This window comes from Lycorma delicatula, chromosome 1 (assembly GCF_047948215.1).
Source record: "Lycorma delicatula isolate Av1 chromosome 1, ASM4794821v1, whole genome shotgun sequence".
NCBI classification, from domain to species: domain Eukaryota; kingdom Metazoa; phylum Arthropoda; class Insecta; order Hemiptera; family Fulgoridae; genus Lycorma; species Lycorma delicatula.
This window is the reverse complement of record NC_134455.1, coordinates 304,383,454-304,527,632: the sequence shown is the minus strand read 5'-3', so window position 1 is coordinate 304,527,632 and position 144,179 is coordinate 304,383,454.

The window sequence follows — 144,179 nt, the reverse complement described above, 5'->3', positions numbered from 1 at the left end:
GTATAAAACATAACACAACGATTACTCCGCATGCAATCATAAAGACAAATTTATTACGCTTAGAACGTTTACAACTGCAATATTTTAAATTAAAAAAAGATGGCCATATGAGTGCTATGTACAAACAGTTTGAAAAATTAGATCACCTAAAAGATACAGGAGAAAGTTAAAAGAAAATCAATTTTTTTTAATATTTCAGATTTTTTTAATTTGATCATTAATTTATCACAAAACCTGAAAACTAATTTGAGAAAATACGGTACAGGAATGTTTTAAATTAATGTTGAAAATTTTAACACTACTACGGTAAGACCTCTACCCAGTAAATAATTGTAAAATGAAAAATTTTACCCTGATATTTTTGTACAGTCATATAATAGAATTTAATTGTGTATACAAATAATGAATATTTCTACATCAGAAAATCTACTTAATAATAAAAAAGAGCTTACATTGATATTGCTAAATCTTTATTCTTACCAATACAAAAAATAACTTTTTTTTCATTTAAATGTTGCAAACCTATGTGTTTCTTTAAATATAGCAATACATATACTATGTAAAATTCTTTATTCTTTTTTTTTTTTTTTTTGAGAAAAATAAGATTATAATTATTCCTCCATTCAAAAAAAAGAAAAGAAATTTGATAAAATCTTTGTTAGTTTTATGTCAATGATGCAAATAATGTATTGATAATTTCTAGTTACTGTTTTCGAATAACTTAAAATTCATTATTTAAAATCTGTATAAGTTTTTTCTTAGATAATAGTTCGTGTTGATTTTGTACCATTTCCATATTTAATACGTATTCAAAAGCACTAAAGCCACGCAGCCGACACTCGTGTCTGAGTAGGTAGCGTCTCGGCATTTTATCCGGAGGTCTAGGGTTCGAATCCCGGTCAGGAATGGCATCTTTTCATACGCTATCAATTTCCACTGGGCTAATAACCGCAGCTGTTAATGTCCGCTTTCATAATAAAAAATATAAATAAAAGTATTTAATGTAAGATCTGTTTTATTTATATACTATAATTAATTATATCCTTTTTCAGTTGAATTTCATGATAATTATAATTTAGACTTCTGAATTAGCTTTAATAAAAGTTTAGTATTTATACAGTAATATCTTTTATATCATTATATTTAATTAAATACAGTATTACTGTATTTATGGAATATCTTTAATAAAATTATTATTTATATAATGTTTGTAATATAAAATATCTTGTATAAATGATTTAGAATCTATTTGTATTTTATTATTATTACTATACATTAAAATATAATAATAATTATAATAATAATAATAATAATAAATAGTGCCTTTCTTAAGTTTCGGTTACACTGAGAAATTGTAAGGTCGTTATTTTTATAGTTATTATTATTATATTATTGTTGTTTTAGAGTTGAATGTACTTATTTTTATTTAACATATTCATAGATTGTTAAGCGAAGCAATAACGAAGTAATTAGTGTTATTGGTGTGTATGAAATGAAATAAAATGGTTGATAAATTAAAATTTATGTAGTTTTACTCATGTAATATTGCTATCGTATAATATCCCAGTTTTATTATTGAATACATAGATTTTTCTTATGGTTCTCGCTGCTTGTGGTTGAATCTCTTGAGCCTGCGGTTGCTGTTAGTGGTGAATCAGGAACCAGGTCCAGTATTGCACGTCGTGTATTCTTGTTTTGCCGGTGAGATTTATGCTGCACAAGCCGCAGGCGACCACATCGTGTTCCCGGTTCCACCAGTTGCTGCACCGTAACGCTGTCTGCTATGGATCTCATAATAATCTACATGCAGCCAATACTATGTATGCAAATGAGTAGGTAAAATTTACAATAATATTTTCTATCTTTGATGAACATTCCCTTTCCCGAAAATATTAAATATAGTTTTAAAATATTTACAATTTTCTGTATTTTATTTTATTACAACAGGAAATTGAGAAGGTTATTATTATCTGTTAATAAATAAAAAAATAAATAACGGTCCTCGTTAAAGATTCTATTTTTTAATAAAATTACAACACAATAAAATGTAATTTAATGAACAAAACTAAGTTTCTTAGTTCATAACAAAAGATAACATATGGTCTTAGCGATAAAGTTTTTATACGATTTATTTCTAAAAAAATTAAACCTATTAAAACAGTGACTAAGTTCTGTAAAAACCGATTTGTTATCTTTATTTTTTTACGACAAAAATATAAAACTATAGTATGGTTAAACTAAATTTTAATTATAATCAGTTCTCTGTTTTTCGAACCTAGGTTTACTCGTAGTACAAACTTATGTAGTAAGATGCAGCGAACCCTTATCTATTGTCAAAGCATAATAGGAAAGGTATATTATTTTTAGCAAATTAAACGAAAATAGAGTTTCTGTTGTTTGTAATCTAATAAAATATTTTATAGTTAAATAGAACTGTAATAAGAATATTATATGTAATTAAAACTAAAACACAATACTGGTCAATGGCAATATATCCTTCAATCAGTAAAACCTTGTATGGAGGAATAACTAGGCTATTAACACAAACAATAAGAAAACCATTAATGAAAATATTACATGCACGACTATTGATTTAACCTCTAAAACATTTACTTCAGCAAATAAATTATTGGAATGGGATTGGAAAAGTATGAAGAATAAACCTGAGCCCTAGCGGACATGAGCGATTAGTTATTTAATTTGTTAATTAACAGATTAATTAATTTTTAATTTGTTAATTAACAAATTAAGAAAAATTGTTAGCTTTTCGTCAATAGCGGAGTATTTTTAAATCGCGTGTAAAAATAAAATGACGAAATTTCTAACAAAAAACCACTCGGGTACTTTTTTATACCAGCAAAACTAAGGGTCCTACCAAATTTTAGTATAACCACCAAAATCGCGCTACAGTTATCATACATAGGTAGCGTAACTCGAGAGCGGGCAATAAATAAACTTCCATAACTGTTCCTATTAGAGATAATAAAAAATTTCAAAAAAGTACGAATTTATAAGAAACAGGGCTATAAATTAGTAAAATTTTTGAAGTACCTAATCTAAAAAAGAAACCAAAACCCCGTTTTATTAATAGATAACACTATATTGTTTTATTATACAGTATTAAATATTTACGTTTTCCCAGTATTTTTTTATATAATGTAATAATTATATACTATGAAACATAAATAATTAATTATTTATATTACGCTAATATAATTTTTATTGCTTTAATTTTGATTGCCCATTAATCCGGACGTACTGTGAAAACTTGCAAGTTGTTGATAAAATGCCTTTAACAATAAACAAATTGCAAAAAATGAAAATGCCACTATAGCAATCTTTTCTTGAGTTTACTACCTGCTCATTTCATAAGAGATATCTCTATATATTACTTATTTGTATTTATCAACATTTGAAAATTGCATTTTTCTTTAAAAAAGACGTGTTTTGCTACCTTGGCTAACGCTCAAAACCAGTCATTATTAATTCGTTTTTTTTTCAAATACAAAAATGTTTTAATTGTTATTTGTAAGGCAAAACACTTACTTTAAGATGGCAGAGATGGTTTTTCAAAAACTTCAATTTTTCATTGACTTTTAGAAAGTAAATATTAGTATACTTCGTAAACACATGAAAATTACGCACAAATTGTTATAAAAGATTAATAAAAATTTATCCAACTTCGTAGATCTATGTAAAAATACGGTATTTATCAATATTTAACCTTAGATTTGACTGATTTTGTAAATTTTCGGAAATTTGCGAAAAAAAAATGGTTTTCTGAAAAAAATAATGTAGTTTTTTTTTTTTTTTTTTTTTTTTTTTTTATTATTTTTTTTTTTTTTTAATCTTAGAAAAAATAAATATCACCAGTAGAAAACTAAACAGTTTCGCATCCGAACACTATTTTCCGAACATTGTTTTCTGTGTTCAAAATTAAAAAATTATGGACGATATAGATAAATTACTTATTTATCCGTTAGTCTTACTGAATATGAGAAGATAACCCAGTTTCCAAGTACAGTAAAACCTCCCCAAAAAAAAAAATCTGACGGAACCGAGTAAGAATTCCATTTTGAAGAGGTTTCCGTCTTCCAGAGTTTTTAAAAATCGAGCTAATTTATTGTGAAGTCTTGTGTCTTTTTTCGAAGTTAGACAAGGATAAACGTTTGGAATAATCCGAAAATTATACTGTATACTGAGAACATTTACCACTAATTTTCAAAAATTGTTCAGTTACACTAAAACTGTTTTTTACACTTAAACTGTTTTAGTAATTTTTCATTTAAAAATCACATTTAATTAAGACATACTTTACCTAAAACACAACATGATCTAACACTAACTGTAAAATTGAATCCATTTTCTAAAGTAATCAAATACAGTGTTCTGTTTCAATAATTTATTCTTGGAACTTTCGTTTTCAATAATATTTCTAGCGGTTAACATATTCTGTCGCAAATATTCGCTGTTGATACGAATCCTGAATTCTTCCAGCTGTGCGACCATACCCATTGCTTTTCCGAAACTGATAATTTTGTTTACTGTGCCCTCTCCTTGTTTGGAGTTTGAACCAAGTTTGGAGCAAAGAATGTGACTGCGTATAATAGATAAACAACAGTTACAGTAATGTATTATAATAATAATCTAGTGGATTTATAACTTTCAATTTGTGGGAATGTACAATCTTTTTTTAATTTCCTTTCCGTGTTATGGAACAAAATTAATATGTAAAATTAAAAGTACAATCTATGTTTCCTTTCCCCGTATCGCTGAGGTTTCCATCTTGAAGAGATTAATTTCTATAAAAATATATCTTACGTTTTAAGGAGGTTTCCGTTTTGTAGAGGTTTTACTGTACCATACCATGATTTTTGTGCTTATTGTAAAATTAGCTAGCGCCCTTAGTTTTTCTCGTAGAAAAAATACCCTGGAGGCTTTTTATGGGAAATTTCCTCAGCTGTCTATTGTTTTCTAGTTTTTTTTTTTTTTTTTTACTTGTGATTAAAAATAAGACGCTGTTGGCGATAAACTAAAAATGTTTTCTTAATTTGTTAATAAACAAACTAAATAAGTTATTCGTTCATGTCCGCTAGAGCACACTTTTATTCTACATACTTTCCCAAACCCATTCCAATAATTTATTTGCTGTAGTAAATTTTTTCTAATTTTTTGTAGTGAATTTTTAAGGCCTTTTTGAGTCTTTCTTGACTCAGATAATACAAAATATACAACATTTTATGGGAATCCGATCGAATTTAAATTATCTGATATTGTACGTAACTAAACCAGAATCAGACTAATCATCAGTGTATCATATTTTATTAAATTACAAAAATTATATATACTCGTACATAGTTAAAAAATACATAAAAACAGAAATTTTTATTTAAAAAATTTCATACAAATTCTCAAAAATTAAAAGTAAATTATTTTCTTATTTGTTAAAGGTTTTTTTGACAAAATATTGTAAAAACTCGATGTGCATCAAAAGAATGAAATACAACATTTTCAGAGACTTTCTAAATATCAAGAAATATTTCTTTTAATATAATATTTAATAACAATTTTTGGCGAATCATGAAAAATTAACCATATCAGCTAATTCTTAAAATTTTATCTTCAACTAGCTATCATTCATTTTTATCTAAATTTTTGTTTATGAAATCAAAAAAATTTGTAAATTAAATTTATTGCTCATTTCCTTAATTTTCACTTTAAGATGATTAATTCATAGAAAATAGGATTATTTCAACAGATACTTACGATAAACATTAAAAATTTCAGTACAATTTTTAGTAAAATAATTTCCAGTTTGTATATAACAATTAATAATTAAAAAAAAAGAAAAAAACTAAAGTTAAGTTAAAGCTCTGTATCAGAATTTTTCCTACATGGAATTTTTACATCCAAGTAATTGAAGCTTAAACGGTTTTGGGTTTATAATTCACTTCCATATACGCACTTCCAGGGATGGACAAGAATAATCTTCTAGGTACTTTGTACTAGTCCGTTCATCAGGGTGATTCTTTACTTTTTAGGGAAAAAACTACTTTAATTGCTGCAAAAAATACCGAAATGGACTTTGCAGATTCGAGGAACAGTAATATATGGCTCGCAATTTTGTAAAAAAATTCTTAATCTCCTAAGGGCTTAGGGAACAGAAAAGACGCTCACCGTTTCAAGAAGTTTTCTTCTGGGTAGGAATTTTTGGCTTATAACTTCCTCAAAGGGAACATCTTTTCTCATTACCCATCCTTTTCCTTAACCTTTATCTCTTCTTTTCCATTGTTAAACATTACTTTTAATAGCTGAAAGGCCTCTATGGTGAAGCCAAACATGCTAATAGTATATTTAAAATTATTTTTGCAAAATTATTCAAAACAGCAAGGTCTCGCCGCTGAATGAAATATTTGACTGACCTTGGTTTTAGTAGGTTTTTTACTTTGATATCACTGATTAAACATTTATTACTGAAAATTTTTTAAATAAATAAAAATACTTTTAATAGAAAGACACCCAAACAAATTTTAAAACATTTAAAGGATTCCTTTTTTGTTCTTTTCACTTATTCTTTAATTTTTTTAAGTATCTGGTTGTGTTTTTCTCTTTGTTTTTCCAAAGTGTTTCTTATCTAAGCTAAATCCCACTGTGTCAACATTTTTATACTAATAATATCATCAATTCGCCCTCTTGTATGATATAGTTTTTTCTACCTGAAGAAAATCATCAAACAATTTTGGAGGTATATATGCTCAACCGAGCAAAATAATCAAATATTTCCTCCTGCAATCGCATATAATCCGGTAAATTAACACAGCAATTAGTAAAAATTACTTTTTATTCAAGTAATGATTATTTTAATAATCCAATTAATAGCGAAGTATTATACTTTAATGAGTATATATCAACATATACTTATTTAACAAGTAACATTTAATTATTATTTATTATAGTTATAAAATAATTAATAAATTATTTATTTAATAATTATAAATAATAATTAAATTATTTATATAAAACTTGCATCCATAATTATTTTATTTTTTGTTAATAGGATGATTAATGGTATCTATGGGAAACCGTCACAGTAGTCGATATATCTGAAAAGGCAAAATTGCAAAATATTATCAAAAAATTATTTGAAAATCTTTTAAATAATTTTTTGAATATTCAAAAAATGAATTAATTAATAATACATTATTTTTTTATGAATCAATCATTTGACTAATCTCTAATTCCTACCTGCTGTGTGTTATTTCTTTAACCTCCACATATTTACAATGTGGAGGTTAAAGAAACAACCTCCACACATTCTCACTTATCTGTTGATAAGTCACTGTTGATTCCGATCAGTGACTTCCTCTACAGGTTTTACCTTCTCATCCCTCTATCATCAAATTTAATAAACATGGATTTTCAATAGGTGACTAACCAATACATTCCTTTCTTGCATTACATGATTTTATTACCAATGTTTCTTTTATAATATTCATTTATAAGATCTTTTCCTTTCAAATTGTATCAATACAGTAATTTTCAGCATCCTCTTCAGTAACATTAAATTTCTATAACCTCTTTTCTCTTCATTTCCTTTTTTCCTATATTTAATACCGTAAAGTAGTACTCTCCACTCAAATATTATCAAAGGTTGGTTTTAATTCTTAGATGAATGTTTGATAATAGCAAAATTCTTCTTTATATGAAAGTTCTAAATTCTTGATCTAGTCTTCTTTTGATATTTCCATTATTACTATGTCTGTGTTTTGTAGTTTTACTAAAACGTTTTCCTTTATAATTCCTCGTACGAAGTAAAAGAAGTATTGTGATCGTGAAAAATTTCAGTTTTCAGATTTCAACGGAAATATCCATTTTGACCAACCCTAAATCCATTTTGACTAGTTTAGGAATGACGTCTCTACATACGTATGTATCTCGTATAATTCAAAAACGATTAGCATAGGATATTGAAATTTTAGATTTAGGACTGTTGTAACATCTAGTTGTACACCTCCTATTTTGATTGCAATCGATTGAAGCTAAAGTTTCCAAAAAAGCCCAAAATTCAAACAAATTATGAATTTTTACTTTTTCTTAACTGCAGTAATAAGCCCTCACTGAGAGCTTTTAGATATATCATAAGTGGTACATATTTTCATTGGTTCCAGAGTTATAGCCAAATAAAATTCTAATTAATGAAATATTTTGATCTTACAAGGGTAAGGTACATCCGTTCGAATCAGACTTCATTTCCTTTATTTTTAATTTTTTTACTTTTTTTTAAATTTAAATATACTGATTTATTAATAATTATTAACCTCTCATTGTAAAAAAAAAAAAAAAAAACATAATACGATAAATAATAATTCAATAATAACAAAAATTTTTTAAAATTATGAAATAATAACAGAAATTATTAATGAAATAAAATTTTATACACTTTTCAAAAAAAAAAAATGTGTATATGTAATTTAACAGGCGTATAAGGAAGTCATGTAGTGACCACATCAAATTGTTTTGATATATTGTGTTCTCGGATGCGAATATTTAATTTTTCATTACCCTCAATCTTTAATATTTAAAAATTAAATTGAATACATTTATAATAATTACGTGGATAAAAAATTTGAATAGATGTATTATAATTTTAGATGAATAATTAAAGATTAAATATTTCTGTGTATTGTAAATGAAATTGTAAGATGAAGAGAAAATTACTTGAATACAAATAGAATAAATTTTCGTACATAAAATCTTGTCACTCATTCGGTAATACTAAAAACGTTTTTTGAAGGAATAAATTATGAAATACTCAGATATAACTATGAAACGATTATTATCATTATCATATCAAAATAGACTATTCTGTTCCAATTTTTATTATTTTCATTATCTTTTTTAAAACTCGGAGAGGAAAACATCGCCTACAATATTACAAAAGTAATTAATATACTCTAATTAGAAGGATAACTACTCATAAAAGTTTAAGTAATATTCCAACAATACTTCTGTACAATGTAGCGCAGTATGTGCCGGTTACATATTTCACCACTTTTCAACGTGGAGCTCTGATTAAAGGTAACTAATAAATAGATTCCAAACAGTAAGAAAAGGAAACTTTTTGCATCATCAAAAACAAGTTTAGATCTTTATTAAATTTTAATCACTACTACACAAAAATGTGTAACTTACAGGTTTATTACTTAAAATATTTTATTAGGATTTGAATAATAGATTGTGGATACCAGTGTTCTTTGATGGTTGGGTTCCAATTAACAACACGTCTCAAGAATGGTCGCCCTTAGTTTGTTCAAGGCTATACATTTACCGGTAAAATTAATATTACACTGGTAAGTCTCTGATGAATTTAATTTTGTTGATGCCTCTATAAATAAAAGTAAAAAAAAAAAAAAAAAAACTATGTTTATATATTAAAAGTTTTATAAGTAGACATAATGATAATGAAAAAGATCTCTTCTAAAACCGCATTTACGATTTTTAGTTTCTGTTCTAGCAGCTATCTTTTTTTAGAGTATGTTATCGTAGTTACAAATGAAAAATATTTATTATAAAAATTTCCAGAAAATTAGTATTTCAAGAATAACTTCTACTTGTTCTATAACAACTGTTTTTTGGTTGTCAGAACAGTACAACCAATAATTTATTGGTTGTACTGTTTTTTAATGTTTTCTTTTTTTCCTGTATATATAAATAATCATTTATTATAGCTCTTTACTTTGATGAAATATTTTTAAAATAAAGGACTTATGTATTTGTTTATGTCAATTAATTTGGTAATATGATTATTTAAAATATTAACTGGTGAAAGTTGCTTATCAGAATTTATAAAGAGATCATGAATGAACCGTGATAACGAAAGCTGCAAAGTTTCATAAATTTCATAGCAAGATTCAAAATTTAAATAAGGTAAATTTAGTTTTAATTCTAGTTGAAAATGAAAGGAGAGAAGACTGTTTCATTGGTATTTAGTGTAGTGTTTGTACATTCAAAGTAGAACAAGGCCATATTCATTAGTTTCTATGTGTACGGATGTGAATGTGCAGTTACTACAAAATCTAAAGACAAATGTTAAATTCGAGATTTAACAAATTGCATTTGGTATATTCAAAAAATATTTAGATTAAAACGACATCATAAAATTCAGACTAATGATAGAATTTAAATAGGTTACTAGCGATTCAAACGGGCCAGCAGTTCAAAGACTTATTCAGTAATTCTTACTCAAAACATATTCTCATTTTTACGTACATTTTCTTGTAAATTTTATAAAATGTTACGTTTGATTCTTAAATTTAAATATAAATCAAATAATTCGATTTGATTTATCATTGAAGCACATTTTTTATCCTCAGTATTATACCAATAATTTACCTGTAAATGTTAAAAAAGTGATCATAGCCTAGATTTAATCTGTTACTTGTTTTTATAATAAGAATGTACACGTTAATCACAAGTAAACTGTAGATTTAAGAAAAGAGTTTACTGAACCTTGCGTTAACTATTATCAGGAATAACAGAATCTAGAAAATTTAATGTCTTATTTATTTTTTTCTCTACCGAATTTTCTACATATTGTGCTATTGTTTTACGTTTATAAGCTAAATAGAAACCAACTTATAAGAAACAAGAAAGGTTTTGTTTTTATAATTGTCAAAAATTCTACGTAACTTCAAAGTTTATCTAATCAACCAATACGATTATAACATTCTTTACAAAGATTCCCAGTTTTCATATTTGTATCCTCCCTATATTATAAAATGGTAAGAAAGATGCTAAATGCTGGTCGTAAAGCGGCCAGGGAACGTATTCCCGTAGTATATACATATATATATATATATATATATATATAAAATCGTCCTGAGTTTGTACAAAACTACGCCTCATTTACTTGTTATACATATCACCCTCATTTCATTGGGTCGTGGAGAGGGTTACTTATTTTTTTTAAATAATATATTGTACATAATAAAATTTATAAAATATTTAATTGTAATTTTATGAAATAAATGTACTCTATAATAAAACAAAAAAAAAACAAAAATTTTTAATTCTTTTTCTTTTATTAAATATGCTCTAAAGTATAAATATGCAATAAAGTATAAAGTATCTAATATGCATTAAAGTATTAATACGTTCTTTTTTAATTTTATTCTACATGAATAAATTTTTTAAAAGAAGGATTTTTAAACAAGTATCAAGGTTTTATGTATTTACACTAATCAATCACATTACATTCTCTTCATCTTTAGTTGGAAGTAGTCTCGCTTTTTATAAAGAAATGCGTTACCTTAAAACGTTAGAATCGGTTAGCTTTTAGTATTAATAAAAATAATTTAATTCTTTGCAATTGAATTTTAGCTAAAAATGAATTTTTATGAATTTTTTCTTTAAAAAATCACAGTATAAGTGAAACACGTTCATTCATAAGGAATTCATATGTACTAAGATAATATATCTTAGCACATATTATATATATGTTATTGTGTGTAGACCGATAATAGAGAATGTCATTGTTCTCCGGTGAATATCGACATATACCAAATACGTCGGTGAAAGATCAAAATTTTTGCTTATATTATTTATATTATTCATTCGGACCTTCACCGGTGTATGTCGAAAACACAGATAAGCTCTGGTTGGCGTCGAAACGATAACTATAAATTAAAAAAATGCACCCAATACCAATCTCTAAATAGATTACCAGGAATCCTCATAAAATAATGGAAGTTTAAATTTAAGTCAATCATAACCTACGCTCGCTTCGCTCGCTAACCTCGTCTGATTAACATGAAATATACAAATTACATACGTTATTCTCCAACATTGGAGGCGATTAATCAATTTCACCGCATTCAGATGCATTGATGGTGAAAGTTGAATAAAAATAATTTTATAAAAAAAACTGAACAAAGGGCAAACCATATGACCATTTATTTGTATTGTTATCTTTCATCCATGCAATTTTATATTCTTTGCATCCTGATTGACCCTTTCAATTTATAAAACGCTGGAAATTTGAATAATTTTTTTTATAAATGGAACTGATTACATTAATTACATACACAAGATTAGCGAGGGAAGTCAAGCGGTCATGTTTGACTTAAATTCAACCTACCTTTTTTTACGAGGGTTTCTCGTAATCTATTTGCCTTTTAAATTGGTACTGGGTAATTTTTTTTTAATTTCTCTTTATCGTTTCGACCCCCACCAAAGCTTATCTGTGTTTGTCGACATATATCGGCGAAGGTCCGAATAAGCAAATATTTCGGTCTTTCATTGACGTATTTTGGTAACTGACAATTTATTTATCTGATATTTCTTAATCACGTCGTGGCATCTCCATGGTTTGCCGTCCAATTTTTTAATGTTTCGGAATCGTTTTATTTGCATAGTCATGGAGTAAGTATGGCTTGGGTATCTTCCTTCTGTCAGTGTTTTTGTGTTAGTTAATATGAAGTTGTTACAGACCCTTTCAGAAATTTGGGCCGTTAATAATATATTTTTATGTAAGATGTAAATATTATATCTCTTTTCAAAGTATTACCATATTTTATGAAAATAGCAGTATGTATAATGTTGTTGAATTCGTGTTCGCTGCAATAACCGACAATTATTTTTTTTTAAGAACCCATCTATGTATCCACATCTAGTAAAAAAATATAGTTCAATAATTTAGTTACTTTTAATTACCTATAATTTATATTCATATCATTTCTTTTTGATGAAAACGTTCTTCAGTAAAATAATAGATTTATAGCAACCATATTTTAAAAAAGAGTTTGAAGGTAAGCCATATCTAATACAGTTTTTCATTACACTTAATGAATAAATACGCAATGTGTTTTTTCCCATTTCTAACGTAGATATATCTAATAGGATTTTTGTAAATTTTAAAACCTCATTTATAAAAATTGTAATACAAGGAAATATCTATTATAAAGCAATTCCATATCTAACATCTGACATAATAAGTAATATTATTATAATTAGATTCATCATACATTTTTTCAGATGAAGAGTATGTAGAAAAAATGAAACAGATGCTTCTTTATGATGACGAAAAATGATAACAGTATATTTTCCCTTATTAAATCATCGCTATATAATCCAGACATCATAGTTGTCAAACGATATGCTTGCTTTAGTTTATTCAGCTCTGTTTTTTATTTAATTTTCAATTTCCTTTAATAAGAGTATCACTGACTAACCCTAATTTGTTATAACTAAATGAAAAAGAAATTAATTGCAGCTATTTTTCGGTTATTAGATTTACTATTTAGTAATTAAAATCACAATGCACGATAAAAAATAATAAGCAGATTGTTACGACGGAAAAGAGCTTTCATGCGGAAAAATCAAAATGCTGGTATCAAACAAAGATTTAAAGTTTAAAAAGATATTCTTGAAAATGATACAGTCTAACGACTGTATTGTAGTGAAACATGGACAATAAATAAGCAGATAGATAAAGATAGGGGTTACTGAAATAAGGTGTTCAGAAGAATGTTGAAAATCAGATAGGTAGATAAAATCTGAAATGTAAAGATCCTTAAACGATTAGGAGGGGGGAGAAATTTGTGGAAGAATCTTCCAAAAAGACGCACTAGGTTGGTGGGCCATATATTAAGAAATCCAAATCTAGTTAATATTTTGTGATATGTTAAAGGTAAATACTATAGATACAAAGATTTGAATATATGAAAAAATAATTGAGGATGTAGGATGTAATAATTTTCTTGTGGTTAAAAAATTGGTACGGAACAGAAAGGCCTGGGGAATAGCATTTAACCAAGAATAGTCAACTTAACTGATGACCTCATAAAAAAAACATCGTTAAATTCTAATTTTAGTATATCTACTTGTAAATAAAATTTATTACATTTCTAAAGATTTCTATATCAACTAATTTTTTTTATTATATCTTAAATGCATCTGAAAATTAACATTTTTTAAATTTATTGATCACTAATGTACATCCTAGTGATTATTAGTGATCAACAGTGTACCTACCCTGTTTAATAAGCATGAAAACCCCTACATTTATTACCTCATTTCTGTTAATAATATATTAACTTTTAGTTTTATTTACTTATGATTGTTTTTATCATTATCCTTAATTGGCATTAATCTACAGTTTTAATGGTCCATTGAGTAGAATTGTTTCTTTTAAGCACAGCATTGTATTAATAAATTATTGTTGTACATAAAAGCAATCATTTACCCCGATGATTCTGGAAATTGTAAGGAAGTTATAACTTTTGACGACAAAAATAAAACTTAAGTATAAACAGGACTTAATAGTAGTTTTTTTTAAATAGGATACTTCGTCTACAATCAGCACCACATTATCCACAAAAGTTACATTGCAGATATAATTTTCTTGTGGATTATTTCTAAATAGTTATTTATAAATGTCATTAACTTTTTAAAACAAAAAAATAGATCATTCTATCAAATAAATATTAAAAAATTAAGAACACATTTGATATTGACAAAAATTGGGGATAGTAAAGGAAATTTTCGACCGATTACAGATATGAAAGACCAACTATTACGTTAAATTTCTTTAGTGAAAATATAATTGATTGAAAACAGAGTTTATAACTAACAGGAGGATAACCTTAAAAGGTTTCAATAAACTCCTTAAAGTTAATCAACCACAGTCAGATTGAAACGTAACACTAGATTTTAAGTCATTCAATTGAAATTCTGCTTCTTTACACAGCAAAATTAACCATAAATTCTGCATTTTTGCAGAGTTTAGAAAAATCAAAGAGCCTAAAACCACTACAATTTTAGTTTTTTATTATTATTCATTCTATTATAGAACATTAAGATTAAGTATTAATACAGAATAAGAAAATAACAGGCATCTGCATTCTACATTCTAGAAACTGATCACCTAAGTAGATATAGATATTGTAGATATTCCTGCTTTGCAGTCTTCACTTCAGCCACGAAAAGTAATTTTACAATATTTAAGAATAATAAAATTCAAACTGAAGTGTTTTTAATTTGAATATCTTTAAACGTTATTATTAGTTTAGAAGTCAACGGTAAAAGTTATTGACGATCTAACATAAGTCAGAGCTTTATAAAAAGCAGCACAGTTGTTCCCATTAATTACTCGCATTTCATACCAGGTTTTCTAGGAATAATTGGTAGTGAAATTACCTCCAGCCCTCTTCTTTACTGAGCTAAAATCATTATTGAGCCATCACTATAATAAACATTCACATACATTGTTTATTGTAAGGGGGAATTTATAAAACTACCATCAGTTACAGGGAAAGTAAAAAGACTAACTCGTAACTCTTGTAAACGTGGTTCATGAGTTTTTCACACGTCACCGTCATAAAAATTACTGGGATAAACAGTACATAAATACAAATCCTCTTTTGTTTGAAAAAACTTGTTATATAAACTGCCTCTGAACAGTTTAGAAAACTGATATTAAATGGTGAAGTAAATGCTACTAACAATATTAAATTTATTACATATAACTTTAAGTAATTCTTATGAATTTACTCAATTATAGATGGTATAACCTTTGTAAGTTTTCTGATTCATCATTCCTATTCTTTTCTTCTTCCAGCTTCTCTCTTTTTTCTAAACGTTCTTTTAAATGCTCTTCCAAATCGTCACGTCACCTACGTCTGATTATTCCACGGTAATCTTTCACCTAATCTTCTCATAATACTATTTTTAACACTTATTTAACATATATTCCTATCATCTCTGTCTTACTTATGTAATACTGTTCAAAAGATGAAACATCCTATTTTTTTTGTACTCCTCATCAATCATTTACGTTAACTTAAATGTAACTCCATTTCAGTACCATTCTAAGTACGTAGTAACTTTTCAAAATCTTTCATTCAATTGGCTTATAAATTGTAATCGTGTAGGTTACATAGAGATAACTATAGTTATTATAACTACACTACCGTCTATAATCTTATCGTACCGTTAACTACATTGTAATGGTGATAACTATATCAGTATTATTAACAAGATATACCTTACGTGAAAATACCTAGTATATTCTTTAAAGGTATAGTGTGTTTGTCACACCTTTTTATAATTTTAGATTAAGAAACAGTACTCGGAAAAAGTTATATATTTTCAATTGCGTACTATATTTATGAAGCAATAAAGATTATTTTTGAATACGCAATATTCCTAAGAAGGGGAAAAACAATGCGTTATAAATTTTAATATTAAAATTAAAACTAAATAAAAATAATATTTTATTGAAAACAAATGAGTCGACACGCACAAGCAAAATTTTTCTTCTCAATTCTTTATACTTAATCTATAACAAAATGATAGGTATAACTTAATTAATTTCTTGGATTAATTTCTTAACGTCAAAATCTCTTCTGGAATGACAAAATAATTCTAGAACGGAAATATTTCTTTAGAAATGCCGTAAGGTATCTTAGAGTAGATTAGTGTCTCACCTATTTTAGAAAAATTTGAACCAAAATTCTTCCTCGCGAATACATATGTATTTTTTAATGTTTTTTTTTTTTTTTTTTAATTAATGATTCCTTTCTTATAACAAATTTAAATACAATCTACTTTATTAATACAAAATTAAAATTTTTAATAAGAATTTTAAATTAATTTATAAAATCTTCCTTGTTAGAATAGAAAATAATTGGTTATCTATTAATATTTTTTTTTATACCCTCGTAATAATAAAAAATAATATTAAATTTCCTACATCTTAAAGGAAAATCACTTTTTGGACCGGAAATTTAGGATTGCAGAAATCACTAGGTAAAAAATGGGGCCCTTTATACGTTTCCTATTTTCTTTATGAAAATTTATTGATACTTTTTCAATTTTTTTTACCGTCTTTTCTAATAAAAAGAACTGTATTACTTTCAGTGGCACGGTAGTGAAATTGAATTTTCTTTACGTTTTGAGGTTTGATTATTACGAAAATACCATTCACTTAAAATGTAATTTCGTTATATAGGAGACCTATGTATACAATTTTTGGCTTGAAAATCTCCAAAACCATTCGATCAGTTTCATTGAAATTTAGATGTGCTGTATTAATGTATTTGAAGCTGTGGACGTGAAAATTTGATGAAGATTGTTTTATTTTTGGCAGTTTTGACAGCTTATTTTTTGGCACTTCTTTACATCATCCCTATCTATCATTAACACGATCCCACAAGTTTTCTGTCATTAACTTGGAATCATAAAAAATTTTATATTTAAGTTAGTGTTCTCTTGTTTATTAACGGCCTTTGATTGATTTCTTCCTAAGATAAAGCCAAATATTATGATGGATTTATTACTTCCCAAGTTAAACCCACGTGATTCGTTGTAAGTATTATCATAAAAAAATCAAACATGAAAAATGAATAATAATTACATAATAAAATTTAACAAAAACAGAAACAGCAATTCCAAAATTTAAACAAAAACAATACTAATGATCGAACACGAAATTACAAAAAAAAAGAATATATCCAAAAGATTATTCAATAAATTGAAAATAGGGTATATTAATGTCCTTAACAAATGCCAATTTTTGTCGTTGGATGATATTTGTTGATAAATCAAATAACAACACCTCTAATGAAATTTCTCAAAATTAAAACTTTTTAAAAATTTTCTGATCTCCGTCGCGGAAAGTACTCGGCCTTTCCGCTGGAGGTCTCGAGTTCGAATCCTGGTGAGGCATAGCATTTTTATACCCTAAAAATTTTCATATTCCCACGTACAAACTTCACTTTAAGCTTTGTGATGAATTGATTCACGAGTAAGAAAAAGAAAAATCTTTAACTAACGACTAATATCTAAGTATAGCTGAAGAAAGAAGGTTGCCTGAATAAAAAAATAAAGTTTTTTTTCTTTTAAATATAGACATGTTTTTTTATACAACACGTAAAAGTTAAATAAATTAATATTGTCGTTTATTTTTATAAAAAATTGTATATTAAGAAATTGTACTTATATATTTCAGTTTATAAAAATTGTTAAAGAAACGGTTTTCTGATCTTATATCTTTTTTTCATTTTTAATATATTATTACCATTACTACATTACCATATACTATTATACTATTTTTAATATATTATTATATAGAATGTGATGTAAATTATTCGAAAAATTAAGAAACTCCTCACCATTACAGTTTTCTTTTCATATATTTATTTTATTTTAACAAGGATATTTTGTTTTTATTTTTACAATGATTTTATTTTAACACACATGGTTAGATTTATTTGAATATAGCTTTGTGTGATTCATTACACTCACGCGCGCGCACTCATACACATACACATTCACTCATGCCTTATATATATGTTGTAATGCCAACAGCTGTAGTATTATTATAAAATACTTTCACGTCAAGCAAAACAAATATAGAAATAATGAAGTGGACATTTTTAAAAAGCATAAAGGCTTACCTAAATAAAAAAGGATATAAAAATGTAAAAGAAACTATTATAGGCCTTTTGCGTTGGTGATTGCATGAAAGCACCGTGAAGAAAACCAGTTCTTTTACTATTCTGGAGTACGATAGAAGTCGATTTCATCCGGCAACAAGAATACACCATCCAGAACTAATGGCCAAGATAGGCCAATGCAAATAAAGTGAAGATTGTTGAGAAAAGAAGATGAAAAAGAAAAAAGAAGAAGGTCGGATAATAATAAGAACGCTACTTATAATACCTTCTTGGTCTATGATAATATCGCGGGTGGTCCGCAGCATACGGTCCGACGCCTCTATAGTGTAAAACCGCTTCAAAGAAGACATTTCACACGTGCTTTGTTGATCAACAACAACTCCATTCGTTCATTCATTCACTCTTCTTATTCTCAGCTGCAAATAATAATGGTGCTCCATTTCATCTTCTTGTTCTTAATAAACTCTTTCAACTGGAATGATGTGTAGGCTACATAACAGATGTTGTATACGTCAATCACAACACGTGATTCACTGACATTAAAACGATAGTAAATGATGTACCTATGTCATAAATAAAGTTAAAATATAAATCATCGTATTCTTAAATAGAATAAAAAAAGAAACTAAGAAATGAATTAATTAGGGATAAAATTACAAAATATTAATTAATTTTTACTAATTTCAGCGGATAGGACCACATCGTAAATATTTCACACGATTAGTCTAAGTAATTTCATTTTATATAGAAAAATATATTGTACTTTGTCACAAAAGTAAATAAATAAAATAAAAATTTTGTAGGAACCTTATAAACAATATTCATGCTTTGTATTTTTTTGAAGAAAAAACAAAACTGGGGTTCAAATTTATAATACTTTAACGTTATCAAACTAACATGATCGCTTTTATGTGTAGTGTGTATGCTGGTACTAATTTAATCTAGTGCCTAAGAAATATATATAATCCATGAAAACCAACATTAGAACGTTTAACGTTACAATTTCATTAACTGTGAACCAGTGATAAATTATGAGCTATATTTTAATGAATTCATTACACGTATGTAATTTGTTGTATTTTGTATCAAGTAATGCTACGGATAGAGATAGGATACTCCTGTCAATCTCCTTCGGTCTTCTACAATTGTTCTAGTGTTCGTCCCTGAATAGTATTATTCTTTATCTGATAACAAAGCCCTTATATTTCAAAACGCGATGCTCGATTCAACCACGCCGTGAGAATCATAACCAGGAGCATTCCGCAATCTACTAAAACTTCCTAACGTATACTATAAACCAAGCGATCCTACAACAAGGTATCGTAGATTTTTGCTTTTTCAAGGCCATGGACTCTGCTAAGGATCAGAAATTAACGAAAATATGTCTCAATCTTAAATTAATGGGATTATTATCTTCTAAAGACTGTTGTTCCGTCTCTTTCAACCAAATAAATGAACATTAATATAATATAATGAATATTATACAACATATTGTTCCTCACTCGTCAAAAAACTGATATAGAAGCATGGAGCAGGATATAGAAAAGCATAACGATAAACCATTATTACTAATCCTTCATTATACCTGCTCTCACAAAATGATGTCCTCTGGTGGGCCCCCTAAAATAAAATATACATGTGTTTATATATATATATATATTTCATGGATAATTATTAAAGAAGAGAATATCCTTCCGAATTAATTAATTATACTGGATGAGTGCAGTATGCGTATGCACACATACGCATTCGACTGCATTGGATACAAACTAACAAAAAAAGTTTTTTTTTGTAATTAAATAAAAGTTTTATTTACAAGGCTCGGTAAGCTCGGTTGCGCTGCTTACGATGAGGTTATACAAAATTAAATGAGACAATTTAAGAACAATTTTAATTAGAAAAATTAATTTTATTTTTTTATCCATTTTTCTGGTTAAATTTACAATTTTATATTGCAGATTTGAATCTTTTTCTCAATGTTATTTAATATAAATCAAAAGTTACCTAAAAATTACAGTTACTTTATAGTAAACCATTTGTAACATTTTCTTGGTTCACAAATTAGGACCCGTCATTTAATGCTCGAAAATACCTGTTAACGAGCCAGAACATTATAACAAAAACACTTTGACACAGCAGAGTACTGCTAGATTCGGACATGTTCAAGTTTATATAATGTCAGCATTACAAAAACGGGACGTTTATGAGAAGATACTTTATACAGCAGAGTACTGACTTCCAACTTTATAGATTATCTTGAAACAGAAGTAAATTAATTAAACAATTCTGATTATTATTGGTAATTACTAATTATAAATAACAATTTAGACTACTTTACTATTTTCATAACTGTTTTTATGTGTACAACAATTCTATTGCCCCGGATAAATTCAACCCCACATCCGTGCATTAATATCTACATAAACGTCTGGGACGGGCAAGGAAATGGTACTTCAGAACTTTCGCTTACGTCAGCCAACGGGGAAACGGTTTTGCTCGGGAGCTCCCTGTGGAGTACGGGATTGGGGTCCCGAGCTGTCCGAGCTGGTTTTGTGGTTGTGCTTCTCGGTTTCGCTGTTAGCAGAGGGAGCGGGAGACATGACCGTGTTCTTTTTTGCCGATGCTGGGCGGAGTGCGGACGGGGAGTGCTCAGCTCTCTTCTCAGTTGGGCTGCTCTGAGCTTGCTCTGCCGAAGTCTTGTCACTTCGTCCCTTGGCATGGGATTGTCATATGGGTAAGGGTGTTAGAGCTACGTTAAGGTTAATAAGGTTCTTACTGCTACGTGCGAGCCTGGGATCTCGGTATCTTGGGTCAGACAGTACCTGACTCCCCGGCCTGAGTTAAATTTCTGGGAGGCGACTGACTGGAGAACCCGACAGGATCAATGATTCTAGGCACCCTTCACCGTCTCTCAGCCTCCACCTTCTGACATCATGACTCGCGTAAATATAGGTTTATGGACAATTTAATATTCATAACTTCCGTGGCAGAGGGTACATGTAAAACCCCTCATCCTAGAGAGCCTTTGTCTTTGCAGGCGAAGAGAAAAAAGAGTGTAGAATTTATTGATAGAAAAAAGGTTATGGATCTGCAAAGGAAGAAGGAAGCTTCTAAGTTTGAGCCGAAGAATAGTGGTCCAGTACCAAAATATTTAGTTATAAAGAAGGAAGACGACGATTTTTCAAAAAGTAGCCCTTTCATGATAGCTTGTGGCATCACGGAAGATGCTGGAGGACTGGTTAAAGAGACAAGGAAAACTGCAGTGGGACGTTTTATGGAAACTGTCAACGACGTCTAATCGTTGCGATTATTAAAAGCCAAGAAGATCGAAATCATGGATATTGAGGTAGCTCCGCATAATACTTTGAACACCTCAAAGGGTATTATCGTGTGCAGGGATTTTTTAAACTGCACAGAAGAGGAGATTGCAGATGAACTTCAGGAACAAGATGTTGCTTGCCGTCGCTTAAACACACGACGCAACGGAGAAGTTCTACCCTCTACGTCACACGTGTTAACTTTCAGTTAACGGAAGTGTCCGGGAAAGATAAAAGCTGGGTTCCATTGATTGGATGTGCGTACTTTTATCCCAACAGCTTTCCGTTGGTTAGGCTGTCCTAATGGGCGGCTCATTGCCCAAGGAAGCAGATATGTATGCGTATGTGGTGAACCATTACATCCAGGTGACACGTGCAGGGATCCTGCTGTCTGTGCCAAACCGTCATGGGCACCATTCTGTAAGTTATAGGAATTTTCCTATTTGTAAAAAGGAAGTAGCTGTCCAAGAGATCAAGAACACAATACAGAAAATCAGCTACTTTGACACAAGAAAAATATTGCTTGGCAGAACACCAAAGATAGCTTCATACGCACAAGTTGCGGCCGCTCCTCCAGCTCCTACAGCTTCTTTAAAATCACAAGGTGTGCTCTCAGAATTGGCATCAGCTTTGGCTAAGATAGTCAAACGTATCATAGATGATAAAATGAAGAGTCGACATCAAGAGGAAATAGTCCAAATCGGCGCAGAAGATGGCAGAAATTTCCGTGGAAAAGAGCTCCGTAAAGCATAATTTGAGCCAACAATTAGTACAAATGTTAAGCCAAAAGAAACAGTAACTGAGAGAAAGACTGAGCCAACTAAAGCCATCTAAAGTAAAAGTACAGGAAGAAAAATCCTCATCGAGGAATCCGCAAAACCAGAAGTGGTAATATTGAAAAGGAAGATTCTAAACAACCAAAAATAGAACCTCTGAAAACACGGAGGCCTTTAGCCCAGAGAGCGACATCTCTGGCCGCCCCACATCTTCTAGTTGTGAGTGTATCCAGTCTCGATTGTGATGTCTTCTGACCGCGCCAGCGGAACCGGTGTCTTCCTGTATCGGCAGCAGGAGATCCTCCGAGACATACGGCGGAAGATCTGAAGACTCCATCTCCAAAGCCTCAGATAACTTGGAACTCGACATCGGGGCCTTTAGGAAGTTGGAAAAATTAGCAAAAAATAGTGGCCTAAAGGAATACCAAGGCGATATAGTTTAAAAAGAGATTTATTTTATGTTTCTACGTAGAAACAAACATTTTATTGTTATAATATAACCTGTATCTTTTGATACAGGTTGTATTTGATACAGGTTGTGTTTTTATTTTTGAATAGAATGAGAGTTTAACATGTGTTTTTTTAACATTTTCTATTATAAGTGATCTGTGTGATGTTAAGTGGCAAGGGCCCTTTACACCCTTGTGATTATGTGTTTAACATTATTTCTATATATTAATATTTTTATTATTTTGTAATGGTGATTTAGATGGTATTAACAGGATGTGAATTTGATAGTTTGAGAACAGTTTCGTAAGAAATGGTTTTAGTTTTTTTAAGTGGCAAAGACCATTTACACCGTTACCAATTTGTGTTTCTTTTGGAGTTTTAATCCCATGGCAAGTCTTTTTTTTTTATTAGATGATCTCTGTTTACTAGACTAGTCTACTGATCATGTCGCTCGTGTTTTTAACAGGGAAGGAAAACTATGTTTTTCTTTTTTTTGATGTGGAAGGGCTAATGACCATAGCAGTCGCGATACTCCTAAAACTTCAAAAAAAGAAAAAACTATCGCTCTACACATACATATTACAATATATGATTTGTGTGTGTGTGTGTATATATATATATATATACACAAAATAAAGATTTTTTTAATATTAGATTATATATATAATAATGATATATATGTATATAAAATTAACCGGAAGTTATATTAGTGTACTTATAAATTTCATAGTTTTATCTATACATTTAGATCATTTATAAGATATAAAATATATTAAATAAGTTACCTTCGATTTTTTTAAAACATAAGTAAATATTTTTATAAAATGATTAGAGTTCTAGTCTACAATAAGCCTCCATTTACAGAACATTAAAATAACAACAAAAAATATATCATAATGGACCTAAAATATACTAGTAACCTATTAATATATTAGTAATATATTAATATATAATATATAATGAAGATATCAACTTGACGTTTGGTGTGTGTAATCTTCAGGTGAATATCTAAAAATCAATTTTTAGATTTTTCAAAACTCGACCTCAAAAGAGGTGAAGAAAGATAAAATTTTTGAAAAGTAATTGCAAATTTTCCCAATTATCGACTACACCAAACGAGATATTCATTAGATTGGGGCTTCCCAAGAGTTAAAACGAGGTAAACGTGTATTTTACATTTTCTCGCCAACAAATTGAGATATCGATTTTATGGAGTCGGTCTTAATACCACGCATATCGACCGCTTATAACATCAGATTATCCTTTCAAATTTCAAACAGTCGCAATTACCTCTTAAGGTACATTTTGCTTTGACGATTAATAAGTCTCAAGGACAATTTCTGTAGTTGGCAGGCATTAACTTAAGAGAGGACTGTTTCTACCTCGAACAATTCTAAGTGGCTTGCCATAGAGTAAGTTCATCCAGCAGCTTATTTATTCTAACACCAAAAAAAAACTGTCAGTGTAGTTTATAAGGAAGTACTGAAATAAAAATATCTGACAGCACTTTTTATTGCTACATTCTAAATTGTCTCTTACCAGGGCCAAATATATTAAAGCGTTGGGCACAATTCGTAGTTTATCGTATATCCTTTCTAGATTTTTAATTAAAAAATTATTTCCCGTTTCATCGGGATTTAATGAAAATCTAAAAACAATATTCTGGATTAAGTAATTTTTATTAATACAAATTACTTATTATTTATAAATAAATAAGTTTGCTATTAAAATAAATATTGCGGGTGAAGCCGCGACGGAGAAATCATAGTTTATACATATTCTACTTAATTAGCGAATTATTTTTCATAAATATATTAATTTAAAACAATATTTTCGTAATGTATAAACTAAAAACTAATACATCCATCTTGGTAGATAATTTAGTAGCTGACCGATTATGAGGTAGTTGTAATAGTTTCAAAGAAACCTCAATTATTGAAAAACAAAATTCTTACTTTTATTTGATATCATACGATTATAAAAAATATGAAAATACAGTTATAAATTTGTTACTCTCAATTTTACTTCTTAATGGATTTTAGCAACTCAAAACGTTTTTTCAGGGCCATAAAATATTCATATTTTATAAATATTCAATTGCTGTTGGATACATTTCAAGGATTCCTGTTAATATAAATAAATCTTTGCAGTTAAACAAATTGAACTTAATGAGGATATGATTGTATAAAATAGTAATGTTGTAGTAATATTCGCCTTTTTGATTTATTTAACTGGTTTCACACTGTTTTGATTTAACTGGTTTCGAAAGTGTACCTTGATCATGAATACTTTTCTTAAGTAATCTTATACTAATAGTTAATAATAATTTTAATTTATTAAAATTTATACTACTGTGAAAATTACATACCGCAAAATTTATATGAAAATTTTCTTCATAAAAAAAAATTTACATATTATTACTTAATAAATTCAGTAAATTTAAAAAAATTATTTTAAATAAATAAATGAATAATAATAAATCAAATACTTAAATAATATTATTAATTAGGACAGTAATTAATAATAATTAAACCGTATAAAAATACATTTTTTTCCATTTATATGCCCAATCTGCTTCTACAACCATGGTTAGTCTCACCTTTCCGTTCGTATACAGAGCTTTGCCTCAAGAAAAACATTTTGGTCAGATTTTTTCCGTTTAGAACCTGATTTAGTTACCTGATTTCCCCCTTTATTCTTATTAACTTCCGGGCTGATTTTAATAATAAATTGCTATTTTTTTTTCTTTTTATTATCTTTATACAAACACTAGGCCCCAATATTTTCCGATGATACCTCCTCCTTTGTGAATTTTGCAGCAACCGTAGTTTTCCAATATTTGAATTAAGTATTAAAGGTAGTAAAGGTAAACTGGACCTTTACTGTCCAGTGACCTTCACTGTCCCAGATGCTTACATTATCAAATAAATTGATTAGGATATTCAATCGCCAAGTGATTCTGACAGACAATTTTTAAAGTAAGCATTAAAGCATAAAAAGTTACTTAATTTAAAGCATTTAAAGTAAGCAAACAGTTAAATGAAGCACTAAAATTTTGAATCTTTTTGTAATTTCTCGTAAGTAGTTTTTCAAAATCATCATAATTCCTCTTCTTATTCGCTTACACCCTTAAGAATACTTTTAACGTTTTATTTATACATTAAGTATCTTGGATATAGATGATGATGTTGAGTTTTAGGTGTTAAAGAAACGATTAAAAAAATATTATAAATCATTTGTACAAATGTTTTTAATCAAATTGTTTAATAAGACAAAAACCTATTATAAAAAAGATTCATTTTAATTAAAAAAAAGAAGCATATTTAATATAAAATCCTTTTTTTTTTTTGCTTTTTTAGAATTCCTATATCCTAGTCTTGACAATCCAAATAAAGAACTATCTTAAACGATTATTAATATAACCTGAAAAACTTTCAAAAATAGTTAAAATTACTATTAGATTACTAAACTTACTAAAATTTAAAATTAGATGGCCATTTCATTTGTTAAACAATCATCATCAGTAAGTACTGAGGAAATAGTATATACAATGTGAAATAAATAAAAATGAAAAAATAATAATAATAATAAATAATTAATTAAAAAAGTAAGTTTAAACCATTAAACACGTTAAAACAAATATTTTTTAAATTGTTTCTGCAAAAAAAAATTAAAAACTACAAATTTTTGTTGAAAACAAAAAAAAATCTTAATCGAAAGCTTAATATTAAGTTAAAAAATACTTGCGTAAATGTAACGTAATAAATATGTATAAATGTATAACCGCATAAATCCTTGAAACCTCCTTGAAACTGGAGATTTTTTATCTGATGTTTAGTTAATTTTATTCTAATTTTAAATAAATTTACACAAATGATTGGAATATTCAAACGGTCATTCATTTATTTAATTTTTTACCTACTATTTCCTCAATATCTACTGATGATTATTGTTTAATAATTAAAATGAACATCTAGCCATAGATTTTAAGTAAAAATCTTTTGTAAACGGTTTCTAAATGTTTTCTGGTTTTTCAGCTTCTTTATAATCTCTCAAATATTAATAATAAAATAAATAAATAATAATTTAGATTTTTTTATTAAAAAATTTGTCTCCTCTAGTTTTTACAATCCAATTTTTACACAAATTAAAGCTCAAGCGTTTTGTTGATGATAAAGAAAAAAACGATTTACGCATCAAAAGCAGAACGTCTGATTTTAATGAATTAGAAATTGCAATTAAACGTCTGATTTTTCAACGTTTGATTTATGACAATACGTAAATGCGTTATATAGGATGTCCGGGATAAAGGTATTCAAAAGTAATGGCTTATATTTAAAAAATCAATCATCTAAATCTCTTAAACGTAGACTAAATCGAGGGAAATATTTTCAATATTTGTTCTTTTTACTCTCAAGGTCATCGGAATACGCATGCGTAGGTAAGCCGACTCACAATGCAATTGCGGTCGAGATGGGACCCGCACAACAGAAGATTCAGTGGGTGCTTTGGTTAGTGGAATTTCAATTAATGTGTTCAACGGCATGTTCGAACTGAATGGAATATTGATCATCCTACATTCAAATCGTCGTCGAAATACGACTTTGAGAAAGGCTGGAAGCTTGGATCCACAAACTGGAATCATCCAAAAGTTTCAGTTAGCGACAAGACTGTGGATCCTGTACGCGATGCATTGTAGAAATTCAATTAGGCAGGGTAGTTACGATCTGCAAATTCTTCGTTCCACTATTCACGACATTTTAATAACCGGCTCCGTTTGCAAGCGTACAACTTACAACTCCTTAAGTCCATTGATTGATTACAATTTGCAGCAGAAAAAATGTACGTTTCAAAAACAATATTAATTATATTGATACGTTGTTTTTTAGTGATGAGGCAACCTTTTATATGTGCGGGAAAGTGAAAAGACACAATTTTCGAAGTGTTTGGGTACTGAAAACCCCCATACAGTAATCGAAAATGAAAGGTACAACCAAAAATCAATGTCTGATTAGGACTGCACAAAAACGGCGTCATCGGTCCGTTTTTTTTTTGTTTTTTTTCATGGAGCCTATTGTGACAGGACACAAATACCTTGATCGACATATCTGAGAACTTTGCTATTTTTAAATTTACTGCAGGATTAAATTTTCATCAAAATTTTACCCCACCACACTTTCTTTGAAATTATACATGTTCTTGAACAACACATGCCCCGGATGTGAAAAGGTCCAACTGCACGGCCAGCTAGTTCTCCAACTATCACTCTTTGGACTTCTTTGCATGGGGATTTATTAAAGTTGGCTGTACCAAAGAAAGGTTCTAGATTGGAGGATTTAAAACAGAGAATTGTTGAAGAGTGGATCTAATAACGCAGTAATGCTCCTAAACACTTGGCAAGAATTTGATTGCCGTTTCGACGTCTACCGAGCAACAAATGGTGCATATTGAGCTAGACTAACCTACATTAGTGAGTTTCTGCGTTTATTAGAAAAAATTTATTAAATTATATTAACTGGTTCTTTTAATATAAGCTGTTACTTTTGGATACCATTAGCCCGGACACCCGTATTACAGTATTACAGATTATCATTTCGATAAAGTATCGAAATTTTCATCTAAAAATTGTATTTTAAATTTTAGAATATTTGAAATAAGATATTGTTTTAAAAAAATACTATTATTAATTTTCTGAAATTAATTGCAAGGAAGAAATGAAAAATTAGAATTCGACCCTAAACGGGTTAAAAGTAACTAAATAGAATTTTAAATTTCAAGTCTAATAATTGATAGTAATGGCTATGAAACCGTAACAGCCAAAAATATTTCCACGAATTAATTCAAGAGGATTTTAGAGATTAAAATTCAAATGAAAGGAAATCTATTATTTTCTCGTTCTGTAAGCGAGGCTGTGTAACACGAGAACTTTCTTAATGTAATACAATCCCGCTCAAGTCTAATATTAAAAATTCTGATAAATAATTGAATGTATTTTATAATTCTTAAGGTATTATTATTATATACTTCAATATTATTTTTTTCTCTTTCATTTTTGCCTAATTTTCTGTAAAATCCTTAGTAATAGAATATTGTGAATCTTGGTATCCTACAAATTTCTATAATACTGATAAGCATGTTGATAAATATCTTCCCAGTAATTAATTAGAAATAAACAAAGCTTCAATTAATCTGGCGTTTCACATAATATATCTGTAATTCTTTAAAAGGTTTCTAAAATTGAGCTTTAGCTAAAAGAAACAAACAAAGGTAATTGTTAGCTGTAATCATCCGTGGATTTATCCCTAATTATTATGAGAAATGTAAGTTCCTAAAAACATAGCCTACGCTACAATATAGCTAGAGGAAATCTACTCAGGAAGTAGTGAATTCATTTAAACCTATAAAAACAAAATAAAACGAGAATAAATATTATCAAATGTAGAAGAATTATGAAATAATATTTGTAGTGTGGTAATTTTCAAGGTTTTCATACGAATGAGAAAATTTTAATATGATATTTTAGTTTATAGAAATGGTTTTTTTTTTCTTTTAACCTCCGAGACCACTGTTAGGTATTGCTTCAGAGGATGATATGAATGACAAGTAGCGTGTGAAAATGTCATGCCCGACCAGAATTTGAATTCGGAACCTCCGGATGAAAGGCCGAGACGCCACCACTCGCACCATGGAGGCCGGCAGAAATGGTCTTACAAAATTTTATACCCGTGAAGGATTTGCTGTTCTTTAAATATTTTATTCTCAGAATTTTATCTTCTTAATAATAACAAATCATATTACGTCAATAGATATGTAGAAGAGGATTGTAAATTTCGCTTACTAAAATGAATTTTACTTTATTTAAGAGTTTATTTATGTACCACTCGGAATAAAAGATTTATTTATTTATTTTGCTATTTATATTAATTACTGCACATAATTAATACAAAAAATAAAATAATTAATATTACAGAAGTAAAAAAACGAAATGATGTAATAGAAAATGAAAAATAATATCTTATAAATAATACTGGCTTAAAACCTTTTGTCAATGAAGCTCACATTTTTATCACGTTCTATATATTTCAATATGACATGAATGGATTTGTAATTCACTAGTAGATATTACCTGAAGGAAAATATAATCTTCCCATCTACTCGTAAAGTCAAATCCCGTGAGAAAATCTTTAATGCCGTCAAAAGAGGTGAAAGTAAGAAGAAGAACAACATCAAGAGGTACAAGAAGGCTTGACACCCTGCGTGATCATTTTAGAGCAAAACGACAAGACAAGGAAGAAGGCGGCATCCTGAGATATCCTGTTCTTCACGACAGTATTCCAACAGCTAAAGCACAAATCACAAGTCTGCGGAGAGAACATGCACTGAACCACCAGTAACTAGAATATTGTTCTGTTATAAGATCTTCATGATATGAGATCATTAAGTTAGAACAACAACGAGATCTCTTTATAAACAATATAAATTCCTAAAAGATATTACTTTTACATTGTAAATAAACATTTATATCCATTTTATGTGTCACTGTTAATCTATATAAATATTCTAAACGTATAACAATTTGCACTTAACAAAGTAGTGCTCGATAAATTTATCAATTAACTAACGAAAGAGTTTTATTTTTTAATAATAATAATTTATACTCCATTCTGGAATTCCTGAAAATTAATTTTTTCGCAAAATAAGATACTATACTTTATAATTAACAACTATTAAAAACATTTACATACTACTAAAATAAAATTAAATACCTGTTTCAATATACAGATGACCTCAGATTCTGTAGATATGACTTCCAATGAATGGTTAAAGTAACTTAGGATGAAAACTGACATTTTATTTTCTTGAAATTAAAATTATTATCAAGTAAACTAACGTTTGAAGGAAATTTCTACTGAAAAAAATCTGATGTCTTGAAATCTGATGTACTGAAAAAAATCCACATGACTTCCTTCTATGTCTAGTAAAATAATTATACACATTATTTTTTTTAATGAAAAGTACATAAAATGTTATTCCATTAATAACGTCTGATATTTTGTCACATTTTTTTTTTATTGTTATTATTGAATTATTATTTATTGTAAAAATCTTTTTACAATCAGCGGTTATTAATAATAAATATTTAAACTAAAAAAAAAGAAGGTAAAAAAGAGATAGATTTGAACCGATGTGCCTTCCCTTTGTAAGATCCGAATATTTCATTAATTAAAATTTTATTTGCCTATAACTTTGTAACCAATCAAAATAAGTATCACTTATGATATATCGTTGAAAAGCTCTCGATAAGGGCTTATTATTACAGTTAATAAAAATCCAAAATCCAAATGTTTTGGATTTTGTGCTTTTTGGGCACTTTTGGTCCAGTCGATTGCAATCAAAAGAGAAGGTGCACATCTAGATGTTACAACAGTCCTAAATCCAAAATTTCAATATCCTACGGATAATAGTTTTTGAGTTATGCGAGTTTATTCGTACGTACAGACGTCACGCCGAAACTAGTCAAAATGTATTCAGGGATGGTCAAAATGGATATTTCCATTGAAATGTAAAAACTAAATTTTTCGTGATCACAATACTTCCTTTACTACCTACAAGGAAGTAAATAATTTAAAAATGTTGTAAAAAAGTGTAGTTTATTTTTTCATGTATTATTTTAGGTTATTTAAATTAACCACTGCTTCCCATTAGAAGTTCTTTGGTTTATTGCTTAAATTATGGGTTCCAAACTTTTCTTATCGTTTCCAGAATATTAAAAGCCCTTGAGATGTAAGAGGAACTAACTTTCTCTGAGAGTAATAAACTTCGACATATAGTCCTTTGTTGAACAGATTGTAAATACGCTTGTAGAGCTGAATATTATCTGTATTTCTGCGAGTTTGACATTTTGAAGAAAAAGAATACATTTTAATTAGTAAATAAGACAAGGGGAAACTCTTTTTTCTCTTCATTTTTCTCATTTAGCCAGCCAATTAATATTTATTATTTCTTGTAATAATTACACCATTACGTGCAGTGAATCTCGTATCAGCTCACTTACACTTAGTTATTTATTGTAATATTATTAGTCAATTGTAAAACAGCGTCAAAAAGTTACGCAACCATATGGAAGACTCTATCAAGCGACTGTGCAACAAGTTCCAAGATACAGAGGAATGTGGCAGATGCATCCAAAAGTAGTCGACCGAAAGTGCTAACACCAGATAGGTTGATCTATGTGCAAGCTACATGTTCTGTTAGCCCCAAGAAATCTGTGCGATGTCAATCTAGCGAATATGATCCCTTCACTGGTAGTGCCCATACGGTACCGTGCTATTGCTTAAAAATGCATCCGTATAGAATTCGTGTTGTTCAGGAGTTGTTACCTGCAGACACTGGAAAACGTGTAGCTTTCTGAAGTGGTTCATGTCATCTCTAACGTCAGATGGGAAAGAAATAGGTTTTTGGTCTGACGAGACATGTTCTACCTTGATGGATACATGAATGCGCAGAATTAACGCATTTGGTGTACGGAAAATCCGTATCAGCTGCACAAAAAAAAATGTTGATGTTTGGTATAATGTCCCGTAGATGACTCTTCATGAAATACTTTTATGGCACAATGAATAGGGAGCGCTAGTTACAATTGTCAACACTATATTCGCAGACCGGCTAGAGTACACGTGATTTCAGTAGGACGATGCTACGGCTCATACAGCAAACAACACTATGACTTTCTTAGATCAGTATATTCATGGACAAGTGATTTCGAAGGGGTTATGGCCCCCTCGGTCTCCTGATTTACCTCCTCCTGACCTTTTCTTGTAGGTATACCTTTAGGATGCTGCTTATAAAACTCATGCTCACACCACAACCGAATTGCAGAGCAAAACTCAACGATGACAGTCCTCAAAAATTTCCCCAACAACATTACCACAGGTATTTAAGAGCTTGTACTTAAGTGAATCGCATAATGGCGGCCACTTTGAACCACTCTTGTAACTTACTAATTTTCCTATAAGGTTGTGTCACTTTTTTAACACTCTTTACTGTATCAAGCACATATTTATATGTTCATTACTCAGCTTAAATACCCCCTTCCTTCTGATCTTCTTTCTTAGTCTTTTAGATCTTCATCTTTCTCCTTATTATCTTTAAAATAATTTTTTTAAATTTCAAAATGTTATTTATTTTCTATATTCTGCTTAGTTACTCTATCAAATTTTCTTTATTTCCCAAAATTTCGAAGAGATAAGAAAAAAAATTTTTTTGTCAAATCGTTTTTTTTGACCAAGCTTATAGTAAAAATCATTGGCGTCTGTTAATAAACTTTTCATCAATATTCCTTTTAATTTGGTGCTTCATAATTTCATTAAACATCACTGGATATAGCTCACGTCCTTTTTTTAGTTAGTTATGAATTCAAAACAATCTAGTCAAATATGTTTTGACTCAAATTTTATGATTTTATAAATTAATTGTATTAACGAATGTATAAATTTCTTTTAGATCTGTTTACTTTAATTCTTCCAAAATTGTTTTCCCTATTATATTATTTATTTTTATTTCTATAATTAGATTATATACATCAAGATTCATCATTAACTTTTTTTTTTTTTTTTATTAAAGATTTTATTTACACAATATGGGAATGCGTCCTCTGGTCCTTTGCCGGCCAGCATTTCAGAATTTTTCTTACTATTTTATAGTATAGGGAGAACCAATATTTGTTCATATCTCGACTCAGAGCCGAAGAAAAATTTTCGATTATGACTCATTAGGTGTGACTTTATTCTCCGAGTGTTTTAAACCATTGCCCGTCCCAGTACATTAATTTGGTCTCGAATTATTGCAATTTTCATGTTTGCAGCGTTTTTCTTACCATTTTATGATATAGGAAGGGTTTTTTGTTGAGTTTTTTAACTTTTAAAATTAAAAATTACTGATATTAAGATAGAATTAATTTAAAAATAAGGATTTTATTAATTATTTGTCTACACAGAACTTGAGCTTTTATTTACACTTTAGATCATTTTATAATGATATTTATTTTTTTATAGCTTTTATTGTTCTATTTTTTCTACAAATTTGAATTTTTTAAACAATTGCTAAATAAATTTTTCTATCACTATAAACTTTTTTATCGTTTACATTGCTTGCTCTAGCAAATATAAATTCTGAATCTCTCAGCAGGCATAAAGAAAGTTTTGAAACGTTGAAATATTAATGGTAATGATTATGGACAAATTTGAATTATTGTGCTTTCAATTCCCAGAACAAAATTCTTAAAGACTTAAAATTATTAGAGTTAATCAGTGCTTAAATAATTTAGTTTACCAAAAAGCATAAATAATAATAAAAATACTAATTATAAAAATTATTAATAATAAAAGTCTGTTAATACAATAAAAAAAATAAACAAAAAAGCGAAATAATAAAACAGTATAAAAAGTTACATTGTTTATTTTAAATTAGCACTTTTCGATAATATTTTTTTACAAATACATTAATAATGAATAAAATTATATTTTAATAAACCTTTATTAGCTAGGTTGAATTTTATTTATCTTTTTACTCATAAAAGACCCTTCCAATGGAAACTATACATATAATATATATATATATTTAAATTATATTATATTTCATGAATATTTCATATTCCAACTCAATCTCATTTTAACATCTGAAAGATGAAAATTCTGTAAATCAAATACAGTATTATGAATTTGTAATCGAATCGCAAAAATAATGCCCAAATCCCCTTTAGGTTTTAATTTTTTTCAATATTCTATTACCTGTTCATTATAATTAATATTAAAAGTTGTTTAATTGATTTCTACATAAATAATCTGAAGTACTATAAAGCAGAAATACGAGTAAAAGTTATGATTGGGAAGTGGTACAAATACGAGATGTAAAGTTTACCTGAGCATACTGCTTAACAGAAATACGCAAACTTATTTTTTAGTTTTAATCTATAATTCGGATAATTATGATACAAGTTCTCTTTTTGTGAAAAATGAATATTATATTGTTTCTATATTAAAATATATTGTTGATGTTTCTATACTGCTACTATATTAAAAGATATTGTTTCAGTAAAATATGATAAAAATTGTTGCAATCTTAATTATTTTTAATTTTATATATCATAAAAAATCACAATAACAGTATAATTTATAACAGCGCAATCTAAAATAAATGTATAATTTATTTATTTTGAACTGTTTTTTTCTTAATTAAAAAAGAAAATTCAATGAGGATTTCTTACATTGTTATTATTATTATTATTTTAAGAAAATAATAAACATAACTAACATTAGAAAATTACCACGTATTAATTTAAAAATGAATTCTTAAAGTAAGATTTTATCTGAAAATGAGATAAAATACAACATATTTTGTCGGTAAAACAGGTTATATGTTGCTATTACTGAATATTTCTAGCAAATTGTCAAGTTACTATAACATTTATACTTTTGAATGTAAGGTAAGTTACCTGTGCAATATTGAATTACATACGTGGATTCATAGACAAGTAGATACTTGAATATTAAAGTGTTTTTTTTTCGTTTTAAGAAACATATATTCTGCATTGATTCTTATCTCATTATTTTCGCTGTTCTCTGTATCTCTTTCATTTCCTTCAAAACGTAAAAGCATTAAAATAAGTAAAAAAACTAAAAGATTGATTATCTTTAGAAAAAAAACCTTTTAGAGAAGTTTATATTCATGTTCTTTTACAGAAATGTGTTGCCGAATTCTTAAAGTCAAAATTTAAAGACAAATGAAGTATTACACTTAATCTTTCGGTATTTTCCTTTTAGTCAGTTTTCTTTTTTAAGTTTATTTAATTTCACTTAGTCATTTAGTTTCTTTTTTTTAATAAATGATAGCTTCATAAAAGATCAACTAATGTGAGAAAAAGCCATCTCGTCTTTGTATTTCATTGAAACACAAAGACGAGAAATCTGCGACTTGGTAGAAACTAATGATAAAGAAAAAGTTAGGGATTGCTACCGATCTTGAGATAAGGATCTCTGGTATACAGGAATATGTATTACATGTTTACCTATATTTTTCAAATTAATTTTCTTGAATTTTCTTCAAAATGTAAATACTTTTAATATTAGAATGCCATATAATTATGCTTTAGTAATTGAACACCAAGAAATAATTATAAAAAAAACCTTCATGTTAATAATACAATTTTTATTTAAAAGGCTTTCATTTATATTATTTAAAAATATTTACAAAGGTACTATCATCAAACTTTCAAATAAAATAAAAAGAATCATTGTAAATGGTATATTATGTGAATAGTATCGACTTCAGAATATATTAAAAAAAGAACCAAAAATGAAATAAAAAATGGAATTAAGAGCCTTCTTTTCCTTTTTTTTTTGGTTCAGTTTACAGAGATTAATGAAGTTGTTTACTACATATCTGTAAGAAATATAATCATGGACAGATCCATAATTAATCTTGAGCGCGGTCGCGTCAGTTAAATAGAACTCGATTTTTACTATACTTCCTAATTAGTCATATCATCTGAAAAATAGGAGATTCTTAAAATGCTCACAATTCAGGATTTTGTCAACTAACAAATATTTGCAGCTTATCAAACAAGTTAATTTCTAACAAATGAATACTTTTTTAAATTAAAACTATTAAATTAATTCACTACTAAAATAATTCAATTAATTTTTATAAAAATATTTTACACTCTGGACATATTGGATGAAAAGCTTCATTGTAAGATGAATAAAGATCATGATTTAAAAGATCTATATTAAATAAGCTATAAGAATATTCACAGCTTGTGTGTATGTGTACCTGTGTACCTGATATATGTGGTTGTTTGTGTACGTGTGTGTATGAATGAGTACATAATGTGTATATGTACCTATATTTAAGGCGGTTTTTATTCACGTGATATAAGTTCGTGATTTAAGTAGCCCAGTTTAAGTACAACACAACCAAGGAAAATTAAAAATATACAACACTTCTACTGAAATCGGAAATATTTTAAGTTTAATAAAAATACATTCAACAAAAATATAGGCTAACATGGTTAACGTAAGAGACATAAAATTCAGTATTTTTATGAGGTATAAAAATTGATTTCCGGTAATTAGATTTTAATTGATTATTTTTATTGTAATAGAATAATATATATATTATAAATTATAATTTTTGTTAATAAAATTAAGTAAATTTTACAATAAAACCTAAATTTACCTTAAACACAAAAATTAGTTACTAAAACATTATTTTACTACTCTTAGTAAAAAACTACTTTATTACTGTTAACCTCTTTATTTAGTTTTGGGACTACTTTATATTAAAAACATTCAATTTGTTCCAATAATCATATTTTTTTCTAAGTTAAAAAAATTGTAAATAAATACTGTATTAAATAATACTGTAAAAAATTATTTAATTTCTTCAGAAATAACAGGCAAACGCTCAATTACAATTTCCTGATGATATATGAATCTTTCAATATATGCCAAGCCTGATCAAGATTCTAACACAGAACCTTCTAGATGAAAGGTAAAAAAATTACCATTTCGTTGCGAAAATGGGTAATAATTTAATTGTGTTACATTAATATCAGCATTACAAGTCTATGTCGATATCACCTTCTACACAATGAAATCATTTATATATTCCACATGCAAACTTTATCTGAGGGTAGGTGAGTTTTTTACAGAATATCTGTACCTCGCTTCAGGTGGCTCTTAACAAGTTGAGGAAAAAAATCTTTTACTGAATATATTTAAGCTACTCCGATCATAGGAAGATAACTGATGTACCCAGGCATTCTCGACCAAGATATATTTTCATTAAAATACTTTTTTGCCAAATATATATGTTAATAAAATAAGGAAAACTTCTCCAGTAATACATGACAAGTCAAAAATATCAAATAATAATTCAGAAAAAGGATTAAATGATAACTAAGCCATTTGTATGTAAAACATAAATAACAAAATAACAGTCAATAAAAAACAGTGTGCGGCCAACAAGAGATTGAAATTATTGCAGAAACAGAGTTATATGTTAATAATAATACAATACAGACAGAAAAAAAATTAATGTTTTACTCCTTGACAGAGCCAACAGTCCTGTTTTAAATTTTTTACTACTGACAAACAAAAATGGCTTTTTATAATAATTTTAAGAGAATTTATTTTTTTTAAATTGACCATAAGTATTAAAGAAAATAAAAAAGCATCTGCAGTTGTAGGATATAAAAGAAATTTTAATTTACTCTTTTTGTACAAATTCATCTAGTCCTGACTGTTCCGTTATTTTTAAATATTAATTAAAATTCACCATGCTGTACAACTGATATTCGTAATGTCCTGCTTAATTTTAAATAAAAGTCGAATTTCTTACTTTTATTTTTATCTAAGTTTTATTTTTTCTTCATTAATTTTATTTTTAAATAAATTTTTTCAGACTAAAGTTTCTTAATTTTTTTTAAAGAAAAATAAAACGTTGACAACTCATGCAGGTAATACTTTTATGAATTTCTTTACATAATTTTTCAGACTGAATAATAAATAAGTAAATAAATAAACAAATATATATAATATAAAGTGCCGTAAAGGTTAGTTGAAAAAACAGTTTACAAATTTCTTTTCAAAAAACTGAATTTATACAAATATTAAAAATACTCCAAAATCTTTAAAATCCGAATATGGGTAAATATACGAGTAAGAATACGAGTAAAGTAAATAAAGGGAATTAATTTAAATATTAAGGGTAAATAATTAAACCGTTTTAAATAAAGAATCAAATAAAATTAGTGTTAGTAAAATGGATCTTGCAAATCAATTAACAAAGCATCTATTCAATAAAAAATCAATCTCCAGAAAAACAAAAATTAGGCATTATAATTCAGTTATTAGACTGAATTTTGTATGCCTAGGTGTGCTTATATATGAATAAGATAGGCGAAATTGAAGAGCTAGGTAAGAAAAAAAGGAACATAAATAAATAAAGATAAAATAAAGGAAAAAAGGCCAGTTGAAATCGAAGAGAATAAGTGGAGGATTAGAAAAAATTACCAGCTTTATAAATTTCATGACAGATTTTCAGATGTTATAAGAAAAAAAAACTGATTTTTTTGGATATTTTTTTTTCAGAATGCAAGCATAAAGACTAATTAAAAGAATTTTTAATTTTATTTATTATCAAAAAACTAAAAAAATTGGTTTAATGAAGTTTTGAAGGATATGAGAGAAATAAATATCTTAGAAATATTATTTTAAAAACGAGGGTTTCCAGGAAAAACCGAAAAAAAATATGATCGAGAACAGAGAGAAAGTGAAAAAATGGAGAAAGTATGAAGAAATATTGGGAAGAAAAGACGTCAAAAGAGAAAAAAATTATTAAGATATTTAGATAATGTAGTCCTAAAGTGGCCGATTCAAGAAGAAAGTAACATCAATTTTGCTAAAAACTTTACAAGCCAAGAATTTTTATATAGTAATATTTTATCTTACAAACTCTTGAAATCGGAGTGAAATATTTTGGTAGACGTAAATAAAAAAGAAAAAAGCATTACCAGACCCAGTTTTTACGTGCTTTACAATTTTAAATTACTCCTGGGAATATGTTGAATGAGGGTAGGTATAAAATTTAAGTATGTATGCGTGTATATGTGCGGGTGTGTCTGTGTGGATGCTAGCATACCCTAGCACATTACATAAATATAAAACTGTTTTTTAAGTAAATAGTATTCATATAGTGGTCAATTAGCTTCGTATGCAACTGCACTAGCGAGAGGTGGCATTTTTCACCTTTCATTCGCTAATAATCATAAATTACATCCTTTGCCAGTTTAACTGGACAGTTTTCTGTTTTAGAGAAACAAATTAAAACAATTTATCAAAATAATAATAATACCGTAGTATTATTAAGAGTGAGAATCTTTTAACTAAATTGATACAAAGTGATTAAAAACATGTTTATATAAGGTTAATGAACATAAATTAATTTGAAGGATACTAATATAAAACTTTATAAGATATAAAATAAAATAGAGTTAACAGTTTACTTTTAACAGACTTTATCGTTGTACAACTTAGCAAAACTGTTCTTGTATAATTAATTATCTTCATTTCAACCACTGTATTTAATTTAATCGATATGTCGATAAACGATTATCGTCAGTTAATATTGAATAAACTTATTTATTACGAGACTGCTCCAGTAGGAGGATAATGTGCGGTTGGGTCATATATTTATCTGTGCCCTTGTAACTTAAAAATAATTATACATATGTTCACGTAATAGGTATAAAATAATTACTTTCGACTGAGCAAATGACATTAATGATTAAAAGACAATTTAAACAGAATAAAATGATCGAGGTCTACGATAGCAAATAATTAATTCAATGCTCAAACGGTGACAGCATCCATCGGTATGATCTTATTTTTTAATTGACTGATTTATTTATAAAAGTCAATGAAAATTTATTGAAATGACTCTGAATTTTTAAAAATAAAAAAACAGGATCTATAATATTTTTTTTCTAAAATTTACTCGAAAAAACTTTTTATTCAAATTAAAAGAACATTAACGTTTGTTTGTGATGAAAGAGTGGGTATCAACAGCTGTGGTCATTAGCCCGGTGGAGACCGCGTGGCGTATGAAAAGATGCCTGATCGGATTTCGAGCCCGGGACCTCCGGACGAAGTGCTGAGACGCTACCTACTCAGCCCCGGAGGTCGGCTGAGTAGGAAGTATTAAGTTGACACTATAAAACATTAAATTAAAAAATACACCAATTCCTTCTCCTACGATTTTTTTTATGTTAATAATGTTCACGTTTATAAAACATCAGTAACCATAACTTGATGATTTGGCTCTTAAACCAAACATTTTGGAAATTTATCAAACGGAATACCATCTAAGGCGCCTTAAAAATATGTGTGGCCTTAAAAATATACATTTTTCTTTTTTTAATTAAATTGTCACTTACTGATTTCGTTTACCTTAGTACTTTCACGAATTACTAAAATAAAATTTATTTGTTTACTTTAATAATTTAGGTTGTAAACATATACATCACTGTAGTTTTCATATTTGCAATTTTTTTTAATAAAAATTAGTTCAGTTGAATGAATTTGTTGAGATTTATTTGAAAGTATTTAAAAAAAGTTAATGAAGAAACAACTAATAAAACTTAGCTTATAAAAATAACTGCTTTCTATTGTGCTAAGTTGCAGTTTGCTAATCTAATGTAACAAAAAAATGTGTGTGTGTCTGTGCACACACACACACACATATATATATATATATATATATATATAAAATATTAAAAAGCATTAATGTAATAAAAACATTACATATGAATGAAGAGAAAAACGTACTTACTATAGAATATTATTACATGTAGAAAATATTCTTTGATATACGAAAACTGAATAGTACTGTAGACTATAAATAGATAATAATTTAAAACCAGTTTTAAAAACATTAGCAAAGATAAGTAAATGAAAAATTAAATTAAATATTATTATGAATGAGTACCTAACTAAAAGTAAATTTAAATTGAAACACTGGCTGGAGAAATACTTTAGAATTTGTAAAATTGTAGAAAAAAATCATCAAAGAAACAAACCGTAATTTACAAATTAAATTAAGTAACATGGTTTAATACTCATGTGAGTTTACATCATATAAGATTTTTATTTTTGTTATAATGGTCATAAATTCTTTGTTTATCTAATATTATTTACTGACTCTGGATGTATAATAATATTTTTCACCCTTTTATTCTTTCTTTTTGCGCAAATTGTCCTGTGTTTTATAAATAGCAAACGTTTAAATAAAAATAAATTTAGAATATTATACATTTTTTGGTTCTTATAAATACGGTAGTTTGTATCGTAAAGAACAACAGATTGTTCATTGTTGGTCATAAAAAGAGAGTGAAAACCAAATATCACGCAATATTTCTAAGAATATATGGATTTTTAGAAAATGGAAAAGGACCAGTATCCCGTAAGTTCAAATCAAAAGATATTTATTAAGTCGTGTTCTTAAAATAATTTATAATCTTCGGAAATTTTAAATCTTCGTTGTTTCTTTTTTCTCTTTATTACACAGATTATATGATAAATTTTAATTAACGAGGACAGATGCAATATTGATATTTTGAGACCACCGTTGAATGTCGTTGAACAGTTTCGTTCTTTACCGTTTCAATTTCATCGAATCAAATAGTAGCCATTAACGCTTCGATGAGCACCCTTCGTTTAATATAAAGGCTGTCACCCCGCTTCAGTGTACAGACCGGCTTATGGACTCCTGAGTATAGAAAATAAGAAGCAGTAATCAGAAGTAACTCCGACGATGCGTGGTGCTGCAGATGTAGTTAGTAATCGGTAATGCAGAGGATGTACGCTTATTGTTGAACCACAGGTTTCGCATTGGCAGAGAAGGCCGGGGGTGTATTCTGATTGGACGGGAATCAAGCTCCGCCTAGAATGCATGTGCATGGGTCCGGACGGTAATTGGGGACAGAACAATGCTCTCCTCGTACATACATTACCGTGAATTACAGTCGGCCGGTGGATTGGATGGCACGATTGTAAATTACAATGAGGCCTCTATTGTTGCCAGGCGAGGCTAGGGCGGGCGAACCGCAAAACCAGTCCTTGTAATACACATCTCTTCACTTCAATGTCACCGAGCTTTATTTCATAAATATCACTGGATTAAAGTGAAGAGTTGATCTCATAACAACATTCCTGTCCACATATATTGTACTCGGTAATACTAGTTTATATCGTGGCTTGTACACCTTTCCATTATAATAAGTTACGTATAGCTTATGGTAAAACGTCTTTATAAAATACACTTGAAATAATAATCTGCTTAGGTAAAAAAAAATAAATAAGTTTGAAGAAACCCGTTGATGTTCAATTCTGTTTATGTGTTGGTGTTTTGTTGGAGATTACTTTCTGTTACAATCTTTGAAATCATCTGATATAATAAGAATTTAATATGTAATATATAAAGAAAATAAAAAAATTCACTTATATAATTAAGAGAAATATTTCATGTTAATAATATTATAAATACGAGTAAGTGCAAATAAGTTAATCTACCGGTGCTAGGTTGTTGTGATTTAAAATTGTGTTCTAAAATTCACAGTTTTTATAATCAGTTTATTAGAAACTTTTAAAAATTTAATCAGATCTCTTAAATATAAAAAAATGACGGAAATCACAACGTTTATTGATAGATACAAATATTGAACATGTATAAAACTGTAATAGCTACAAAATATTTTTCTTTATAACAAAGTAAATGTAATATGATTCGAGATATTCACAATATCCACATTGATTAAAATAACTTGATTCTAACAGACCCTTCCGTCATACATTGGAGTGCTAAATTAATACATGAACTCTAATAATATTACAAATGAGAATTATTTAAGAATTTTAATTGATAATGCGCTTTACGAAACTCTTTTCTTATAAAGCTAGGTTTGTTATTTATAGATTTTTTAGAGTGTATACACTTTATGGAAAAATAAAATTATACTAAAATAAATTTCGGTACCATAAACTAATGACCAGCTGTCTAATACTATGGAATATTACATTAATAACACATCGCCAACGTATAATATAAATAAGCAGTAGCACCCGTAGTTCAAAAATTAGTATCATAAACTTGTAGTTCAAAAGATATTTCAGTTGTATTATGACAATTTTACGTTAAAAAGTATATATATATATATATATATATATAAATTCATAATGTATGAGTTCATTTTGTAAAGCTATTTAAAAAAGCGTCCTCAAAAACATGTTTTATGGAAATAAAAAAAAATGTTAGATCAATATAACTTATTTTACATTGTGCCAAATTACAAAAAAAGTAATTTTTTACTTATTCATTCACAAACTAAAGCTAATTCATACACAAACAATATGAACACACTCAGCTGCTACACAGATCAATATAATAAAAAAAAAGATTATAATTCTAGAAACCACAACATTATAATCTTAACGTGTACATAATAAAAAGAAAAAAATAAATTTTCAACGAAATTGAACAATATGACTTTACACTGTAAATTTGAAAAAAGCAAGATATTAAAAGAACAACAAATAAAATAGATAGAATATGATGTATTAAATATTTAAGTTTTGTAACTTTGACCTTGTGATTAACATCTGCGTTATTAACTCTACTGAAGAGAACGCTGCTAATTAGTTACAAAAGTCGTACAGAAAAAAACTCCATTACCCAGTATTTAATAATCATTAAATTATTGCCCATAATTTTATTAATAATACATTTTAATAAAAAGATTCAACTATCGAAAAAATGTGAAATATAATAATGTAGAATAATTAATAATAATTATGTATCTACCGTTTTTATTTCCAATATTTTCAACATTTTTCATTTAGATGAATGTAAAATAGTAAGACTTATAAGGTGTCTGAAATCGTATTATAGGATCTAACACAAAATCGTCATAAAAAACTGAGAAAATGTTTTAATGAAAATTCGGATCATTAGTTATTGAACTTATAGGGCGATTAACCAAGAATATTTAGAGATACTTTCTGTACACATTTCGTCTTAAATAACAGTTAATAACAAACAATATTCTTTTAGAAGATATTCACGTATTATTAATTTTAAACTCATTAATTTTTGTGTAAAATTTACAAGAAGTTTAAAAAATTCTATTAATGAGACGTAAATATAATAATAAAAATTTAAAGTTAAAAAGTTAAAAATGTCCTATAACAGGTACTAACAACAGAAGCTGGACCTAAGTGCAACATCTTTATCTGTCAATTTTTTCTATGTTACAGTAAATTCACTTTATTGATCTCGTTAAGTTTTCATGTTGTCATTTTTTTTTAGATTGCTGATAAATATAACAAAAAAATGATAAATCTAACATACAGAGTAATGTTTGTTAATATTTTTATAACTATTATTTGATATGTTTTATAACATTATTTTTTATACAGTTTAACTAATGTAACCAGGCTGGTCTAGTGGTTAACTCATCGTCGCAAATCAGTTTTTTTAACAGCTGATCTTTGAAGCAGAAGGGTCTATGTTTCAAATCATAATAAAAGTTAGTTGATTTTATAGGATTTCAATACTAGGCAGTGGATACCGGTGTACTTTGGTGGTTGGCGTTAAATTAACCACGTCTCAGCAATGTACAAGACTACACCTCATTTGTATGACTTACAAATATATATATTTATTTTATCAATCTTTTATTTATTTGATATATTTGTATCATCCTCATCTCTTGGGCCGTAGTAGCTTATTGTTCAATAATTGAACAGATTGTAACGTACACGTTAGGAAGATTATAAAAAATGAATGTAACTTACCTTTCTAATTAAATATTTAATTAATATATAATAATATATATTATTATATATTTAATAATATATAATCAAATATATATTAAAATAACCGATTAGTTTTAAGTTTTTCTTTGTAACTGCTATTAGAAACTGAAATATAAAAAAAATAACATTCTTTGCAGAAATTCAGCCTAAAATTAATTTCTTAGTTATTATTATTTTTCTTAATTAATAAGATAAGTAAAGCGAAATTTCAGCTGCTTTTTCTGTTAAATTTTTTTTGGAAAAAATAAAACATTGGAATGTTACAAACGATTAGTCAAATGATGAAAAAAGTTATCCTTCAATATGGCAATTTAAAAAAATGTACGAAACAAGAAATGAAAATGAAAATGAAAAATGAAATGAGCTATGAAATTAATTTAACCGGTTAAGAAAAATGTTGTAAAATATACCGTTTTAATTTTTCCTTACACTTTCCATTCATCTCAATCTTATGATTTAATTGTCCGTTCGCAATTGTATAACTTGTAATATTACATTTTACGATAAATTTATGTAAATTTATAATGAATATTTAAAGCTATTAGTAATTTTATTCATTTTTCAGTAACTGATAAATTGATCAAGGTTAAGAATTAATGAACAGTTTATAAATAATTATTCAGTTATAGTAAACGGTGATTATTTAATTCAATTGGTGTTTAATGCTTTATTATAAAGTATTGGCGTATAAAACTTATAAAAATATTAGTATTTCCTAGCTTTCGAAACTCCGTGGTAGTGTTCTATATTTTTTATATCGAAATTACGGGTTCAAATCCCGATCAGATTTGGGAAAATGCTCCAATCTAGAAAATTAATTTCTAATTCTTAATACAAGATAAAATGTTATGGTAACAGTAAATATATGTCAGACTGAATTTACACAAAAAAATAAGTTTATAAATTAACATAATTTATTATTTTACACAAATAAATGCAATCATTTATTACAATTTCATTTTAACTAGACTATAATACTCGTATTATTTAATTTAAATTAGTAAAAACAATATAAAAGAAATATAATTTCAAAAAATCTGCTTGTTTTCGTAGGCTATGATATATGGTAAAAAAACATTGATTTTACCTTGTAAATAAAATATTTCTTATTGTTTCCAAACCTGTCCTATCAAAATTAAATCTATTTCTAAACATTTTTCTCTGTTTTTAATAGATTATAATAATGTAAAATTTTAGAAATAGATTTCATTTCGTATTAAAATAACAAAAAAAAGAACATTTCAGTTAGTTTCGAAAAAGATCTACTGGTAAAAAACCATTAGTTAATTAGACCTCAACATCTATCTTAAATTAATTTAACAGTGAAACAGTCTTGAAATTTTCAATATAATTGGTAAAAACAAAAAAAAAGTAATAATAAAGACGGTATCTTAGCATGATATTCATGTTTTATAAATGACTGGTTAAAAATTGTCGGTAAATTTTATTTCCTTAGAATATTACGGCAACACAACATATACAAATATATCCTATAAATTATGTATACGTTTGTTACTTAATTAAAATTAAAAAATATAAACTCATATATCCTTTTTAGAATTTATCTAAATTAAAATTGCATACTCGAAATAAATATAGATGTATATATTAATATTAATATATATATATATATATAAATTATATAATAACTGTAACCGTGTAACAAAATGTAAAAAAGAAATATATTCAAAAAATGTAATCAAAAATTGATAAAGGAATCCGAAAAATATTTAAATATATATATATAATACTGAAAAACTAATAATTGAGTCTTATTAAATGTGGCGTTACATACGAATATGTCTATATTTAATAAAGTACGAACTGAAGAAATTTCAAAATGAAGAAAAGGTTTAAAAGGAAGGACAAGCCGGTAGTCCATATTCTAAAGCAATGTCTAAAGAGATGTAGATAATGACAAGACTCACATGGTTATCAAGAAATAAATTTAATTTTAATATTATTTACAGCTATAGTTGTTTATTAAGTTCAATTTCATACTAGTAATTATGCATCGTAAAAAGAATTATTTATTAAATCCATATGGTAATATTCCAAGAAACATATGTTTCAGTCAATAACTTAATATGCCTTTTATATATGTTTAAATGGTAAAACCTGTAAAATTATTGAAATATAAGTTAAATTTGCAACAGGTAGTTAAAATTATGTAAAACTCAGGTAGACTTAAGCACAAAAGAAATTGTGACCTTTACAAATTCAAAATATAAGCTTTTTATAGTTTAAGAAGAATATATTATTTTAAAATAGTAGTACAGTACACTACTTTGGTATTTAATAGTTATTTAAAATCATTTATACAAACAATGAAAAAACATTTAAACCTATTTTTAAAATAACATACTAAAAAACATTGGTAAAAATTATCTCTTTGTAAAGAAAAAATGAATACTGTGTACGGTATGAAAAAAAAAACACATACTCATTTGCAACTTCGTTAGTTATACGCCATTCATTTCCTGTTTAATCACATAAAAAAATGAACACAAAGAAAATATTGAACAAAAAAGAATCTTCTAATAGGTAGCATACGAGCTCACTCGTATAGCTCACTGATGCCAGGCAAAAAGGTTTTTAAAAGTTTTTTAAAACGTTTGTAGTGTTGGTGTAGATCCATATAACACGGGTATCAAACATTCTTCAGTGTATCAACAGTTAATTTCTGTTTTCATCAGAAATGGGTAGGCAACATTGATTAGGGCTCACTGCGGGGTGCTTGCTCCATTAGTATCTGTCAAAGGGTTGCAACAGAGCACCCTTTGTGCCGCTAATGTACCCTGCCATCTGCTTTACCCTACCACCCTATATTCCACCGCTTTAGGAAGCTTGTATCACACAATCACAGCTGGGGGCAATTGATTTCATCCGGGAGGAAAAATCTGATTTAATCACTTATAAATTACCTTACTAGATTGTCAGAAAGAGTATACTTTATATTTATTTCCAACAATGTTGTGGTATATTGTGTATAATTTTAGAAAGGTTGATTTTAAATAGTCTCCTTTATGAAAATTTATAAAACAGGAAAAATTAAGGCAATAAATCTTTCGAATTTTGTAAATCATTTGAAAGATAGCAAAAAAAAATAATGGTCTAATAAATATATCGTATTTATAGAGAATGAGTTATGTTAAATGATTTTAGGAATGGAAAAACTAGGAAATAACTTGAGTTAAATTTACATAAAGTTAAGGTCCATAAATAAATCCTTATTTATAGATTTAAACAATCATCATCAGCAGTTGTAAAGAAGATTTATAAAAATAAGTAAAAACAAATAAATACACAATTAGTAATGCATAAAAAAAAGATTTTCTTGAATTTTTTAAATGAAACAAAAACTTTGTTCTCTTATTCAACACTAAAATAGACAGAATTATGGAAATGAGAAGGTAGTTCAAGAGAATATATAAGGTCCCTCAAAAGAAAAAACCTGATGTTGACACCACATGACTTCCTTGTTCGCCTATTAAATTACATGTTTACATTTTTAAAAGTACATAAAATGTTATTTCCCTAATAACTTTAATTTTTTTCATTTTTTTTTTTTTTTTTTTGCTATTATTGAATATTATTTACTGTAATTTTTTTTACAATCAGAGGTTAATAATCAATTATTAGTACATCAAAATCTTTAAATTAAAAAAAAAAAAAAAAGTTAATAAAAGGAAAATCTAAAAAGAAAGAAAATGGTACAAACCAAATAAAAATAAACAGGAGAGAATGTTGCAAACAACAAAGAATAAAAAGATTAAGAGAAGATGGTAAATATAAACAGAGAACAAATTTGAAAACTAGAGAACGTGTACGCAAACTAAGATCAGAAGAATTATATCAAACCAAAGAGCGATTAAATGAGTGCCAACAAAAAACAAATAAACGAAATGATGATCACTCCGACTTAGGGAGAATATTGTCCGACAATACCAGAGGAGTAATGAACTAAAAGATAAGAATTTTTTGAAATTTATTACAGATCAACCATGTAAGACTCAGTATATATGTTGTTCTTGTGAGGGTCTATTTTTCAGTCACTCTGTAGTTAATTTTAATGTAGACAAAATTAAATAGAAATTAAATTAGAAAATCCAAAAATAATACGATTCTAAATTATAATTTTCAATTAATACTAAATAATCAGATGTTTCACCAACTTTATTACATATCCACTTAGGTAATAATGCCAATTAAATTACATATACAAATTTTTAAAAGCACATAAAATTTTATTTCACGACTAACTTCTGATTTTCTTCAATTTTTTTTTTATTGTTATTATTGAAAAATTATTTATTGTAAAACTTTTTTGCAATCACGGGTTAATAATTATTAATAAATCAATATATTTAATTTTAAAAAAAAAGTAAAAAAAAAGTTTTTTTTAATAAAAAAGAAGATAAATTCTGATTCGAACCCATGTGCCTCCCCTAAATCCAAATATTTCATTAATTAAAATTTCATTTGACTATAACTCTGGAACCAGTGACAATAAGTACCACTTATATCGTTGAAATTCCCAATGAGGGCTTATTACTGCAGTTAAAGTCCAAAATCCAAATCTTTTTGGATTTTGGTTTTTTGGGACATTTTTGGTCCAGTCGATTGCAATAAAAAGGGGAGGTGCACAAGTAGATATTACAACAGTCCTAAATCCAAAATTTCAATTACTACGGCTAATCGTTTTTGAGTTATGCGAGAAACATACTTATATACATACATGCATACGTACGTACAGATGTCACGCCGAAACTAGTCAAAATGGATATTTTCGTTGAAATCTGAAAACCAACATTTTTCGCGATCACAATACTTCCTTTACTCTCTACAAGGAAGTAAAAATATGAGAAATGTTTTTTCAAATAACAATTGCCTACCAGTTTTTCCAATTTAATTTCTATATACACCCACCGCTGCTCTAATAGTTTAAAACTGTTATATGTTTTTATGCAAATATTACATCATGTTTAAGTTAAAAAATTAAAGCTCATTTCTTACCATAAAATTTCCCCCTAAGAATTTTAGTTTAAAGAAATTATCCTCACTTACTTGTGAAGAAGAGTATATGCCACTAATTATTAATAATAATAATTACGGGATAGATTTATTTATTTTAAATAATTTATGTGATAACATTTGGCAACTTGTGCATAAATTTTTGTATTAATTATATTGATTTTTATATATTGAAGGAGGAATATTACACCACTGATTTCAATTAAAACATTACTGCGTTTCTTTTGATATACATTTAACTGAACAATATTGTTGATTGAAGATTCTAATTAATTAAAATTTTAATTTTGCTAATTATACTTTTATTATAAAATTTGAGCTAAATCTTATTTTCTAATGCAAAGAAACCAAAACATAATAATTTAGCTAATAATCTTTCACTGAATATATTTATTTATTTGATCTCATTTTTTTAAATCAACCATAAAAGTGTCTGTTATGAGATTTCCCCATTCTGATTTCTTATCTTAATAAAAAATTCTGAAAAGAAAATATATTTAAATTATATAATAATGATTTTAGAAATCAAAGATCAAATTAAAATTCGTTTAAATTAATAAATGTGTGCAACGTTTATAAAACACTGAGGTATTTTACACATTTTTTATTAGAAATTCATCTTTTCCCACTGGCAGTCGATTTTTTGTTAGTTCCTTCAATGTTACTGATTCCATGATACATGTTATCAGCCACAATGCTCTAGAGAAAATTCGTATGATATTCTCGAAGAGTTCAGACATAAACTTATTTTAATTCGGACTCTAAAGTAAAAAAATAACTGAATAAGACCATAGACGATGAACACACTGCAAGGGAAGGCAGTGTGTAGTATTAACCCCCTGCACTATTCTGATACACTTCTGAGAAAATAATCAATAGGCCCAAGTCTAATGAATTAGGTAACATTTCTATTAAATCCTATTTTTAAATCAATTTGCAATTAAAGACTTCATCAAGCTTATTAAACACTAAGATTACCTGTGATGCGTTGGAGAAAAGAAATGCTGAAAATATAAGTTTCATAATTAACAAAATTAACATTTAGTGATGGAACAGCTTAGGCATCCAGAATTTCCAATTACTTTTTTCCAGTCACTTTTTAATTAGAAAACATACATAAAAAACACTTTAAAGGTATACTGTGTCCCAAGATTTTATATTAGGTTCATTTATCTAAATTTACAAGCAAAGATATTTTCTTTTGGTCAGAAGATATATTGTTATTTTATAAAAGTGAAAATTTACCTGTCTTTCTGACCGATTACTGAATAGTTGTTACATCACTGGAAATATTCTCAAAAAAGCAAACCTTCTTGTATAGTTCGTTCTTCATCTCCGAAACTAAAGCCTGGGTGTCAGAATCATCTTTTACGAGATTATTTAGTAACCATTTGTAATATGTAACACGAGTTCTATGAAGAAGATTTCAGAGAAGCGAACATTTTATATGTCCTTGTTCAAAAAAATTGCTTATTAATTTTCACAGAATCTTAATGGCTCTAATATTATATTTTCTTTGCTTACTTATTTAACGAATTTTGAGAATACTAATAGGATCTTCTTCTTCAAAATATTTCTTTAAGTCGTAGACAGTCTTTAGAATTTAAGGACTAAGTCAAAGAGATTATTCCTGGTATTAAAAATTGTATTAAATTTTCTTAGGTTGTTAAAAATAAAATGTGTAAAAACAAAAGGTTAGAACTACAAAACAAATAATAATTTTCAGCCTTTAACCTAGGTTAGGGGTTTTGTGGTGACTTTTCATCACCCTTTTATATACACAATTTTTAGAGGTCTAAACAAGGAACATAAGCAATAATATACCCCACTTCTTCAGTTTATGCAAACTATTACTGAAGTTTTGAGAAAAAGCTATTAGAGATATAAGTAACAAAACAATTTTTCAAAATATAATACATAAAAATAATAATCTTTAAATACAAAACCATTAATGAATAAAATACATTTAAATATCTCACTAAAGTCTACATGAATTGTACTGAATTTTACTGCTTGAATGAATTGTACATGAACACGTGAATTTTTTCCAAACAAGGAATAAAAACGGTGATGAGAATATGGAAATTCATCCTTCAAATCAATAAATTGAATAATTTATACTTAATAAATTGAGTATAGTATAGGAAAATAAAATATAGTAATAAGAAAATAAATTGAATAAAGAAAATAAATGAAGTACATACATAATCCTTGAAAGTGATAACATTGGTAGTGGTCGGGCAGTGGGTTACTTGCTGATACACTCGCTGCGGCTTACTCAGCGGCCTAATAGCGTTGTACGGTGATCCAATAGTAGGATAGCTGTTGCTCCTGCTATCATAGCAGCGTCGGTTACCTGAGCACCGGATATAGTAACTGAGTGCTAGCTGTATGTATTATGAAGGTAAGTTGGCTTACCTTCATAATACAATTGGTAGTTGTACAAAAATCTTGTGTTTTATACAGCAGTTAGAACTATTTATTAATCCAAATGTTCATCGGGTCGGGTGTAAGAGGTGGTATATTGACTTAAGACACATTCTATATCCTACAAACCATACCATAAAGAGAGCTACGATACAAATAAACCATTTTTGCGTGGTTTACTCGGTTTATACGGATTTGGTAATTCGGATATATATTTATATACCCTGTGTCGTCACTAATATATATAAGTATATTAGTTAATGTCTGCCTCGATCAGGTTTCAACTGGATCGAAGATGATACTGATAAACGAAATATACTGGATGGGCTAATGTCAAATCATGACTATGGTATCGATGGTTACATCTTCGAAGTTGATGTTGACTATCCGTCACATTTTTACGCCTTCAACAACAATTAATTGCTCTTACCACTAAAGAAAGGCCACCTGGTTCCGACTGCAGTAAATAGCCGACTACTCTGAAACCGATGAAATAATTGTTTGGCATTACTCCATTATGAGGCAGATTATTAGAAATGTCATGATTGCCAATAAAAGGTATTAAGTGTGTTACAGATTTATCAAAGTTACCGGTTAAAATGTAATATCACTTGAACAGCGAACTAAGCAAGAAAGCTAAAAACAATTTTCTAAAAATTGATGAACAACTCACTGTTCGGCAAACGTATGCAGAATGTCTGTAACTGCATCAAGAATAATAAAGTGATAAGATGTTCTAAACGAATATCTAAATTTATCCCGAAACCAAAATTTAAAGATGGAACCGTTTACAAAGAGAGATAGTCGATATTGATAGTCAAAGCCTCCTTGGGTGAAGTTAATTTATTTCCCAGGTCCATGCGTCTATTTAGAGCGAGAAAATATTGTCTAAACTATACAATGACAAACAGCAAGCTCTAGTGAATTACGAAGACAAACATGTGTGTCTATTGATGAATTCAACACCGTATCCTTGGTAGGCGACTGGAATTGGTTCGACTGTTTCAGTTGCAATATCAGATCATATATGCATTATTTTTCGTTTATTAATATAAAAATGAAACATTGTAAAGCGTGAAATGGCTAAAGAGACACAGAGACAGGCTGAACGCCATTACCCCACACCTAAATTAGAATTGAAAGTTCTCAATGACTTGTTTCAACTCGATTTGGTTGAGATGATTCCTAAAATAAAAAAAATTAAAATAATATAAGGGTAAACGTACATCATGATTATCATAAATTGCTTTTCTGAACTCCAATTTGCGGTTTTTATAGAATGGAAGAAGGCCGACAATTGGGCTTTGACTCCCCTTCTGTAAAAGCTTAATATGTTAAATTTACAGACAGATGATGGTAAAGAATAGTACAATATCAAGACGAAGACCTTGCTAAAGGAATACAGAAGTAACCACTACTGCTCCACTCACTTCGAGAAGAAAACATCTATAGAAGAGCGTTTCTGTAGGACCCTGAAAATGAAAATGTGGATAAAATTCACGGAACAATGGTTGTAGCAGGACTTGTTTGTTACTAAAACTCGAAGGTAGTAAATACAACACAGTGTATCGGACTACAGGAATGAAGTCAAAAGATGTTAACAAAGGCTGAGTAGAGCAAGTACTGCAGAGAAATAACTGCAGTACAATGAGACCTGCTATTATCAGCATCCTATATTCAAAGTGAACGACCACGTACACATAAGCAAGTAAAAGATACTCTTCACTAGATATTACCTTCCAAACTGGTACAATGAAATCTTTAATATCTACGCTCTACATACCAAAAGCACAATCATAACTTAGGAATCCTACTACACTCACTAAAAATATTGAAAGGTAAATTTTACAATTGTAAAATTTACCGGGTAAACGTCTTTTTTCAGTTCATAATTCAACTGAAAAAAGACGTTTACCCAAACGAAAATGTTATCCGAAATAAGGGCAACAAGTTGCTGGTCAAGTAGTTCGGATAAATCATAAAACTCCTGGATCGATAAGACATATATCTTATTGCAACAATACTTTAATTATATATAGAGTATTAGGTTAATAAATCGGATGTTGACGGTGTCTAATTCCCATCTCACTGTGAGAAGCGGTTGTGACAATGGTGGCTTAAGGTAACGACACGGCCCACTGCTGTCGAGCACCATCAGATGTATAGAATGAAGCAGCTGGGGCTGTGGTAAGACGTACGCTGTTTTCAGCTTTTCTGTTCCAGATAATGGTTTACGCTACAAAAATATTTATGTTTTCCCAGATCGTTCTATTAACAAAAAGGTTCCACCGTTAATGGCTCCGATCAACGCCAATAGTGAACGTTTGTAGTGCGGTTAACGACTCCGTTCAACCACACTGAATGTTCATTTTACAACCGCCATATCATTAGCAATTGCATTACCGAAGGCCTTTTGTTTACTGAGTGAAGGGGACTTCAGTAATTTGTTGTAGGCATTCGGGTTTTGTTTTGTTGCATATTCTCCTACCGCTTGTAATAGTTATGCTTTAATGTCTACATCGTAACCATTAATTTTAATTTTTGTATAATCGATAATTAGTTCCGTTTGCTCGTCGTTTATTTTAATGTCATAATATTTTTTTCAATTGATGTTGCTCTCGTCAAACGTCCTCTCGCTCTCTTACTTTAGCCAACGACTCATCAGCCTGAGCTAAATTGTTGAAATAAGCTGCTTGTTAACGTTTGACCTATTCTGCAACCTAAAATTTTCAATATCAGCTTTTCATCCTACGCCATGATCGACCGTTCTATCCTACAAAGCTACATTCTTGTTGTTGCAATATCTTATTACATCGTCCTTCAACGGAGCCAATAATGGTGCAATGGAAGTCGTTAACAACGACCAATACTTATGATGAATTTGTCGACGATTCAGCACCTGTCTCTGTTCAACTCACTATCTTTATCTATAACCATAAAGCCCTGAGCGTCATTTTTCTATGCCCTTGAGCAGACAGTTTTAAAGTCGTGGGGTTACTTGTCATTCTCTTCGAACAAAATCAGAAAGTTTCAGTTGACACGAATCAGTACAGTTTTCCTTATGTACAGTTTTATACCGCTCAGTTACCGTACACGATGCTTAGTCACTTTGTTAACAGCAACAATATCTATTCAACTACTGTACCACCCTATACCGTCAATGGGCCGGTAAGCCGCAGCGAGACAACCAAATATTACCTTTTCTCAAGGCCATATGACATCACACACATTTAATTACCCCTTTTAATCTCATCAATTCTCATAACGTATCCGCAAACAAAACTTACATACACCACTTCTGAACCGCTACAAATCCGACACTAAAACCGTCATCCACACTGTTATTTATCACAGACCAAATTCATTTGACCTTCAACTCCACCACTGCCAAGGTGACCTTGAACTGCGCTATAATCGATATTTGTATACTACCATCCAGTTATCTAATGATATAATGGAACATCATCAGATGACACAAAAATTTATGGTTTTAACCTAGTGTGCCCAAACGAAGACAAATGACAACTTCTTCTTAAGATTCTTACGCAATGGCTACTTTCAACTAACACACTAAGTATAATATGAGACAGTAATTGTTGACAACAACTATTCACTCATTCTTTTAAACTGCATTCAGAGCATGTTAATAGAGCATTTATAGTCAGAATGGTTACTCTTTATATTATTCTCCAAAATCGGTTGAACTAGCCTATTTTAAACTTACGTTTGTATCAGCCGTTTATTACAGGAAGTTCCTATAAGGCTAGGAACCTAACAAAAATTGGTAAATGCATTGTGATTACTAAGGATATATATATACACACACACACAGACAAGGGTGTATATATATATATATATATATATTTCATCCTTAGGAACAAGATGAGATTTTACTATAAAAAATCATTAAAAGCTACTTTACTTTAAACCACTCTGTTCTGTATTTTGGTTATGATTTGATCAATTATTTTATATGCAGACGTCTGGACGTCTGCATATAAAATAATTGTCAAATTTAATCAGAAATTTAGCTTCTGCTGAATTTAAATGCACTAACAAACAAAAAAAAGAGAGATAATTTATTGAGCAATTTTGTAGACATTAATTTTTAAATTTCAATTTAATTTTTTCACGATCATACATACATTTAAGTTTAAGTAAAACGTTTCTAGATTATTTCTGAAAGATTTATATTAAAAATATATAGGAGTGTATTTAATATTATTTATATTAAAAATGTATATTGTGCACAATTTTGAAAAGAGATTGTTTTTAAATATGTACTATTTACCATAAAAAGTAAAAATTAAAAAAGAAAACAAAATAACAAAGAGCATGATGAACAATAATATTTTGATTACTAGAAAGCCATTCAAGGAGATAAGCTTATTACGTTAACACCTGTGCACATTAAGTGAGGTGTAAGTATGAAATCATGTAAAGATGAATGTAATTGCTTAGTGTTTGTCGTAACAAGAACGCATCAGTACATTGTCGTTTAAAGTTATTTATACGTCAATATATCAATGTGAAAAATAGTTTGAGATGGTAATAAAGGCTTCAAAGGAGGAGACACCGCTCTGCTGGCTGTCTCAATTTGATGTCTTCTTGATCGTATGTAAAACTTTCATGTGGTAATTTACAACTGAGATTAGGTACGGTTTCACAGAAAGCATTGATTTATACGTATGGGGTTGTCCGCAATTTCTTTGCTGCTCACATGGTATCTAGAGCATATACTGCAGAAAAAACTTGTTAAGACTTTAAATTCAAAACTGATCAGACTGTTGCATATACAATTCTACGCATAACATTATCTTTTTTAAAATAGTTTATTTTCATTTATGAAATTTTAACATGAAGAATTTATGCGTTTTATTATGTACTAAAATAACTCCAAAATTATTATAATTAATGTATAATGATTAATATATTACGAGTAATACGTTAAATATTAATATAATATGACTAATACACATTTTATTGCAGTTTACGTCACAAAATAAAAGCATTTCGCTTCAAAGAGTTCTAATAAAAAAATTTATGAAATGGAACTTTTTTATACTTGAATAAAACTTATATTTTTTTGCTGTTTTTTATGGGAGTTGCATTTTATTTGAAGAAAATTTTGTCGAATTATGAAATTACACATACAATAGAAAAAGTAGACTACTCTGTTTTCCTCTTACTTTCCTATTAATACAACTTCAGTGTTTCATAACTTCATTACTAGAATTGATTTTTTTAATTGTTTCGTTGAATAATAACCGATTTTTACCATTCGTTTAAGTTTTTTCGATGATATAAATATGATGCAAATTCGTAATAACAAAAGTTACTTTTTCGGATGGAAACTAAAAATAGGAATTTTTTGTGAACTGAATCAGGTTTTTCAATAACAATATGATAGTTCTTTCGTAGTTTTATAATTCTAATTAGCAAAAGGAAGGGATTGTGAAGAAAGAAGAATTTCCATTAAAATTGTTGGGAATCTTTACGGTCTTTAAGAAAAGGGTATAATCACTTCATAAAAGAGTAGGCTATAGCGTAGGCAATTTATTTGTTTGTAGAGTTATTTCGCTATTCAGTACTTGCTAATCATTAACTGTAGAATAACAGCTCAAAAAATTATCCATTGATGGATTATAACGGTCTAACTTTAAATATGGATAAAACCGTGGCATTGTGCTTCCAGCTTGACTGAAAATTCTTTGCAGTTCAATCATTAAAAGTCTTATTTTTATTTTCATAACAAATGTAAGTTCAAATATAAGTAACAAATAGAATTCCCGAATATTATTTAATTTTGAGGGCCCCGCATACATGGATTTTTTTTTATTCGTTATAATGATCACAAAAATAAGATTTAAGCATAAAAACTTTCAGATTTCAAATAAAAAGTTTTTATTTTGGAGACACCCTTACACTGTGAGGAAAATGTAATAAAAAGGTTTACCTAATCAAATATACAATAGTAGATGACAATTTTATAATAATGGAAAACTGGAATGCTACAGAAGAAGGACGAGAAAAGAATTTGAAGATAATGAGCTTGATCAAAGAAATGACAAAAAAACAAAAAAAATAAGACCTACTGTTATAACCAACAACAATTTAAAATTCATGAAATAATGACGTAAAAATGGATGAGACCAAGTGATGCAAGAAGAAATTATATTGGAAATGTGAGATCTTCCAGATTTTGAAATCTAATTAATGGCTGTAAAATATACCCGGAAACAATCATTAATTCTGACCACAATTTAGTAATGATGAAGTTGAAGCAAAAGATATAAAAAATACCAAGAGAACAAAGGTATGTCATATAAGCATACTAAGATTTAAAACTTGAATATATATATATATATATATGCTTAAATGGTCACGAATAAATTTTAACTGATAAAAGTTGAAAAAATCCAAAAAATAAAGAATTGTGTTGGATAAAAAAAGCAGCAATAGGTAGATACCATGGGTAATGAAAAATATACTATATCTTATGAACGGACGCAGAAAGTGTAGCAACATAAAACATGATGAAAGCAGAAAATCGTATCAACATACTAAAGAAATTAAATTATTAAAAACTCTCATGAATTTTACAAACTAAGGCGAAAAACTTATTCGTCATACTTCTCCCATACAGCAAAGTAATTTTGATAGCATATAAATTCGTAAAGCTTTATTATGTTTAAGTCTCTCTGAGCTACACCAAAGTTGGTAGTAGGAATTTAATTTTGCTTCTCTTCCTAAAGGTTTCTGTTATTTTTTCATGTGGTAGATATTTCCTAGATCTATTATATTAATTCGCATATTCATTATATTGTTTCGTAAAATAGGCTACTACTTTTTTTATACAGATAAAATATTTGTTTTATTTTTATTTAAGTTTTATATATATATAAATAACTAATATAGACTTATTTATTTACATATATTGCCTTCTTCCTCCTCCCAATTAAAAGTATTGATGATAATGATTTAAAAATTGAAATTCATATCTAAGTATAGATTTTCATTTCTTTGAACACATCTTTCGAATTTTTTCTTTTTTTTTCAATATTAGTTGAGCCTAATTTGTTCTTTCTATTATCTGTTGTACTTATATGTTTTATTGTTCAAAACCAAACACAAGTCTTTTTACAAGTCTTATTTTACATATTTTTCATTGATATGAAAGGTTATTCCTTTAATGAAAATGAATTTTTAATTGGTTTATTTATATATTAATATATGCGTATATGATCAGAAGTATAACACGTTTAATTGCTTGAATAATAATTTAATCTTAGATAAGCACATATATGTATATTTAAAATGTTGAATACCAATAAGTTTGTCAGTCAACATCAGTTGACGTAGTAATAGGTTGAAGATGACTTGCTGACGCGTGGAGTGACAGACATGGTACGGTTCTATGTAGATAGACAAGAATGAATACAACACCAGAACATACAGTTCATCTCGATAAACTCATCCGATCCATCACAGACAATGGTGCGAACAAATTCACCATCACAAAATAATATTGAAGTATAAGGTCAAAGTTCAATGCAGGTCAAAATTTACATGTAACATATTCTTTTAATAATAAAAAAAAAGAAAAAATACACAATAAAACATTCATTGTATTGTAATGGCTAGTCATCCGTTTTTTTTTCTTTATATTCTTTGTTTTTTTATATTGCCATAAAATTAAAATATTACGCAGCTATCGTGTGAATATTACTTTTAAAAACTGAATTCTAGTAGAAGTAATATAAAAAAAGCCACTTATTTTCATTAAACACCTCTAATAGTTCTACTATCTAGCTAGTTTTTATTTTACTATTTTGTATTAATACAGCAAATGAAGTTCAAATTACATTTATCGTAGAAGTAAGACAATTTCGACTGAAACTGTGAAAAATTTAGTGAGATTGCTGTACAGGTTGAGATAAAACAAAAGAAGTACAAAAAATAGTTAAAAAAATTACATTCTATCTGCAGAGTGTAACTTTTTTTCTTTTAATTAACTAAAATATTATTTAATATTCTCCGATAAGCACTTTGCAGAGATCTTTTCTTCTGAGCAAAGATCCGTTCTTTTGAATGAATTTCTTTTTTACAGTAAAGTAATTAAAAATAAAAAAATTAAGCAACAAAATTTATTACAGTAATTCTAAATCTAATATTTATAAGAAAGCAAGTGTTTATAAAATAGAATGTAGAAAGCAAAAGGTTTATAAATGATTAACATAAATTTTAATAAGACTTTATCAGAAATATTTCAATGCGTGTAAACATATAATATACAAAAATCTAATTTTGCTGATCAAATTAGAACACATAAGAAATATGCCAATTTTATTAAATAGTGTTAAATTTACATCCCTTACTCTTGATAAAAATACACGTAATAAAATCAGCGCTAAAAGTTAATTAATCGACAAATAGAATTTGAACACCATGGCGGGGCAGAAAAATTAAAATTAAATATTTTACTTTTTTCAAACACTTTTATTTATAGTCGCATCAACAATGAAAGTTATTAGCGACTTATCAGTGTAATGTAACTAAACTGTACCGAAAAATTTGTAGTCTTGAACAACCTCAGGTCGACTACTTCTGAGACGTGAGGTGAATTGAAACCCAACCACCAAAGAACATGGGTATCCACAATCTATTATTCAAATCCGAATAAAAGTAACTTATACCTTTACTAGGATTTTAACCTGAGAACATCGACTCCGAAATCAGCTGATTTACGACGAAAGATTTACTACTACAACAATCCAGTGAGTTATAGTTAATAATTTACAATAATTATAATCATACAATTTAATTTGAATTATTCAAAATTCATATTTTACGTTTAAATTTTATTTTATTTTACGGTACTATAAGTATTTTTCCAAATTTTTTCTGATTTTTAAAATTTTATTTTTGAAACTGGTTTGTACTTGTAATATGAGTGAGTATATTTATTAAATATCACGAGTAATAGTATATATTAACATAAATTAATATTTTGTAACATGAGTCTTAATTATTTTTCTTACAGAATTTTTTTCAAATCACAAAAACGTAATACTTCTTTTGTATTTTAAAGAAATGTAACGCTTAAATATTGGGTTTGAAAAGTGATTAATAATAAAATTGTCTGCATCATTTTTCATTTATTTAATGCAATCTTACATAAAAATAAGCGCTTTAGTATTTTAACTATTATTTTTAGTATTTAACTATATTAGAAAAAGTTAATTATAATTTATAGATTCCACATCCAACCAGGTTTTTTTGTGAAGGTTTTTCATCAAATCAATTTACGCGTTATTAATTATCAAGTCTTATTGACTTTATTTAATTAGTTATCATTTATGTATGTAAGCTTTTTTCTTGTTTATTTGAGTGAAAATAAAAATTATTATCTTAATGAAGAAGATGGCAAACATCTGTCTCTGCAATTTTAATTAAGTTTTTAATTAATTTATTATTAAAAGGAAAAAGTAAATATCTTTGCGAAACTGAGATTACATAAAATTAAAAAAGCAATAAGTGACATTGTTTTTTAATTAATTTTAACAAGAAGGGTTGTAGCCAAATATAAGTAAACTTTTCCTTTTTGTTTGGATCTTTTTCAATATAGAGTTCAACATGAGTTCCATCAATTTTTATCCTACTGATTTGGAATTAAAACGAAAAGCATAGTCATACAATCAAAAAATGGATTACAGACAAAAAAAAAAAATCAGATAAATGGTATTTTTTGTGTCATAAAAATCATAAATGCAACTTGGATACAAAATCACTAATGAATATTTAGAAAAGTAAGAAAAAGTAAAAATCTTCTTTTTGGCATTAAACATTATGGACAATTAAAGATAAAAAAATATATAAATAAAAAAAAACAAAATAATTTACCCAGTCTTAAAGAAAAAATATTTTTGTTTTTTCTATTTTTATGACTGATTCATATAACATTCCGAAAGTCTTCGAATATCAAGAGCAGCGTTGTTGATTCGAATACCACTGGTAGCTGGGTCCCTTGTTCGTGCTAAGGATACTTGCAGCTCAGTGCATTTCTAGATCTCCCGATCACAATCTATTGTTAATTAAAGTTTAACAACAAAATGATAGATTGTAAACAATATAAAGGATCCGTTAGTATTAAACTATTGGTCTGACGGAGGCTGTAGCTTTTTATCTCCTGCTCGGGAAGTCAATCGCTAAGATATGAGCCATTCCTACTTTCTATTTTATTGGTTAATCATTTCAACTTTTAAGACCTCTGTAGCTAAGTCAGTACCTTTAATGAGTGGTTAAGAATAGGTCCTATATTCTACTTGATATTTCTTCTTGTATAAATTTCATTACATAATAATAATCAATGCTGAAAGTGTTCGAAATTCGAGTCTTTCTTTGGTATATCAATAAATAAATAAGTTTTTTATGAAATATAATTAATTATCGGAAAAATCAGTAGCCTTCAACCTCAAAAAGTGATATTTAGAGATTTCAATCGGAATTTCTAGTAACAGTCACCAACGTATCATAGTGTATCTTAAACAGGAATCTTTGCAGAGATGTAAATATAACCGTGTTAAATTACATATTTACACGTATTTTTGGTAAAAAAAATTGACACCATTAAATAAAGTTAGGATGTAGAAAGTAGAGGCCGTATAATTTTTTTGATATTATATTACATTGTAGCATCGAAGTACAGATACGATACAAAAATCTGAAAAAATGAATAGATGATTTTAAAAGCAGTGTTACAATCATTTGTCGAAAAATATATCACTGATAAATTCTGCAGAATTTTGTAAAATGAATGACAGTATTGGTAGGAAATATATTAAGACTTCCAAGATCCAGTAATTATGGTTGCAGAAGTAATTATGTACGAAATAACTTGGAATGTATCATATACGAGTGCAACCTATGTTGAGGCTATGAGGCTAGGGCATAGTAGAAAGGAATTGATAAGAGCAGCAAAACCAGTCGGAAGGCATAAATAAAACTAAAAGGCTTATAATTTGACATTTATTTTAGTCAAACTAAAATTTGTTTATAAAATCCGAGCGATATAAATATTATCAAAATATTTTTTATTAATGAGTAATAATTCTATAAAATTAGGTATTTATCTCTTTATTTTAATTTTTTCATTAAAATAGGAAGTGCTTTAGAAATCAATCCTAAATTATGACTTAGACATAGAAAATGTATGAACAGTATTTTTATTATCATATATTTTATCAAATCTTTTAGTCCTTTACTTACTTTATTAGTACTTCGTGATTATAAAATTAACAGGAATAAAAAATTCTCCAAAATTAATTAATATAAATTAATATATTTCTGAATATAATGGCTCAATTTGAACCAACTCTCATTAATGACAATTCTCTTTGTCATCATGAAAGAAAATACAGTGAGAGTGCTAATTCACTAATAGCTAACTAAATGATACTACCTGAGGAAATAATTCTGTTTATTAGAGGCAAAAAATATTAAAATCGCAGTCAAGAATTTCTTGTGTGACGATGGGGTAAGGAAATGTGATCAGTCCAATTACTTCTAAAATGTTCCATTTAATTTATAAATGGCATGTAGATCAATAAAACTGTGAATCAGTACCATAAAGAAATTTTTAAAGCAGTAATTTCACTAAAATTTATCTACTTTAAATATTGATTTTTTATTTAAGAATCAAATTAATTTTTTTTGTTTGTATTTATTGATTCTACATTTATGTACAAAATGTTTTCTTTTTTTCAGATCATAGAAGTTAAATCTACTTTATGAGATTTTTATTGTTGTTCGTAATCGACTTTGTTACGCTTAGAGCTGGGCAGATGTTGTCTTCTATTTTCTTAATTTAAAATGGTATAAACTTATTTCCTGTTTTTTTATTTTTATGTAAAGGGTTTTCTCTTTCAATATCAATGAAATAAAATGTTAATAAATTTGCCTGGTATAGAGGATTAATAACAGTTACGGAATAATCAAAAATCGATGTTAATCAAAAACTCCTTCGATTCAGGATTACTCCAATTGCGCATCCAGTCGGAGTGGAAATACTTTCACGCTATATGAATCTGTCTGTAGCCACTACCTTTCAAGGTTAATGAAAAAAATAATCCTGTATATTTTATCCAGCTGTTCAAAGATTATTGTCCGACAAAAACGTTACACGGATTAATTTATTGTAACGATTAGATCAGTAAATAAAGAACCAAGTACGTAAATCATGAATTGCTGTATATTTAATGAAGGTTATACAATGTTTTAAATAAACTAATTAAGCTTCTACTTTTTTTACCTTAGTTTTTTCTTCATTTAAACTTATTACAGTAAATTTAAACTTCCATTAATGTAATCTGAAAGGATATTTCAAATAAAACTAAACATTTTATTTCCTAGATAAAATTATTTGTAAAATAAACATTTCTTGAACTTATACAACTATATTAAACACAAATTAACTCTAATTCAGTGGTGACATCGTCTAATGTATTTTTTCTATCCGGTTAGCTAAAGATAGAATAGTTACGAAACATTTATTTTGTAGCATCGGATCAAGAATTCCTTATATACACATATATGTGTTGTAACAGACTATCCTCTTATTATGTTATTATGTGATTGCGTGAAAGAAGATTTTATTTAATTAAGATAGCGTAGACTCATCAAGGTGAGTATTTAGAAGTAAACCATCTTTCTTGTAATTTATAACTCCATTTATACGCGCCTTCTTCTTTCTGGATACAATAGGACATAAAATTCATATAAGGGTTTATTTTTAAATACGTAATTCTTAAGGATTCGAAATATCTTACACTTCATGGACTTTTTAAAGCAAAATTATTTTTCTTTTCGGATAATTAATTTGTTTAAATCTGAAAAAAATATTATAGTTAATATTTTAGTAGTAGTAGTAGTAGTACACAATTAAATTAGTAATACTTATAACTTCACATACAAGCATAAATATCCCTTATCAATATAAGCAATTCAGTTTTCTCTTTCCCCCTTTTGACTTTTTGTTTATTTACTACTCATAATATTCAAATCTTTCAGTTTCCAATTGTTGACTTCTATGGCGATGTGGTAACGTCAGCCTTTCCTTTTCAAGAACAATAAATCTAGTTTCAAAAAATAGTTACAATATTTACTTCTATAAAAATATACAGCAGAATTCTTTTTTGTTATAATAAGGGACCTTATTATGACTAAGTTTCCATTTTTAATAAATAATCAAAATATTTCCAACGAACTATTAAATTAGTAGTGTTTTTAAAGAATATACCTCGCTCATCTCTAATACAGTTAATGAGTTCAGTTCTGCAACATAATTGAAATACAATAAAGAAAATAACATAAAATTTTATTTTAATGTTAATATTATATAATAAAGAAAATAAAATTGAAAATAAAATAAAGAAAAAACGGTCTTAATTGATTTCGGAGTGTTTAGTCGGCTCTAAAAATAATCCTACAGTGAACAACACCGTAGATATTCCGGAGTCACTGGTCGACGTTGCAGTTTTAATTCGGTATTACTTATTTATATATATAAAACTATAGGCTACTATAATATAAAGAGGAAAAGGGTTTTGTTTGTTCGGGATACACAAAACATTATTCGATCAATCGCAACAAAATTTTACCCATATTTCTTGGCATAGCTGTTTTTAGATACATTTCATCTCAAAAAAAATCGAAAAAAAAAAAATATTAATATATGTAGTAGTGGAGATTTTCCGATTGGAGCACAAATTAAATGAATTGAATTAATGAACTGTGAACTGTGTGTCTATCACTGTGTGGCTGATATTAAGTATTACTAAAATAGTAGAATTAAATCTACGTTAAATAATATTAAATAAGTTAAAAAATTTCTATTTAAATTTCATTAAGTAAAAAATAGATTAATCCTTTTATTTCATTATTATATTTCTGCCACAATTGCAAAGGAATAAGTTATGAATTTTTCTTCGTCAAAGGTAAGTACTTTAGTTACTATGGTTACTATTATTCTATTTTTTGTAATTTAGTTCATTTTTCAGGTTTCTATAAAGCCTGTCTACTATAATTATTATTTATCAGTATTATTCTCACAACCATGAGAATAATGTACAGTGCGGGGTCCAGACGGGTGGAACCTCTGGGTTGATTTGGAATGGCGACCGAAGCAAGCTCTGCGGGTGTCCAAGGCGCCGGGCCCCTGGAAATGGGAATGATGAGTGAAGCGAGCTCTGCGGCCATGAGGTAAGCCCCGGGAAGACCCGAGGAGCCCCTGAGTTGGCTCTGGGCTGACCTGAGCCCGGAGGATCCAGCTTCTGGCTAGACGGACAGACTAGTATAAATATAAAAAGAGAAACTACTCACAGTCTAACCTTGATTTGTTTTAGTTTACGTTCCATTTTTCACGAGTTAAATAATTTTTTCTACTCTATAATGACGTGATTAATAGAACGAACAAATTTAAACTGTGAAAAACTGAACACTTCCAAAGTTAGAAGTTAAAGCTTTTGTAATGTTTGAGATTAAAGGCTGCTTTTTAAATTCTAAAACTTTTATGATTTTAGTGAAGAATAGTTTAAACCTTTCTGTTTTTCATTCTCTTTTCGTGGGTTTCCTCGAAACCCTGTTATATATTTTTTTTGTTTTTCTTTTATATATTTTGATGTTCTTAAACTATTTATTTTATTTCATTTATTTTTTTTTCTTGTATGTTAATGTCTACTTTTATCTCTTTTTTCTTGAATTTTTATGTTTCGTTAATCTACATGGCGGAAGCATTATTTTCGGATAGAGGGTGATAATAAAATTCTGGAATATTCGTCCCCCTTCAAAAAAAAGCTGTCAACAAATTTATATTTTTCTGGCATTGGTTATTTATTCTTATAAATTAAAAAAAGTTTTAAAATTTTTTAAAAATAGACATTTTTAACTGATCGGCTCTCCTACCACCATTATTGCCCCATAGTCTTTTTGAACCACTTGCAACACTACTAGCGTAGGAAGAAAACAAAAAAAATCGGTTAAGAAAGATATACTAGTAAAAAAAAAAATAGCTTTTTCGAGTTTTAGGAAAAGCGGAGAATTTGATGGTAAAATCTATTTTAAAATGGTAAGATGAGCATTTAATGTAAAGTGGGATTATGTTTGCAAAATTTTGAGAAAATTGACTCCAAACAAACTACTTATCACACTCCATCGAGATATTGACACCAAACCTTTAAATTTAACTTTTTCTGTTTAGCCTCCAGAACCGAACCACGGAAAGTAATTACTTCAAAGGATGAATATAAATGAGGTGTAGTCTTATCAGGGCACATATTCCTGATATGTGTAGTTAATTGAAACCCAACCTTCAAAGAACACCGGTATCTACGATATAGTATTCATATCCGCATAAAAGTAACTACTTTTACTAGGATTTGAACGTTGGAACTCTCGACTTTCGAAGGCAGCTCAATGACGAGTTCACCACTAGCCAACCCGCTTGGTCACCAAACCTTTATACCCACAAATTGCCCCAGATACACGAGTCTCTGTGCCAAATTACATCAATATCAGTTTACCCAGTCAAGAATTATTAAACTTAAAACACGCCAACACACGTACATAGTACGAACTTTAACCCGCCTTTTTTTTTTATTTTGGAGTCCCTCGGTCATGAAACGTCAAGAATAGAAAACCCATCCTCCATTTTTTAACTGATTACCATACTTTCCTTCTTGTAGTATACCTTTACAGCTATGACTGCAGGAAAGTAAAAAGAAAGCAATCTGATGACTACCGAAGAGATGTTTCCATTATACTCCCACTTTTTCGTAATATTTATTATCCATTTTTTAACCTTAGCAATTATTTTTATAAATAAGTAATCTCCGAGGGGGAAATGGATAAAAAATAAGTTTATTAAAAAGCATCGTAGGGTTAGATATTTTATAATATACTAAAAAAATATGTTGCTTTAAAGTAGTAGGAGAACGTATCGCAGACAAACTGAAGACTTAAAGGTGGAATAAATTGTCAAAGAATGAAATATCTTTCACGGCCGTTGGGAAGTAAACTCGAAATGGTAGATAATGTCAGGAATAAGTCGCAGTAGAACCTACACATATACACATTCCTGAATATTGAGAATGATTGTATTTGCTTGCTTGTTTGTTTGTTTGTGTGTGTATGTGTGTGTGCGTGCGCGCGTGCACGATTGTGTGTTAATCAGTGCACATCAAAATTATTTCATTCCTTATTAATTTTATTGAATTAATTATTGCCTTCTAATGAATTACTAAATGATTCATATAAAAATTTGGGCATTTTTATAAAAAATATTTTGGTTAGAACTAAAATTACTTATCGTTTATGTTATATGAACACTAAGTGTAACCTAATGTCGGATGAGGATAATTATTCTGAATCTAAGATTATTATATTAATTTAATAATTATTTTAAATGTGTTAATGTTATATATACCACATACGTGGTAAATGGTACAGAAATAATTCAAACGACAAAGTTATGCTCTATGACAAAACTTATCAAATTAAACCAAAAGAAAACTACACACCATTTACGAGATAAAAGCTTTATCCTTCCTACAAACCGGAAAAGGATTAAGATTTAACGAACAATAGCAGGGTATCCATTACAACGGCAATTATGGGATTTGGCTAAGTAAAGGTTTCATTCGTTTACAATTATTTTCTCCCTAACTGCCGTTTTACCCTTACATAAATTAAGCTCCTGTCAGTTAGCATTTAACAAAAGGAACTTAACTGTATGTTTAAATGTACATTCTTTAAATTATAACAATCGGAGTAAAAAACAAACGGTATTCCTTTTAGTTCTATATAAAATTATAAAACACCTCTTAATGGTGCTTGTAAATTCAGTAACGCACTATTAGTAATTAATATCATTTTTATATTAATAAAAAATATAAGTCTGGTAATTTGTTATTCCAATAAACTACAGCAAATATCGTTTCTAATAATGTTAAAATCTTTTAAATACCTGAAAAATATGTTTGTTTATGTTAATTTAAATAGGCTGTATTTTTTTGCAATATACGTTTAAAATGGAACTGCTGTTGTTGAAATGAAATAAAAAATTGAGATATAAATTATAGCAGAAGGGAAAATGTGTAAATATATACTAAAAATTTTTAATTCAACATTTAAAATTCTAAATAACTAAGTTTTTTTTTAAATAAAAAATTAGTTTTAAAAAATGGTAATATTTTCAGATGTTTTATGAATCCCATTCAGTTCTTATTTCAAGGGGAATTTTTGAAAAGAACTTTTGAACGAATTAAAAAAAATTTCGGGTATAAAGTTTGGCTTAGATTTTCAGTTTATCTCAATCTTTATAGTACTCTCTGCGCTATAAGTCCTGGAAATGAACTTAATCCAGGTCACGACTGATGTTTTACGTAAAAGTTAAGGAGAAATAAATTTTTGATAAATAAATAACTTATCAAAAAATAAATTTATCAAAAAAAAATCAAGATTTATTTTTTTCTACCCAACATTAAATTCAATAAAGATTATTCATATAATGTATTGAGTTAATTTTAAGGAAGTAATACAACGAATTAATAATTTATTAAAGAACTCTAATCTGTGAAAACAATTTTTTTAAACAAATTGTTTACATGATTAACGATTTGTTTAACAAAATTATGTTTTTCTTTGTTATTTAACTTTATTTAAATTGTTTCTTTAAAAGTATTTCTAATGTAAACACTTATTACATAATTTAACTCGTAAATACAGAACTGAAAAAACCATCCATCGAAAAATCAACAGGAAGTAGGAGTGTATATTTGCATTAATATTTCAATAATACTTAGTAATAAATATTGAGCTAATATTAGCCATATTTAAACAAGTTGAAACAGTTAAAATGTACTTTTTCCAACGGAAACACTTAAATTCTAATTTACTTTTCAGTAATTAAAGAATTATTTTTTCCCCAGCGTTTCTTGGAAATATTAATATACTCGCGGGAGCGTTATAGGAAATAGATTCAAACATGAACTTTGTTCATATTCCTTTTGCCAAGTACGTGGCAATTTAGTAAGTAATGTTTTTGTTACTTGTAACCACCTTTAGTAGTATAATATTCATCAGTTCTCTTTTTACTGAAATAGAAAATTGGTCACTCAATACAATTATATCAAATCTTTTTTTTTCATCTTTAGTACTTATGCCTCTTTGCTTTACTCATACACTACAAATTTGGTTTATTTATCTAAATAGTTTTTTTTTCAGATAACTAATTCACTACGAGGTAATATGGAATAGAAATATTAAAATTTATAAAAAAAAAATGCCGTAATTAGTCGGGATTTTAAAATATTTAAAATAAGAATTTTTTCATTGCTAAGAAACAAAACGTTAGAAAAAATATTATACAAATAGAGAGATAAATATTTTGTTGCTAGTAAAAACGAATACTTGTTTTAATTAATACAATACGTAACAAGTTAGATCTACTTTTTCTTTTAAAAATTATAGAATAGAAATGAAAGTAGGAAAAATCTCTCAAATTTACATAGATTATGAATCACTTAAATTTCCTATTAAATGTTCAGTACTACTACCAAGTAGTAATTATTTTATTTACTACTACGCAAATTTATGTTTATTAATGATTATTATTTTTTATTTTATGAAAATTGTTCAATTTGGGGGTAAGATGCTGCGTAGGAATATTTCTCTTCTTTATCGTAATAAATGTGAATGCAAAATTTTAACAGGGCTTGGAGCTTGTTACAAAGCAGTAAAATTCAAAACAGAGAAATCACTTGTCTCTATCTTTCTTTCTTTAGGCTATGTTTTAATATATAACAATGCTATTTTATGAAAAAAATTAAAAATGAATAATTTCAAGATGTAATATATTCTAGCGTTGTAGTTGTAGAAAATAAGATATTCATCTTAAGATAAACATTTTAAAAATAGTTTAATGAGCATGAACAAACAATATTTTCGTAAAATATAATAGTGCGAAAAAAATCGTATATGAATTTTTATTTTATATTTAATTTTCTTCTTCTGCTTACATAGAAAATTATTTTTATACGACTTAATAAAATTAAGATATAAAAAATTAAGATATAAAAGTAAAAAAAATCGAAGTAATTTTAATTATTAATATTTTTTAACAATTATAACTTTCATTTGAATATCCTCAAACTTGTAACATTTTTCAAAATTACCACAAATGAATGATTTTTATTTCTACATAAAACACAAGAGTAATCGTTGGACTGAATAGGAAATAACCAGCTACTGATCCGTAGTTCTCTAGTCTTTCTGCACCTGACGTCGGAAGTACTGGATTGATTCAATTTAATCTTCAACTTAATTATTGTAATTTTACAATAATAAATTTATTATATATTATATTATATTATAATATTATATTATATATAATATAATATTATAATATTATATTGTAAAATTACAATAATTCAGAATAATCAACGAATAATTATTATTTGTACAATAAGAGATTTTAGCGTTATGTTAATTTTTTAAATTTAAAATTGAATTATTATTTTATACAAAATGTTATGTTATGTCAAAGTGAAAAATAATCACTTGCGGCCCTAATCTTACGTCTACTTTAAATGACAGATTGCGTTAGATTGGTAGCTTTCATTTTTTCTTCAAAGCAACTTAATTTTAAAAAATTAGTTATAACATTTATTATTAGTATAGTATTTATTTGATCTATATTGTAATTAAACTTATTTGTTACTTTTATACATTTAAAATAAAATTATTTAATCATTGTATGAAAATTATAATAATAAAAATATAATTTCTTTTACTCTGATTTATATAATTTCAATAGTGAAAATCAAAACTTAATTGTTCTAGGTTTGCCAAACCTTAACTTAATTACTGAAGTTGTTTAAACAAATTTTTGATAACATTGATTTCTTTTATATAATATAACGGTGCAAAAAATTGATGTTTAAAATTTATTAAACTAGCACAGAAAAAAATCCAAAGTATTGAATATATTTTCCTAACTAGAACTTATTTCTTTAATATTATGATTTAATTTAATGAAATATGAAGATGGCCTTTTAACTTAATTTGGACTAATAACGTGAATGAATGTGTACATATGTATATACATATATTTTTTTGTGAGTACATTTCTTCTCAAACACGAGAACATATTTATAGACTAAGATAAAAAGGTTTTTTTATATTTAGGAATCATTTCTGTTATCTAAGTATAATTATGCTAACGAATTGGTTAAAGAATGGAAAAAATAAGCGTTCACGTTTTGTATTTTAACACGATCTTCCTTTACGTAATCAATTTATTATGTGCAGAACGTTACTTGCCCCAGCAAATAAATCCTAAAATATCTTACAAATTATCCAATTCTAACGTATAATAATTTAGTGTCCCACAACTCGGCGTCAATAACTAATTTATCTATAATTTGCGCTACAACATTCTAATAGTTTAAACATAATTTATGCAACATGGTGAATTATAGACTGACACATAGAAAACACAACAGAAATGCAATATAATTGAAATAGTAATTATTTTCTGAAAAATATTTAAGGTTTAAGGGACATCTAGTAGATATAAAAAAAGATAAATATTTATGTGCGTGTATTATAATCATATGTATAAAAACCATTAAAATTAACGTAGGACCCTTTTAGAGAATACGATTCAAATAAGGATTACAGAACCAGTTTTATTCGTAGACAAAATCTTTTTCAAAACGTTTGTTGAGAAAATTATATTACCAAAAAATAGTTTGTGGCTGCTTTTAAAATAGGTTTTAAATCGATCAAATTTAAAGTTAAAAGAATAAAAGCAAATCTTTTTAGCGAATGTTAAAATCACTGTCTAATTAAAGCTACGGTTATACTCGCACAAATTTCATGAATGAAAATAAGATGGAATGTAAAACGCAGCAACGCGGCTGTGTAGACTGGTCGTGGTCGTGGTCGTGGTCGTAGAACAGCGGGCGTGTGGATCGGTGTTTATGTAAGACACGCGGCCGGCTCATGTCTTGAGACTCGGACAATGTACATAAAGAGGTGTGTCCTCCAAATCCGGCAAATCTTTGTTGTGTCGGTCTGTCGGTATAAACATATATGTCTGACAATAATTTCGGGACAATTCTTGAAGGGGTGAGGAAGGCGGGGCGATACTTGTTCCGTGGAGACACTAAATTGTTAATGTTGGCTTTGTCATAGCGCCGGCTGTATAAATAATTGAAGCATGTGACGGTGGATGTGCAACGTATCATTTGGAAAGACATGCCACGTACCCGCATGGCATAGTTCACCTTGCCTCACCCACATCACATTCCACCACATAAGCCTCCCCCCCCCGCACTTACTTACTGTAATTCTTCCTAACGACTAACGACCAGAAATAATTATATAGGTAACATTGCTGATAATAAAGCACACCTTACAATCTACCCACAGACTAGGACAATCGTAGCTAAATGTAAATACATTTCTTATTTTGAAGAATTCTAACTGGAATAAATTATACCTCTAAATATCTCATCTAAAACTATACTATTTTAAACAAAATAACGGGCTGTTTAATTCTCTTTTATTATTGTCGTTATTTTTACTGAAACATAACTAAAAAATTTAAATAACGATATTTTATTTACTTTTCTTAGATTACAACTTCAAAAATCTAAAAAAAATATCAAATAATATAAACTAATATTATTAACTTGAATCTTGTAAAGCTTTCTCAAATAAAAAAATTTTGTCGAACAGAAAAGGGTACATTACCTTGTTACTTTAAATTATTTGTCCCAGATTTTTCTTAAAATTAGGATCTTATATATAATTTGAGATAGAAATGGTACTGATCAGATAATTAACTTTCTCTGAGAGTAATGATGTTTACAAGCCAGTTTGTGTGGTGAATAGACCAACAGTATGTCCGAGCATCAGTTTGGTAAACTTTTTATGTAAATATTCAATTATATATTCAGCTTAGAGAAAAAAAGCAATGGGAAATCTTCACTTTACTTGCCACTTTTCCATTAAGTCTAGGTGTATAATATCCTTAATATTTATGTAATTTACAATTACATTTTTATTTAATTTAAAAAAATTAAATTAAAATAGAAGTAAACTCTTTAGAAAAAAAAAAAATGTAATTTATAAACTGTAAACTTATAGCAATTTATTATGACTTGACTCTCACACAGATTACCTAGCATTATGTAGTTTATAGATGGTTCATGTTTTACGACTTTTTCATATAATTTAGGTACTGAAGAAGTTTCAAAACTACAGTACAAGACAGCCTGTTGCGAAACCATGCCACGTTGATACAATTTTCAACCATAAGTACATACATCTTGTATTTCTTATCGTTTCATTGTAATAAGTCATCTTTAGCAAGTTTTTTTTTTTAAGAACATCACATTTGAGATGTAAATATATTATAGAAAAATGGCATTGTAAATAATTTGTAAATAAAATAATATAGCTTCTAGCTAATTTTATGATGTTAGATACTGTGAATCAAGGTAATCCTGAACACAAACCTTACGTATTATCCGGATATTTTTAGAATATTACGTGAAATAATACGTTTTTGAAATTAAAGCGTAATATTAATTATCATTTCCCAAGCAAACCAATTAGGTGTTGTAATTATGCAAATAAACAACTTCATTCCCAGGTTCTATAAAAAAAATTAATAATCGATCAAATAATTAAGCAGAGATTGTAATATGATCTAGAATAACAAAAACTATACCGCTTAAATCCATACTATTTTAATTACAGTACGTGAAGAGTTATACAGCCTGTAATTGAGTTTTCTGAAATCCTATACTACTTTATTTATTTTCCTTAAACACGAATTCTTTCTTCTACATGATCGTAAGTTTTATATTTAAAAAAGTGTTAAAACTTCAATACTGTTGCAGTAACTGAAAATGGGACAGTCCGAAAATAATATACACCCATGTACATGAAGGAAGTACGGTATCTTATTTTTAATTTGCTGATTCATAACGTTTTAAAGATATGGTGTTTACAATCAAAATGAAATTCTTGAAGTACGACTTTTAAGTTACTTGATTATTATTATTTACATAGAAATGATTAGTTCAACCTCATAAAAATTGTTTATTCTATTTCCTTTGTAAGTTTTTTTTTTTTTTAATTTTAAATAGGTTTATTTCTGTTTCCTTCTTTACGGTTGAGCATTCACCTAGCATCTAAAAATAACTTGTTTTTCTTAAAATTATATAAATATTTTTATGATATTTGTAAATGAGTTTTTTGCTTGTGCATTTACTTTATACAGATGCTAACCAAATCAACATATAATTTTGAGAAAATATTTCTTATTTTGGTATTTCCTAATGACTTTTTCAAAATTAGATATTTGTTTGGCTTAAAATTTTATTAAATGTGCGATTTTTTTATTACAAATAAAATGATTACTCAGATACTTTAAATTTATCAGCAAAATTTAAAATGAGATAAACTTTTTACACAACCGACTTTAAAAACTCTAAAAGGCTAACAATAAACCGTGTTCAATATTTTTTTTTAAACTTTAGCTTTTTAAAGTCTCCCTCAAATTAAATGCATCAAACACAAACAACTTAGATAACTTTAACGAAAATAAAAAAGACAAATTTAAATAAAAATTGATCAGAATTATTTTTAATGGTTTTAAAATTCATTATAGTAATTAAACTCTTTTGTAATTTTTAAATATCATTTGTAATAAATTTATTATAGTAAAATACATTTTTTATCATCTAATCTTTATTATATGTGTGGTTTTTGCATGCATATAAAACAAGACGTTTGTATATAATAATCCTTTGTTTTTAAAAACTTAAAAAGCAAGAAACTTATCCTTGGTGAAATAACTAAAGGAATGCAAAGTAAGTAACTGTTAACAAGCATGAGTTAGATTGATTATTTGAGATTGGAAATTAAACATAATTTTTATTATTTTTTTGGTTCAAGTTTTTCAACTATTTTTATTTTAATTTAGCGTAAAAATCTTTGAATGACATAAAGCTATATAGAATTAAGTTATAATAATCCAATTTTATCATAAAGTATTATTAATGAAAACAAGTCGTGAAATTAAACTACTTTTTTTTTTTAATGTACTTTAATTTTTTTATTTAATGTTTTGTTGTATGTTGTTTTTTTGTTTTAATTCTTCCGCTTACCAGTTAAGAAGTTCAACAAAAAAAATAATCATAAAAATCTATGCTTTTTTTCATAAGAACATAATTTTTTTCACAAAATCAAGTATATATGTCAAACTGGCCTGTATAGTCGAACTGAGAAACTTTTTTTTTTTGAGATTGATCGAAATTTATAATTTTATTCCTATAAATAATTCTGTTGAAATATTTCATATTTGTATATACAAAGTATATCACGAAGTTCTCCCCAGGCTTTCATAACCGTTTCTACTCGTTAAAATAATGGAAAACGTTCATATAAACACGTGTCCTAAAGTGCTTCATTTGCGAGGTACAGCTAGTGAAAAATTTCCCTCGGATTTCAGCTACTAGAAATAAAATTACATTTTCGTGTGGTAATGATCCGCGTTATGCGCGGCTGCTCAACAACTTTAGGGTAGCCCTGAAGAATAAAAAGAAAAACAAATTAGTACAGAAACATGCTAAGAAATGTGTTGAAAATGGTGGACTGATTTTTGAACATTTATTATAAAATTGTACGCACTTTGGTTTAGCGTACTGTTTCGAAATAAAAATCGAATTTTTCTACTTTCCTTTATTTTCTCTTTAAGTTTTGTTTAAAAGTTTTATTTGTTTATTGCTCATTTAACAAAGTTACTGTACGTCAAAAAACAGGTTTTTTTATTCCAATTTACTTGTTTTCACCACAGATTTCTCAGAAACTACTGCAGATACGGTCCTGCAAGCTATTTCATTCACTTTTTCAGGTCAAAAACCGTAAGATATCAATACTCTGCTCTTTAATTAACATCCTAAAAATTTCATTACGACCTTATTTCACCGAGGTAGCTTAAATCTGAGTGAGATCTTTCACTAGCCGTAACTTGCAAACGCAGAATTTTAGGAAATATATTTATATGAACATTTTCTATTATTTTCAAGAGTAAAGTAGATTATCAAAGTCCCGGGAGAACTTCGTGATACACTCTGTATAGAGGAAAATATATTTAAATGATTTCTTCGGTCTCAGAATTGTAAAATCAAAAACAACTACAACTGACTGTTTTCGTATGACTGTAAAAGAGAGGTGAGCAATAAAATAAGAAAAGTAAGCTTTTTCTTGGAGGGCAAAAAATCAAAGAGTAAGAATAAGAAAGCTCTCTTTAACTGCTCTTTTAGTGGAAAATTTTTTAAATGTAAATTACTCTACTTAATTTTTTTTTTAACTATAGACATTTTTCATTTTTTACGTGTTATATTCCCTATTAAATTTTATTTATTCGTACTATCATTAGACTGTATTTTCATTTTATATTCCAAATTTATTACCTGTGGATTAACAGGTCGATACCGACCATGGCATTTACTAGAGTAGAATACAACAAGCTAATACTAGGTAATTTACTGATAATAACTTATATTAATATCAATCTATTAATAATAATTTATGAACCATTACGAAAGGTAATATAATATAAAATAATTTTTTGATTTAACTTTTATAAATAGATTTTAATTCTAGTTAAGTAAACCACGACGGGTATCTTGCTATGAAAAATGAAGACGTGAACAACGATCTCTAAAAACAAAGTACGTGAATAAAAGATAATTATAATAGTATGTTTTCATGCCGGTATAACTCCGACTAATACTATCCCGTAGTCTGAATCCACAGTTACAGCTTCTAGTAGAGTAATTGTTAATGAAACTTGGTAATATGAAATGATAGTCTTAGAACACGAATGCGCTTCTAGTAAATAAGCTAGCAACTGAGTAACTGAAGTAGTAATTTTATAGGCGTGTTATATTTCTAGCCAACAAGTTTTTTCATCAGTTTTTTATTCAATAAAAGATGTTTTATTGTAAAACTTCTTTTTGACTTAATTGAAGTAAAAAATATTTCAGACGGGACCACATTTATCAGCAGTTTTATTGATAGTGAAGTTTAACGAATAAAATGTTAAATAGAAACAAGCGTACACAATTCCATTATTCGTGACAGAAATGCGTAAATTTAATTGTTTTACATGGTCTATCTTAGTTTTTTGTGCTGGTGTCATACATGAAAAGATATACTATGAAGAGTTACTTTCCCTAAAGTTACAAGAATACACAACTAACTTCTGCATTGAATTAGTGAAGGCTTCACCTGTTAGATCAAATTTTACCAGTATTTTGCACGGTTTGGTTATATCCAAAAGTACATTCGGTTAAGTTAAAATACGAAAAGATAAAATTCATTTTATTCCTTACTTTACCTAGTTAGCCTGATATCCAATACGTGATAGTATTTAGTGTTTTAATTTTATTATACTATTTTAATATAATACAATAATTTAAACATAATGCACATTTCTCTCTCTGAAACAAAACACCAAGTGATTTCAAGGTGCACCACGCTAGTGCAAGATGTACCCTAATATTTCCTTAGTGATTTTTTAGGAATGACTGGCACTGCGGTACAATTTAATTTCACAGATGTAAAAGGCAGTTATTTTAAATGCATGTATAGGTTAGTATAGTTCTTTTAAATGAAGATAATGCAGAATAATTAATTGCCTTGGAAATCGCTTACATTTGAAGATAATCAGTAACAAAAATTAATATTATTATTACTTCTGTTAACATTTCATTTTTGGGTGATTATAAGTGAAAATAAATACGCGTAATAAAATTTATTAATTTTTTTTAATATAAAAATTCATCTTTGAAGCTAGTGTAGGAAATATATGGTGCTTTTTAATTTACTCGCAGAATATTTTATGAGTGTAACATGCGTTGCTTTTTGATACTTCTTCAGAAGAAGTACTTAGTTTTCCAAATTTAATATTTGATTGTCACTTGTAGGTTCGTTGTTTAACCACATCTGATAGTTATTCTGGTAGAAAAAAATAACTTTATTTTTTATTGACAACTCAATTATTACAATTATTATTGCATTTTACTCTGTGTGTGTGTGTGTGTGTGTGTGTGTGTGTGTGTGTGTGTGTGTGTGTGTGTGTGTGTGTGTGTGTGTGTGTGTGTGTGTATCTACATAAATAAATATTTAATGTTAGTTCATGCTTTACTCTTCATCAAATTGATCTATGTTCTATGATTCTATTATTATTTTTAACGAAATGCTACTATGGTAGTCATTTTTTCGACAACTTAAGAAATAAGTTTTAACAAAGATTTACACCAGAATGGCATCAGGGTGTATGTGTATTTATGTATATATAATTTGAGAGAACCTGTGCTGAATATCAAAATTTAGGATTATACCATTAAGATATAGCAATCTAATATTAAGCAGTAATATAACAAAAAAATATTGAGATATTTTAAAACGTACGGAATTTTTTGTTAAAAGAAAATTTTCTAGTTAGCAAAAAAAAACTTATAACGAGATCATCAATTTTGACGACAAAATAATTTATATCAAATATTGAAACAGTAAGGTTATTAGTATGAAAATTTATTTTTAAAAAATCAAAGAATATGCATTGAATTGAGAAACTTCTTCTACCACTTTTTTTTTTGAAGCCTGTAGAAAATATTTTTAAAAATTTATTATAGGCTAAATAATATTAAATCAGAACATTTTAAGTTTTAATTAAATTATTTTAAGATGGTACAAGACTGATTAATGTATGTTTAGTCTGTCGTTTAACCTATCGGGTTGGTCTAGTGGTGAACTCATTCGAAAATCAGCTGATTTTGAAGTTCAGAGTTCTAAGGTTCAAATCCTGGTGAAGGCAGTTACTTTTATACGGATTTGAATACCAGATTGTGGATACCGGTGTTCTATTATGGAACTTGTCCCACCATAAAAGAACACGATATCGGTTGTCGTTTGGTGGTTGGGTTTCAATTAACCACACATCTCAGGAATGGTCGACCTGAGACTGTACAAGACTACACTTCATTTACATTCGTATATGTCATCCTCATTCATTCTCTGAAGTAATACCTTACGATGTTCCCGGAGGCTAAACACAAAAAGAAAGTCTACTACAATTGTATAATTAAAAATAAAATAACAAATTCTTAATAGTATCTCTCTTGTAAAAGTAATCTAAGTATCTCTCTTGTCAAAATAATAGAAATTTATTACTTGCAAATCACATGAATTTCTGAGAGAAACTATTAATAACATAAAAAAGTATAAACAGTAATAACTAAACTTCATTATTCATACAGTAATGCCATTGTTTATGAAATAACTTGTTATACATTTTAAAGATAATGTAGCCCATAAATTACACAAACATTTTTTTAATGTTTACTCTCTGAATTATTTCTTAACAGTTATTAGTAAACTCTAATCATGGAAATTTTAATTTGAAAGAAAAGTATGTATAAAAGTGTATATATATGTATATATACACTTTTTTTAGCTTCCGGGACCAGCGTTAGGTATTGCTTCAGAGGTGAGATGAAATTGTAATTTTTGTAACGTGTGAAAACACAAATACCTGACAGGTATTCGAACCCGGGACCTCCGGATGAAAGACAAAGACGCTACTACTCGAGCCACGGAAGCCGGTGGTTCCATGAATTTGAACATGTCGCATAACAAAATAGCTGTCGTAACAAATAATTCTTAAAGATGTTAACTGGTAATATACGGTTGCCTGTATTCAATTATTACTAAAATACGTAATACCGTAATTTTCTATAGTACCGCAGTTTATTCTAATTTAGTTTATAAGCAAAAGTATTATGAGTTAAATACAGTAATTCTTTTTATATCTTATTTTAATTAATCTTGATGTATTATCAAGGAATCGTTCATATCTATCCCACAAATTTCTGTGTTAATGTCTTTCCCAAGATTATTTAAGATTTTACCAAATATCTCTACTCACTAAGTTAATCTTCAAAAGAAAGCATTTATTTAATCAGCATATTTAATTAGCAAATTCAGGGGAACATCTAATTACAGTCGCTTATTAAAGGCAAATTTTATTTAATGTAAGAAAATTCCAAGCCTGATTTGAATTCAAATTTTATCTTTATTTACTTTAATTCTACTCTTTGAGGGATGTGGTAACGTCATAATGCATTTCTGTCGTGAATATCACATCACAAGATTAACTTCTTATCTTGGTAGGAGATAAGATTTTGAATTCTCAAAATATTTTAACACAATATTTAGGCTAAATATCTAAACATTTTTAGGCATTAAAAAAACATCCTTGTTTATTTTTTTTTATTAGATGCTGTTATTACCGTAGATGTGGATAAAATATATTGTATTTTATAACTGATTCTTAAAACAAAGGTTTATTTTTAGGTCTATACCTACGTACAAATGTTGAAAAGTTTTGGGATTTATGACGTAAAATTTAGATTGTTTTGTATTCAAAAAACTAATGACATGGATGTTTTGAAAATTTATCCCGTTGCTGATGAGTTTGGAGGTTAATAACTGTTTTTTTAATAACGTTAAATAATTGAGGCTGGTCTTATAATACTCCCAAATCACATTTTTATCAATCTCTCTAATTTCATTCCATTAATGTGATTTTCCTTCAGATATTTAATCTTTAAATTAGCTGTTTTTGTTAGAAAGTTGTGTTTTTATAATGTTCCGTGATGTTTCAGGTTTTGTAAGAAGATAAATATCGTTTGTGTGGATGGATATATTGCAAAATTAATATAGTATTTTATTATAGAATTCTTTTTTGACGCTTAAGAAGGCTTACTTTTAGTCAATCTTTTAAACGATTGTGCAGGTTAACCTCTACCCTGCGTTGGCAGGTACGATCGTAGATCAGTTATTAGCTATTCAAGGCGATGAACCCAAAAATTCTAGTGTCCTAATTTCTTATCTAAGAGAAATCGTAGACAGTTGATGTCTTCGGACAGCTACCATAGGAAGTTTTTTCGCCGAAAACTGATCAGGGAGAGTTTAATGTTCAATGCGGTTGACATATCTGAAACTGAAACCGAAGCTGAGATTACTGATTCTCAGACTGACCCTCTGCTTTGACAAACAATATCGGTTCTTTGTACTCAAAAGTCACGATTTTTAAAAGACGCCGCAAATGATTTATCTCTGTCTAACAACTACAACAAACTCCCGATGGAAGATGACATCGTGGAATATATCTGGTACAACTTTGTAAATCCCTGTCGATTATGTTATACAGGTAACAGATATAATGATGCTTTACTAGCTGCTTGAAACGATCGTGAACAAGAGTAACTACTGCATAAATGTAATTAATGCTAACTAAGAGTTGTCTCGAAGGATGTTGACGTTTAAAAGAACATTATTAATTTGGTACTTGCGTAAGGATTAATTAGACACACATTCACAAGAAAGGATTAAAGGGCGTTCCGAGTAATGCTGAGGAATATGCACTACTCGATTCCGACCAATCTGATCAAGGAGGAACTTGAAGGTAAAGGACACTAGGTAAAAAGTATAATTTATGCTTGCCACAGAGTAACTAAAGAACCGTTGATGATGTTCTTTGTCAACTCGGAACCGAATGAAAATAACAAAAGATATATTTAATCTAAGATATATTGCCACCTGGGGAGCTAGATTAGAAACACCATGGAAACCTCCCGGTTTGGTCCAATGCATGAAATTTCAGCAGTATGAACACATGAAAAATAATTGCATGCGGCCTTATTGCTGTGTTAATTGTGCAGAGGGCTATTCAACTGCGGATTTTCTAGACAGGGCAGAAGTACCGCAGCGACATATGCGCTCTGCCAATTCGACCATAAATTTACAAGATGTAAATGCTTTGTGATCGGATTGCTAACGACAAAGGATGCAAGATGTATAAAGAAATCTTGAAGAGGAATCAGAGGCAAAAGCCAAATATGTTACTACGGCTGCTAATCCATTACAATTTTGAGAAACGAGTCACATTAGATTTGGGGAATGTCAATTTTCCTATGTTAGGTCAAGAAACAACTTGGAATCTGAACAACCATTCTAACACTTTTACCAGAATATACGCTGCGGCTGTTAGCGTAATGTCTGCGACGCTGTGGAGAAGCTTACATCTAATATAGAGCTCCTTGTGTAACAAATAGGTAAGTTGATAAGCCTACTCACCACGGTGATTGCCAAAATCAGTTGATGGCTAGATTCCTCAGGATTGCTGCTTTGAACATGAATGGTCACGCTTGTCGACGTCAGGAACTAGAATCATTAATGTAATGATCACTGAATCACCGAACGATTTATTAATCTCTGAAACGCATTTGAATAACCGTGATTACCTTTCCCTCCAGTTATTCTCTGTTTACACGATTGATCACCCAGATGGTACAGCTCCTATCATCTAGGGGGACCTGTAATACTTGACAAAAATGTTATAAAGCATTATCTACTACCGGATTAACAGGCCACCTCAACTGAGATCCGTGACTGGATTGGATATTTAAGGTTAGCTGCCATCTACTGTCCTCCCCGACGTGTGATCAGGGATGACTTATTCTATGAATTCCATTCGACGCTGGGTACCACTTTTATAGGAGATGATTGGAATGTTAAACATCCTCTCTGGAGCTTCCAGCACAGTGCTACTCAGGGGAGAACTTTAAGAAATTGCATCACCAACATGTGTCTGAATGTCATCTCTCGGATGCAACAGCGAGAACATTAGGCGCCTAAAGCGACTGTATATATTAAATCTGTAAATTCTCATTTCGCCACTTACTTTTGTTGGTTCTCTGATTTGAGGGATTTCATTGAAAACCCCTCATTGCATGTCATTTTTCTTTTTTACTCAAGTTTCTTTGGTTCCGGTAAATTGAAATCAATTGTAAATTAAAATCTGTGGCAAAAAAATACTTAAAGAAAATGATTCTTGTTTGACTATTTTTTAAACTTTCAATTAAAAATTATACTTGTAAACTAAAACTAGTCATTTATGCCTTCCAACACGGAAATTTTTCAGTGAATGATCTTTAATTATCTGCCTTTTTTCAAGAGATAGTTATCTCAGTGAGAAATAAAGTTTATACCTTTAATTAAAAATAAAATTAAAGATTAATTTTAATAGAATAGTATACGTTGAATATAATACTGACTTGCACAAAATTAAATCTCACGGTATAGAGATGGTTATAAAATAATTACGCTGTTTACGATAAATATCGCAGCCTGCGTTAAATGTATTCGAATTATCTATTTTTAATTTAAAAAAAAAAAACAAAGAAAAAACGGAAAACGAAGACTAATGAGTACGTCGGCTATTATAAAATTGTAAGAGTTAAAGCTAATACAAGCATAAAAGTGTTACATATACAAATTACATACTTCAATATACATATATAATATAACTATATAAAAGTGCAAGAAACAAATTTCTACTTCACGCTAAAATATAATAATAAAAAACGTTAAAACAATACTGTGAAACATATTTTATATATATATATATATACAGAGCTTAATATATATCAGTATCAAATATATATAACATTATACATACATAAACAAATTTATATATATATATATATATATATATATACACAAATACATCTGTAATTATTGTCATATGATAATTTTCTCCTCCACTTCTATACGACAAAAATAAATAAGTTTAAAAAAAAATAATCTTTTTTTATATAAAAAAAAAAACAAGAGGATAAATATGATGTATTATTTTTAATATTTAATAGTATTTTATTTCTTTATATTTTTAGCTTTTCAATTTTCCTTTTATGTTAATTTTATATATTTAAAATTTATTCTTATTTTCATAATTTCCCAACATCGTGTACTAGTAATGTTTTATGAGCGAAATGTGCATTTAGTTCTACCATCTTTTTTTCCTTGTAAACTGTTTTGAGTGTTTTCTCATCATCAAGGGCATCTCATGCATCTTTGAATTTCTTATATAAATAAAAGTTACATACGTTAATGTGTTATATAAGGTAAAAGAGGTATTTTTGACTAATCAAATTTAAAAATTAAATCTAAATTAAAGATAGAATATTAAATTTTGTAGAAAAAACCTCAAATATAATTTAACATATCCTGATTACTCTCTTTTATTTTAGAAACGAATTTTAGTACTTTAAAAAAAGCACTTCCTATAAATGTTAACGTTAAAAAGAAAAATTAAAATAAATTTTAACAGTAATTACTTCCTTCTACGAAGTAAAGGAATTATTGTGATCGCGAAAAATACGGTTTCCAGATTTCAATGGAAATATCCATTTTGATCATCCTTGAATCCATTTTGACTAGTTTTGGCGTAACGTCTGTACATACGTACGTGTATCTCGCATAACTCAAAAATGACTAGTCGTAGGATGTTAAAATTTTGGATTTAGGACTGTTGTAACATATATTTGTGCACCTACCCTTTTGATTGCAATCAACTGAACGAAAAGTGTCCAAAAAGCCCAAAATCCAAAAATATTTGAATTTTGGACTTTTGTTAACTGCAGCTTTCATTGAGAGCTTTTCAACGTGGTACTTATTTTAGCATTTATATAGTATATTAATATCATTTTTATATGGCATTTCAAGTGGAACTTATTTTATTTATTTTTTAAACATTTTTTTTAAATTAAATATATTGATTTATTAATAATTATTAACCCGTGATTGCAAAAACGTTTTACAGTAAATAATTTTTCAATAACAACAATAAAAAAATTGAAAAAACAGAAGTTATTAGTGAAATAAAATTTTATGAACTTTTAAAAATTTGTATATGTAATTTAATTGGCATTATTACCTAAGTGGATATGTAATAAAGTTGGTGAAACATCTGATTATTAGGTATTAATTGAAAATTATAATTTAAAATCGTATTATTTTTGGATTTTCTAATTTAATTTCTGTTTAATTTTATTTAATTATTCTGTAATTTCTGTTTAATTTTGTCTATATTAAAGTTAACTACAGAATGACTGAAAAATAGACCCTCACAAGAACAACACATACCTGAGTCTTACATGGTCGATCTGTAATAAATTTCAAAAAATTCTTATCTTTAGTTCATTACTCATCTGGTATTGTCGGACGTTATTCTCCCTAAGTCATACAAGGAAGTCATGTGATATCCACATCAGATTTTTTTATATTAATTATTTATTTATAAAACCAAATAAGTATAATAATTTTAAAGATTCATAGTAGTTTTTCTTAAATGATAAATTAATCAGAAATTTTATTTTATAAAAAGAATACTTAAGTTGAAACGGCTAGTTTAAATTATCAATGATGTTCAGGTTTATGGAGCGTGTCCTCGGCCTATAGGCTGAATAGAACCCGAAACTACCGTGAAGAATAAAAAAAATTATGGTTGGTTTTAGTAAAATGATATTTAAATATTTTTATTAAATAGATTTAACTTGAGATGGTTTAAATTTAGATGCATGATAAATTTTATTGTACAAAAAACAAAAAATTAAGTTATCTATTTTTTGTATCTGCTTCTAAAAAAAATTTAGAAGCAGCAATCAGTGTAGGACATTGTATGCATATTACTTTTTCAAAAAATGTATAAGATTACAGAATTTATTTTTACAAAATAAATAGAAAAGAAAGATTTTGCTTGTTGTAAGTAGGTGTGGCATTAAATTCTGCGTTTTAAAATCATTGTTTACCGACTTTTCAAAGAAAAGTACTGTATTACTATCGGTCGGTTGGTGGTAGTAGGGGTGATGGAAATGAATTCTCTTTACGTTTTAAGGTATCAAGAGTAGGAAAATACCATTCACTTAAATTGGGGTTTATATATATATATATATATATATATATATATATATATATATATAAGGTAACCCCGTATATAATATAATATATATAAGAAGTTTTTCGTATATATATATATATATATATATATATATATATACGAAAAACTTTTGTTATTCGAAAATTTCAAAAACTATTTGATTAATTAATTTCATTGAAATTTAGATATGATGTAGTAGTGTATCTGAATTTGTGTATGTAAAATTCTGGTAAAGATTGGTCGAATCGTTCTTGAGTTACGCTTAATTTTATATCGAAATAAATTTGAGATTATTTTGACTGTGTAGTGGTGTATTTTTCATACGGACTTATGCAGTAAGTCACAGTGGTGAGTTAATTTTTTTATCCTCGTGCTTCTGTGATGTGTCACTATTTTATGTGGATCAAAGTTTTTGTTTTTTTTCTTTTGTAAAATGTTAGATTGTAATCCGTTGACACTTTTTAAAAAGGAAAATAAATAAAGAATGAAAAGTCGATCTTCTTACGTAGAACTGCGCAATAATCTTTTCTTAATTGATTTTAGAAAATAATATTAACATTACTGAACTCACTTTATACCTTGAAAAAAATACAACCAAATTATGTATTAAAAGAAAGGAAAGGCACCTAATGTAGATGTTTATAACAAGAAATTCATTAACAAATTATGATTGCAAGTTTATTGAGATCTTAAAATAAAAACAACACCCAATTATCGATTTTGCTAGGGTACTCTAATCCAGGTTTAATCTAAGAAATGAACTAGAGCTTAAAGATAACTGGATAAACATCATACCAAAGTACAAAAATACATTAAATATTTTTAATTTAAAAAAACCTGTTACAAATTGAATATGTTATGGTCTTCACTTTTAGAAGTCAACTGAAATAGGTTATTACAGCTGTTCATTGACAAAGCTTAGTTAATTCTACTCCTGCCGATAAGCGAGAGTACGAGTATATCTCTTGTAACATACGATACGATGCCAGTTTGTGCTAGTACGATCTAGAGTTTTAAGCATGATGTGTGAGCAAAGAAGACCCCCCGGCTCGCAACACGTCTATTTCCTATGTTTCACCTTTTTATTGGTTAAAGAACTGTCGTCTCTCCGTTTTTGTTTTCCAAGAGGGAAAGGTCGCCCCGAGAAATTAATTGCATCCTTTAGGAAAGGATGGCCTGCCGGCCGCACCCACCCACGCTACATAGCGGGGCCAACCGCACGTATTTAAAATACTGGACTCCTCGTCAGAGTCTTTGCATAAAAACGTTTCTCACCCCCACACGTTGTATCATGCTCAAACAACGCATATTTTATTTATATCACCGGCCATATTGAATACGGAAACCATCAACGCACCACCCACATAAAACCATTATAACCACTTCGCAAACTTTGTTTATTTTATTATTCACCGACAACATGAATCTAAATGAACACAGTTTTAAGACGTAAGAAATCAAAAAAGATAAATCAATTAACTATTTAAAAATAAATTCCGGATATTTGCAATAAATGTCAAATTTTTTTAGCACATTACATTTCATTAAAAACTATCATAATCTAAAATTAATGCATAAAAATTATGAGTTTATAAAGAATTTATCTTAAAAACAAAATACTATTATTTAAATTTTTGATTCTACGAATAAACGATAACCTCTTGTCTGATATAGTTTTAAACTTGTTAACGTGAAAGATCCAATCGGATTGTCGCACGTAGATTTTTTCCTGGTGCAAAATTATTTCGTTATCAGAGCCCGGACACGATATCTACATAGTAAACACGGAGTTCGTTATAACTTCGTCGGTAAGAGGCGACGAAATCAACGAACTGCGTTTACAGTTCGAAACATGATCTAACCTAACAGTGAAATGAAAATTGGAAAAAGTATACGTGAAAACATTATATTTCAGTTTAATTAAATTAGTAATAATGAATACTTTCAAAAACTACTTCGAATTTTGTTAGACAACGTTTATTTTTCCATTTGATGAACCGCGGGACTCGAATATGGCATTTTATTCATTTTTTTTAATGTACCTTTGCGAATCGCGCCGCTAGATAGTAGTACTTGATAGTAATAGGTAACGTACAAAAACTTGATAATACTTGTCGAATGTATTTGAAGTTATAAAATTTAAAAGAAAATATACTACAGTTTGTTTTATTAGTAAATGCTGTTATGTAAATGAAAGTACTGAAGATGAAACAATTTTTTTAATTCCCATCACTTCTTTAAAATAATAAATGTATTAGTTTACAAGAGAGAAGACATTAGTTTTTTAAAAAAGGTATAAATAAAACAGAAATAAATTTGATTGGAAAAATCGAACCTAACGATAAAAATCGAGGGTTGCACTTTCAATGTAATAACTGAAATATTACACCACGGATTTTCGATTCGTTAGGTCATAATAGTTTTATTAAAAAAAGAAAAATATGGTATGAAGTGAACGATATGACTATCAACAAAAAAAAAATTGGCCGTGAAATTCAATTTGAATTTGCATTATGGTTCATTTATTAAACAACAAATAATCCTAAGAATTGTATTATTTCTGTAAATGTAATATGTATTACATATAAATGAAATCGGGCAGGTAAGAGTTTTGTAACACTTTTTTTTTTCTGCTTATTATATAGAACGCTTAAACATTGTTTGTTATCTATTATTGTATATCTACTGTCTATTACATATATTTAACATGTATTTTTTTTTTTTAAGGAAACCCTAAATTAATAACAAATTTTGATAATAGAAATGTTGTATCTTACCTTTTTTGATATCAGTATCGTTTTGTTAAAAAGTTTTATTTACATTACAGAAATTTTTATTTTCTGAGCGGAAGAAATAACTACCTTATGGATTCATTGTAATATTTTTGGATAAATAAAAATTAAAAACTAAAACCCAATAAGATAAAAATCATAAACTGAAAACGCCTGTGACGTGTCTTAAAAGCGAAATAAAACCATAATGAGATATTACAGCTTTTGGCTGTACCCATCGAAGAAAATGGGTCGTCAACCGGTAGTTCCGGCATAACGCCGTCTAGAAAGCGTGGATCCTTGCCGGCTTCAATTAGAGACCCAAGAAAACAATCTCCACGTAAACTTATCAGGGACAACATTGTAATTGTTATTATTAAGATAATAATTACCGTTATCTTTTTTCTGCTGAGATCACTATAGTTTCTATGTTTAGTACTGCTTACCTTTCTTTGCTTCATTCTTTTATCTCTTGTTGACGCGTTTCGGAATCACTCCGTTTTAAAAACTTATTGCACTGATACTTTACATTTCTGTTAAACTTTACAACATTTAGTCAACACCACTCCCTGTATTTACCGTCACGCCTTATCTGGCCTTCTTCTTGTTTATTTGTTATTACTGGTTATAACTGGCTATCTAGAAATCAACGATTTATTCCTCACATCCCTATGGATTTTCCTATTTAGCCTTTCTCAAATCTGAAGTTATTCAAGTAATTAAAAAGGGAAAACTCACAGAAGAGGTCGGACTTCGACTTAATCGCAAAAAAAAATGGTTCTTTATGTTTTCCAAACTCATCGTGTATATAATACACCTATTTAATGAAATTCTCCGGATAACATACATCCCTACAGAGTAAAAAGCTTCGCAAATAGTCATGGTTCCGAAACCAGGCAAACCGGTATACGGGTAACTTCATACAGAATGATAAGCTTGTTACCTATTCTATTTAGGATATTAAGGAAGTAATTAATTTTTTTTAATAGTAATATTGATCATAATTATTATTAAAGATACCGCTAAATTATCCGTTCGTTTTTTTATTGTTAATAAATCATTATTACCGTGCTTATATTTTAATACCAATCTTGAAAAATTAATTAAACTCCGGGGTCAAATTCAAGTAGACCCTTGATTTTTCTCGTTATTATTACTACCAAAATCTCGAGTTACAAGGTGAAATTTATGGTATTCATTTTTATACCTTACTCTAGGGAATCATTTTTTTTCTTAGTAAATTTTCCTCAGATGTAGTCCTAAGAAATCGGTACACACAGAATGGATACGTTTTTTTTTTGTTCAAATACCACTACATTTCCGTCGTGATAATATTTGCTTTTCGTTATTAAACATACTGTTACATTCACTAAATATTAAAGTACTTAAACGTTTATCAATTTTAAAAAGTAACATATCCTGTATAAAATATTTATTTACTAAAAAATGGGATACGGTTCTCCGTAAAACTTCAGATTTTAAGGAGAAAACATAGTAAAGATTATTAGCTAAATAAAAGTTTAATTAACAGGATATACTCACAGAATTATTTTTTGCTCATTCTACACGGAAGGAAATTCGAATTGATTAAAAAATTAATTAAAAAAAGCGAATTTTGTTAATTTTTAATTAATTCTTTGAATAAAAAATTGTATAATAAATTACGTTGTATTAGTTTTAAGAAAAAATTGTATAACCAACAACACATCGGAAAATTTATATCATGACTAGTACGAGTATAGTCAAAAATAAAATTATTTTTTTTATTTACATCTGTTTAAAATTAATAATTATAACGAAATTCCATTAATCTAAATATAGTTTTATAATGATTTAATTAATCTACATTGTATTGTAGAATATATCAGAATCCACTTTCTATGTTGAAAGCATTGCCAAACATACCGTTCATTGTCAATTATATCTCAGTATTTTTCTTCTACTTGTTACTTACTAGAAGTCGTTATAGTATTTCGTACGATGTGATTGGGCATTAAACATATTTTATGATTGTAAAAAAAAATTGCTGTCTTGTAAGAAATGAACAAAAACTAGTTTTATTAAAAATCTGATAACGCTCATCGGAAACCAACCAAAAAATATTATGAATAACCGGAGTGGTTAGAATACTGGTAAGAAAATTGAAATAACAAGACAGTTCAGTGTAGGGGTAAAAAGTGATGTTGAATGAGAAAGAGGGGAAAAGTCGTGGGCGGGGACACATTAGTCAGGAATGACCTTTAACCCCGAGTAATGCATTGATACCTCGTGATACCGCCACATTTGTTCTCACACTGCTACATGCTAATTCCGAATTAAGTTGGAAATTTCAGTACATGGCAACCGAGAAACCAAGCTCCAACAGGTTCAAACTTGTTGTACACTCCACACCGCAAATATCAGTTCTGTTCTGAAATACACATACTATTAAACCTTCTACTACAACGCCAACGCGCTTATTAGTTTTCGGTTCAATAATAAGTGAAATAAATTATACATACATACATTAATAAATTCAAAAATATATTTAGCTAGAATATTATTGCAGATTAAAATATTCAGATTTTTGGACATGAATAGCAAAATATTATAAAAGAATCCTGCACCAATGTCTACACTTCAGGCTAAGGAATAAATTTTATTTTAAAAAAAAAGCTGATAAACATTATAGAAAGTCAAGGAACATTTCCTTTTTTTTATTTATATTTCTGTACATGATTGTCACAATTATTTCCTCTGTTTATTATTTTATTATTATAATAATAATAATAAAAACTTTAAGAGAAATAGAATATTTATTGTAGAAAAATAATATCAGAAATATTACGTGATATAGAATTCAAAAATTATATATTTATATAATATAATTGTGCTTTATTAAAAAAATATTATTAAATAAAAATGTTTAATTTTAATTTATTTTAAATAAATCCTAAGGATATTAAAGAAGTAAAGAAAAAGTTAAAAAACTAACATCCACTATGCAATATTAGATATGAATTATAAGAAATATTATCCAATATCCATATATCCAGTATCGTATATTATATATATATATATACAGGATAATTTTACAAATTACTATTACTACCACCAAATATAATATTAATTATGCCCTTAATTTAATTTTTTAAGTTAATTTTTTTTAATAGTTTTTCGGAAGAGATTTGAAGATTTATTACAGTCGATTTGCTCTTTCTGACTAATCTACTAGAAGAAGCACCTTTAAAATGTAAAACATTCAAAATCGATATGCGAACTAAAATCCTACGGATTTCAGACAAAGGTGCAACCAGCCACTACGGAGTTCAGTTGTGTTGTACTCGTAGGCACTTCAAAGAAACTTAGAAAGATTTAATTAAAGTTGTAAATAATTGCAATAATGCTACCAAAATATAATAAAATATAGTTAAATATTTAAGAAATTTTACTACTATTAGGATTACCAGATATAATATTAATTACGTATTTAATACTAAACCTAATATAATTTTTTTAATAAATAAGGAATTTATCAATTAAATAAGACGCAAAAAATGCCTTTAATTATTATTATTTGAACGATTTTTCACCTCAAACATTTTGAATTTTACTCTGTTTAGAAGTGTTTATATTTATTTAACCTGAAATACATATATATATTCTTCTTTTTTTTTTGCTCAGTAACAATTATAATTACAATCGGATCTCCTGTGGAGCCATAAGTAAGTTTCCTGACAAGAGCACGTGATAAGAGGATCCTTAAGGAACCCATAAAACAAGTAATACGCAATAAATAGGTGCAAGTAAACTTAAAGTCCAATATGAACTTTCAAGTTCAGTCATAAATCACAAAGCACCATATACTCCATAAAACAAGAATAAAAAGAAAAAAAAACAAGAATAAAAAGAAAGAATAGTAGCAAAGAAATTAGATACGACACCACTAAATTTGACGGTGTTAGATTCCAAACTGTTACGCAGGCCCTAAGTAGAGTACATGGGCACGTCTCAACCCTCGAACGTCCTTGCTGTTATCGAGTAGATTAATTGCAAAGAAGTGTTTTACATGATTCTCAAGCCCCCGCAGGTATTTGACACTGCGCTACCGTGCAATCTCACGAACCGACGGGAGCTACAGATAATCATGAATCGTATCATTCCATTTAAACTATGGCGCTTCGGCAATTGCCCTCATTACTTTGCTCTGGAATCGCTGTTTTTTTTTTGTTTTTTTTTTTGTCTTCAGTCATTTGACTGGTTTGATGCAGCTCTCCAAGATTCCCTATCTAGTGCTAGTCGTTTCATTTCAGTATACCCTCTACACCCTACATCCCCAACAATTTGTTTTACATACTCCAAACGTGGCCTGCCTACACAATTTTTCCCTTCTACCTGTCCTTCCAATATTAAAGCGACTATTCCAGGATGCCTTAGTATGTGGCCTATAAGTCTGTCTCTTCTTTTAACTATATTTTTCCAAATGCTTCTTTCTTCATCTATTTGCCGCAATCCTCTTCATTTGTCACTTTATCCACCCATCTGATTTTTAACATCTTCCTATAGCACCACATTTCAAAAGCTTCTAACCTTTTCTTCTCAGATACTCCGATTGTCCAAGTTTCACTTCCATATAAAACGACACTCCAAACATACACTTTCAAAAATCTTTTCCTGACATTTAAATTAATTTTTGATGTAAACAAATTATATTTCTTACTGAAGGCTCGTTTAGCTTGTGCTATTCGGCATTTTATATCGCTCCTGCTTCGTCCATCGCTGTATAATTTCCATATTACTAGTTCTAGCCGTTCCCCATAATTCTACACCATAGGTCCAGATTGGGCGCAGGATAGCCTTATAAATTAAGACCTTGTTGGATAACATGAGGCCTGAGTTCCTTAGTAGCAGCCAATGAAGATCCCTAAACCTTGTGTTTATCTGTTTTTTCTTCATCCCCACGTGACACTTCCAGGTCACACGCCGATGCAGGTGAAGTTCCAGGTACCGCACAATCTCCGTTTGCGGGATCAAAACACCATCGAAGTACACATCGGGTCGGTCACCCCTTTGCATGGCGAATGTGACGTGACTCGACTTAGCTTGATTAACCTTAATCCTTAATCCCCCATATATGAAGGTATTTTTTTAAATAACTTTAAATTATAGCTACAAACTAAGGTGTTTAAATAATTAAATAATGCTTTTTAATGGGAATTTTTGTATCATGTATTATGATAATAGAGTTCATTAATTTTATAAGATTAATGATTTTATAATCATCATCTTCAGTTACTACTAATCCAATTTTCCTCGGGTTGGGTCTTCTATAAAATTTCTTTATATCCTTGATCTATGAACCACCTCTGTTCCATTACACTAACCATATCATCTCTCTTGTGCACTTTCTCCATCACTGTATTTATCCATTTCATTCTTGGTCTAACCCTTATCTTTTACCTGTTTCTTCTGCATGCAGCATCCTGTTTGGTAATCTTTCCTCATCCATCCTTTCACTATGCCCAAACTACCTGAGCTTTGATCTTTCAGTGACTCGATAAAGCTTCCCAATATCAGTTCCTTTCTAATCATACTAATAACAAAGTTTATTTTAGCCTCCATAACTGCTGTTAGGTATTGCATCAGATGGTGAGATGAAATGGCAGTTTTGTAGTAGCGTGTGTAAATTCCAAGTCTGACCGTGATCCGTGATTTATACCCGGGACCTCCAAATGAAAGACCGAGACGCTTCCACTTGCGTCACGGAGGCCGATCACACTACTCCTAATCAACTGCTTATAATTTTATAATCTTATATGTTTAATAAACATATCCGTAAATATGTAACTGTCAGTAAACTAAAAGCTGTCATTTAAGAAACAATTAGTAATAGGTATTTTAAATACTAGTACAATTTTAATAGTATTTTAAATAGTAATATTTAAAAACAATTAGTAATAAGAGATCCTGTCTACCTAACTCAAAAAACAACATTCATAACATTATATATAGTAATTTGTATAGTAGCGTTCTTCAGTAGAAGGTTTTTTCAGATTCTTTGTTTCCTTCAGTGAACCGAATAGACTGTTACTAGCATGCCAATCTCAACAACACGAGGATAATATTCCGCACTTTAAGTGATACACCATAGGAACAGTCTGTGTATAAAGCAATGATTCAATATATACAAAGCAGTGGTTATCGTATATCTTTTTGTAACGTAAAAAATAAATTTTCTTCATTCAGTAAGAAAAATTCTTCCAATAATTTTCTCAACAAATAAAATTATACAATAATCAAGTTTTAAAAAGATTTAATTTACCTTTGACTTGATTTCTTAATGCAATAAAAGGATATTTGTTAATCGTAAATGAATGATTTTTATTCCAATGGAAAAAGGGATATACAAATTTTATTAATAATGTAAGCTTTGATAATTATTATAAAAGCTACTGGCTGGAGAAATATGTTCCAATTATTTATTTAATTCTAATATTTTAAAAAAGAAGTGTTATTGTTTATTCTGCACGTTAATTGTAAATAATTTTAGTATTCTGTTTATTAGGCGGGAAAGGTTTTATTGAAAGTTATAAACCATAAATTTCTGAATAATCTTTTTTCTTTTTAGAAAGTATTCTACGCGTGTTTAACGAAGTTAAGTATTTCAAAGTACTATTTTATCAATCATTTGAGTCAGTTTGGTTGTAATTAATTTTTAAAGAATATCTCATAAATACCATTCAAAAACATTATGATCAATCTAAGATAACTACGAGTTCAATTTAACATTTTAATATTTCTAGATAATAAAATAAATTTACAACTTATAAATTTAATTATTTTAATTTCAATAGTAATGAAAATTTCATTTTATAGAAAAATTGTTTTTTGACCCAAATCGTTATTGAGGTTAAATTAAAAATCTTTAAACAGTAGGCTATATAATAAAGTGTTAAAAATGTTTCTGGTATTTTTTTTTTTTTTAACTTAATGTACTTTATACTTTTACAAAGCCTGTCCTATTGAGTCCGAGGAATAAACTATTAAGTAGGCTATATAATGAAGAGTGTTAAAAATGTTTCTGGTTTTTTTGTTTTTTTTAACTTAATGTGCTTTATATTTTTACAAAGCCTGTCCTGTTGAGTCCGAGGAATAAAATATTAGATTTATACTTTTATTAAATTCTCTAAAATCATTCCATATCAATGTAATTATGTAGGGTTAAATGTACCAAAATACTTCTCCTTTTTCTTCACTTCACAATAGGAAGCTTTTTAATTTGACTAGGATTTATTTCATTTTTATATATATTAAAATATATACATATTGAGGATTTGTTTCTTATTTTGTAGAGGATGTTTGTCATTAGTTCCTGTTAAAAATTTAGTTTTTTACAAAACAAATATCCGTGTTTTGTATAAAGAAATTTAAGCGTCTCAGATAAATATATAATTTTTTTTAATACTGGTGTAGTAGACCAACTAAATTTTTCTTTTTGTTGCCATCATTATTTAGTAGCTTAGATTGTTAATAACGTATAACCTGGCATCGTTCATGTTCAAAGCACATTTCTCTAAAATTAAAAATTTAAAACAAAAAAAAAGATTACAGTACATGCTCAATAATAATCTGTTTGCACTAACTTTTAAAATTCCTTTTCTATTATTAACAAGAAATAGTTTTCTAGATTACTCGTTTTTGTGCAAGTATTCCTGAGAACATCATTTTTATAAACCGACTAATATTTTTAGTAAAGTAACAAAAAAAAAGTAATATAGAAAAACATATAAAAAATTACTTCGAAAAAACTGGAATTAAGTATGAACATTTTTTTAATATTCATTAAAAAATTATTACATTATTCATCCTTTAGATTTCTACGGTTTTAAATTACTTGAAAATTCAAGTACAACTTGTTTGTTGGTATATGTTTTTAATTTGGAGTCGATTTCAACAATTAGAAACTAATTTTTTTTGTGTAGGTACTAAATTTTTTTTCAGTGTAGGTACACTAAGTGAGCCTATAAATTAATCTTTGCCAACAGAACTGTCGGCTGGCTTAGGCAGGACGGACGAGTGGGTTTTTTTGTACTATCTAACCAGATGACGTTATCATATTATTAATAACATGACATTCGTACATAAAATTCAAACACAACAGACTAGTACAATACAATGACTAGTACATTAGATACATCAATTTTCGAGGGGCAAACTTGCAGCTCAAGCATTGTACTTATTTTTACTTTATTAAAGAATAATTAACAAAAACATTTTCAACTGGCTGTACGTTTGAATGTGCATAAAATTTATCAGCCAGCCCCATTCACTCCGCTCTGGTTCTTGTAACTGATTTTGCTGATAATCGCTATCGTTTAGAGAGTTTGTTCACGGTCTCGAAAGAAAAAGGAAAAATTATGAGCACTCATCTATAGGAAAAACATGGAATTTTTTAAAGAAACTCTTGGATTATATCTTTGGTTTTCCCATTTGAAAATTAAATTTGACTAACATTTTTCCCTTTAATCCATAGTAAAATAGAAAAGAATGTTTAAATTAATTCATATTTTTTTGTTTATAAAATGGATTAAATTAAGAATCATATTATGATATTTGACAAGAAAAATATCTTAGCTACGCAGGTGATCCAGTAAACTGCGAAAATTAAACAGCTTATTTGAACAGAATCTTTCAACTAGCGCGTTTCTCTTTAGCTGTTACAATAGTTTGCTCCTCTTTAATTCCATCACATCATATCAATTAGGGTCGTTCAAATAGTCACCTTCAATAACAATTTACTCGTTCCAGTACTAATTTAGCGTGTTTTTAATATTCTATCCTACACCAATCGCCTGAAAACCTTCTTACCATCTTAAAAATTAAATTGATATAGTTCCTTTGGTTTGTTTAGTTTTGTTGCATAGGTTTTTGAAAAAAAAATCGCAGATTTATCTGTTTTTAAATGATTGACGTTTATTAAATATTCGTTCTAATTTTCCCATTCCTTCATCAGGTACATACCAAAAATTGAAAAAGAAACTAGATTTGTTCCATTTTTTAGATTAAACGTATTATTCTACGCTACACAACAATGTTTATTTTAAAATTACAAATTAGAAAACAAAGGATAATATATATATATAAACAATGATATAAAATTATAATGACAATTAACAAACAATTTTTATTCGCAGTTTAGCTGCATATTTTTTTTTAGGTACCAGATTTGTAAACATCAATTTTTGAATTAGATAGAAACCTATAAAATAAATTTATTGGAGATTATACTTCATTAAATCAAAAAATATTTTAAAATAGAGAATGAGCAATACGCATCAATTTACTCTCATGTTAATAGTTTATATAATTAATTACAACTATAAGTGAATGTAAATTAAAAGTGTTTAACCTATATAACTTATTAGACTATAAGCTATTTAAATTATGATATTAAAATTAATAGATAATCATTTTACGTATCATTAAAATAATACCATTAAACAACCAATACAAATTTAAACTTTGCTTTCACTCACACCTGAATGTTTTTATTTAAATAACTAAGCTAGAACTTGCATAATCACTATGAAAATATACATTTGCATTATAGACATTACTTTGCAATGAATAAGCAAATTTGCATAATTGTAAACCAAACAATAAAATATTTTTATGTCCGTATGCCTGTTGTTTGTCATATATTCTCTTTTATGTTTAGGATTACAGTAATTGTTACTTCCATTTCATTTATCAGTCTCATTTTCTTTACAAATTTTTTCACATTTAATTGTGTAATTCCTTCATAGACCTACAAAAAATTGTTTGTTATAAATTTTCTAGTGTAAGAAGTTACTAAAGAACACATACACTTATGTAAACGGGGTTCAATCACGATGAGAGACAAGTTTTAGATTTAGCCCTTTTTTTATCGATCTCACTTTAAGGAATATATTGCCATATTCATATCTCCCGATCATAATTAAATAACATCAAAGTTCTCCTAGAATGCTGCCCCAACCAATGCTGCATTAATTATATATTCTTAAACTTAAATAACTTTTATTAAATTTATTTTTAAACTCGTATACCCCATGAAATATTTCGTAATACAATGTTCTTAATAAAAGCTCCGTGGAATTAGATAGCCCCGGAGCATGAGCAAAGATTCTCCATTGAGAAGCTGAGACTGGCGGCCAAGCGAATTAGTGCAGATAAGAGTCCGGGGTTGGACGAGGTCCCTGGATCTCTCGTTAAATTAATGGTGACAAGATATCCTTGGGTCATACTGGACGCCTATAATACAGCTTTCCATCCTGTAGGAAGGAAGCGCAGTTGGTCCTGGTTCCAAAGAAGAGAGACATGCTTGGGAGTGGTGTCTTATATCGTCCGATATGCTTGCTCAGCACCCTGGGCAAGCTGTTGGAGAGACTTATCGCTGACAGGCTCTGGTGCAAGGTGGAAGCAAAGGGTGGGCTTTTCCCTGATCAATATGGCTTTGTTAGGGGGAAGTCCACAATTGACGCGTTGAAACGTGTGACTGAATGGGCTGGAGATCGAAGTAGTGGCACTGGGCGTCGACAGAGGATCCCGTTAGTGGTCCTCCTAGACGTCAGGAACGCATTTGGTAGTCTCCAGGGGCCGACGATTATTGATGTGCTGAGAAAGAAGAATATAAGCGGGTATACTTCTTGGCATAATTAACAGTTACCTACATTGCAGAAGGCTTAAAACCTCCAAAGAAGATGGTGAGTTAGTTTTTGACGTGATTGGTGGGGTTCCGCAGGGGTCGGTTCTCGGGCCATACCTGTGGGACCTCGCTTTTGATAAGCTTTTGAGACTTGAGTTTGATGGAGACGTTGAACTTGTTGCATATGCAAATGATTTGGCCCTCCTCGTGGCCGGACACACTGAAGCAGAAGTAGAGGAGGTAACCAATTATGCGGTCCGGCGAATAAGTTGTTGGCTTGAGGCGATAGGTCTGCAGTTAGCACCTAACAAAACATCTGAAGTAGCGTTGGCAGGGAGAAGAAGACTGCGAGAAATGCAAATTAATGTTGCTGGGACCAGTCTTCCCACATCGGGGTGCGTTAAGTACATCAGCGTGTGGCTGGAGAGGAGCCGAAACTACAACGTCCACCTTCAGCACACCTTGGCACGTGCTGAGAAAGTTGTTGATAATCTCGGTAGGCTTATGCGTAACCGCAGTGGTCCTCGTGCTTCTAGACGATGTACAATACTGACGGTGGCTTCTTCTATCATATTTTATGTCTTCTCTGCGTGGGTAGAGGCCCTTGAAAATAAAAGGACTATAGATAAAATATCATCGCTTCAAAGATGTGCTGCGTTGAACATTCGGCCGCAATGTTCAACGCAGCACGTCTTTGAAGCATAACGCACGGCGAAACGCTATTGAGGTCATCCCCGGGATTCCCCCGGTGCGGCTGCGTGCATTGATGCCCCGGCGGGTTTATCTTGGTATGACTAAGACCGAGGCTAAGGACTTACTTCTGGCCGAGTGGCAGGAGGCCTGGAACACCTCACCTACTGGTGTATGGACGCGTAAATTAATTCCAAGAATAGATGTATGGGTGCAGAGAGAACTGGGTGAGGTAAGTTTCTATATAACGCAGCTACTTTCTGGACATCGAATTTGAAGCCAACCTGCATTGATTTGGAAGAAGAGCGTCTCTTCTATGAAAGTACTGCGATCTTGAAGATACCGTTGAGCATACCATCTACCAGTGCCAACGGTGGGATGTGGTCAGACAAGATGTCGGGTTAAGCTGGCTTCCTTCGGAAGAAACAGTTCCATACATGTTGACAGGAAGAGCGGAATGGGAGAAGGCACCTAGCAACTAGTATCCTGAAAACTAAAGCGAGAGAAGCTAGAGAATGGAATAGAGCCTGATTAGGACCCAGATCAGTAAGAGGACTGAAGATCACCAGCAAGGAATCAGAGTTCTATACAAAAGACATGAGTCTCAGGCGAAGAAAGTGACTTGAAGTTGAAGTGGCGAAGGACACTCCCCTGTGAAGCTGTTATGCGTCTCCACTTATGTGAATGGGCGACAATGATGAAGCACGGGGACTCTGGACGCCTGGACCCTAAAGGCACCTCCTGGGCACGCGCAATGCTTAAACTGCAAGACCGACCCCGGAGGAGGAGAAACGATGAGATATGAGTTTTAGTCGGTATGGTGCGGGTACACATAGGCTCTTAATAACATCTAGCCGAATCCACGCGAGTCCGACACTCCCCCATTTATGGGGGGTGCGTTTATGGCATTTCTCAGACTCATCTATAACAAAACCAAAAAAAAAATACAACGTTAAACTTCCCCCCCCCCCCTCCGACCGATAAAAGAGCGTTGCCCTATATTTTAACGATTCCTGTAGGCTCTTATACGAGTATATTTATACATAATGTATATCGCACATTGTACTCTCAAATAACCCTTAAAAATCCACCTTGTAAACGTATAAAGAGCGGGTATACAATATATATATATATACATACTGTATATATATATATGTATACATACTTTATATTTTATGTGTATATATTTTTTTTTTTTTGTCTTCAGTCATTTGACTGGTTTGATGCAGCTCTCCAAGATTCCCTATCTAGTGCTAGTCGTTTCATTTCAGTATACCCTCTACATCCTACATCCCTAACAATTTGTTTTACATATTCCAAACGTGGCCTGCCTACACAATTTTTCCCTTCTACCTGTCCTTCCAAAATTAAAGCGACTATTCCAGGATGCCTTAGTATGTGGCCTATAAGTCTGTCTCTTCTATTAACTATATTTTTTCCAAATGCTTCTTTCTTCATCTATTTGCCGCAATACCTCCTCATTTGTCACTTTATCCACCCATCTGATTTTTAACATTCTCCTATAGCACCACATTTCAAAAGCTTCTAACCTTTTCTTCTCAGATACTCCGATTGTCCAAGTTTCACTTCCATATAAAACGACACTCCAAACATACACTTTCAAAAATCTTTTCCTGACATTTAAATTAATTTTTGATGTAAACAACTTATATTTCTTACTGAAGGCTCGTTTAGCTTGTGTTATTCGGCATTTTATGTCGCTCCTGCTTCGTCCATCTTTAGTAATTCTACTTCCCAAATAACAAAATTCTTCTACCTCCATAATATTTTCTCCTCCTATTTTCACATTCAGTGGGCCAGCTTTGTTATTTCTACTACATTTCATTACTTCTGTTTTGTTCTTGTTTATTTTCATGCGATAGTTCTTGCGTAGGACTTCATCTATGCCGTTCATTGTTTCTTCTAAATCCTTTTTATTCTCGGCTAGAATTACTATATCATCAGCAAATCGTAGCATCTTTATCTTTTCACCTTGTACTGTTACTCCGAATCTAAATTGTTCTTTAACATCATTAACTGCTAGTTTCATGTAAATATTAAAAAGTAACGGAGACAGGGAACACCCTTGTCGGACTCCCTTTCTTATTACGGCTTCTTTCTTATGTTCTTCAATTGCTACTGTTGCTGTTTGGTTCCTGTACATGTTATCAATTGTTCTTCTATCTCTGTATTTGAACCCTAATTTTTTTAAAATGGTGAACATTTTATTCCAGTCTACGTTATCGAATGCCTTTTCTAGGTTTATAAACGCCAAGTATGTTGGTTTGTTTTTCTTTAATCTTCCTTCTACTATTAATCTGAGGCCTAAAATTGCTTCCCTTGTCCCTATACTTTTCCTGAAACCAAATTGGTCTTCTCCTAACACTTCCTCCACTCTCCTCTCAGTTCTTCTGTATAGAATTCTAGTTAAGATTTTTGATGCATGACTAGTTAAACTAATTGTTCTATATTCTTCACTTTTATCTGCCCCTGCTTTCTTTGGTATCATTACTATAACACTTTTTTTGAAGTCTGGCGGAACTTCCCCTTTTTCATAAATATTACACATCAGTTTGTATAATCTATCAATCGCTTCCTCACCTGCACTGCGCAGTAATTCTACAGGTATTCCGTCTATTCCAGGAGCCTTTCTGCCATTTAAATCTTTTAATGCTCTCTTAAATTCAGATCTCAGTATTGTTTCTCCCATTTCACCCTCCTCAACTTCCTCTTCTTCCTCTATAAAACCATTTTCTAATTCATTTCCTCCGTATAACTCTTCAGTATATTTCACCCATCTATCGACTTTACCTTTCGTATTATATATCGGTGTACCATCTTTGTTTAACACATTATTAGATTTTAATTTATGTACCCCAAAATTTTCCTTAACTTTCTTGTATGCTCCGTTTATTTTACCAATGTTCATTTCTCTTTCCACTTCTGAACACTTTTCTTTAATCCACTCTTCTTTCGCCAGTTTGCACTTCCTGTTTAGAGCATTTCTTAATTGCCGATAGTTCCTTTTACTTTCTTCATCACTAGCATATTTTCTACGTTCATCCATCAGCTGCAATATATCGTCTGAAACCCAATGTTTTCTACCAGTTCTCTTTATTCCGCCTAAGTTTGCTTCTGCTGATTTAAGAATTTCCTTTTTAACATTCTCCCATTCTTCTTCTACATTTTCTACCTTATCTTTTTTACTCAGACCTCTTGCGATGTCCTCCTCAAAAATCTTCTTTACCTCCTCTTCCTTAAGCTTCTCTAAATTCCACCGATTCATCTGACACCTTTTCTTCAGGTTTTTAAACCCCAATCTACATTTCATTATCACCAAATTATGGTCGCTATCAATTTCTGCTCCAGGGTAAGTTTTGCAGTTCACGAGTTGATTTCTAAATCTTTGCTTAACCATGATATAATCTATCTGATACCTTGCAGTATCGCCTGGCTTTTTCCAAGTGTATATTCTTCTATTATGATTTTTAAATTGGGTGTTGGCAATTACTAAATTATACTACGTGCAAAACTCTATAAGTCGGTCCCTCTTTCATTCCTTTTGCCCAGCCCGTATTCACCCACTATATTTCCCCATATGAATGGTTATATTTAAACTTTTCAATTACATTTTTGCTATTTTATATTATATTTAAAATTAACATTTTAAACAATAATAAAGCGATTCCATATACAAAGAATCGTCTATATGGGAAACGATTTAGAAATTGGATTCAAAATAAAGAATCTAAAGAATTAATTGGCTCGAATACCGATGGGTCAAACACTATTTATGCAGAAACTTTGGCTCCTCGGAATTCCGATGGGCCAAACACTATATATGTAGTTAATAAAAATCAATTAAATTTAGTAATTTCTGGTTAGATTTAAACTTTTCAATTAGTCGGGCCGAATTTGGCCCAACAAAATATCCTATATAAAGTGAATCCAAAGGGTAGAAATCCGCTAGATTTACTTAAAGAATCTAAAAAATTTTTTGGAACAAAATAATTCATATAAACCCGTTTCAAAGGGTACAAAATCCATTAGATTTAGTAATTTATGGTTTGTAGATGAATAATTTAAACTTTTCAATTTATCGAAAATATTAGACATTTTTGCAAATATATTTTAGAATTGATAGAATATTTTGGTAGGCCAAATTTGAAGACCCAAAATAATTTATATAAAATCGTTTCATAGGGTTCAAATCCACTAAATTTAGTAATTTATGGTTTGTAGATGAATAATTTAAACTTTTCCCAAGTCCAGCCATTTTATAGAAACGCCCTTTTCTCACAATATTTTTGTATTTGATGATGAAATAAAATGAAATGTGATTTTTACCACTCGGTTAACAGTTTTAGTCACTTTTAAATTTATATGTTTTGAAAAAATCGGGCATCATTACTTTCAGCGAAAGCGGGATGATGGGTGATGGAGGTTGTAGATTTATTGATGAGATGGCTAATAACACCATGATTGTGTAAATTTTATTATCATGTTTGGTCATCACTACTTTTAGCGAAAACTAGTGTTTAAACAATTGTATTATAAATTGACCAATTCGCCATATAAGTTTCCAGATTATAAAAACAAATATCCCTTGTACGTGATTGATTGTTCACGACAGGAAGAAGCAATAAAAATGGGCGTTATTGATTTGAAAATTAATATTGAAGTTGAAGAGAATTTTAAACCAAATACAATCACATATTGTTTATTAATATATGAAAATGTAGTGGCTTACTCACCATTAACCGGCAAAGTAATTAATCAACCTTCATAAGTAGAAATCTTTTCTGCTTTCTCTGAACGTAATGATGTCCGATTTTAAATTTAATTTAAAAGTGATTAAAACTGTTAACCGTGTGGTAAAAAACACATTTTCATTTTATTTAAGCACCAATTTCAAAAAATGTTGTGAAAAGGGTGTATCGAGAACGAGTGGACTTGAGAGAATGAAACTAGCACCAATCAATTCAAAAAAATTGGAAAGTTGCTGTAATGTAAAGCCTTTCAAAATCGCGTTAGAATTGGGCTAGGACGCACCGTTTTCGAGAACGCCCTTATTTAAGATTTTTGGATTTAAAATTGGCGCTCGATCTTACCTGAGGTTCTCGACTAATTAGTACCCGTGAAAAGAGACGCTTGCATGGTGAGAATTTAACTGGAAAGTGGCAGTGCTCTGAACCTCGGGTTCTGGATCAATTTATTGAAGACAATGATTGATCTATTATTGAAAAAAAACAGAGTCGCGTTTTGGTATGCTTTTTGCAGTAGAGAGACGCTTGCATGGTGAGAATTTAACTGAAAAGTGGCAGTGCTCTCCGTGAGAAGAAACCTCAAGTTCTGCGTCAGTGGCCCGTGCTCAGGACTGGTCGGCCTGACGCAGAACCTGAAGTTTTCATACTACTTGTGCTGCTGTTACAGTTTCTATTGAACAATACCCAATGAAATCAACTTGTAAATGGTCAGTTGAACTTCGTATACTGACAATGCAAGACTATATGAAAAAGGACTTGAATGTTAGGCCATTTCGTCCAATGTTCATCAATGAACTGTCAGATGCAGACATGGAAGGTCGCGCTGCATTCTACCGGGCTTTATTAAAAAAATTCCCGCTGTAGTTCACCTGGGAAAGGTGCTCTTTACTGACGAATGTGAAATTTATCCCAGTTTGCGTGCCAGAAATGTGTTATTTTGGGCGAAATAAATCTTTATTACGCGACAGACTCGGAAACAAATCCACCGCTCGCCATGATCTGGGTTGGAATGACAACTCATCATTTGTTTGCACCTTATTTTTTTGAAGAGCCAGTGAATGTACAGGCTTATTTAGAGATGTTGGAGGCACGGTTAATACCACAGCTTCAGGCGAAGGATATCATGGAACGAGTATGGTTACAGCAGAATGGAGCACCTGCACATTTTGCTCGATTAGTCCGCGGGTTTCTGAATGAAAAATTTCCAGGTCTTTGGATTGGCCGCAGTACTCCAGCGTTACCAGCTTCGTTATCATGGCCACCACGAAGTCCTGATCTTATCACACCAGACAGTTCAATATGGAGGATTATCAAGCCACACGTATCCGCACGTCGCTACACCACAAATGAAGAATTGCATGACGCTGTGAGGGACGCCTTCCGTAACGTAACACCAGAAATGCTCCGTCGCTTGTCACAGAGGACGTGGTGACGTATGAAATTATGCATGCGAATTGTGAACGTCCTCATTTGCCGGCCTCCGTGACGTTTGTAGTAGCTTCTTGGCCTTTCATCTGGAGGTCCCGGGTTCGAATCCCGGTCAGGCATGGCATTATACATACACTACAAATCATTCGTCTCATCCTCTGAAGCAATACCTAACGATAATCCTAGAGGTAAAAAAAAAAGTTGTAACGTGAGAACGAACACACAGACTCACTGGACAGTTAAAATTAATAAACTGGACAGTTCAATTGAGTAAATAAAATAATTCATTATATCGCATTTTTCATTTATAACTCATTACAAATTTTTAGTCCTAACTTTAGTGGGTACGGTGACTTCCCGGCCACTCTGTATATAAAGTGTTGTACTATCTGAAGCTTTAGTTCCAGATCTCTCCAATATTTTTTAACTTCTGGTCAGAAATCTGATATGATAAAAGAGTTCATCAATTTAAAAAAAAAAAAATTTAATGTTCTATTTTAATAGGCTCAGATTTACATTCATGAGTTGAGTATCTGAGTAAATAAAATAGAATGTAAAAAATCAGAAAGACTGATTAAGATCTTTATATTTACTTTTTTCAACATTTTAAAGGATATAAGCAAGGCAATGTAAAGGATAATAGAAATGATTAAGAAAAACCGTTAAGCTAAAGATTATAATTTGCTACTATTAAGTTAACTAAATAAAAAGAATAGTTATTGAATAGAAAAAACTAAACATCCATAATGATTTTAATGAGGCTCAACAATTCTTGAAGATCTCGTTACGTTGTTTTATAAAATATTGCCAATAAAATTCGTATAATTTTGTAGTAACTGTTTAAATTAAAAATATAAAATATTCCAATTTGTAGGTACGACCATTTAAATAACATAATAAGACAGAGGTATATTTTCATAAGGAGCGTAGTTTTCATTTGCAACTGCAGGAGAGTCATTACTAAAAGAGATATGCAATCTGCACATCGTATTTCACGCCTATATATTTCTCATTTCCAGTTATATAAATTATACACTTTTCTAGGTGTCATCGTACAGTCCAAACGTTTTTCACAACTGTTATTGATGCTGCAGTATAATTCCTAGCGACATCGGAGAGTTTCCCCACAAATTATGAAGAGGTTGTGTGATACACGTTACCTGATATATTGACCAATCCTGGACAAACATCTATCCTCTTGTAGAATTCATTTCTCTTCCATTCTGTTCACGACTATTTTCAACCAAACATATTATCAAGACATAAGCCATCTAACATTAAATTATTCAACTTTGCTTCTGATGGAATGATAATGACGATGATGATTATAATAATAATAATAACGATGAAGGTCTCCCTTCTTAGGTATTACGTGAAATGAGCAATAATGTAAATTGCAAGTGTAAACAACTCGTATATACCCAACACGTACGCGAGTACTCAGGCGCTACTACCCACTTCCCACCACTAAGTTAGCTATCACTCGCATCTATCTTTTTCACCCTTCTCTCCCACTTGTGGGTACATATATATAGGTGTATACGTACCAACATTTTTGTATATATTAATATAAAAACACGCACCCGCGCGCACACATACACACACACACACACACACACACACACACACAAACAAACAAATACTTGTATGTTGTTAATAATACTACATGTAGTATTATGCTTAATGAAAGCATGATACTAGATATACTTTCATATTCATTTGCTAAATTTTCAATAATAGATTAAAGCACTAAAATATAACGTAATATTAGATGAATATTTTAAATTTTATATTCAAGATATTCAATTAAAATTTCCCTCTCAATTGTCTTAGAATGTTCCACACATTTTTTTTTGTTGATATTATACTAGTGAAATAATTTGCTCTTCACACGGAAAAAAATGAATATCTAAGCTTAGTAATTCTGTTTTTGACTCCTTAGGGAATTTTCTTTATTCTCTTAAAAATCAATTTAAGCAATAACTATTAAAATTTAATTTTAGTTTCTAATCCAGAAATGTGGAGATTAGTGAGAAAGTTTTACATAAAAAATAAACGATATGAATTCCTTTGGCTCATTTTCACTCCCTTAGGGATGAATTGAAGAAATATATCTTTGGAATAGTTACCTAATCCCAAAGGAAACTTCCCTAAATGTTTTTTTTTTTTTGTTTCCATGACTTTTTATTTTAATATATACATTATAACCCTATTAATTTCCGTAGAGGTGATTGAAAAATCCCTTTCGTAAGTTTAGCTTTCTTCCTGAAGGAAATATATATCATACTTCCAGCTCCTTACCCTTTTCCAACCCCTATTAAATTTAACGCCTTAGGAGTTATTAATAAAATAATTCTTCTTACTTTTTCTACGTTTGGGACAGTTATGCCATATTTACGGTTTTGTAATCAGCATAAAATAATAGAAAAAAAATCGAAAGTCATAAAGATAAAGCATATACTACATGGAAATTTGGTGCTGTAGAAGAATTTTAATAATCAAAGGAACTTAAAAAGTTTGAAATAAAGAGGTTTTAAGACCAATCAGAAATCAAAGATTCCCCTAGAAAATGTTTATTAATAGAAGAACATGGTAGTTCTAAAGCTACCTAGGGACAATTTAATAATAGTAGTAGAAAGTAAATCTGAAGAAAGAGACAAAATAGGATACTTAATAAAAATATGAAGAATAAAAATACACTTTAAAATTAAAATATTAGCGCAGAACGGAAATAAATGGAGAAGTTAATTTTATCAGTCTAGTGCAATTTCTTCAAAATAAGATAGTATTTTACTATACTAAGAAATTATTAGGAATTCAACCATATAATGAAAGTGAGACACATTATTTATCTGACTTTTCAAAAAACTAAATATTAACTAGTTTTATAATGTTACAAACTAAAAAAAATTAATGTTTCTTATATTGTTTACGTTTTATTCATACCATATCTACTATATCAAAAATAAAATATTTTTTCAAATAATATTTTAAATTCAGCTCCTGGATTTTATTAATATAGGGTTAAATTTTATAAAAATATTCTTTAGTTGCTTGAATAGGTAGCAGTAAAATTAATGACTTAAAAGAATACATACTAATTACCACACTTCGGTATGAAGAATTGTTCATAACTTTTGTCAACGAATGTTTTATACGATTTTTCTTTAATATGTTATTCAATTTTTTTTTTCTTTATAAATATATCCTAAAAGTTACTAAATAATTTGCTTCTTTATGATCAAACAGTTTTTTTAATAGGTCTTCAATGTCACACATCTGTTAGTAGATTCATTATTGCTTTATTCATACATGAGAATCGATTACATGTAAATTTATATCTTTGTATCCTAATTTAACTTAAAATTTTCCTAAAATAAACTTTTTCTTCCGACTAATAAAGCAAATCTACAAAGCTATTCTGAGGATTTTGAGCAGTTGCAAAAAACATCAGTTATATATACATAGTAAATACAGTAGAGATGTAAATCTGAAGAAAATAAAATCGAAACTATAACTTTCCGTTTGTTTTATCTTTTACTTATGACAGAAATGTTCTAGAAAAATCTTTGCTGTGGATAAATTAAAGATCCCAATAATACACAGTTTAATTGTGATTTTTTACCATTACTATACAATCAGAATTTTTCGATGAGTAGTTCATTTTTAGCTATCTTCTAAACTTTATTTTTAAAAAGCATTCATTTTTAGTAAGTAACTTTTTATATGTGGAATTAATTCTGACATTTATTTCATTTAAATTTTAAACGTAGCCAACTTTATTTTTAATTAATAAACGATACGTTGTTAACGTCATTTTTTATGTTTTATATTAATTTTATTAAGAAGATGTTTCACTTTAGATCATAAATTTAACCTGTTGGTGTTATTTTATTAAATTTACAGTTATTTACTACAAAATTAAAATTGTAAAAAATTCATGAGCCAAACATAGAGTTCTGAAATGTAATTACATTGAAGTACATCCTCAACATTGAACAAGTCTTAAAAATTTTCTTTCCTTACAGGTTTGAACGAATAATAAATATATTACTATGAAAATTTATCTATTTTTGATCCTGTAAGATATCATTAACTTTCATAGATAAATTTTAAGATTACTGTTCTCTACGCTCCCAAAAAAAGTTTTCTCTGTTTGATACTATACCGTATCATAAAGGCACAGTTTATTTCACTCCTGATCATTCATTTAAAAAACTTGCATTTTGTTTGTTTTTTATCATTTTAGTATTTTAAATCGTATCTTCAAAGAATAAGTAAAAAATTTACGTATATCAATTGTTATTTCCAAATCGTATCGTTTAATATTATCACTATAAAGATAGGATTTTAGGTATTATCAACATATTAATAATTTCATAAATACTGAAGTTGCAATTATTAAGTAACCATTTATCAAGCTAACGTTATTTCAGTAAATCCATAAATTTAAGTAATGAGGTATTAAATTAACATCAAAGAATATTTACATTCAACTGATATGTACATACCTACCCGTTAACAGTTATAAGGGTGATATTAAATTATGGAAACGGCTTCATATTTCAAAACTTAGGAATACTAGAAGGTAAAAAAAACTGCGGATCTACGTAGTTACAAAATTACTACTTTATGATGTTTTTGAAACTTTTGTCCACCATTTTGGATCCGCTATATCGAATCAAACTTTTTTTAAATAGGAAGATGAACATGTGGTAAATGATTTAAATTTACCATTTTGAAAAAAAAACATTTAAATAAACCATTATTTTTTGTATTACTTACAACATAATGTATTCAAAACAAAGCCTGTAAAAATTGACGATTTCAAAAGGCGTATAATTAAAAAATCTGCATAATAGAAACGAGAGAGATAGTTGTACATTAATGACATCTCATTAAAAAAAAAAAGTTAAAAAAAATCGATTAACTGGTGGACTAGTGTATGTATTTATGTGAATATTTAAATAACAAACAACTTAAACACTAATTTGACAGTTGCATTATTAGTAAATTATTTAATATTTTACATATTAATAAAAGATAATATATATATGAAATATACATATTAGTATATTTTTAATAAACGATTAATGTTTATGTACTGACGCTATTAAAACACTGAAAACCTTTCCGTTAAGAAGCATATTTTGTACAGTCTTGCTGTACTTTTATTAAATACAAACTAGGTAAATAGTTTCTATTTATCTATTCTTATTTATAAACTAGGTAAGATATTTAGTTTATTTATTTTAAAATAAGAAACAATATCGTGAGATGTGAATAATTTTCTAACATGGGAAAAATATTAAGTCTGAACGGTATTTGAGCATGAAAGAATCATGCCGAGACTCTTCAGGGTAAGAGACAGAATTCTCCCAGTCTATTAAAATATCTATTTTTTTTCACTGAATTTTATATATTTAGAACGATTTAAAAAATAAAAACAAAAATTTACTTAACAATATTTCTCCATTTTTTACAATAAAAATTATTTTTGGATAAAGTTGAGTTAAGATTTCATCTAAAAAATCCCAAATTTTGCTGTCTGTTTTACGAGAAGGTATTACGAGAATAGGCAGCAAAAAAAGGGTTAGCACCCGTGTCAGGAGACGTAAAATATGGAAGTTTAGACAAAGTGGCCGTTATATTGCATACTATTAAGTCATCAACCACTAGCCCGCTAGGATTGCTTCCATTTGACCACTGTTACATAAAAATGGAAACATCCGTCGGACTGACATGCCTGAATATATGGTACTATAATCTAATTCTGTAACATAAATAAAATGTAACGTATTAGTTACGGTTTTAACAATTGAGGTTTTATTTTTGAACCTTCATAAAATAAAAGTATAGTAAGTTTCCTCATGTTATTGTAATGGCCATAAATAACGTTTGTAAATTGGTATGAATCACAATTACTGCTGAATATAATTTAACCGTATTCAAGAATAATAAACAAAAGCTTATTAATAAATGTAAAAGAGAAATGAATTCCAATGACTTTTTTAGTGAGTCGAATACTATATATCAGCAGGCAAAGCCCATCGATTGCTAGTGATATTCAGTTCTACTAGAAATACTCCTCTCAGTTCAATATAAGGACTAACTGTACAATGAAAATAATTACTTTTAAAGAAATATTATATCAGAGGTAAGATTAAGACTCCTTTCCCCAATAAGCACCTTCCTCCAATCTTGAAATTTCTTTATAGTACCTAACAGGGAACAATTGCAATCCTGGATTATAAGCAAAACCCTTCCAATCAAACTCGACGATAATCAAATCCTCAATAAATCAAACAGATCTCTACATCTATAACTTAGATCTAATGGTATCAAGCAAAATCTTACAAAAACCAATGATGAGGAAAGAATCAAAAATAAGGAAAAGGTGGAAGTGATAAACAGATCTGATTGAGACAAATAAATCCATCTACCCAAAGGAGTGTCTTAGGCTTCTTCCATCCAATGTTCATCGATTCTGTCCACAATACTTCCAGATATCAAGAAGATATTTCTACTTACGAAAGGAATTTTATTTTCTACTTAAGATAGCATTTTATTGTAAATTTCGATCAACAATTCTGTGTAGAACAGCTTAAGTACATCCAACAACAATTTTGCGTTTTCTTCAGGTACTAAAAAGTCACTTTCGTCCCGTTAGAAAAACCCTTGCTCTAAAATCTTGAGTAGAAAGTATCCATCTTCTATATTATATAAACCGTTTTGTAACTGTGGTGTGAATCAGAGAAAATATTCTGACTGATACTTCTCGTAGAAAAGATAATTTAAATGAGTCAAAACTCAAGAAAGACTGTTATAAATGTTATAAGTAGCAAATGAATGTACCCATTTCTTTCTCTAAACAATACATAATATACATTTATACAACTTATTACAGGGATGAAATCCTCGCATTGGTTGTGTAACATTAATTTTTATTTCTATTATTTGATGCTCACTTTTTTAATTTCAGGAAAAAACGATACAACACTCGTAAAAAAATATTAAAGTTGAACAATCATGAAAATAAATAAAATTATACTAACTATGTTAAATTAATAAACATTAAATTTAATTTAAATTAGTTAAAAAGGTATGTTGATAAATCTGACAAGCAATTCAAAATTTGCATAAGTTGGTTTGCTAAATTTAAATTTTATTTGCTGCACAGAATTGTTATTCAGCTTTTTCATAATTTATCAGCTTATAAATGAATTATCATTATTTTCATTTCAAAAATATATTTATTATTAAATCTGTTTAAGTCTCTACAAAATTTACTACACTTTCTTAATCAATTCAATACTTAATTTGAGGAATCATTCTTAATTAAATGCCACTCAGCCAAAATCATAAGAAAATATCAGAAAAAAATTATCCATATAAATTATAGAAATAATACTACTTAATTAATATGCATTTTAATACTTAAAGTACAATTCAATGCGCCTTAAGGAAAAACAAATGATTAGTTTAAAAAAATAAAACTGCCCCATTAGTGCTAAAAAATTACACAAGAAATTGTATTCTAAAACTTTTAAACGTTAAAAATGACCGCATTAAGCTGAAAGTTTAATTAGGAAAGAATCAGCTGCATAAGAATGAGCTTTTAACAGAAGAAAATTAGATTTTTATTTATATAAATTTAGATTATGGAGTTTCTGTTAAGATATGCTTATTTGATATTATAGTTTCTATTTTTTTCTTATCAAAAATGGTATTTAAATAAGAAAAGTCAGAGCTATGAAATATTCATATACTTTTAAATATCCTGCCAGGAAGATTTAAATGATTTTTATTAATTTAAGCTGATTAATTAAATGAATTTATTCCAGCTACCATTAGTAATTCTGGGTCTTCATTAATTAGTAAATCTTTCTTATTTTGTGGAAAAATGTGGCTGTCTATTGCATAGTACTTATTCAGACAGTGACTCAAAATATTTTCTTACGAAAAAACTTTGTAAAGATGACATTATCACATATTATACCTTTCGTATTACCAATAATAGAGTAAATTTACCCGTAAACATTCTCAAAGTTCAAAAGATACAATTATAAAAAAATTATATTTTAAGTATTTGTACAAGAAAACATGATCTATGCAAATAAACATACAAACGTTTAGTTTTATTAACTAATAAACATAATAATAAAAAATTTTATTGAGTGTTTACAATGAAACATAAAGAATGTTTTTCAAGCCACGTATTTCTTCAATGAGGAGCCATAATAACTGGATAAATGGTAAGTTAAAGCTTTTCTTTTAAATTTAAAAAAAAAAACGTGCAAAAATATATAATTAGATGGCAATTTCTATTGTAAAAAAATTATCGTCAGGGGTAATGGAGAAATACTACATTTAAAAAAACAAACAAATATAAATCAAGAGTTAAATAAAAGACTACGAATGTTGAGTGAAAATAATAAATATTAATTGACAAATAAATAATACTACAAAACAAATACATCTAAAGTATAGAAAAAAATATATAAACAACTGTTATTGTTTTAAGAGTTTCGTCATAAGTGTAAATTTTTTCTTAAAAATATTTACGTCTCTAAACTTTCAACTTAGATTGGCCCACAAACCCCTAATGCACGCCTCTTATCTTGATTGATAAGATAAAATGTTTAGCAGAAGAATTATAGCAGTAGTATGAATCTTAATCCTATCAAACAGATATCCCTTTCTAAGAACACAATTTGAGTGAGAAGAATACGGTTTTCTTCCTGTCACTTATTGCTGTCATAAAAAAAATGTTTTAATAAATTGAAAATTTAATAAATTAAATCCCTATTATTATTCAACCATGATATTTCTACCACATTATTAATAAAATAGAATGCCTATTTATTTCTTGTATTTTTTTAAAAACTCATGTTTTAAATAAACTAATTTTTTGACCAGTTTCCTGTGACTACTGGGCTGCAGCCAGTTTCTTTGGTATTTCACATGTATAATAACCTAAAACTTTTCCTTTACTTTAGTCTCTCTGCGCTAAGTAGTTTAAATCTCAGTTATTGTTTTCATAAATAAATTTATAAGTACAGGCACGTTTAAAGTGTTTAAATAATGTTTCAGAAGATGTAGGTAAAATTTTATAGACGTATCCCACGATAACGTTAAAGCTGTGATTTTTTTTAAATTGTTCTACCTTGCTGCTATACGGGAGGCAATAAGTAATTTTGGTTCTCTTTGATGTTGCTTCTATAAGATTTTAAAGTATGGTTGTTTTGCTATATTTTTAAATTTTTTGTGTCTATTAACCTGTTTTTTTTTTTTAATTTATTTGCTATACTCATAATAAAATTAAGAAAATTTATTTGTTTAAAGCTGATTAAATTTTCTCTTATATTTGTTTCGTGATTTATATTATTTTTTTATTTTTTTTTTTTTGGGGTATTTATTTGACAAGTTTTATAGTTTACTAAAAACAAAAATAATTGACTAGAAGCTTTTTTATATAATATCTCATAGTTTTAAACAAAAGAAGTAAAACCTATGTTAAGTTAAATGACATCTGCTGGATTTATTGTAAAACAATACGTTGAAAAATATAAAATAAACAAAATCTCATGAATAAACATTGCAATAAATAAATATAAATAATATTTCTTTAAGGATTGTAATTTATATCTAAGAAAAGCAAACGAATCTGAATAGATGTCAAAGAATCTCACACCTACACGTGGTATTTTGATTAAGTTTGAAGAAATTGGTGTTGCGTGCGTTGTAAATTGTAAATTCTATTCAACTTTAATAATAAACACAGCCTGCTTGTTAATAAAGTGAAGGAGGTTTTATTGTCACTGTAAACTCTTCGGCATTTTAAGTTGTCAATGACTACACCTGGTGAAACATACTCTATCTTATACTGTTACCTTTACTGCCATATCATAAATCAACACATTAAGTAGAGGCACATAAGATTCCGACACTTGTGAGTTCCAATATTTGACAGGCAGAATAGACTGAGTTTCTTAGAAACATAAACTCTTTAGTTAAGAATAAGATGATGCCACTTTGGTTGTCTGTCTTATTATCGGATAAACTTCTTATGTGCTTCCAAAAAAAAAAGAGAAAAAAACGAAACAAAAGAGAAAAAATATGAATCCTATGATTTACTGACCTTGAATATAAGCACATCAACTTGCTAATATGCAACAAAATAATTTCACCTTGATGTCAGACAGACATAATTACATAAATATATTTTATATTTTTACATGATGAGCAAATTTTACTTTTAAACAAATCAATTATTTTATTTAAGTTTTTTTTTTTAAAAACGAGAACGCAAAATAAAATATTAAGGTAATATACAATAATGAAATAAAAAGTGTTTCTTTCTCTCAATGAAATTAATAGTTTTTATTCCATTAATTACTTAAATATTCATTAAAAAATTAATTTAAAAATAAAATTTACTGAGAACTGTAGATCTATATCAAATGAGTTTAATATTGCCAATATCATAAACTAATCATATAAAAAATTGTTTCTAATCTGATCTTATGAAAATTTAACTTTCATTAATAAATCAGTAGAGTTAAGGGAAATACATAGGGTTGAAAATTATGGTAATTATAACTTTTTTATATGCGGCTGGACACAATTTTCGCTAACTGGACAAAATGGCGGCATTCTAAGGTGGTAAAAATCGGTTTTTCAATTTTGTATGGCAAGGAAAACTTCCTAGGTAAAAAAGTTTGAAATAAACGTTGTGAGAATTTTCAGACCTATAATTTAAGCCTTAAACGATAAATTTTATTAATTAGATACCGAAAACCGATAAAAATTGTCCCTTTTTGCAAAGCCAGTATTTATTGCATAAATAATTTTTTTACGATTTTTATTATATTAAAAGTTATCTCTTGCAACTACGAATTCAATGAGTGGTTAGAAAAGAAAATTGGTCTATTCATTGCTGAGAAATTGTAATTTGTTTTTAAAAATACCCTTCAGGCAAATGTAATTTTTTTTGGCTTTTAAGAACTTTTTCGTTTTCATTTCAAGTACAATGTATTCTTCAAGACTTGTACTTTCAAATGTTGAAAAGTTTTAAACAAAAAATTATTGTGAAACTTGTTTAAAGTTATTCGAAAAAAATGAGCAAAAAATAGAAAGTGCTCGCATGGTAGTCGTGGAAGGGAAAGCAGTTCGCGGTAGTCATGCGCGAATAAAGGTGAATTCGTAACTTCCAATAAAGATGAAATGCGAAAAATCGCTCCATCTCCGCAAATGTTGGACAAGTCGAGACCATTTTTTTTAAATTTATAAGATTTTTTAATGTTTTTAAAAATGACCGTAAATGTAATGTACTTTTTAAAGAAAAATTTATGAACGCATATAATAATATATTTATGTAAATAAATTTATGACTGTATATAACAATAATATTAATTGAAACCAATCAACGTTTATTAACTGGACTGGATATTACATAAACACAACAAACAGTGTTTATAAATAGTATCCTGTCTGTGTTTACGGATACAGAATAATAAATATAGAGTGCACTCATACTCATGAGTTACAACATATTACAATGATTATTATTTAAATTTATCAATTTTTTTCATGTACAAAAACGAAGAGTGTGGTAAGTACATTATTTCAAACTATACGTGAAATAATGTTTAAAAATTGATAGCGCGGTAGTTATTACCGTAATCTACAACCCCATGTCCCCATGTACTTCCCTAAACTCTATTAATTGTCTTTAAAAATCTACCTTTTTCCCCCCATTGACTGGACTACAAATTTTTAATGCGATCTTCTACAAACGAAATTAAAGGTTTAATTAATTATTAATAGATTTAATAATTTCTTAATCAATCGGTAATTGTTGTAAAGACTGATTGAGTCATCCTTTATAATTGTATCTTCATTGACATAATTAATATTTTAATTTTTTTTAAAAACCAAATGATTGTTTTTTTCTTTGTTAAAAGGAAGCATTACGATCGCGAAAATTTCGGTTTTCATATTTCAACGGAAATATCCATTTTTAATCCTGAATCTATCTCTGAATCCTTTTTGACTAGTTTCAGCGTGATATCTGTACATACGTATGTATGTGTGTATGTATATGTTGAAATAACTTACTGATTTGGTTGAGTTCTCATTTCATAGAAAAACACAAGTGTGTCACCCAACATTCAATCTGGTTCGATAGGGCTTCCATTTGTAATGCGACATACATCCCACCTGAAGCCGATTTCATTTCAGACTGTAGTCAGCAAGTCGGGCATTATCTCCGCAGCTGCGGCGTTAATTCGAAGACTTAGTTCAACAAGATCAGCAGGCAAACTTAGTACATAAACCCGATCTGTAAAGAAACTCCATAAGAAAAAATCTAGCGGGGTCAAATGTGGAGTGCGAGGGGACCATGCAATTACACCTTCACGACCAATCCACCGAGTAGGGAATCTAGTATCAAGAAAATTTCGGACTTCTAGGCGATAGTGAGGTGTTACTTCGTCTTGCTGATAGTAATATCGTGCATCTTGGTCGTCATCGTCTAATTGAAGAATTATAAAATTTTGGATTATGTTCCGATATACGATTTACGGTTGACCCTAGAAGAAGAACGGGTTCTGTCTGGAAGAACAACCTTTCTCAACGAAGTTTTGGTGCCAAGAGTAAATTGCATGCCTACTAGGAGGCTCCTTACCGTACTCTCTACGAAAATTATGTTGAACTGCAGTTGCTGACTTCAAATCATGAAACCAAAACACAAAGTACTCTTTCCGTACCAGTAAATGTATCCATTTTTAGGAGCGCTGGTGACCAAATTCGGTACTAATGAACTAGAGTCAAAACTTGTTGTGATTTGCTATGAAATGAAATCTCAACATAATCTGTAAGTTATCTACTAAAGTAAGTATTTATATAAGTAAGTATTCATATTTTGCTACAGTTTTTATCCTTATATATAAACATTATTATCCAATAAAAAAATCCTACCAATCTACAGGCATGCAGAGTCAAATGAGCAAAATATAATTAAACCTTTTTGTTGACCTTTATCATTTAGTCATGTAAGTTCATGACTCCTCAGTGTGTGAAAAACAAAATACATGAATAATCTTAAAAAAAAAATGAGAAAAAGGTTAACGCCTTATTAAATGTGTAAGTCAAGTAATAATCTCAATTATGAAAGTAAGTAAATTGTGCAAGAAATAATCTCAGTTTCTAATAATATTAATAATTACGCAGTACTTGAAAGCTTATGATTAGTAATGTGGAAGATGAAATTTCTAACATTGAAAAATTCAACATCTTTTCTGAATTTCATCCTATATATTTATTTATTTATATATTTTATATATTTATTTATATATATATATATTTTTTTTTATTAATAAAAAAAAGTAAAAAGAGAAGTCATTAAATTCAAAATTTATTTCGGCAAAAACTTTTTATAGGAAGTATTTTACGAGTATAAATGATCAATTCCTATTGGTAAGTGTGACTTACACAACGTGATCGGCAACAAAGATTAACATCCAAGTCATAATTGAGTAATATAATTTAAAGCAGAATTTTTTGAAAACCGAACTATAATTTTTTTTTTAATTTTTGGTTAAATTAAAAGTTCGATGAAGATTTCAACAATTTATATATATATATATATATTTAAACCTATCAGTGTACCTAGAACGTATTTACCCAAGTACAGATCAAATGAAATCGTGGTGGGAATATGACATGTATTGACCTACGTTTGATTATTTCAATTTTAATAATGATAGTTACAAGAAAAAAATACAACTAATGAGGGCATTGTTAATATTAGTTTGAAAGCATATCTAATAAATAAATGATTAAATGAAATGTCAATCAATATTGAAGTCGATTGTATATTTGTCACTGATCAAAATCAGAAATGACTCGATAGATATTTACGAAAAGATGGATGAGTACCATTAAAAACCTTTTATTTGATAAATTGTATGTTGTCCGTTTAAAACAATTAAATTAATCCGCAGGAGGCATTTAACTTTTAAATATTTAAGATTTAATATTTTTTTTTCCTTTTAATTATAACCTATATGGTTTCAAAATTCCTGGACTGTTTCTTTATAAATTCCAACATATCCATAAATTGGATTTACAGAATAAAATTTCTTATTTTTGGTTTTAAGTATCATTTGTAAGTTATAAAATAATGTGGTGGTATTAATTAGGTATGAAAAAAAAATCTGAAAAATATATAAATATCAATTTTATTAAGTGGTATAATTCTCTAAGGCGGTATGAGCGAAATTTCTGATATTGAATAATAACACTGGTCAACATAAAATTTTGAACTGAAAAGGAAGTAGGTGTTCTGTATTGTACATTATATGCTAAATCTGAATATGTATCAAACAACTCATCACTCATCAAAACAACTCATCACGGAACGTTCTTAAGTTACAACCCCCTAAAATTTATTTATTCCATTATTCGTGGAACAAACTATACAAATAAGTTAGTACGTCTGTATGTTTGCTTATTCACATCTAATTTATATTGTAATATGTGCTGTAGACCTACATTTGATACGTAACAGTCGAATGATGTTATTTCATGTCAAGGCAGACATGTCAGTGAATCAAGTAATGAGTAATTCAACGTGATGAAATTTTCTTCAGTATGAGTTCAGCTCTTGGTATGACTTGCTGTTTTCTTTAGTTGTGGTAGCGGATTTATTATACACATATTATAAAGATTGTCTTATAAGTGATGCCATAAAGAATTCACCACAAAATGTCAACGAAAACAAGTATCGAGTCTGTTGAAAACTGCTTACAAACATTATTTTGACTGTGTCCCTTGGGAGACCGACATGAATCATGGGCTCCACATGTAGCATGAATCAAGTACTACATTAAACTAACCCAGTGATTAAAAGGAAAAGAAGAGCATTTGTCTTTTAGCATATCTATGATTTGACGAGAGCCTACTAACCATTGTGATGACTGCAAGTTTTGCTTAACAAACGTTACTGATGTCAATTCAAACAATAAACGCAGTATTGCATACCCAAACGTTCATTCAGCTATGAGACCAGTACTGCATGGTCTTGATTTACCGATTCCGATTACGAGGGGTCATTGAGTGCTGTGGCACATTTAACACAGTCCGTACAACCCTACACGTCTCCAGAATTACCGATCTTTGGGTTTTTGGAATTATGACTTTAGGATCCAGGCTAACCTTTTCTACGCACTTCTTCAATTTTTTATTAATTAATCCAATTGCTGGTAACATAACGGGAATGACTTCTACTGAATTCAGTCTGTAAATTTCCTTATACTCTATTGCCAGAGGGTTATACTTGGTTATTTCATCTGCTTCAACGTTATTAATATTGTGATCAGATGGATGAGTGACATCAATAAGAAGAGCAGTCTTTTCTCTAATATTGTGGAGAACCATGTCTGGCATATTCGTAGCAATAAATTTATCAGTATGTACGGAGAGATCACAATACAGTCTATAGTGCTCATTTTTCAACACAGGTCAGGCCTTATATTAATAATAAGGACACTGCGCCCTATCATCTACGACTCCCAATTTCATCAACGCCTGATGAACAATGTTTACCGTAACATTGCGGCGATGCAGATATAAAAAAAAGAAAAAAAAGTTATCCCGTGTTAGCCAGACTAGAACACCCGGTTATCAAATGATCAGTTGTTTCCGATGATTGGTGTCATATCCTGTACTCATCACTGATGTCCTGATTTTCTATGAACTTCTTGTAATTCCTCGTCGCAACTTTTGAACTTATACATTTTACCGAACCCCTCCAAAAACTTTTGGGGCCCCCTACCATATTGAGTGGGTACTCGTTGGACGCGGAATTATCCACCGAGTGCAGCCGTAGACAATGCGACGCCGTGATTTCATTTTAAGATTCAGCATATGAAATACATTCTAATTCACCTCCTTTTATCTCGGTTCCAAACTATTATTATTATTTTTTTTTTTTTTTTGTTGACTCTTTTAATGATGAGTATTTTAAAGTATTGTACAATAAATGTACAACTACAAATAATGCCGATTTTCCATAAATGATTACCATGGTTACTATTTGATTTAACATTTTTTTTTTTAAATTCAATGACTACAGAAAAGTAATGATCATTTCAACCCTATGTATTTTTATTTATTTTTTAAAAGTATTTTCAGGGTTTTTTTTACTAAATAGATCGATTTCTGTGATTAATCTTTATATTGTGAATTTACTAACACTGGTTTTATCGTTATAAGTTTTTTCCACAAAACTTACATGATATCATAAAGTTCATATTGTGTATTTGATTAAATTTTATTATTGTTTTGTCACCATTGGGTGGTGTTGAGGAGTTATAGCGTAATAATACCTATCATTCTGACATATTAATTTTAAACGAAAATTTCAAGAAAATTAGAACAAAACTAATAGTATTTTATTCCCTCAATTCAGAAATCTCAGTAGCTTTAAGTCCTTTCACTGTACTCTTTTTTTAATTTCTTCAAGACCCATATTTCTCATCTTTGCGTGTCTTGTCAACTTTCAAATTTTAAACGAATAGATAAAACCAAAAATCTTTTTTTTTTTGTTTTTTGATTAATCTACTTGAAAAACTGTACTAAAAGATAGAAGATTCTTTTTCAAACTTACCTTTTGATTTTCATCTATTTTTAAGTCTGCTCTAACAGCAAAAAAAAGTAGTTGGTAGCTTTTTGTTTTTAAAAGCCGACTTCAGTAAATAGAAATTTAGAACAGTTAAAAATTATTTATTTTATGGTTATTATTTTTTTCTTTTATTTTTATGCCAATTTTTTCGAAGGCTACGCTTTTTTCTTGAGATAACGATTCAAGTTTTCATATAAGTTACAATTTCATAATTTTGATGTTCATAAGATGTATACTATAATAATAATAATAATTTTCATTCATCCTCCTATGAACAGTTAATTTATATAAATTAAATGTAACTCCAACCACTAAAGTACACCGGTATCCGCAGTATAATATTCAAATCGGAATAAAAATTACTTACCTTTACTAGGATTTGAACCGCAGCCTGCTAACATATGACTTATGACGATGATTTTACCACTATACCCATTCTGAGGGTTAATTTAAATTAAGATTTTTTTTATTGAGAAAAATTTATAATGTAAACGAATCTTAGTACGCGTTGGAATGTTTTCACATGTCACAGTTAATTCCTCATCATTAGAAAAAAATAGGTTAGGGAGCTTAGATTCAGAAGCCTGAAGAAAGGGAATAAATTAATAAATGTTGTTAAAATATACCGTATATTTAATTGTTAAATATACCTTATATATAGTTATGTTTTCTTTTTGTTTTTTTAAATAGAGAAAGTATTGTTTTAGCACAACATCATTATATAATTAAATGAACAAATAACGGTTTGACCAGAATAAAAGATAATGACATCTTAGAAACATTTCCAACAAGAACATTGCTTTTCTTTACGTGAAAAATATTTTATTTAAGGATTAACTAAAAGCAAGATATTTCATCGACAAATTCTTTAATAATTTTACAAAACTTTTCGAAGATTTCCGAAATTAATTTAAATGAAATTTATAAAATAGTCATGTATGTTTTATATATATATATATATATATATATATCAATTATTTAAACATGTCATCATCTCGTGTGTCAAATCACAATTAATTATTCATAGTTTAAGAATCACCATATACACACATATATAAAAAATAAAATGAGATTGATCTCATCTTAAGTGTTAACATTTTTTCTTTAAATGTTTAAGAGTTAAAAGAAAAGATTTTAACATTTAAAAGTGAGATCAATCATATTACTTTCTATATAAGTGTGTATGCAGTGATTCTTAAACTATAAATAAAATTAATATATACATCATAACTTTAAACATTTATTTACGCTGGTCATACTACACAAAATAAACGTATATTTTCCAGCATAAAAAGAAGCACATCAATTTAGCAGAATTAAAAAGCAATTGCTACAAATGCAAATTCATGTTCTCGAGAAAATACGGAAAATAGAAATAAACACTAACCCATATATAATTTATTTGCGGGTTGTAGTTAATTAAAGCGCATAATTAATTATGGGTTTTTTATTAATTAATATGAATTTTTATAAATTAAAATCAGTTGTTTTTAAGTGTTTAGACCGAGAAATTAAAAAAGCGACGGATTTATAAGAAAGGAATGAGAACTAAATATTAATATTCAAATATCAACGATATTTTATAAAGGTAGCTTTTATATGTAAGTGTTGATCGTGAACAAGGGGTAAGAGTATACGTGAGGGAAAGTACATTTTTTTAAACTAGTGAGCGGTAAATCACGTTTTGTATAATAGTCTACGCCTTAAGAGTATTTTTAATAAGTGTAGACAGAAATTTGGTAAATAAAAGTCATGGTATTATTACTAACAATCTGTCTTATTTATTTCTATTATTTTTTAATAATCAAAGTGTGTGTGTGTGTGTGTGTGTGTGTGTGTGTTTGTGTGTGTGTGTGTATGTGTGTGAGAGAGAGAGAGAGAGGGATACACACACATATATATATATATATATCCATTGTATATATATGTGTGTGTGTATGTGTATGTGTAATGAATTTTGTACGTTAGTTTAGATTTAGATTTTAATAAAAAAGGAACAAAATCAGAATTGTTTACAGTGTACGATTAAAATTAATAATTGCGGATTTTTTATCTATTTCTTATGAATATCCCAGAAGTCTCAAGATATCCCATGTAGATTTCTGGATTCGGACCCCGCAGGCAGACGCGTTCTTTGTTCATGAGATGTAGCCATCGACAAAATCAGGCCGACCATACCTGGGACGTGGTTAATTGAAGCTCAACTACCCAAGAACACCGGTATCCACTATCTAGTATTCAAATCGAAATAAAATTAATTACTTTTATTAGGATTCGAACCTGTAGTGAAAAATAGAAACGGATCTTAATCCCAAAAAAAATTGGTTGGTTTTTTTGAAAGAAAGGTTCAATGTGTCATAAGAAACGTCTGTTGAAAGGGCTGTGTCAATTATATATTGATATAGACTATATTTCAGGGATATCTTTGTTCTAAAAATGGGAGATGGCAATGCCGTTAAAAGAAACAAACTGCCAACTTGTCATTGTATATATTTTTGTTCGTTGTTTATATGCTGTATAGTTTATCATTAAAAGCATTATTTTTCTTCGTTTCTTATGGAATTAAGTAAAAATGAATGAAAATATTGCACAAATTAGCATGAGTTGTAATACACAAAGTGAAAAACTTAAATCTTCTCTCATCGAAAAAGACAAGAGTACCTAATTAAAATTTCATAAAAAAACTATAATTTATGGGATCTTTAAATTCAGTATAATAACTGAAGAAAAAAGAAAGCTTTAAAGAAGATGTAGCGATGCATAACACCTGTCAATTATTAGTTTATTAAGAACTTTATTGAATACTTTATAGTTTGTAGTTGATATATTTTTATTTAGTTTTTTTGTGTTTTACCTTTCTATATTGTTTACTTTCAATTCACTTTAGTATAATTTTTTTTAGGGGGGCGGAGTTTTATGAGCGAAGACATTTAATTGAAATAATAAAGACATTGTGTAAAATAAAAAGGTGGACCTAAAGTAACTTCACAAATTTTATTTAAAATAAAACATTACAAATTAACTCAAAACAAATGTTTTTATCTTTAAATTAAATTTAAGTCAGAACATGATTTGCTGAATTAGGTTTTGAAAATAATATATTTTAAATGCTAACCTTTGAAGCGTTTACAAATCTAGGCTCCTTTGACACATTTTGTATATTTTAAATCAATGTTTCTTCCGGTATAGCCGATATTTCGGTTTTTATGTTGGGTTAAGCTCTTCTAAATTGTGTGTCTTATTTGCATAAACATTTTCTTTCAAATAGCTTCAAAGAAAAAATAATCAGGAGCGGTGCAATCCGATGATCTTGGAGGCCAAAATCTAGATTTCTCGAAATTATTCGATTTCCAACTTTTGACCTAAGGATCTCCATTGCGGCTCTGCTGATGTGGGCCGCGGCTCCATCTTGCTGGAACTGGGCCTGTTTGACGTTATCTCCAAGATCCGGAATGAAAAATTCCTAAAAAATTTGCTAATATCTATTGCTATTCACCGTCACCGAAACACTATTTTCTTTAAAAAATACGGCTTAAAATGATATAACTACACATTAATACTTAAAAATTAATTTGAATTTTTTATGTAAATGAGGTGCTAATTATAACAAATTAACATTAACCACAGCAGATAAAATATTAAATGTTTAATTACGGTCGCAAAACTTAGTGCAGCACTTAGTATAAATTAAGTACATAGATTTAGTGTCCTTTCGTAGACATGAATGGCTTTATTAGTATACCAAAAATTATAATCCTATAAAACTGTATAATATGTAGCTTTTATAATTTTTTTTCTAACTACTTAAAAATTGTATTTTATATATTTATTGTAATTACAGTACGAAAATAAAAATGTTTTTCAATTTTTTTTTCTCTTGAAAGAGTTTGTTCTTTTATTTGTACCATCCTACTTCATAATTCTCAGCTTAATTTTAAAATAATATTCTTACAATAAAAATAAAGAAAAATTTTATATTCACAATATTGGAACATCACTCAACAGTCTATAACCGACAATGCAAATTATCTGGACGAAGAGGACAGCACTATTTTTATTTTTTATTCTGAAGATGTAATCTAATAAAGTGGAGTAGTACAGTCGCTTTTTATTCCATGTTAAAACGGAATTATTTTCTTCTGTACATGTTACACAGACATGTTATTTTTATTTAATTCAATTGATGTTTAATAAATTTTAACAATGTGGTAATAAACTGTCTTAACAGAAAAAGAACAGATCGAATTATGGGCTATATATTTAAGAAGTAGTGTTTTCTAAAAATAATAGATAATAAAAGTAAAGATTAAAAGAAGGCAAAATATTATTTTAAAACATACAATAATTTTTTATTAGTTTATTTTTCACAAGAAAATTTTACTAGCTTCGTCAGATTCATACAAATAAGTTAACTTCAACAAACCGCCAATTGCTGCTAGATTCTGGCCTTGTAGTAGCTGTAGGAAAACAACTGCGTCGTTGCAAACAAAATATGGATCAAAAAATAATTAACAATGTAAGCTTAAATTGTGGAAAAATCTTTACAATCTATGAACATAACTCAAGGCATAACGTAAGTATACTAAGATAAGTTTATTTAGATATTATTTAAAAATACTTTGGTTTCGTATTTAAAGAAAAAAATCTGTAAATCAACAATCTTTATTATGGTTCATAACAGCAACAAAATAGATTTTTAAAATATCTATCAAAACTATTTAAAGAATGCGTTGCTCCAAAATACTGTTTTTTTTATATTTTTTTGTTTGTTTTTTTTATCAGACTCGGCAAGTATATTTTACTCGATTATACCACTAGAGTATCAGTTATTACGAACAATAGAGTTCGTAATATAAATACTATATTGATCGACTATGATGTATTAACATGTTCTATACCAAATACTTCAGAAATGTATAATTAAAATCTTTTTTGAAATAATTTTATGGTCTTTAAAATAAATTAAATGCAGTAAACCTCCTCAACAGTTAATACTAATTACGATTGAAAAATTAAAATATAATTAAAAAATTATAACTTGAATTAATTTATTTCCAGTTCTGCAAATGTAAATTTTACTAGCAATGAAAAGATTAAGCTTTTCCACAAAATGCGTTAACACATGCTACCCATTTTTAATATTATTAACAGTTGTATTATGTACATAAATGTATATTTTAATGCAATTGTTAAAGTTTTTTGACGTAGGGCTCTATAAAGTATAAAATGTTTTCAATCTGAAATTTTTCGGTTAGAATGTCCTACTTAAGTAAACAAATATCTATCTCATCCGACTAAGATAGGGCTCTTATTTTTACTATCGGGTTTTTATGAGTGAGTTTAATTTAAAAATTGAAATATCGAAAACGATCAGAGAATATTTCTCGAAATAGGTATACAGAAAATAAAACTATTGATTCTGAGACAGATTATGAATTGAATTCGTAATTTTAGTGATGTTCAGATTAATTTGTTTTCTTTGTTCTCTGCTTAAATGTAAACATCTCCTGTCATCTTCTTTCTTCTTATTTGTTAATTAATCAGCTGGTCTTTATCATTGTTAGAATTTTTTTTTTTTGCTCAATAACAATTATAATTACAATCGGCTCTCCTGCGGAGCCATAAGTAAGTTTCCTAACAAAAGCACGATATAAGAAGGTCCTTACGGAACCCCCAAAATAAATAATACACAATAAACAGTTGCAAGCAAACTTTAAGTCAAATATGAAATTTCAAGCTCAGTCATAAATCACAAACCATTAATTTCAGCACCATGTCAACAAAACAAACATTAATAAAAAATAAAAAATAAAAAGAAAGAAAAGTAACAAGATATTAGATACGACTCCACTAAACTTGACGGTGTTAGATTCCAAACTGTTACGCAGACCCTTAGAATTATTAATAGTATAATTTTCACTTTTCTTTAAAATGTTGAAGTAACATTACTAAATTCTGTAACAGTTCTAGCTAGACAGAATATTTAATATATATTAAAAAATTTGAATTTAACTAAAAGTATGAAATTATTGTACCATAATGTAATGTAATTATTAATTCAATGTAAATTTAAAGCAATAAAGAAAATGCTTAACAATACTTGGTTATCTGGCAATTACTTAACGTATACAGTTTACAAAACCAACGAATTACTCCGCGGCTGAAACTGTTGTACATTATTTTTGTTCATTCGGCTTGGAGGAAAAAAAATAATCTACAAAAATTCCAGCCGTGGAGTAATTGGTTGGTTGTGTAAACTATATACATTAAGTAATTGCCGGATAACCAAGTATTCTTAAGCACTTTCTTTATTGCTTTAAATTTACATTGAATTAATACATTGCATCATGGTACAATAATTTCATACTTTTAGTTAAATTTACATTTTTAAATATATATTAAGTATTCTGTCTAGCTAGAATTGCTATAGAATTTAGTAATGTTATTTCTTCAGCATTTTAAAGGAAAGTAAAAATTCATACGTTTATAATTCTAACAATGATGAAGACCAGCTGGTTCATTAAGAAATAAAAAGAAAGAAGTTGACAAAAGATGTTTACATTTTAGCAAGAGGAGAAAGAAAATAAATGAATCTGACCAGTGATGTCGTGAATATTTTTAATTATACCGGTATGCCTTAGCCGCTAAAATTCTTTATAACTGGAGCAGCAAAATCAAAAGAACAACGTCAAAAGATTCACTCAAGATCTCTTAACATGAATAGTTAAGTGAAACATTTTTGTTTTCTTAATATAATTACTTAATTTCACAATTAATTTTAAAATTATGTCTGAATTCTTGTTTTATATTTGATCCGTAGATCCCCAAATTTAGTATCGAAAAAAATAAGTCTATACAGATGGTCTTGACTCCATAGCCTTTCATATGTGTTTTATATGTATATAAAATACATCTCAAACTCATTTTATTGGTAGCATTTATATATTGTTTTTAATTAAACTTACAAAAAAAAATAAAATAATTAGGTATTTTAACTCATAATTAAAAAATTCTAGAGACGTCCCATTTATTCAAGACAACAACCGAATTCTAGCGGAATTTTGCAGCACTACATCTACCCACTTAAAAAAATATAAGCTACAAACTCAACAAAAATTATTTAAAAAATTAACTTCGTGAGCTCAAATTTATAGTTTTTCATTCTCAAATTGCAATGTGATGGTAAGTTATCAGGAGCATTTATAAAAATATTTTATATTATTTAAAAGAAAATGTTTTTACTATCACTGTTCTAAGGGCCAAAACAACTATCATCCTCAAAATAAATTGCTACCAAAAATGATGTACCGTAACATTGGGTAAAAACTTATCGATCGATGACAATTTTTCTGAAGATTAGTTTACGGAGTTACCAATAGAAAACATTTAATCTGTGCAAAAATTAATTAAAAAAAAAATTATTTAGTCAACAGAGAAGTTATTATATACTATGTTAAGATGTAATTCATTTTAAACTTGTTATATAATTTTCAATAACAAGACAAATTAAATAGTTTAATTTCTAAAATATATTTTTAAAAATTAGAAAAGTTTTCAGTAATTTTTTTGTATAAATCTGTTATAAACTGGTATTGAAATGTTTTAAAACAAAATTTTAATACAGTATATAAAAAAAAAACGTTTCAAGTAAACAGTAAGTTGCCACCGTACGAAAAACCCAATATTACAACAAATATTTGTAAATTACTTCTTCATATCTTTTTTTTAGCCTCTGAGACGATGATTAGATGTTACTTTGGAGGATGAGATGAAATGGCAATTTTTTAGCGTGAGAAAATACCATGCCTGACCGGGATTCGAACCCGGGACCTCCGGATGAAAGGCCGAGACGCTAACAAAGCGGTCTTCATATCTATCTAAAAATATGGAATACAGAAAGAATAAATCTAAAAATATATTTTTAAGATTTTATATCCATTACTAATTAAAATATTTTTTAATACGTAATAAAACTGTTTAATAATTAAATTTTATTGATCTTAAAATTTTAATTAGAAAGATTTTCGCTTATTTATTTTTTAGATAAGGTTGTAATGATTGTAAGCGACCTAATATGAAACTCTAATTACTCTCGGAAAAGTTGTAACCAAAAAAAAAAAAATATTCAAAGCAATGCTTAATCGGAAAATTATAAAATTTACATTACAGTTTTGTTTACTTGATTGTACTATAACCTATAAGCGTACGCCTAATAACCTATAAGCCTAATGAAATGCTGTTTGTATTCAACTCGACAAGAGAAGTTTCATCCCCGTATGATACATTATTCTGAGGAAAATAATGAATTATATATATTGTATCCAATTACAGGGGACCTTCAATCGGATATCTGCTTAAAAATATTATATAATTTAGTAATAAAAAAATGTAAAAAAAAATAATAACAATGTCAAAATTCTATAACAGATGAGAAGACATTTTTCACAATTTTGTTTTGCTGATCTTGAAGAAATTGAAGTATTTCACTCATATTAAAAAAGCGAAAACTGGTATGGATTGGAATATTAATTTTTACATAATGTGATTCATAATTCTGATGTTATGAAAAATATTTTAAAACGAGCACATAGAATTATAATTGCCTATACAGAATTAAGTTGAAAATTAAAGGTCTACTTCATGTAAGCTTTTAATAGAATATTCCGTTTAAACTTCTTAAATACACACTAATCTAAATTAATTCAGCATAAACTTGATTGTTTAAAAAAAATACATATATTTATTTTTTATTTCTTTGTAAGCTTTTAATTAATGATTTGATTACTAAAAACAAGATAAATAATAATTTTATAAGTACGAGGAAGGATTATGTTACAGGCCTGTAGTAAAGCTGTAAAAGATGTTATGGGAGTGCCTGAACGACCACCAGTGAAGCAACACAACCTGCTCGTTCTCTTTTATTGACACTTCAATGAAATTAGTTTTATTTACAACATACTAAAAGGATTACTCCTATCCTGCCGAGACGTAAACTGTTTTGCATCCAGAAGACATCGTCAGTCATTTACGGTCCTAGAAAAATATTCGTCTCAGGATAAACTTTAACGTTTTTACAACATTAAATAATAATATAATTCAAGTGTGAAGTCGGCCATTATATAACCGATCATCGGTCATAAAACGAAGTGTAGACATGGTACACGTGCATTAAATATAACATTACGTTATCACGTATCTGGTATCATCTTTAACATACTATTATACCCGCAACTTGTATTCCTGCATATTATTAATGAAAACAGCTTGGAGAAAAATATATGCGATGATTTATTTCGCGATATTTAAGACCAGTTTAAAACTCACGCAAAAATATCGTGAACGTTTATATATACGTTTGATTGCAAGAATAAATACGTTTCATTTGAAAAAAAATAATCAATATTATTTTTATTTAAAAATCTAGACATATTTATTAAAAATTGCTAACAAAGTTTTGCATCACTTATCCTAATAATAAATAATATTAAATTCGTAAATACACTTAAAATAAAAAGGCGGAAATATTAAATATAATTAAATAAAAAGTGGAAATATAAATTGAAAATTACTAGGGTTTTTTTGAGATGTCAAAATCGGGTAAGTGAATGCATCTCTTCAATAAAGGTTGAAGAGATTACATTCTTAAATTGCAATTAAGTTTTACATCTATTTTGGTCGTCTGCAACATACTTTACATTCTAGTGCTTTATATACTGGTTTATTGATTTAATTAGAAACTCTAAAAAGTAAAATATAACTAAAACATAAAAAATACACCTCAAAGTAAATGAAAACCTTAGAAGAATATGGAACACATGACAAAAATATGTGGTGATGATAAATTACATTTATAAATTATGAACTTAAAGATTTACGTATGTAGCAACAATTGAAAAGTACTTATTTCTTTCAACAAAGAAGTTAATGTATATATATGTTTCTATAAAGAAAACTCTTTATAAGCACAGATTTTTTTTAAATATGCGATTTTTTTTTTAATTTTTATTTTACGATATCTGATTTCGAGTTATCTAAAATGAATCTTTTAATTGTACGTATTTAGGCCAATCTGATATATTAGATTTAAGTAATCTCAAAAAAATATATAATCTTTGTCCAGAATAAGAAATAAATAATATTAGGTTTATCATGATAAGATGATTTCCCGTTACATTTTTCATTTAGCCGATCGTACTATCGCATACCAGTATATCAATCAGTAAAAATAAAACCGATTCAGCTAGCGTATTACATCACTTCGTCATCAATAAGGATAATTTCCTTCAGAAAAATCAAATTTTGATTATCACTATTTGTAGCTTAAATCCTACATGATACATAAAATAAAATATTGTAGGTAATAGTAAGAAGAGATAAATTAATGTATGTTTATTCCATTCTAAGGAAAACATTTCATTATATAATTTGTCTCCGCTCAGTAGAGTTGTATCTCTAAATGTAGTGCTTTACAAAATAAAGAATAATTTTTCTCCTTCTATTTTTGTGTTCAAACTTAAAATGAAAAAATAAATAAATAAATGCCTTTGCCTTCTTAAGCCTAGTTCTGAAATTAAACTGAGCCACAATGACCTCTCTTGTAGACATCCACTTCCTAAAAATTATTACTCCTCATCATCATTTAATATATTTTCTACCACACGTTCTATTCGTCTATAGATTAAACGATTAGGTATTTTTGACGTAAACGACGACTCTTTTTAAAACCTGAAAGTATTATTCCGTTAACTTTACTTACAAATCTATAAAGATTATTCAGTCTTAATTCTGGTAAAATATAGTGGTTTAAATGATTTATCATCAATTCTTATTGATTTATTCATGTTCAAATATTTCAGAAATACATAAAAATCAGATAGTGCAAATTCATCAGTTCCTTTTCCTACTACAAGGGTTTTATCAGACTACGTTTGTGCAGTACGTCTATGTACTCCTGTCACATATTGCTTTCTCTTTCTTATTTATGTAATGGTTTTCTATTCGCACCTCGACACTAATACATTTATGGTTAACACTAATATGGTGACAGTATTACATATATATTTATTTGCTTTATATCCTTAACGCTTTTCTCTTGTTTTTCTTCAAGCTACATCTGCCTTTCCAGTATTCACATTTTTCTTTACCTTCAACAGTTTTTCTTTGTTACTCTGCAATTATTATTTTCATTTCTTATATCTCGATACACTTTTCTGTCTTTATTACCTTAAGGGTTTTTATCAATTTTAATATATCTCTCTTTATCCATGGTTTACTCTTTATGTTAAGTCTATTAAAGTTACATACTGTTACTTTTTTGCTTAAGATTTACTCTCCTTTCTTAATTAATCTTTTTTTAACTTTACCATTTATTTTCAAGTGAATCTTATGCTATATTAACTTCTAGGAAGTAATCTATGATTTATTCAAATTTTCAGTGTGCATCATTCTATTGTACTCGGTCTGAATCCTATCTCTTTGATTTCATTTCTCTTTAATCTTTTAAACTTTAACCCACATTTAATAAACTATGATCAGATCATCCTCTGTCTGCTCCCGTTTTGTTAAAAAAATTCATATTTAACAAAGGAAAAAATCATATTTTACATATATATATATGAATTATTGCGGTTTAATTTACAAATCTATGTGTTTTAAATAAAAACATTTTTATTAATAAAAATTTATTGTTATTTTTAAACAATTGTAATTAATAAACTTTCCCAAAAAAACTACATATCTTATGAAAATGTAATCTTATGAAAAACTACACATCGTATGAAAATATACACAGCTTTAATTAAACAAATCATATTTAATGTTTCACCTATCCACATCTGAAAATAACAACTAAAATAAATCACGTATAATATCCTCTTTAAAACTAAATAATTCGCAACTTTTACCAAGCAGTTTTATTAGCAAATTCACCCGTAGGAGTTGGATCAGTTCCATACTTAGCACAAAATAAGATTAATTTACATACTAATATTTGAAATCAAAACAAGGAATTATTTGATTCTTAAAAAAAAAGTGTTAAGAGAAAATAAAGCAATTACTATAAAAATTAATAAATTAAGAGGTTATATTAAAATAAATAAATAAGCATTAGAAAAAGAAAACATTCCTACAAAATATGTGATTAAAATAATTAAAAACCTAAGCGTATTTTCAAAGCCTTAATGACTTACTCTATGATTTAAAAATTCTGATAATTTTTTATTATTGGGTAGATTATTTTTTTCTTTTTTTTTAAATTTAGGTATGAATTTTTAATTACGTACTTATTGATCATTTTATTTTTACTATTACAATAAACAAACAAAAAAAAAACAACGATTTTTCACTGCGTTAATAGTTTCCAGTTCACTGAGATGAGTGATATTCTAAAAAAATATAAGTGACATTGTTTCTTGATGAAGCGGTCGATTTGAGTCTAGATGTTGGACATTCTTGAAGGGTCCATCAGTAAGGCACAAAGTTCAAACTGCATTATCTGAACAGGTTTTTTTTACAAGCACTGTGATTACCAAAGCTTGTAGGGTATATATTATTGTAACACAATACGCACTATCGTTTGTGGCAATCGACATGTTGTTTGGCCGAGCTGATAAATTAACTAATAGAGACAGGGGCTGTTGTAGGTCTTAATTTGGCCGGCGAGATGTGTCCTGGGAACGGATCGCTTATCTGATCCCGGTCTCGAGTTACCTTCTGCGGAGATGTGATGAAAGCGACTTCGGGTGTGGTATGAGTCTTTCTTTAGCTGCACTTCGCAGCAGCACTTACTTTTAACTGTATTCTTTTACATTTCACATAAAATATCACGTACTACAGATTTAGAGGATTCGAATTAATTCAAGAGATTTACGTGCAACAAACACGTACATTATTTCAAATTAACATAAAACACCACTCTAAAAGCAAGACAAAACTAATAAAAATATAGTTTAAAATATTTCAACATTAAACTAACATCTTTTGCGTACTTACATTAAACTACAGTAATACCAGTATGTACAACATAAAACTAACAACTATTTAACTCATGTATCGCCCATTAATATTGAAGAGCATCAAAGAAAAACGTCAGTAATCAGTTTAACAGACAATTTTTAGTTAAATAGTTAAAAGAATTAAATAGTTACCCTAATGCTAGCGAATTATATTAAACGATTTAAATGAATAACACAGAAGTTTAATAATTAACAAATTTATTTTTTTAATATTTTCTCTTGTACTTCATAAATTACAAAAAAGTCAGTTTCGCTAGATCAAACATAATATTCATGATATTTTATTAACATTACGGTCTAATTAAAAACGATGAATTTTTTTTGAAATGTTAATTTTTAATTTTAACTAATTTTTAATATATCTTAAATTATTTTTATAGTTAACTCGTTAATTCATACTAGCTTGAAACGTGTCTGAAGGAATATAAAATACAGTAATAATAATAATATAAAATAATGCACTACTTGCAATGTAAAGTCTGACTGGGATTCGAATCCGGGACATTCCAGATTAATGTCAAAAAGTCAATTAAAGAATAATATTCAATTAAAGAAGAATTTTTTTTGAGACTAAAAATCTAATAAATTTTTACACTTAAATTTGCTTAAAGATTAGATTTCGTTTATTTTTCACTATCTGATGAACTTACTTAAAGAAAAAAAAGATTAAGTTAAAAATAAAGAACTATCTAAATTGAATATATATATATATATTTGTTTTTTAAATATGTTTTTATAGTTCAGACAAATCACTTTTTTTTATGATAGAATTTGAGTTATCATTTAAACCTTTCCTCTAAACATGATCAGTCCAAATCTCACATCAACTGATCAGTTCAGGCTAAAATATGGCTTTTCCCACGCATATTAATTCCACCTAACTGTTCACAACAGATTTGTTTGAAATGAACTAAAGCTTTCTCACACATGTCAATATAAAGCTGTGTTGGTGTCAAACATGGTTTTGGATGCATATATCTAGAATATGTTTACTTCTCTTCTTTTTTTTATTGTTCTGCGGTTACCTTTAAATTTCTTTTCATAATCTTATACTGTTCCATTGAATTAAGAAATAAAGAAAGATTTTATAACTGGGAAGTCATTTTAACCCGGATAAAAACCAATACACAACACTTTTAAATAAACAAAAAAAAAAAAGAAAGAATTACATTTGCTTTATCCATTAGAAATAAAAACTACGTTACATGTTGACTGTATTAGGAAAATTTAATTTAATTTAAGTTATATAATAAACATTAACATTTCGTTGAAATTTTTCTTTTTAAGGAATGCCCGAACTTCAAATTAAATTTACTTATATTGGAACAAAAATAAAATTATGGTCGTATTTTTTTAGTTGAAATTAATTAACTAATCTAATAAAAATTCAAACGAGTGTTTCGGTCCGTGAACAAAAGACGGAAGTGAAACACAAAGTGAATATTAGCCTGTTGATTTATACTATTTTTTCCAGTCTTTAGTGTAGCTGTCACACAATTAAAATACATGAGATACCAGAGTCACCAAAAGAGGTAAAATAGTACCAATGTGGTATTAAGAACCTTTCTTATGCTGAATAAGCTTCATATGACTGTTTATAATATTTTTAAATAAATCAAATAAAGATCTATTAGAACATTGACCATAAATACCCAAATCAAATTACCTTATCCCTTAAATAAAAACCGGTAAAATTAAAACATAGTTAAAAAGAAAGTACGTGTGAAATACGAAAACATTTCCCCAAACAAAGAAAAATCTTAGAAGTTAGATCATCATTTGCATTCATACGTATCATCTTCGTTCATACTCTGAAGTAATATCTTACGGTGGTTCCGGAGGCTAAACAGAACAAGAAAGAGAAAGCAACATTTCTAAGTACTTGGGAGTAACCCTGAACCGGCGACTCATCTGGAAATCATATGTCGAGCAATGCGTGGGAAAAGCAATGAAAAGACTCATCTACTGAAAAGACTCACTGGTGCAAAATGAGGAGCTATCCAGGAAGTGTTGATGTTGATTTTTTTTTTAATCAGCTACCGCCTTCCTAGATCGCATGAACACCCCCAATTTTCTATGGGCCTTCTACTACCTCCCTGAAGGCCTCCAGTCGCCACAAGGCGACGTTATCGCCCACTTTGAAAACAAATGTTCTGGAGCTATACTGTAAGATGGGAAGTAAAGTAACACTCAAAAAATTGGGTATGGGTTTGTTTTGCAATTCTCGATAATTCATGACCCAGCGATCCCAAATAAAAAGCAAAAAGAGTGGTGGTAATATTCGCATGTGTCTTGGAGTATTTGAAGCTTAATAATTTTTAACGGGATAAACCGATTTTGATGAAAGTTCGTACAGAGACTTGTGTGAGTATATGGGGACATTTTTTGTGAAAAACTTTTGTGGTCAATATCTTAACGTGGTAAGTAAGATAGATAGAGAGTTTTATAGGGTCAATTTTCTTTTTTCTTACACAACCCTACTTTATATTAAGCTTAATAAATGTTTATCTATCATTAACAAATGTTTATCTCTGTTTATCTTACCTTTTTAAAAACTTTTGATACCAAATTCACTCCATGCTCAAAAATAAAAAAAAAATTATCTTTTTATTCATTGCATATTTTTTCCGAATATTTTTTAAGTCTTCCTTGGCGTAACAGTAGTAGCACAAAAAGTTTTTAACAGCAATACTGTGTGTGAAAAAGCCAACCCCAATATTAAAAATAAGTTTAAAAATATCCAGTGGTAAAAGTTTAAAAGTGGATATTAAATATACATTATTTTAATTTTTGTACCTTTTTTTTAGTTTATTTAAACTTTTAATAATAATATTATAATAAAATTTCATCATAATCCACCCTCTACCCACAAAAAAAGATATCTTAGATAAATTTTTATTGGTTTCTTCCATTTTACATCTTAAGCTTAAATCAAAAGATTTTCTTGGGAGGCGATTTTGAAGGTGGGTTGCAGAAGTAAGTAAAAAATATAGATTTTTTATTTTTTAGACTTTTTTCATGTATATATTTTTCCACTATATAAAAATAAATAACCAATGCCAGGAAAGTATACCAACTTACCTTTCGTTCTTTTGTTTTTTTTAATTAAAATAAATCATTAAAATATTTTTTTATGAAAAAACAGAATTTTTTATCTACTTACAATTTGTTCTGCAGCATGTTGAATAGGTTATATTTATTTTTTCCACAGTAATCAACTTCTTTTTTAGACAGTGAAAATAACATTGATAATTTTTTTTAACCATGTGGAATGATTGTTAGATTTGTTATTTTTTAAAAATAAATAGCAATTTATGTTAGAGTATCACAAATAATTTTGAAGTATCTAACAACATATGTCACTTTTCATAATAGTTTTGCTACATTAATTCTTTATTTGATGCCAAATAAGAGATGTTTTTAAATTACTACCTGCTAGTTTATCAAATAGTATACTACAGTCATATTCATGGATAATGAATCAGAGAGTGTCCATTATTTTTCATATTTTAATTTTATTTTGTAAAAACCTTATCTGCAATTTACAGAAATTTATCACGTATAGTGATTTTCTCGAGGACTGAATAAATAATGTAACTAATCATTATTATTTAGTTTTTCAACTTTATCACGAAAAATCCCGCTTTTTTATCTTAATTGTTTTTCAATGACATTTTCCAAAACTTCCTCAAGAGCTCACGTGAGAAATAAATAAACAACCAGTAAAATGTACTATTTATACAGGAGAATACTCCTGTTCTGCAACATCTCAAATTTATTTTCAAAATTAACTTAATCGTTGAAATAAGTCAGAATTGATATGAGAAGAAAGTGTAATTTTCATTACTATGAGCGCGCTTTAATAAATACACAATTTAAAAACAGTTGAAGAGAATGGATGAGATAGACAAATAAATCGTAGTTACAATGTATTCAAAAGAGAATGAAATGAAATGTAATACATTTTATTATTTCGTATTGCATTATTACATTGTTAAGTATAAAAGTAGCTAGGATAAGATATGAAGGGACTTGTCATGACAAAGTTGTACGGATAAAATCGTTTACATGCAAGATGTCAGTTGCAAGCAAGAAATGCTGGGTGGCGCGCTTCTTTTAGAAAATATTGCTGCTTCTTTCTTCTTTAACTGATATCGTCTTATATTTCATAATTCTTTTGAGTTTGCTTTTTAGAAAAAAATGTTGCAATGAAAATTCTAAATACTTCTAAGTACGAGTGATTTTATTTTTATTATTTTTTATTTTGTAAAGAAACACTATTTTTATTATTTTTTATTTTATTTTTTAATGAAACATTTCTATTTAAAAATATTTTTAGAAATCTTAGGTGTTAAAATTTAGCGATTACAACAGTCGACTTTTCTGTTAATATCTAGTTATAATAACAATATAGAACATTAAGCAATTAGGCTATAATAAATTATTTTTTATTATTGATTCTAATTAATAACGAATTTCAATGGTTCCGAATAAGATCAAAATTAAGGAATTATTTTTATTCCCAGCATTTAAATTATTAAATAAAAAAACTACTTTATTACGTACATGTGACACTCCTTACCCTGCACAAAAGAGAACACTTTCTGATGCCTTAGAAAGTTGAAATTTGGCAGACACCTACAGAAAGTTGAAATTTTTTCTTGACCCAGATATTAATATCAACAAAAGATATCTTCAAATTTTTCTGGTCCATGTTCAAAATAAGGAATATTTTTTTAATTCTTTAAAAAATGGGCTTCTTTTTACCTGTAGATTAAAATTGTAATTAAGAATATCTTTTTAATAAACAAAATAAAATAAAGGAGCCATACCTTACAATTAAAAACCATGGCTGTGTATTAAGTACCACATTAGAACGGTCGCAGGAATCAGCAAATATATGTCATTTACGAAATAAATTGCTGTGCCAAACGTTACACAAAATAAAGGAATGCAGTTGCTACCATCTTCATTGGATCTCTTATACAGTTTATTCATCAGTGTGATCAAATCCACTGAATTAAAATAAATATTCATTTCTACAATTGACATTTTTTATCTATTCATCACATGAAATTACAGTACATAGTGAAATTACCGAGCAGTAACTTTTGAAAACATAACTTTCGTGTACCTCAAATGCTTTATATGCGTCTTAGTAAAAAGAAAGTCTGCAACATATTATGTAATGAAAGAAATTACGTTAATGATCCCTTCTAGCTTTAAATTAATGAATTATTGGACGTATTGTACAGACTTAACTCTTAACTGTCAAGCAAAACGGTTAATACTACTACAGTACTGTTTATTAAAATAAAAATAGCGGACTCAAAAAACAGTACTAATTTTATAGTCATCAAATACTTTTGGTGATAATTTCTTACTGTGATTTTTATGTAAAATGGTTCTACTTATATTTAAGAATATATTACATATTTAAGTTAAATCAATATGTTTTTTTTAAAAGTTGAAATCTTGAGCTTAACCGTGATATGCAATAACTTCTTATTTCTGTTGATTAGTATAAAGCAAAATTTTTATTTAGTGGAAAGGAGAGGTTGTTACCCAGTCAGTTACTTCTTGATTATTTGCCTACAAAATTGGGAATATATTGTCAGTTTTATGCATCCGTAAAAAATGTACCATAAAGATAAGGGTAGATTATTTTTGAGGTCGAGCATTAAGCAAAAGCGTTATATCTTTTTAATAGTACGGGTGGCAGTGGCCAATTATTTGAAGAGCATTATATGATGTAATCTTAAGAGCAAAGAATGTTAGAAAATTTCCAAGAGCGTATCAAATAACCTTCTGTTGAGGAGACTCGACATCTTACATCGAATTGTATTTTGTGAGTTTTCCCCGTGTGGATTTTGTTGTCTCGTAGCGGATCCTGGATATTGAGAGTTTAAGCGACCATCTACTTATACTACTTGAGATAATTTGCACGGTAAGGCACCAACGACAACAACTGAAGAGAGTCTCCAAGGCCGGTTGTGCCAGGCTTGAAGGGTCCTTGGCGGCCAGCCTCGGACCAGATATCGAGTCTGTTGGCTCTCACGGACGTTGTGACACAAGAATACGAGAGGGCAGGTGTCATGTTGTCTTTTGACGCCACAAGCCGGCCCACATACCGGTGATCATCTCAACTAAATCTACTCCTACAGAGATGTTTGGTACTGCGTTGGACCTTCCAATGAGCTGCCAGAAGAGATAAACGACCCCAGCGCGCCCTCGCACATGGAGAATATCTGTCGTGCCATTATGATTATAAGTTTGCCATCAAACAGGTGAAGAGGCACGCATTGGATATCAATCTGCGAAGAGATCGACCGAGATGTGTAGGGG